The following is a 118,146-nucleotide window of genomic DNA, read 5'->3' as shown; positions in this document are numbered from 1 at the left end:
ACGAAGGAAAAAATTAAGACTACTTATAATAACAGCAGCAATTACTATAATAGAATTATAATTATGAAATAGGGAATAATAATGTGACTAATCGAAGTAGCAGTGGGTGTCAGTCGGCTCACAGCAGGAGGCACGACTACGGTCCAGGTACCACAACAATTCATGGAAACCTGCAAAGCGAGAAAGCAAAAATGCCTTCAGGGTGGAAGCAAAGCTAATATGCGTAATAGTACAGGTAATAGTAATAGTAATGTGACTAATAATAATAATGGTAGTAGCAGTCGGTGTCAGCAGGGCCATAGCAGGATGCACGACCACAGTCCAGGTACAGCCACGATTTATAGAAGCCTGCGAAGGAAGGAAGCACAAAGACTCCAGGGTAGAAGCAAAGTCAATAAGCGTAATAGTACAGGGAATAATAATAGTAATGTGACTAATAATGATAATGGTAGTAGCAGTGGGTGTCAGCAGGGCCTCAGCAGGTGGCACGGTGAAAGTCCAAATATAACCCCGATTCCTGGGAACCTGCAAGGCGAGAAAGCACAAAGACTCCGGGGAAGAAGCAAAGTCAGTAATGTGCATAAATAGGAGATTAATACATAAAGATGGAGGGAGAGAAGAGGAGAGAGGAGCTCAATGTATCCTAGGTAGTCCCCCGGCTGTCTTGGCATATAGCAGCATATCTAGGGGCTGGACCAAGGTGAACCTGAACCAGCCCTAACTATAAGCGCTATCAAAAAGGAAGGTCTGAAGCCTACTCTTAAAAGTGGTGAGTGTGCCTCCCCCCGGACTGAAACTGGAACCTGGTTCCACAGAAGAGGAGCCTGATAGCCCCCCCCTTTCTGGTATTTCATCTCTACAGAGAAGGTTTCAATACACTTAAGCATTCTTCTCCCCCTCTCTTCAGCCATAAAGGCATCAGAGGTCAAAGCAATAAATTCCTTGGCTCAAGAGAACAGGAACCACACTACCTATCTCTGCTATTATTCCTTGTATCCCTGTATAATACTGCACAAGTCTGTGAAACATTTAATAAAGTGGAAAACAGAGTTAAATTAATTTCCATATATTTCAGATCGGACTCATCATGTGACCATATTGCCCTCCAGTGGTCAATTGGAAATAACACATATCGGACATGCATGACCTCTGTTAATCCTGTATACCAAATGTATGTAACTGAAATTCCATCTCTGTATCCGTACAAGTGTGTAAGGTTTGTTAAACTCATAGTGAAGAAAGGTATGTGGGTTATTTGTTTAAAATGTTAGATTAGTCAATTTACTAAACAAGACCGCCGACACTAGGGACAAAGGAATCCCAAATCTTGACAAAAACGAAGCCATAAAATCAAGCCACACCCTGGGACCCGACACCTATCTTGAACAGATAAAACCAGGAGATTTGCTTTGTTCACTCTCTTATTCTCTTATTCCTTTTATTCTTCTTGTCCTCTTGTCCTTTTCGTTTTTGTCCGTGTTAGGCGTCTTGTTAAGTATTATTTTATTTTATTTTAGAACAGCAGCTTTGCCAGTATTTTTCCTCCTCAAACTCCTTGGAGCATCTTAGAATCATTCTTTTAAACAAGCCTTATTTTTAGTGAACATCTGTTGATCTCGTGAGACATCAACTTTAATTATTATCGTTTAGGCCAAAACGAGATTAGTTGGAGACTATCAACAAGTAGCCTCAATTATCGAACTATTCAGAGCTATATCCCTCTCCACACACCGGACCGGATCCAACGCCCGTTTTGAAGCAAGACACAAAGAATTCAGAGACGTTTGCCTGCTGACTGAGGGAGAACCCCGGAGCCAGCTGAGAGCCAGCTGAGAGCCACAGGTCCACTTCACCCTCTTCACCTCCGAGCAGAGCTGATACCCCCAGGACCGCTGAAGCAACGGCAGAGACCCGCAAAAGGCATCTGGACCCCTCGGCACAAAGTAGGAACATCTCAACCGTACTGTGATCCAGAGTTGGTGTAGGAGATATAGAAGCTCTGAATAATAATATAGATTGACCATATAGAGCAGAGGTAGGAGAAAGAAGAGACCTCAACTTTTCTTCACTATTTGGTATAATATTGCCTGATTATTTGAAACCCATTCATTCATGTTTTGTATTGTTCTTTAATTATTAATCTTGTCATCCATTCATTTAATTCCCTTTTTAATAAATGACCTATATATCGCCAAGTCGTTGTCTGTCATATTGATTCAAAAGGTTGGAACTATGAGGTCACTGAAATCAGGACTGACGCCTGAGATATTGAGACAGGATAATTTGTCACCAAATTATTGATCATATTTTTATTTTTATTTCTTCTATTCAGAAGTGGTGCCCCGCAATTTTTATCGTAAGCAATATTTTTATTTCAACGTAGTCATAAACAACGCTACATTGAACTATAAGTTCCTTAAGAAATGTGGTTGCAAAAAGCTTTTAGGGTGCTTTGTCACATGGGCACCACATGTAGTCCTCCTTTAATCCATGATGGTTACAATGGATTCCAGTCATGGTCCAAATATCTTAAACAGAATCCCTATTTGAAACCACATGGCCAGAAATGGGGTTCTAAAATCATGAAATCAATTGTAAGCATATACGAGAAAATTAGCTGGTTAATGTGCTTTAAAGTCCCAAAACTAAGATTAAATTACATTAAACTACCGACAGCACTGCATCATGAGATATGTAACTGTCATTAACTCCCCAGCGTTGCTTGTTGGTTCAAGCCAAATTCACTGTAAATATTTTTTTTATAAAATTTTCATTTTAGGAATCAGAGTCCAGAAAATTCAAACAATTTCAAAGTGTATTCTTGTCATAAAAAACATGACAATTTGGCATTTTTAAAAAAGCAAAAAAAGAGAGTACAGCAATGTCAGCAAACAACATCAAGACACTGAATACTAATGACGCAGAAATGATGTATCACAGTGAACTATAGTGGGTTTACCAATTCCTTAACAATAATATATTCACATGAATATTATTTTATTTAGAGTCTGACCCTTAGTGTTGACTTGGGCAGTGGTACAGAGAATTTGGCATGCATTTGACATGGTCTCAATAATTCGGTTTTTCTCAGTGTCTGCTGTACATCTCCTATTATGTGAAGCTACATTAATGTAACAGTGCTCCAGTGTGTTAACAAATATATCACAAATGTTGAAACACGCTGAAATGCCTCAGTGGTAATGTAAACTCAGCACCATTTAATAAAGAAACAAAGCACAAACAGGTACTCAAAGCCCTTGAACAAAACACTTGTAGTTAATGTATTATACTCACTTAAATGCTTTCATGTGACTGTCAGCATGAAAGTGATTTTAAAATGTCTCTTACAGCTATAAGCACTAGACGTTTATGAATGCACCTGGTAAAGATATGCATGCTACCATGTGACGCAAAGGCAATGCTCTTCGGCAAGATACAAATTATTTCCTAATAACTCTGAACTTCTTTTAGATTACATTTAAAAATACTTCTTTAAAGTGTAAAATGTGCCTACTACTAGACATTATCATTATTATTTTGTGTTAAGTTCAGTTGTTGTCAATTAAAACTTTTTCAGCAAACTACAACAGTTACAAACACAATGACATTGTGATGACCAATGAGCTCAAGTATGGTAGTGAATACAATCACTTGAGTTTCAGAAGGTACAATCATATTAGCAGCACAGAGAAAACTTTCAGTGGCGCAAAGGTTTGTATTCAAAGACTACAAATTCAAATTCAGCTCCTGAGAAGAAAAAGCCACTGTCATACTGTGCTAAGTGTAAGAGCCATTTGGTCATTGTTTTGTTTTGTAAAACCTCCCACCACTTGGGGGGATAGTGCCACTCTCAATTAGGCAAGAGGTCAATATAATCAGTGAGTGTTACCTGATGCAGGTGCTGCTGAAATGGGAGGCAAATAGTTTTTGTGAATGAAGATGAATGGTATGATTTCTTTTGACTGTTATTTAGTAATGAAACGTATGACAGAGAAACTGGCTGTGCTCTGTTTGTTTATGAAAAACTGGGTTTGTAAATAATAAATTGGATTTATTTTGGAAGCTGCTTTTTCAGCAGTGGTATGAGGTGGAGTGATGTATCTCTAAATAAATTATAGTTAGATATATTATGATCTATCATGCCCTAGAGATGAAGCTAGAAAAATTAAATATGTTAATTTACACAATCACACAGTCATTTATTTAATGCCAGCTGTCTTTTTTGTTGTGGTCAATTTACTGTGTTTTTCCACCTCCTGGGTCTGCCACTCCTCCTGTCTGTCTCACTTCACACCTGGACCTGCTCTGCAATCATGCTCACCTGGTCTTCATCTCCAATCAACTCCCCTTCATAAACCCTTGGATTCCCTGCTGTCATCACACAGTCATGCCAGATCGTACTCCGCATTATGCCAGACCTTCCAGCGTTATTCCCCGGACTGATTTCCCGTTCATAACCTGCCTTGCCTGTGCCCCGGTCAATATTCCCCGAATTTATGAGCTTTGATTGGTCAGCAGGCGGTGCTTTTGTCTGTTTAAACTGTGTTGCTTTTAGTCAGAATTATGACCTTGAAATCTTCATAACTGTGTAATATTAATTTATGAGCTTTGATTGGTCAGCAGGCGGTGCTTATCTCTTATCTCCAACATAACCTGCTGAGCATGTCCAGTGTTCAGCATAAGTAACCATGGTGATTTATCCCAGTAAGAAGTGAACCTCCGTCGTGGAACAGAAAACCCTGAAGTACCTTGATAACCCCAAATCCTGCTTCCTGAAACAGGCCTCTGCTCTTGTGTGTTACGTTTGGTCAATATTCATGTCCTTGACTCTAACAGCGTCTCTGAAAAATCAGACTATATCATTGGAAAAGTTGAAAGTTTCTTAGATAACAGCAGACGTGTGTAACTGGTTCAAAGAGAATAGAAACGCATGAACCGTGTGTCTGCCATAGGGTGACAAAATCGTGTTTTTATAAATGACTGTATAATCTTGAATACAGTGTTTGATCTGAGGTGTTCCGCTTCCTGTATGTGTGCTTGTGTGAATTGTGTGTAGTGTTTTGACAAAATGAGCCCCGTTTTTCAAAACCGAGTTTAAAAACTGTATAGCCCTTACATCTTGATTGATTACTTGACAATAAAGCAATTAGGTGCTTGGCCAGTTGGTCCATGGCTGTGGCATTTTGAATGGCAGAGTTTTGAAATGTCAAGTGACTTCATGTCAGAGTCCTGTGTCTCATATAGAGAACAATGTGCAGTGTGTTGCAAAAAGTGTCACGTTGAAATGCAAATTGGATGCAAAGCAGAAAATGTGTTTACAGTTTTGGAGACAAGAGCTTAGGTTTTGCTCTCCGAGTGTTGGTCTCGTTAATTGTGCTTTATGTGTCATTTTAGTGTGTTACCATTAAACTATATTATACTTCTTACAGCACACTGACAGCTGCAGTTAATCACTTTTCAGACTTTGAGATTATATATTAAAATGTGATGTTAGAGATTAAACCAGTGGTTTCCAGCATGTTGGGCTTGTGCCCCCTCACAAAACAGTTCCTCCCTTGTAAGGTTTCAGATTTCTAGGAGTTATTTCTACAACCAAAGAGACATTTCAATTCCAAACATATTTTGTTTAACACAATTTGAGAACCAACAATGTAAAATATACACACCAGAATGATAAGAACACGTACATACAAATACATGTGTGCAATTTGTGAAGAAGAATCTTTTCATATCATTTGTAGACAATTTATAAAAGTATGAATAAGATAAATAAAAAATTAAAAAGGGAGGTTTAAGAAGGGAGGAGTTTTGCGCTTCTTTGTCAGAGAAGTGTCAGAACCAGGAAGCAAAAACCCTTTAGGTTTCGTTTATTGTGTGGGATCAGACAGTTATTGAGAACAAGAAACTCCTACGCCCGCTTGAAACCTGAGGACCGACATTGATCTATAACCTACACGCTGCAGGTAACCGTTGGAATTATGTATTGATATTGTGAGGGACTCTTATTCCCCGTTTGAAAGCCAAAAGACGGTCACCTCAAATTATGGGCACATGTATTGGCCAGTTGGTCCATGGCTGTGGCATTTTGATTGGCAGCGTATTGAAATGACAAGTGACTTCATGTCAGAGTCCTGTGTCTCATATAGAGAACAATGTGCAGAGTGTTGCAAAAAGTATCACGTTGAATTGCAAATGAGATGCAAAGCAGAAAGTGAGCTTAGGTTTTTCTCTCCGAGTGTTGGTCTCGTTAATTGTGCTTTATGTGTCATTTCAGTTTGTTTAGAAAAAACTGTTATCATAGATGTGGATTATGTGCTTGCAAATTTTGTATTAAGTGCTGACTTTTACTTTTAACCATTTCTAACCCTGTGGCTCAGGGGAAGAGCGGGTTGTCTTTCAATCAGAAGATCAGAGGTTGTCGATGTGTCCTTGAGCAAGACACCTAACACTAAACAAATGACTGCGATGAATGGGTGTGAACGATTGTGGGCAGGTGGCAACGATACAAATAAAAGTCTATTTACCATTTAACCTCATATGAACCATGTCTAACCTGTTTAGATTTATTTTAGATTTGAGGCACCTCTTCCTTCTTACGGTACTTTTACTTCATCTCCACTACATTTCATAGGGGAATACTATACTTCTTACCCCAGCCCACTGACAGCTGCAGTTAATCACTTTTCAGACTTTAAGATTTTATATTTTAAAATATAATAAACTCATAAAATGTGATGTTCAAGATTAAACCAGTGGTTTCCAGCATGTTGGGCTTGTGCCCCCTCACAAAACAGTTCCTCCCTTGAAAGGCTTCAGATTTCTAGGAGTTGTTGCTACAACCAAAGAGACATTTCAATTCTAAACATATTTAGTTTATGTCACAGTTCTTCCTCCATACTGTTAGTAGCTCCATACTCCCATGTCACTCTGTCTCACTCACCTAATTGGCTCACTCTGTTCACCTGCCTGTCACTCTCAGTTCACTCCGGCCACTCCCAGTTCCACTTCCAGCTCTCAGCCCAGCCCCCTCTCTCTCTCTCACCACACTCTCCCTCACTCACCTAATCAGCCTCATGCAGTGCACCTGTCTGCCACACCCACCTCATCAGCACAATCCCTCTCACCTGCTCACTCTGCTGCACCTACACCCTGCAGTATAAATGCCCCACTCATTCTCAGTATAAATGCCCCACTCAGTCTCCTTTTGGGTCCACACCGCATCCGTTACAGTTTAACACAATTTGAGAACCAACAAGGTAAAATATACACACCAGCATGATAAGAGAACAGTACATACAAATACATGTGTGCAATTTGTGTAGAAGAATCTCTTCTATCATTTGTAGACAATTTATAAAAGATTGAAAAAGATACATTTAAAATTAAAAGGGAGGTTTAGGAAGGGAGCAGTTTTGTCAGACGAATAAGGAGCAAAAACGATGGGCTGCAAGATCCCAGGCTAGATTTAAGTAATTGATTGAGGAAGTGCCCCTTTTCTCGACTTGATGGAAATTGAGTTCTATTTCTAATAATGTTATAGGTTTGGAAAGCCGAAAATGTCATTAGACGCCTCTATTTTCACCTGCGTTTCACTTTTTTTTTTTTTTTTTACGGTAATGAGTCCCTCCTCGGTTTTGCATTGCCTATAAGCCCAATGTTTCTTAAATCAATGGCCCCTATGTATCATTTCTTTTTTTAAATAAGTCTTAGAATAACTTGGTGGTTTAATTTAAAACATGATCATTTTTTACCTTCCAGTTTCCGTTCGTGGTCATGGATGATTTTGTCCGTAACAAATTAATTGAATGGGGTCTCAGCGAGTGGATAGAACAATTTAAAGGTAAAGTATTACCATGCCTCTTTTTTTGGCACAGATGTTATACATTGTTTATATGACCTACCAATACTGAAGTACAATGCTGACATATGCTTGACGGTTTAAATTTAACAGCTGAACCAACACCTATTTCAGTCATTTTATGATAGATTTCTGCAGCAGTTTGAAATTAGTTGTTGCATGACTGAGATGCAACTCCGTACTTTTTTTTTATTGCAGGACAAGATATTGACACGAAGAGTCTTTATTGTCTCGATGAACCTGAAATCAGCCACTTGATCCCAAAAGTGGGACCAAGATCAAAGTTCAAGCAGGGACTCAAGTTGTTAAAGGTAATGTTGTGTACTATGAACACAATTTACACAAATACTGTATTTATGATTTACAGGAGCACAGACTTCTGTTTTAATAACATATTATTGATAATAACATCTCATTATTATTTAAAGCATGTGCTAGAATATTAACATGTATTTACTATTATGGATTTGCAACTAATTTGTTTGATTCGTCTACTCAAGTAAGTTGAATAAAGTTTCAAGCACTTAAGTATCATAAGGCATTTATTATATTCATACAGATCATATTTCCAATGTCTGCTCAAACTTCTACATGGCCACTTAGTATTGATTTAAGACACAGATGTTCATGTTCACCCTCAGGTTTGTCCGTCCACCAGCGGCACAAGTGATAAAGGTGAGATACAATTTATCTTATTGATTACATGTAGTGTTCATTTAAGTTTTTAAGGCCGTAATATCTTGCTTTTACTAACCGACTATATTTCGAGACCATGTTTTAATATTGTGAAAGGCAGATGCAACAAACATTTTTTTTGGCTTTTTTTTTTTTTATCAAAACATGTCCAATAAGGAAAGAGAAGGTTGGACTTCAGGCGAGTCTAGCCAATCACCAACTAAAAACAACGACTTGACACGAAACCAGGATCATACTCAGGTACTTATAATACTTTCCAAACAATGACAACCTGCAAGTCAATATAAAGTCATTTTTTTTTAATTTAATAACATTGTTACTTAGCTTACTTACATAGCAAATGTCTGTTTCTATGTATTGGCCACAGGAAATACTTTCTCGTTTTCTGCCATTTGTAGTCTTATCAGACAAACCCAGACAGTCAACGGCATACATTCAAATATCCATAGCAACAATGGGTATGCTTCAAAATAAATAACTTAACTGTGGCCTTTAACTGTATGATGTATCCTTTGCTGGTATAAGGCTAATGATACACTCTGAAGCATCCTAAATGGACCTGGCAGAGAAAGTTCCTCTCAGGCTTTACCTTCTTCTCCTCTGATTATTTGTCCCCTTATTGTGCATTACTTGATACACTGGTTCATGGTTCCTGCTGAATAGCTCTTTACTTTCACTATGGCAGATGAAATCATACTGTCTAAAGTGAAAACCATCATGGGATGTGTCGATCAGAAAATACCTAGCCAAGACAACAAGCTAAACAATTTCCTGAGGTAAGTATTAAGTTTATTACATTTTCCATATTAATATGTTATACAGGCCTGGTTCCTGACCAGGGGCCAGTTTCATTAACAGATCTCTAACAGAACTTCAATTTCAATTTTGGCACAAACATTCGCTTGGACTCAAAGATGAACTGATTATGATTTGGTGGTCACAGATCAACTGTGATGTGACAAAATAAGTTTTTGATCATAACTCAAGAACCATGCTACTTATGACAATTTCACACAAATGTCTCATAGGATAAAATAAAGACATGATGTCATTTTGGACAGACATGGATGTAAACCATGACTTGACTCTTTGTCTGAGGCATACAGTCGTGAGGCGGAAATCCTGGTTTTGTTTAAAAATAGTTAGTAATTTACCCAAAATTTACAGCAAATTACTTCTACTGAGAGTACAATATGCTGAAAAGGGCTAATCATAGACGGATGTATTTCTGATTTTGACACATTCTTTAAGTGTTTTATGTTTTTGAAATGAATAAATTAACCCATACTTAAACTTTTGTACAACAGGGAAAAAATCAATGGTTTGGAGACAGACAAGAGGGAGGTGGTCGGTGTCTTTGGCAAACCCGGGGCTGGAAAGAGCTCTTTGATAAATGCCGTCATTGGAGTGAAGAATCTCTTGCCCTCTGGAAGAGTCAGTGCATGTACCTCAGTCATGATTAAAGTGGAGGCTAACATGCAGAACTCAAAGTATGAGGCAGACATTGAGTTCATTACAGAAAAGGTAAAATCAGCTTAATATGTTTGTTTATTGTAATCTATTTAAAAAGGTTTGATGTGGCTGAAAAATACATTGTTGATTACATAGCATGCCATTTTATTTAACGGAGTTTAAGGTATTTTTAAAATTTATTTAGGAGTGGACCGATGAGCTGTGGTTCTTAAACTTCCTCGGGGATAATGTGGATCAGGTAGGTAATCAGAAAGATGACGATGATCGTCGGGACATTGTTGAAAAGCTGTCAGCACTGTATGGAGAAGACTGGGAAAAAAGATCTTGTGAAGAGCTAAAGGATGGCAAATATTTCAAAGAGATCCCAGAATTTCAACTTCGCAAGAAAAAGATTTTGACAGGCGGATCAGTAAGTGAGAGTAAACTCTTATATCACTTAATAAGAAGCCCTCTTGTCTGTCTGACAGAGTGAAATGTTATTGAAGTTTATGTAATATGCATACTGTCTAACCTTTCCAGGTTGGTTTAGTTCAACGGTAGATCAACAAATGTAAAATTAAAATCACTGTTGAATTTTCTTCTTGAATAAAGAGTGACCTTGAACCACCTGTCCTTGATAACAACAAACCCATATCAAATGTACCCTTTGTAGAATAATCAGAAAGAAGTTTGTATACCAGTAACTAAATAAATGTATATAACTGTTTTAACAAAATCCAACAAGGATTTTCTCCATCTTTATGCCTAAACAGTTTGCTTTAAGATCGAATGACATCGTGATTTATTAAATTTCAATACTGCTTTTGTTTACACTCTGGTTAAATAATATTCATTATTTTATCACAATGGGCAATGATCTTACTTCCCAGCAGAGCCTGAACCATGGAGTACCACAAGGATTAGAACTTGACCCCCGTTCTATTCAGTTTATTCATGAGAACTTTTTTAAAAGGGACACTCAACGCTGACGATGCTCAAATCTACATTTCTCTTTCACTGGTAGGCTGTGGTACTGGGGTCTGCTGACTGTCAAGAGTCAACATGAAACACAGGGAAGCTGCATTAGGCCTTCGATGATAAACTTACTTGTTATGACCTACAAAATGTTAGGCTCCGTCAAAATCTGATCATGATCAACTTAAACAGTCTTGTATCCATTTCTGGTTTAGTATTTAATATTTGTTTATCCAAATTTAGTTTTTTGCTTCTGTTTAAGTGATAGGGTTTCTTAATCGCTCTTTTTTTTTATATTTTCCTGTTTGAAATTGTTTGTGCAATTTGTAAAGCAGTTAGAATTTTCAGTCTGTGCATATAAATGAAATCCCCTCATGTTGTCTTAATCTAATTTCATTATTTATTGCAGGCTGAAGAGCTATCTGCGAAATTAGTCAAATACACAAGAAGCGGCCCAAAAGATGGAGAAGTGAAGAGGTGGTATTGGCCACTAGTGAAGTGTGTGACTATCAGGGTGCCAAATAATGATCTTCTTAAGCATGTCACAATTGTTGATCTTCCTGGAAATGGGGACCGTAACAAGGGCAGAGACAAGATGTGGCAACAGGTAATTTATCACATGCAATGCTGTTTATTGTTTATTCTGTGATATCTGCAAACTGTGACATCATGTTATTACAAAGTACGGATAATCATCATAATAACTTGCTGTCTTGACCCTTCAGGTCGTTGGAAGTTGTTCCACTGTGTGGATCGTGACTGACATAAATCGAGCTGCGTCAGAGCCAGAAGCCTGGGAGATCCTGAAAAGTGCCAGTAGCTTCATGGGAAATGCTGGCGAGTGTCGGCATATTCACTTTATCTGCACCAAGTCTGATCTTATTGAAGATTCAGAAGATCAGTAAGTGATTTAAGATGCCAAAAGTAAATATACTTATATATTAAAGTTACTGTGAGGATTTTTTAAATGGTTATGAAACAGTCTCAATAACAATACTGATTCCTCTACATGACGTACATAAGAAAATAAGACCACCAGCGAGTAGATTGTCTATTTTTATATAGTCATTTTAAATGCTGTCATTGGTTTTAGTCAGTTATAATCAACGAATTTACTTTAGAACTCAATAACTGCTTATACACTCTAAACAACTAACTAAATTGAAATAGTAGTCTGTAACTTTGTCTCTAAGGTTTCAAAATGACATCGTTCTTTCCAGAAAACTTCCTAGCAGATCACGGACCTGTAAAATAAAGTGTTGCATGTTTCAACATACATGGTGGATTCAATAGTTAAAGGTACAAATCTAACAAAGATAATTTCTAATTTTGTTCTGGATGCAAAAAATGGTGCCAATTAATGCAAATGTTTACATTTAGTTCACCAGCTGGTGTTCGTGATTTCATATTGAAAGCAAACGATCAAGCAAAGAAAGAAGTGAGAGAAGAATTCAGCAAACTAAACACGGTTAAGGTGAGTTTTTAACACAAAGATTGTCTACAAATGTAAGCATACCTTAATATCAGAATTTTTTTCTTTTCAGAAACATTTCAGTGATGAAAGTTTCGAAGTGTTCACAGTGAGCTCCAAAGAGTTTCTAAAACCGAAACTTCTAGATCAAGATGACACTGGTAGGTGAAGTCTCAATATGAGAGCACATTATTAAATATGTTGTGTAACTATGTAAGATGCTATGTAAGAGATACATTTTTTACAGAAATACCCAAACTTCAGAACTTTCTCCAGAATCTCAATGACCGTCACTCAGAGACGTTAAACTATGTGTCTGGAGCTCTTGGGATTCTCTCTCTGATTCAAGGGGCCAGCCGTAGAGAAGGGGTAAGATCAAGTAATAAAATCTCTGTCTTTGTCTTAAATCATCATTTATATTGACAGAAAATAATGTGAAAACATGCTAAAGTCAAAGACACACTTCTTACATGTAATGTCACCCATACATACGTTTGAGCAATCAATTGAGTTATTTTCCTGAATTTCTTTTTCTTCAGAGAGGCTGCATAATGACCTTAAATAAAGGGTGGTCTAACCCAAAATCAACCGAATTTTGCATAAATATGAATAAATTAAGAAGGCCCAGTCAAATAGCAGTATAGTTTCATTGCTTTAAATACTGAATGTGTTGTTGTTGATTTCAGGCTGACATAAAGACAGCTGTTTGCACAGACCTTAAACAAGAGATGAGGCATGAACTTGGTAAAATCAGGGAACCCATGAAAGAGACTTATCAGGGTTTCAAAAAATGCCTCAGTGAGGGGGTTGAAAAATCAAAAAGTTCATGGGAAAAAGTCTTGAAGTCGGTCATACATCCTGTACGTATTTGAATTATAACTACTTCATTCCAACAGATTTTGCACTTCACATGAATGTCATAAAAATGTGTTTATTGTGTGTCTTTTTTCAGAGAAAGACAGGTAGTGAATTACACAGGACTCTGAAGGCTATAGTAGAGGGCGATGGCATCTTCAAAAAAACAAGAACACATGAAGAAATAAACCTCAATATGAAGTTATCTGCATGCCTGACTGAGAGCATTGATGAAAAATTCAAGAAGACCTTCTCGTAAGAAATGACTTAATAAAGACATAAAAACCTGTGCTGGCTTATTTTACAAACTATGGACAATGTGTAGAATAAACTAATTCTACATTATGCAGTAATACAAATTATGCAATGTAATACATACATATAAATTTATGTTTCAGAAATGAAGGAAAACCATTCAATGGCGTCCTGAATTCGTTTTCACTTGACACGAAGAAGATGAGGGAGAAAACAGTGTACAAAGATGTTGAGCTGCAACTGATATTTCTCCATATAGAGGTAAGAGATGAGAATAGTGCCATTAGTTCATTATCAAGCAATAATGCCAGGTCAGAGGGGCTTAAGCAGAAGGGTGAGCAGATCAACCCAAACATCAAGTTTGTGACTGAGAACTGAAATGAAGACTAAACCTGAGACAATTAATTAAATGTAGATGTTTTGAGCTGTTAACAAATATACTCCGTATATGAAGAAGTCTATCAATACATTAAATGTTGTCAGTTAAAACTGAAGACACCCTTTAAAAAATAAAATCCTTCTGCAAAGCTGATGACCCTGCCCATATTCATGACAACATACTGAAGTTTTTCAGGTAGTCTGACATCAGTGGGGAAAAAAATATATGTGCACCCTCACCAGGTGGAAAGCAGGTCTTGGGTGTGGAAATCTGTTTATATATTGTATTTATTCAGGTGATAATCAGGTGAAATCTGGAGGAAGAAAAGGAAAAGATCACCCATATTTCTATATTACCTTGAATTATTTAAAATATGTTGATATATGCTTCATATTCTCTCTCGTAGGAAGAAAAGATGAAGACGAAACTCAACAAAATCATCCGCGATCGTAAGAAAGAGATTTACAGCAGTCTGACGACAACAATTCAGACAGCCATGCAGGAATGCTACAATGGTATGATAAAAGATCATGATATATAAAACCTGATACTATAAAAATGCACATTATTCATTGTGCTCGTGCAGAATTTAATTATGATAAAAATGTAATTGAATAATGTTTTCTCTTTTTTTGTAGATGCAAAACAAATTAGTGGAACAGGGATACTGCAAAACATGAGGGACACTATTGTGAAGCACGTACATGGGTCAAAGGACGTCATGTTTCAGGAAGCTAAAGATGTTATGTTGAACCAGCTGAGGGACTTGATGGTTTGTAACATTTTATAATACGTTGTACAATGAGGATATAGTAAAAAATGTGTTGGTGCTGCTTATCTTTATCTATAATTCTCGGTCATCATATATATAATCAAGTGGAATTTTCATCTTTTTGAATGATGCTTTTGCTACTAAAACACTGCAGGCACTTTCACAAAAATTTAGCTTTTGTGATTAGTCTAAGGTATATTTTGGCTGAGTGCTCAAGATTTTTATGTTAATTTAGAATGACATCCTGGAGAACCTGGAAAAAACAATGCAGGAATCAATCGAGCTGTCGCTCAAGACTGATGCTGTCTCAATCCCAGGTGAAGGCAACGTAGCAGAATAAAAAAACAAAGACTCGAAATATCTAATTCAACTTATTTTCGATAGTGTAATTAAAAGCGAACTTGATGTAAACATTATTCTTTTGGTTTTGTTAGACGTTACAGTGGAGCTTGAGATGGTGAGGAACCACCACAAAGAACTGAAGGGAAGCCCAGATGAAGAAAACCACTAATCTGGTAAAAAAAAAAAACTGTTGTTAAAATATCTACATAATTCCTCAGGATGGAGCTGTTCTGAATAATGCTAACAATGTTTTTAATTACACTAGTGCTGCACAGCTGATTACCAACTGAAGAGTCCCGGAGGCTCGCTGATTAGAGCCGGGAGGCCTCTGGATTGATCTCCACCATTTTTGTCAGGCCATTTAATCCATTTTCTCTTTGAGTGTTGTTTTGATATGTACTTTGAATTAGCTTCTTGTGAATTAAATGCATAGAGATTTAAGATTTTTCAATATTTGGTAGCGCATTTTTGCTTTTAAATGATAAAAGATGCAGACAGAAAATGTGTGGGGGTGAGAGCGGGATGTCATGCAGCAAAGGTCCCCAGTTGGAATCAAACCAGGGACACTAGGGTTTTCACGGTACTGGTCTTAGTCACCAGTCCACTATGATATCTCAGATACATTTTGTTTTTAATGATTCGATTTCTTCGTCTTCTATATATTTTTAAGTTTTTTGTGTAATTTTTAATCTTAGTTTAGTATTGGTAGATTGATTGGCTGAAATTCCAATGATTTTATGGGTGTTAAACATAAATCCTGAACCTTGATCACAGTACATACTGTAGGTTTGATTTGACAAAGACTTTAGGCTTTTCAAAGAATGATCTGACATTTCTTCTTTAATGTTCAAGGACAAAATTAGCTTGCTGTGTTTTATGCTGGTGTTTTCGAAGTATGTTCATTCATTCATGAAAAGTTTGATAGAACTAGATGATATTAATAAACCAGCCTATCTGGTTTCTCATTATTTGAACAATTGTTTTGTTTTAATCTTCACAGGTTTTGTCATGGTATACTGTCCAATAAAGATCACTTTCAAAGTGACACATGTACTTTGGCTTCTTTGTCTAAACATCAGTTTCTATTTATAGATAAGCAAAGGATTTTCCAACTTTGGACCTGTGAGTAGGTGTGTTCAATGTGTAAGGATTTGTAAATATGCATGTTTGTCGCTCATTTACTCAGCATCTATGAGGTGTATGTCTATGAACTGATATGACATTAACATCAAAATAAACTGAATATAAAAGCAATGTTGTTTTTGGACAACATTTAAGACATTAGTTTAGATGTAGAAATCACTTATCTTGTTTGACATTGTTTTTGGATGTGTACCCAAGTACATGCCCACTGTTGTACTGGCTGTGTCCCAACTAGTTATGCACTGCATCATGAGATATGTAACTGCCTAGCGTTGCTTGTTGTTTCAAGCCAAATTCACTGTAAATAATTTTTTTATTATATCCATTTTAGGAATCCAGAAGTCCAGAAAATTCAAACAATTTCAAAATGTATTCTGGTCATGAAAAACATGACGATTTGGCATTTTTAAAAAAGCAAAAAAAGAGAGTACAGCAATGTCCGCAAACAACATCAAGACACTGAATACTATTGACGCAGGAATTATGTATCACAGTGAACTATAGTGGGTGTACCAATTCCTTAACAATAATATATTCCCATGAATATTCTTTTATTTAGAGTTTGACCCTTAGTGTTGACTTGGGCAGTGGTACAAATAATTTGGCATGCATTTGACATGGTCTCAATAAGTTTTTTTTCTCAGTGTCTGCTGTACATCTATTATGTGAATCTACATTAATGTAACAGTGCTCAAGTGTGTTAACAAATATATCACAAATGTTGAAACACGCTGAAATGCCTCAGTGGTAATGTAAACTCAGCACCATTTAATAAAGAAACAAAGCACAAACAGGTACTCAAAGCCCTTGAACAAAACACTTGTAGTTAATGTGTTATACTCACTTAAATACTTTAACACGACTGTCAGCATGAAAGCGATTTTAAAATGTCTCCTACAGCTATAAGCACTAGACGTTTATGAATGCACCTGGTAAAGATATGCATGCTACCATGTGACGCAAAGGCAATGCTCTTCGGCAAGATACAAATGATTTCCCCATTATCTCTTACCTTCTTCTAGCTTACATTTAAGTAGACTTTAGTATTTTTTCTTCTTTAAAGTGTAAAATGTGCTTACTAGACATTATCAAGCTCCATGTGAGTTTTGTGTTCAGTTCAGTTGTCAATTAAAACTTTTTCAGCAAGCTACAACATTAAAAACACAATGAGATTGTGATGATGTATTCGAATGAGCTCAAGTATGGTAGTGAATATAATCACTTGAGTTTCAGAAGGTACAATCATATTAGCAGCACAGACCAAACTTTCAGTGGAGCAAAGGTTTGTATTCAAAGACTACAAATTCAAGTTCACAGGTCGGGGAAGTTGAGTCAGCTGTTAACCCAGAGAGTGCTGCTTCTTCAGGCTGTCTGAGCGCCTCACTCTCTCCTCTGGTGTCTTTCTGTACCAGCTCCTGTGAAGAAAAAGCCACTTTCATACTATGCTAAGTTTAAAGTAATCTGTAAAATCTTACATTCATATATTTATGTACACTGTTGCCTTTTGCAATTTAAGAAAATAAAGTATTGGAATAACAGTTCACTGGTTAGCAAAGCATGACATCCACTTCTGGATTATTTGCTGATAAGGGAAATACATTAGGTCAGCATATGAAATATGAAAAGTGCAATCAGGAGAGACTTCAGCGCTTAGGTCAAAAGTATACTTGCAGAAAAACTAGTTCATGCATTTCTTACCTCTAGACTAGAATACTGCAATTCTATTATCAAGATGCTCGAATAAGTCTCATAACCCTCCTGTTATGTTGCCCGTCAAATTGACCCGTTTCAAAGTTTGAAAATCTAGAAAAGAAAATGTACTTTTTCAGTATGAAACTTCTTCTACTTGTCCTAATTAGTGTAATCAACGTTAAAAATAAAAATGGTTCATATCATATATTTGCAACTTTTATTTTCATATTGCATTTAAATTCCTATTCCTCCAAGCAAGACATTCATGTCAAAAAAGATGAAATACAGTGGTCATCCTCACCATATATATGTATATATACAGTATGTCAGTCAAGACTGTCTGCCGAAAACATTATAAAGTCATTGCCAGGCCCCACCAGGATGGCAGTGACTCAAAAAACAGATCTGAGCATCAAGACGAGCACAACATGTGCAACATGTGCAAAATGTATTCGCACAAAGCACACCGTGACGACATGTCACTCGTGTGCTGTGTAGACACAGATACACACACACACACACACACACCTCGTTCATTGTGGTCATCTCTTGTTCATTTTTGTAAATTTCTGTTTCTTAACACTTTAAATAAACATAAATAGAGTTTACTTTTAATACAAATCCTTATGACTCATTTGGCTTGATTTTAAGCGAGCGGGTCAATATGACCCTGAACAGACAAGGTGTCTCATCTCTATTTATCTACATCACCCCATGAAAAAAAAATGAGAAAACTACCTATTATGGAAGACTAATGCAATTTGTATCTAGGTTTTTCCAATGTACCTAAAAAATAGTTTGAACATGTATTTTTCATGAAAAAGCGTGAATTATCCTAATGGAACTATGATCTGTGAGGGGTGGATAACTCCATTCCACTAAATAGTTATTTAATTGTTAGTTATGGAGTTGGTAATGATGTACAAACTATGTTTATTAGGATTTTTGGATTCTGACAACTTTTGGATGAATAAACATGCACTGGGTCACATTGACCCGGGAACATCATTGCTGTTCCTGACAAATGAACATAACAGGAGGGTTAAATCTCTACAGTTGATCCAGAATGCTGCAGCACGTGTTCTAACAAAAACTAAGAAAAGGGAATCTTAACTCCGGTATTAGCTTCTCTGCACTGGCTCCCAGTTAAATCAAGAATAGAATTTAAAATTCTTCTACTCACCTACAAAGCTCTAACTGGCCAGGCACCGTTTTATCTTGAGAAACTTATAGTTCCATATTACCCAACTAGAGAGCTGAGCTCCATCAATGCAGGGTTACTTGTTGTTCCTAGAGTTTATAAAAGTAGGATGGGAGCCAGAGCCTTCAGTTATCAGGCTCCTCTTCTGTGGAACCAGGTTCCAGTTTCAGTCCGGGGGCAGACACACTCACCACTTTTAAGAGTAGGCTTTGATAACGCTTATAGTTAGGGCTGGTTCAGGTTCACCTTGGTCCAGCCCCTAGATATGCTGCTATATGCCTAGACAGCTGGGGGACTACCTAGGATACACTGAGCTCCTCTCTCCTCTTCTCTCCCTCCATCTTTATGTATTAATCTCCTATTAATGCACATTACTGACTTTGCTTCTTCCCCGGAGTCTTTGTGCTTTCTTGCCTCGCAGGTTTCCATAAATCGTGGTTGTACCTGGACTGTGGTCGTGCCTCCTGCTGTGGCCCTGCTGACACCCACTGCTACTACCATTATTATTATTAGTCACATTACTATTACTATTCCCTGTACCATTACGCTTATTGGCTTTGCTTCTACCCTGAAGCCCTTTTTGCTTTCTCGCCTCGCAGGTTTCCATGAATCATAGTTGTACCTGGACCATGGTTGTGCCTCCTGCTGTGACCCGGCTGACACCCACTGTTACTTCGATTATTGTTATTATTAGTCACATTACTAATACTATTCCCATATCATTATTTTAATTCTACTAGTCATTGCTGCTTTATTATAAGTAATCTTAATTTTCTCCTTTGTTACTCTGCTTATTACTATGATTATATGAATCATTTATGTCATATACATTGAATGTGTTGTAACTCTGTCATGTTGTTCATTCTGTACACATGATATCTATTGCATTCTGTCCATCCTGGAAGAAGGATCCCTCCTCTGTCGCTTTCCCATAGGTTTCTTCCTTTTTTCTCCCTGTTAAAGGTTTTTTTAAGGGGAGTTTTTCCTTTGACGATGTGAGGGTTCCGGGACAGAGGATGTCGCATGTGTACAGATTGTAAAGCCCTCTGAGGCAAATTTGTAACTTGTGACTTTGGGCTATATAAAATAGACTGAATTTAATTTAATTGTTAATTAGGACACTAGCAACACAAAAAGACAATCAACAATTTTTTTTCAGCAGTGGAATGAGGTGGAGTGACGTGTCTCTAAAGAAATTACATTTGGCAGTTTCTGTGATTTATGATAGCGAGATAAGGAACTTTGCCAGTATGATTGAAACAAGTCTCACCCCTGGCGGTTTAGCTGGCCTGACATGGGAGAATTTGCTTGGCTTCAGGACTCTGGGAATGAAGAAAGGATGTATTTAGGGAACACATTTTCTGGGGACATTAAAAAGAGGAAATTGTAGTACACTATAATGATCAAAACCAGATAGTATGGAGCACCTGTTAGTAGTGGGGCTCTTTGGCTTCTGCTGCTTCTTTCTAGGCATTGCTGGGGATTCACCGACCCTGGAGGAGTACCAAACACGGACAATAAAACCACTGCTGATCTCTGGATCGCATCATCAAAAACATAAACATCTAAAACCAGATCTCATCTGCAATGTAAGGCTGTGTTCCTCTTTCCCATTGTACCTCTTTTTCCTGTCCAGAGACCTCTGTGTGGCAGCAGACAGAACCACTCTCTCCTTGGGGCCCTTGGCTTTCTCCTTTTGACAGAGTCAGTAAGGAACATGGTTTCTGATTAAAGCACTGACTCTGACTGTATAAGACAAGGCAGGTTGCCACTATACTGTTTCTTCCCTGTAAGTCACTTTGTAAGTGTGGTAATCAAGGTGCAATATAAATACAGCTCATCATGATTATCTTACCACTAGTCCTACCAGCTTTCAGCAGATAGACCAATTATAAATGATCTTAACAGATGTAGCTACAATAATAAGCCATGACTGTCTTGATTTATGCTTTGGTCAACATTACACAAATTGTCCAGACAAATGGTTAACTGCTCGACGAGCATGAGGACAAACTCAAGTTAGTTTTGAAGTTCATATTGAGAGTGAAAAGATTTCTGAACTTTCACTACTCCCTTTAAAAGAGGACTGATCAAATATGGATATGTGATTGATTGGTTGACAGGTTACCATGTCTCGCAGCTTCCTCTCTGCTTGGAGCTCCCTGTCCTGCTGCAGCAATGCTAATCGGTCCCAGAGAGGCATTTCAAAGAAGATATCATGGATGTCATAAAGGGCTGCACGTAACTGAGGGACAAAAGATGCACACATAAGCACAAGGTAAGATGGACCTCTGCTGTCTATAGTCAGTAACTACCCATCATGGGCTCTAACTCTCTCTTGGAGGGAGCGATCTTGTGCTGAGCAGGGGCTTCTCTTCTGTGGAGCTTCTGTCTGGAACGAACGGATGAACTCCTGTGTATCCTAAGCACACATATATACAGAACACACTCCTAAATATACAGTTATTCCCACTCACTAACACGATGATTCATTTATTAATGAACTCTTATGAAATTCACATTGTTTTTTCCTATCGGTAGTGCACATTTTCAGCGTGTGTTATTTGTGTTAAATGTGTAATCTCACCATGATGGTCTGCCGCAGGTGTTTGACCTTCTCTGTTTTCAGCAGTCTGCAAGTGAGGAAGCCACGAATGATGGCGCCAATTCGACAGAAGGCACTCTGCTGCTCTGCTGTTATCACCTGGTCAACAAGAAGATACAAGTAGAATGGAAGGTGAAGATAGAAACACGGAGAGGGTTTGAGAGATAAATGTCCATCCTAATGTGAGATTTGGTTTAATGCACAACACTGGTGCCTTATTGGAAGAGTCCCACGGGAACCCAGGGAGTCCCTGTGACATGGCCAGTTCGTCACTATGGCTACAAACATAGGCACACTCCCTCCACTGCGACTTGCGTTGCTTAAGCAGGTCAAAACTTTGAAACCAGAAAGAAACCTAGGTAAAAGTCCTTACTTTGCTGGATGAGCAACATACTGTTTTTGTGTTTACACACTTGGATCATTAAAGTGCGAATGATAACCTCTGTGCACCAAGATCTCTTAAATCACCTGAAGATTTTTCAGGTACACCTGCTGCCATACGAGGATCAGCTGCTTAACCTGCCGACAGTTCGCGTAACAGTCCCCTGTCATTGGTTGGATAACTCTGCCGAACGAAAGACAGATGAACACACGCCTAGTGGATTGCTACGAAGCGATCTCAACTACGAGGCTATTGTCGGGGCAGAGATAGGTCATAGTGTGTTTTTGTTGTTTTTGATAAATGTGGAATAGTACAATAACACTTGGACAGTGGACTTGGGCGTCGTAAACCAGTTACTAACAGGGGAATGACCTGCACAGGGGAAATTTTTTAAGTCCCCTGATAGTCCCCCTGCCTTAAATCAAGCTAAAATCATGTCTAAAACCCTCTGGTATATTCTTTATAATTTTAGCCAAGTGGGGACTTGAAGGTGTGTGAGTGTTTAATTCCATACTCAGCACTGATCCTGTAGGCTGGAGCAGGTATTTTAACGACCCATTCACACATGTCGTTTTTTGAACACTCCCCCATTGTGTAAATGACTTGCAGCCTGTAGACGGGTCATTAGGAAGGCTACTTTGTGAAGAAACCTGTCTCTTGAAACGTTATTTTTTGATTATGTTAATGTAACAAAATATAATTGCTTAACTTTAGTGGATACTTTAAGTTTTAGTTTGGGCATTGTAATAATTTAAAGGGCTACCCAGAGGGCAGGAGAGTAATACATATTTTAGAATCTAAAAGAAGGGAAAACAATATAAAAACTACCAGGATAAAATTTGAATAATCAAAAAATAGTCAGCAGAAAAATCCTTTATTTTAAGTTTTAGTTAATCACTAAAAACTAATTTGACATTAGACTTTACCTAGACTTTTAAACTTTTTCAGTTCCAAAATACTTGCCTTTTCACAAGCACTGGATGTCAATCAAGTTCCCTCTTGGATAGCATGGAGTGACATTACAACTCCAGGTATGGAAATAAACAAGCAAGATCAATAGTACTTTTGAAAATAAAATCTAAACATAAAATAAAATATTATTCTTCAAACATTATTATTATTATTATTATTATTATTATTATTATTATTATTATTATTATTATTATTATTATTATTATTATTATTATTATTTGTTGTAACAAAATATAAAGGCTCAGCTGTAGTGGATGGCTTAACAATGTTTAGGCTTGACACTATTCAAATGAAGTGTTACCCAGAAGGCAAGGGTGTAATGAGTACTTAAAAATCTTAAAGAGGAAGAAAAAAAAACTAAAACAGGATGAAATTGGGAATAAAATGGTCAGCAGATGGATCCTTTCTTTTCATTTTCATTTAATTTATATTTCTTCCACAAAAATACCTTTGGACAGTTTTTACAAGCAGGTATTAAACAGGTACTGGCACTGGATTTCAATTAATTTTACAATGCACTTGTATCCTCAATCTATATTTCTTAGATAGCATGGAGCGACATTTACACTCTAGCATGGATGAATTAAAAAGAAATAAGCAAAATAGATCATGCTTATTTAACTAAACTAAATATAATATAATCTGTATTGGGTTGTTTTTTTTGTATAAATAAAATAGCACCAGCAATGGTTTGATTGTAGTTTTTTGAAATGTGTAAGTAAGTATAAGTAAAGCAACAAAAATAATCTATTTTGGATAGTGACATTAAGGTATTGCCAGAGAACACAAATGTATCATGGTATGGGAAAATATAGTAAGTACTGGTAGTCATCAGTTCGTCTGAGATACAATGGATAAATCATCTTGAGGATCGATTAACCTCACAAAGCTACTGTTAAACTACTGCAACTACAGCTGTTGATAGCTCATATGGTTTTGGCTGCAGTTGAGTGTATTTTACTCCTTACCTTCATTGCTGTAATGGGAAAAATAATTGATCAAACTGTCATTTCTTTTATTCATTCTCATTATTACAATCAGTGTCACATACATTTATTGGCATAAAGAGAAGGCATATTTGAGGGAGGTCAAGGTGCAGCCTAATGAGAATCAGAAATAGAATCAGTATCAGCTTTAATGGCCAAGTGAGTGTGAAAAAATGTTTTGCTCTCAATGGGCATGCACAGAAATACAAATACGACTAAAAAGAGGGACAATATAGCTGAACAAAGGTAAACATAAAAATTTGACTACTATGCACGGATAAATTATATATATATATATATATATAATCAACAATAGTTATGTTTTAAAGAGTAATACTCTAACAATTGAACTGAGATAATAGCCAACTGAAATGTTTCTTTAACTACAGTTAACTGGTATGTTAGTGTTTTTAATGGGCATTGAAATTGTGATGAGCTATTTACAACTTATCTCAGAACCATCTAACCAAGATACAGATCAGTGAATAAAGCTTTACATGCTGACCTTTGTTTGGAACTTTGCGAGTTACAACCAGAAAGGGAGGTCCAAACTTGGACTATATAGAATTAATTTAGTCCCCTCTTTTCCTATACAAAATTAAATTTGTCATTCCATTTTAACCCTTTAAATTCCATCTTTTTCAACATTTCTCAGTTGTTTTTTATTCGGCTTAACTCTGTGTTGGATTGTGATATTCATAACACAGGTTCCTAAAACCACAAATCAAATACAGTACAAACATTGCAAAACTATGTTATATACATGATTGGTCCTTTGTTGTCTACAGAGTGGGAGGTGGTCTCCTGTAGCTGACACTGGTTGTTAGGTCATTCCATATTGGGCTTCAGAGTTACTAACTTCTCATAGATGTTATATCCAATTCAGACTGACTGAGACACTACAAGCTACTCAGAAAAAAATAGCTAAACTAGGTAATTAACATCAAGAAACATCGACTGAGAAGTTAAGGCTAAGAAAAACTTTTACACTTAGTAAAACGTCGACTTGCACATATTCACAATCCCTGATAAAGAAGACAGATTAAAGCAGTTTGTAAGGATGTTAAAGTGCAGGAAACTGTAATTGCTGTGTGCAAAGCCAGATTTACCTTGGCTGAGCATTATTAGGAAACTGCCCATTCCATAAAAATAGTTGTAAGCATCATGTCTGCCATCATCATTGTTGAGGGGAGTTTACTGCAAGTTGTAGCTACACTTCACACCCAAATTAACTGCACATTTGGGTCTCAAGAGCAAGGATGAAGAGGTGTGGTTCATTTCCATATCAGTCCTTTGCACCACAACTACACTCTGTCTCTAGGACTTTCTCACTTCGGTGATTATCATTTTTTGTGTCATTGCTAGTGTGCCGGCTGTTGTATGAAAAGTGTCAGTTCCATTTTGACAATGCTGCTCCATCACAGAGCATGATCATGTTTTTTTGCATTACAGTTTCTCTGTGTCAACATTGATCTTGATAAGCTGCCATTGGTATCCCTGTTCAAAATGTGTACAGGCAAGAGTAGAGAATCGACAGCCGACCTATGCTGAAGGAAACCCTAATATGAGTAACAGTAGGTCTTTATGGGTATTTACTTCCCAACATTGTCAACTGAAATGCTTCTTCAGCATGTACAGTTTAACTCGTAAGAAATGGGCATTGAAATATCATTTGGGATCAAAATGTATACAGGAAAGAGTAGATAATTGACAGCTGACCTATCCTGAAGGATGTAGATGACTCTGTAGAGACTAATAACTAGAGCCATTTCTGCAGTATCAGTGTGAAATTAATGCAGGATGTGTGTTTCCCACCTGATGCAAACTCTAAAATATGATTACATATCAGTAAGATGCTTGTGGTTTACTGGAATTTTCATGATCATGCAGGATGAGGAGGCATCTGCTGCACACCTTACGTCTAAAATATTTTTTCTTTTTAAGTGACAACCTTCATGTAATTCCTAAGGGAAATTAGATATTTTTAAATGCTATTGCACATGGTTTGAAATAAGAATGATAAGCTTTAAGCTATTGTTGTGAATGGGCAGTTTCTTACTAACATCCAGCCAATATAAATCTAGCTTTGACTATGATAATCACTGTTTACTGTTCTTGAACAGCCTTACAACCTGCTATCATGTGTCCTTTAAAACGGTTACCTACAGCCTCTCTCAGAACCAGCATAAAAAGATGCAGACATAAAAATACAGCTTTATGTGTCAAATTATAATTATGTTACGAACTTTCCTCCAAAATGGAAAGTTCATAACATAATTATAAAATGGAAAAGATTGTCCCCACTTGGCTTGTATAGAATGACTGGAGTGACGCTCACACCCCTACACTAGTACAGAAATCTAAACAATGTTTCTGTTATTATGTGACAAAGTAAAAAGCTAAGTGTGTGATCAGTGTTTTGCTTTTGTAAAAATGTTCATTGTTATGTACAGCCTTCAGGCTGCAGGTATCATTATACTGTGTCCCTCACAAATAAATGAATTAAAAAAAAACTCAGTCATTATAATGTTGGTTCCTATTTTATTTAAACTGCACATGTTGCGGAAACATATCTGACAATCACATCTGTGATTCACATCAAATAGATTTTTTTTTCAAGATAGATTCCAGGATTGCAAGATAATATCCACATAGTGTGTATTGCCTAGAGCAGTGGTTTTCAAACTGTGGGGCGCGCCCCCTGGGGGCGCCAGAGTTCTTCAGGGGGGCGCGACGTGAGAAAAAATAAACCCGAAAAAACCACTGAAAGTCGATGATTCAAATCATCAGTCGTACTTCAACTGTAGAAGTAACATAACTAAATCAATTTTCAACCGTTTATCTTCGTGCAAACCATTTAACAAATCTACACACTTGTATCTTCAATAATATCTAAACAGAATTTCGATATCATTTAAAATTTCTTCAGAATCACAGTTTTAGTTTCATACCGCTTCGTTTACAGCTGTTTTCATTGAAGACGTCAGCCCATTCTGATACACCTACTTCTAGACATCGTAACTCATTCATTTTTCAACCGTTTACGATCGTTCAAACTATTAAACAAATCTACACACTTGTATCTTCAATACTATCTAAACAGAATTTTGATAGCATTTATACTTTTTTCAGAATCACAGTTTTAGTTTCAAACCGGCATCGTTTTCAGTTGCTTAATTTAGGTCACCATAGCAACGCCGGTAAACAAACCCCGCCGAATAGTCGAATCTCTGGACTGAAAAGGCAGATCTGATTCGACTCAGAAAATTCAGAGTCGGAAGATGTTGTAATGTTTAAAAAATATGTTAAAAAAATACGTTTCAAAGATATGTTTCAAATGTTTTAAAATTATGATCAGAGATGTTTAAAATGTGTAAAATAATTAAGATAGCTTTCAAAACACAGGTATTTAGAACATTATTTTTTTTGGGGGGGGGGGGCTCAGCTGAAAATTTTTCTCTGAGGGGGGCTCACTCTCTCACACTTTGAAAACCCCTGGCCTAGAGCATTGATATTATACAACATTTAGATTTTACTAGTAGGTCCCCTCTTGTACTGTTAAGACTGACAAAAGCAACATCAATATGCAATTATGGATGATTAAGGAGCAAATTAGGCCAGCAAGTTATCCATATTAAAAAATATCAAATCAGTATGTTTAATCTGACCTTGCTATATTAATGTATTAATTTTAAATGCGTGCCATGAAGATGCCAGAGCAGCCACAACAGTCAATAATGATTCAAAACCTTCCTGGGATTGGGTTATTTCTTTCACCTGACTCCAATGGAGTTATTAAGAGATTAAGAGCAAATACAAAATACAATTTTAATTCACAGGATAAAGGGAACCCTTTTAAAATGCATGGTTCACCATTCCACACAGTCATAAAAATGACCAACCATTCCACAATAGAACAATAATTACCCACAGAGAAAATGACAGTTAATGAACTCATGTGATCAAGCTTTAAAATTTAACTTTAAAATGTTTTATATGATTAAAAAATAGATCAAGTAAATGTATTACTAACAATGCAGTCTGAAATAGAAGTGCATGCAGCCAATTTACTTCTGATTTGCAGTTAAAACATAATTCTCATTGACTATGATTATTTTTTGTGATATTTGTATCAAAGAGAAAAGTCTAAATACTGATAGCATTAAAGTGTAATTATCCATTTCTGAAAGAAACTAAGAAAGTTTTTGTGGTAAAAAAAAACTGATTAGATAAGTGAATGGGTACAGGCAGTTCCACTGCAGTATATGGAAGTCCCCTCTTTGATAGGTAGACATCACTCAAAGATTCAAGCCCCCTCTTGGCAATTTCTTTAAAAAATGAATAAAAGCACATTTTCAGTAATATTCTGGGAAAAGACCTTAAAAGTAAATTAACTATTCTATTTTTGTTTTATCAAAATGACCAGAAACACAAGTCCACTGTTGGTAAGAGTAGCATGACAGTCCACTGTTGGTAAGGTATGCTTGTATAGGTGTGTGTGTGTGTGTGTGTGTGTGTGTGTGTGTGTGTGTGTGTGTGTGTGTGTGTGTGTGTGTGTGTGTGTGTGTGTGTGTGTGTGTGTGTGTGTGTGTGTGTGTGTGTGTGTGTGTGTGTGAGAGAGAGATTTATCACCACATAAATATTGCCATACACCCCATAAGAATTAATCCAAGCAACACATTAACTTAATACAGATATATAAATAATTTAACAGAATACACACATGTAAATATAGTTAGATCTATCATGATCTATCATGCCCTAGATGAAGCTAGGGAAATACAATGTTAATGTTGTTGTACCGGTAATTTACACATTCACACAGTCGTTTATTTAATGCCAGCTGTCTTTTTCAAAGTGTCTGTTTAAACTGTGTTGCTTTTAGTCAGAATTATGACCTTGAACTCTTCGTAACTGTGTAATATTCATTTATGAGCTTTGATTGGTCAGCAGGCGGTGCTTTTGTAGGAGTTGATCTCTTATCTCAAATATAACCTGCTCAGCAGGTTGAGTGTTCAGCATAAGTAACCATGGTGATTGAGGAAGTAACCAACAGACTGAGGAACAGCTTCTTCCCCAGAGCTGTGGCCTCCATCATCCCATCATTTTAAATACTCACTTGCTGTACATAGTAACCTTTTTATTCCTTTTGTATATTTTTATCTTGTATATTGTATCACTACAATGACAATAAAAACCTCTTATCTTATCTTATTTATGCCGGTAAGAAGTGAACCTCCGTCGTGGAACAGAAAACCCTGAAGTACCTTGATAACCCCAAATTTTGCTTCCTGAAACAGGCCTCTGCTCTTGTGTGTTACATTTGGTCAATGTTCATGTCCTTGACTCTAACAGCATCTCTGAAAAATCAGACTATATCATTGGAAAAGTTGAAAGTGTCTTTGATAACAGCAGACGTGTGTAACTGGTTCAAAGAGAATAGAAACGCATGAACCGTGTGTCTGCCATAGGGTGACAAAATCGTGTTTTTATAAATTACTGTATAATATTGAATAAAGGGTTTAATTTGGCAAAAGATCTGAGGTGTTCCACTTCCTGAATGTGTGGTTGTGTGAATTGTGTGTAGTGTTTTGACAAAATGGGCCCTGTTTTCAAAACCGAGTTTAAAAACTGTATAGTGCTTACAACCTGATTGAATACTTGACAATAAAGCAATTAGGTGCTTGGCCAGGTGGCACATGTATTGGCCAGTTGGCATTTTGATTGGCAGAGTTTTGAAACGACAAGTGACTTTATGTCAGAGTCCTGTGTCTCATATAGAGAACCATGTGCAGTGTGTTGCAAAAAGTATCAGGTTGAATTGCAAATGAGATGCAAAGCAGAAAGTGAGCTTAGGTTTTTCTCTCCGAGTGTTGGTCTCGGTAATTGTGCTTTGTGTGTCATTTTGGTGTGTTTTGAAAAAACTGTAATCACAGATGTGGATTATGCGCTTGCAAATTTTGTATTAAGCGCTGACTTTTACTTTTAACCATTTCTAACCCTGTGGCTCAGGGGAAGAGCGGGTTGTTTTTCAATCAGAAGATCAGAGGTTGTCGTTGTGTGTTTGGGTAAGACACCTAACACTAAACAAATTAACGTGATGAATGGGCGTGAACGATTATGGGCAGGTGGCAACGATACAAATAAAATTCCATTTACCATTTAACCTCATATGAACCATGTCTAACCTGTTTAGATTTAGTTTTAGATTTGAGGCACTACTTCCTTCTTAGGATAATTTTTACTTCATCTCCACTACATTTTCATAGGGGAATGCTATACTTCTTACCCCAGCACACTGACAGCTGCAGTTAGACTTTGAGATTATGTATTTTAAAATATATTAAACTCATAAAATGTGATGTTCAAGATTAAACCAGTGGTTTCCAGCATGTTGGGCTTGTGCTCCCTCACAAAACAGTTCCTCCCTAGAAAGGTTTCAGATTTCTAGGAGTTGTTTCTACAACCAGAGACATTTCAATTCTAAACATATTTTGTTTAACACAATTTGAGGCCCAACAAGGTAAAATATACACACCAGAATGATAAGAGAACAGTACATACAAATACATGTGTGCAATTTGTAAAGAATAATCTCTTCATATCATTTGTAGACAATTTATAAAAGTATGAATAAGATAAATTAAAAATTAAAAAGGGAGGTTTAGGAAGGGAGGAGTTTCGCATACCTTTGACATATATCAGAACCAGGAAGCAAAAACCCTTTAGGTTTTGTTTATTGTGTGGGATCGGACAACTATTGAGAACAAGGGACTCCTACGCCCGCTTGAAACCTGGAGGACCGGCATTGATCTTTAGCCTAAACGCTGCAGGTAACCGTTGGAATGATGTATTGATATTTTGAGGGACTCTTATTCCCCGTTTGAAAGCATGAAGACCGTCACCACAAATGACGGGCACATGTATGGGCCAGTTGGTCCATGGCTGTGGCATTTTGATTCGCACAGTTTTTAAATGACAGGTGATTTTGTGTCAGAGTCCTGTGTCTCATATAGAGAACAATGTGCAGTGTGTTGCAAAAAGTGTCACGTTGAAATGCAAATTGGATGCAAAGCAGAAAATGTGTTTACAGTTTTGGAGACTAGAGCTTAGGTTTGGCTCTCCGAGTGTTGGTCTCGTTAATTGTGCTTTATGTGTCATTTTAGTGTGTTTCGAAAAAAATGTAATCACAGATGTGGATTATGCGCTTGCAAATTTTGTATTAAGCGCTGACTTTTACTTTTAACCATTTCTAACCCTGCGGCTCAGGGGAAGAGCAGGTTGTCTTTCAATCAGAAGATTAGAGGTTGTCGATGTGTCCTTGAGCAAGACACCTAACACTAAACAAATGACTGCGATGAATGGGTGTGAACGATTATGGGCAGGTGGCAACGATACAAATAAAATTCCATTTAACATTTAACCTCATATGAACCATGTCTAACCTGTTTAGATTTAGTTTTAGATTTGAGGCACTTCTTCTTTCTTACGGTACTTTTTACTTCACCTCCACTACATTTCATAGGTGAATACTATACTTCTTACACCAGCACACTGACAGCTGCAGTTAATCACTTTTCAGACTTTGAGATTATATATTATAAATATAATCAACTCATAAAACGTGATGTTCAAGATTAAACCAGTGGTTTCCAGCATGTTGGGCTTGTGCTCCCTCACAAAACAGTTCCTCCCTTGAAAGGTTTCAGATTACTAGGAGTTGTTGCTACAACCAAAGAGACATTTCAATTCTAAATATATTTTGTTTAACACAATTTGAGGCCCAAGAAGGTAAAATATACACACCAGCATGATAAGAGAACAGTACATACAAATACATGTTAAAAACGGAGGTTTAGGAAGGGAGGAGTTTCGTGCACCTTTGTCAGACAAGTATCAGTACCAGCAAGCAAAAACCCTTTAGGTTTAATTTAAATTTATAGTGGATTCAAATAAGTTTTAGAACATCTTGGTGTTTAATTTAAAACATGTTAATTTGTTTACCTTCCAGTTTCCGTTCGTGGTCATGGATGATTTTGTCCTTAACAAATTAAATGAATGGGGTCTCAGCGAGTGGATAGAAAGATTTGAAGGTAAAGTATTAACATGCCTCTTTTTTGGGCACAGATGTTATACATTGTTTATATGAGCTACTGATACTGAAGTAAAATGCAGACAAATGTTTAACAGACATAGTTTTAAGAAAATGAGAGAGATCAAGACTAAAGATTGACAAATAATTAAAATACAATCAATATACATTAACGCCGTGTTCAGTTTGTAATACTCTAAATTTAGCAGCTTAACCAACACCTATTTCAGTCATTTTATGATAGATTTCTGCAGCAGTTTGAAATTAATTCTTGCATGACTGAGATTCAACTCCGTATTTTTTTATTGCAGATCAACGTATTGACACGGAGAGTCTTTATTGTCTCAATGAACACGATATCGACGCCTTGATCCCAATAGTGGGACCAAGGTCAAAGTTCAAGAAGAGACTCAAGTTGTTAAAGGTAATGTTGTGTACTGTGAACACAATTTACACAAATACTGTATTTATGATTTACAGGAGCACAGACTTCTGTTTACATGACACATTATTGATAATACTATCTCATATCTATTAATAGCATGTGCAAGAATATTAACATGTATTTAATCTTATGGATTTGCAACTAATTTCTTTCGTCACTACAAGGAACAAAACACAGCAAATCCAGAAACAGTTGATTCGTCTACTCAAGTAAGTTGAATAAAGTTTCAAGCACTTAGGTATCATAAGGCATTTATTATATTCATACAGATAATATTTTCAATGTCTGCTCAAACTTCTACATGGCCACTTAGTATTGATTTAAGACACAGATGTTCATGTTCACCCTCAGGTTTGTCCCTCAACAAGCGGCACAAGTGATAAAGGTGAGATACACTTTATCTTATTCATTAAAGTTAAAGTTTTTAAGGCCGTAATATCTTGCTTTTACCAACTGACTGTATTTCGAGACAATGTTTTAATTTTGTGAAAGGCAGATGCAACAAACATTTCTTTTTGCTTCTTTTTTTTAACAAAACATGTCCAATAAGGAAAGAGAAGGTTGGATCTTCAGGGCGAGTCTAGCCAATCACCAACTAAAAAACAACGACTTCACACAAAAACCAGGATCATACTCAGGTACTTATAATACTTTCCAAACAATGGCAACATTTTTATATAATAACATTGTTACTTAGCTTACTTACATAGCAAATGTCTGTTTCTATATATTGGCCACAGAAAATACTTTCTCGTTTGCTGCCATTTGTAGTCTTATCAGACAAACCCAGACAGTCAACGGCATACATTCAAGTATCCATAGCAACAATGGGTATGCTTCAAAGTAAATAACTAAACTACGGCCTTTAACTGAATGATGTTTTAAACCAAGACCATAGTTTATCCTTTGCTAGTATAAGCCTGATGATACACTCTGAAGCATCCTAAATGGACCTGGCAGAGAAAGTTCCTCTCAGGCTTTACCTTCTTCTCCTCTGATTATTTGTCCCCTTATTCTACATTACTTGATACACTGGTTCATGGTTCTTGCTGAATAGCTCTTTACTTTCACTATGGCAGAAGAAATCATACTGTCTGAAGTGAAAACCATCATGGGATGTGTCCATCTGAAAATACCTAGCCAAGACAACAAGCTAAACAATTTCCTGAGGTAAGTATTAAGTTTATTACATTTTCCATATTAATATGTTATACAGGCCTGGTTCCTGACCAGGGGCCAGTTTCATTAACAGATTAAGACTGGTAGTGTTTAGCCAGCCATCATGGGTTCGTCCCGCCGTCCGTATGTATATCCATTTCTCAACAACAACTTGAAGGAATTTCTTCAAATTTGGCACAAACATTCGCTTGATCTCAAAGATGAACTGATTATGATTTGGTGGTCACAGATCAACTGTGATGTGACAAAACACGTTTTTGATCATAACTCAAGAAGTATTCTAATGACAATTTCAAAACAAATGTCTCATAGGATAAAATAAAGACATGATGTCATTTTGGACAGACATGGATGTAAACCATGACTTGACTCTTTGTCTGAGGCATACAGTAATTAGGCAGGAATTTTGTTTTGTTGAAAAATAGTTCGTAATTTAACCAAAAATTACAGCAAATTACTTCTACTGAGGAGAGTACAATATGCCTAAGAGGGCTGTTCATAGACAGTTGTATTTCTAATTTTGACACATTCTTTAAATGTTTTATGTTTTTGAAATTAATAAACTAACCCATACTTAAACTCTTGTACAACAGGAGAAAAATCAGTGGTTTGGAGACAGACAAGAGGGAGATGGTCGGTGTCTTTGGCAAAAGCGGGGCTGGAAAGAGCTCTTTGATAAATGCCGTCATTGGAGTGAAGAATCTCTTGCCCTCTGGAAGCGTCAGAGCATGTACCTCAGTCATGATTAAAGTGGAGGCTAACATGCAGAACTCAAAGTATGAGGCAGACATTGAGTTCATTACAGTAGAGGTAAAATGAGCTGAATATGTTTGTTTATTTTAAGCTATTTAAAAATGTTTGATGTGGCTGAAAAAAAACATTGTTGATTACATAGCATGCCATTTAATTTAACGGAGTTAAAGGTATTTATTTTATTTTATTTAGGAGTGGACCGATGAGCTGTGGTTCTTCTTCCTCGGGGATAATGCGGATCAGGAAAGTAATCAGAAAGATGACGGTGATCGTCGGGACATTGTTGAAAAGCTGTCAGCACTGTATGGAGAAGACTGGGAAAAAAAATCTCGTGAAGACCTCATGGATGGCAAATATTTCAAAGAGATCCCAGAATTTCAACTTCGCAAGAAAAAGATTTTGACAGGCGGATCAGTAAGTGAGAGTAAAAATCGTATATCACTCATTAGGAAGCCCTTTTGTCTATCTGACAAGACTGAAATGTTATTGAAGTTTATATAATATGCATACTGTCTATAGCCATTCCAGGTTGGTTTAGTTCAACGGTAGTTCAACAAATGTAAAATTAAAATCAGTATGTAAAATTTTCTAATTGAAAAAAGACCTTGATGCACCTGTCTTCGATAACTACAAAACCCATATCAAATGTACTCTTTGTAGAATAATCATAAAGAATCTTGTATACCAGTAACTAAATAAATGTATATAACTGTTTAAACAAACTCCAACCAGGATTTTCTCCTCAATCTTTGTGCCTAAACAGTTTGCTTTAAGATTAAATGACATCATGATTCATTAAATCTCAATACCGCTTTTGTTTACACTAGAAAGCTGTGTTCGGCTCCTGGTTAAATAAAAGTCATTATTTTATCACAATGGGCAACCTTACTTCCCAGAAGGTAAAACTTTCCCATGGAGTACCACAAGGATTAGTACTTGACCACCATTCCTTTCCCTTTATTCATGATAACTTTTTAAAAAGGGACACTCAACGCTGACAATGCTTAAATCTACATTTCTCTTTCACTGGTACGCTGTGGTACCATCAAATCACTGCATTTGAAAAAGCAATGGCTTTGAAATTGGTCTCTAGCTAAATTAAAACAGAACTGAGGTGATTTTCTTTGGGGCGCTTAATGAGAGATATAGAATTATTGCAAACCATGACGCTTCACTTGATGGATTTTAAAACACTACCACTAACGGGATTAGGACCCAATTATGTTTCTTACATGTTCTATCCATATGAATCTTCATGTAAACTTAATCATCAGACTGGGGTCTGCTGACTGTCATGGGTCAACAAAAAAACCAGGAAAGCTGCATTAGGCCTTCGATGATAAACTTACTTGCTATGACCTAGAGCATTTTAGGCTCTGTCAAAATCTGATCAACTTAAACAGCCTTGTATACACTTCCGGTTTAGTATTTAATATTATTTATCCAAATTAAGCTTTTTGCTTTTGTTGTTTCAGTGATAGGGTTTCTTAATCGCTCTTCTTTTTTATATTTTCCTGTTTGAAATTGTTTGTGCAATTTGTAAAGCAGTTCGAATTTGCAGTCCGTGCACATAAATGAAATCCCCTCATGTTGTATTAATCACATTTCATTATTTATTGCAGGCTAAAGAGCTATCTGCGAAATTAGTCAAATACACAAGAAGCGGCCCAAAAGATGGAGAAGGTCAAGAAGTGAAGAGGTGGTATTGGCCACTAGTGAAGTGTGTCACTATCAGGGTGCCAAATAATGATCTTCTTAAGCATGTCACAATTGTTGATCTTCCTGGAAATGGGGACCGTAACAAGGGCAGAGACAAGATGTGGCAACAGGTAATTTATCACATGCAATGCTGTTTATTGTTTATTCTGTGATATCTGCAAACTGTGACATCATGTTATTACAAAGTACAAATAATCATCATAATAACTTGCTGTCTTGTCCCTTCAGGTCGTTGGAAGTTGTTCCACTGTGTGGATCGTGACTGAATTGAATCGAGCTGCGTCAGAGCCAGAAGCCTGGGAGATCCTGGAAAGTGCCAGTAGCTTCATGGGAAATGCTGGCGAGTGTCGGCATATTCACTTTATCTGCACCAAGTCTGATAGTAGTAAAAATTCTAAATATCGGTAAGTGATTTAAGATGCCAAAAGTAAATATACTTATATATTAAAGTTACTGTGAGGAACTTTTAAGTGGTTATGAAACAGTCTCAATAACAATACTGATTCCTCTACATGACGTACATAAGAAAATAAGACCACCAGCGAGTAGATTGTCTATTTTTATATAGTCATTTTAAATGCTGTCATTGGCTTTAGTCAGTTCTATTCAAGGAATTTACTTTAGAACTCAATAACTGCTTATACACTCAACACAACGAACTAAATTGAAATAGTAGTCATAGTAGACATATTTCTTTCCAGAAAACTTCCTAGCAGATCATGGACCTGTAAAATAAAGTGTCCATGTCTAACAAAGATTTTTTTTTATTTTATTCTGGATGCAAAGAAATGGTGTCAATTAATGCAAATATTTACATTTAGTTCACCAGCTGATGTTCGTGATTTCATATTGAAAACAAACGATCAAGCAAAGAAAGAAGTGAGAAAAGAATTCAGCAAACTACACACAGTTAAGGTGAGTTTTAGAGACTGACAGAAAGTTTAACACAAAGATTGTCTACAAATGTAAACATGCCTTAATATCAGAACTTTTTCTTTTTAGAAACATTTCAGTGATGAAAGTTTCGTAGTGTTCACAGTGAGCTCCGAAGAGTTTCTAAAAAATGAACTTCTACATAAAGATGACACTGGTAGGTGAAGTCTCAATATGAGAGCACATTATTAAATATGTTGTGTAACTATGTAAGATGCTATGTAAGAGATGCATTTTTTACAGAAATACCCAAACTTCAGGAATTTCTGCAGAATCTCAATGACAGTCACTCAGAGACGTTAAACTATGTGTCTGGAGCTCTTGGGATTCTCTCTCTGATTCAAGGGGCCAGCCGTAGAGAAGGGGTAAGATCAAGTAATAAATCTCTTTCTTTGTCTTAAATCATCATTTATATTGACAGAAAATAATGTGAAAACATGCGAAAGTCAAAGACACACTTCTTACATGTAATGTCACCCATACATACGTTTGAGCAATCAATTTAGTTGTTTCCCAAAATCAACCGAATTTTGTTTATATGTGAACAAATTAAGAAAGCCCAGTCAAACAGCAGTATAGTTTCATGCTTTGAATACTGAATGTGTTGTTGTTGATTTCAGGCTGACATAAAGGCAGCTGTTTGCACAGACCTTATACAAAAGATGAAGGATGAACTTGATAAAATCAGGAAACCCATGGAAGAGACTTATCAGGCTTTCGAAAAATGCCTCAGTGAGGGGGTTGAAAAATCAAAAAGTTTATTGGAAAAAGTCTTGAAGTCGGTCATACATCCTGTACGTATTTGAATTATAACTACTAAATGATAAGAGATTTTGCACTTCATATGAATGTCTTAAAAATTAAAAAGTTTTTTTTCTGTGTGTCTTTTTTCAGAGAAAGTCAGGTAGTGGTTTCCATGGGACCCTGAAGGGTATAGTAGACGGTGATGGCATCTTGAAAAAAACAAGAACACATAAAGAAATAAACCTCAATATGAGGTTATCTGCATGCCTGACTGAGAGCATTGATGAAAAATTCAAGAAGACCTTCCCGTAAGAAATGACTTAATAAAGACATAAAACCCTGTGCTGGCTAATTTTACAAACTATGGACAATGTGTAGAATTAACAAATTCTACATTAATACAAATTATGAAATGTAATATATACATAGAAATTATATTATTAAAATACAAACTTGACAATTCTGCCAAACATTTTAACTTCTTAACATGTTTCAGAAATGAAGGAAAACCATTCAATGGTGTACTCAATTCGTTTTCACTTGACACGAAGAAGATGAGGGAGAAGACAGAGTACGAAGATGTCAAGCTGCAACTGATGTTTCTCATTACAGAGGTAAGAGATGAGAATAGTGCCATTAGTTCATTATCAAGCAATAATGCCAGGTCAGAGGGGCTTAAGCAGAAGGGTGAGTAAACCCAAACATCAAGTTTTTGACTGAGGACTGAAATGAAGACTAAACCTGAGACAATAAATTAATTTCGATGTAAGATGTTTTGAGCTGTTAACAAATATACTCCGTTTATGAAGAAGTCTATCAATACAGTAAATGTTGTCAGTTAAAATTGGAAATGCCCTTTAAAAAATGAAATGCTTCTGCAAAGCTGATGACCCTGCCCATACTCATGACAACATACTGAAGTTTTTGAGGTAGTCTGACATCAGTGGAAAAAAATATATATGTGCACCCTCACCTGGTGGAAAGCAGGTCTTGGGTGCGAAAATCTGTTTAAATATTGTATTTATTCAGGTGATAATCAGGTGAAATCTGGAGGAAGAAAGGGAAAAGATCACCCTTAATTCTATATTACCTTGATTTTATTTAAAATATGTTGATACATGCTTCATATTCCCTCTCGTAGGAAGAAAAGATAAAGACGAAACTCAACAAAATCATCTGCGATCGTAAGAAAACGATTTACAGCAGTCTGATGGAAACGATTCAGACAGCCATGCAGAAATGCTACAATGGTATGATATAAGATCATGATATATATAACCTGACACTGTAAAAATGCACATCATTCATTGTGATACTGCAGAATGTAATTATGATAAAATGTAATTGACTAAAGTTTTCTCTTTTGTTGTAGATGCAAAACAAATTAGAGGAACAGGGATGCTGCAAAACATTAGGGACACTATTGTGAAGCATGTACATGGGTCAAAGGATGTCATGTTTCAGGAAGCTAAAGATGATATGTTGAACCAGCTGAGGGACTTGATGGTTTGTAACATTTTATAATACGTTGTACAATGAGGATATAGTAAAAAATGTGTTGGTGCTTATCTTTATCTACAATTTCGGTAATCGTATATATAATCAAGTGGATTTTTCATCTTTTTGAATGCTGCTTTTTCTACTGAAACACTGCAGGCACTTTCACAAACATTCAGCTTTTGTTATTAGTTTTAGGCATATTTTGGCTGTGAGTGATAAAGATTTTTATGTTCATTTAGAGTTACATCCAGAAGGATCTGAAAAAAACAATGCAGGAATCAATCGAGATGTCACTCAAGACTGATGGTGTCTCAATCCCAGGTGAAGGCAACGTAGCAAAATAAAAACATGATAATCACTAAAAATACTCGAAATATCTGATTCAACTGAATAAATCGACTTATTTTTCAATAGTGTAATTAAAAGCAAACTATGTTTTTGGTTTTATTAGACGTTACAAAGGAGCTTGAGATGGTGAGGAACCACCATAAAGAACTGATGGGAAGCCCAGATGAAGAAAACCACTAATCTGGTAAAAACTGTTGTTAAAATATCTACATAATTCCTCAGGATGGAGCTGTTCTGAATAATGCTAACAATGTTTTTAATTACACTAGTGCTGCACAGCTGATTACCAACTGAAGAGTCCCGCGGGCTCGCTGATTAGAGCCGGGAGGCCTCTGGATTGATCTGAACCATTTTTGTCAGGCCATTTAATCCATGTTCTCTGTGTTGTTTTAATATGTTCTTTGAATTAGCTTCTTGTGAATTAAATGCATAGAGATTTTAGATTTTTCATTATTTTGTAGCACATTTTTTCTTTTAATTGATAAAAGATGCAGACAGAAAATGTGTGGGGGGTGAGAGCGGGTTGTCATGCAAGAAAGTCCCTAGTTGGATTCAAACACCAGTTTTAGTCACCAGTCCACTATGATATCTCAGATACATTTTATTTTTAATGATTACATTTTTTTTCTTTTTCTTTAATATATCTTTAAGTTTTTTGTCAATGTTTTATCTTAGTTTAATATTGGTTGACGGGAATTGAAATTCCAATGATTTTACGGGTGTTTAAATTAAGCTTGGTGTGTTTTTTGCTAGTGTTTTCTGAGTGTGTTCATTCATTTATGAAATATTTGATAGAACTAGATGATATTAATAAACCAGCCTATCTGGTTGCTCATTATTTACTGAACAATTGTTTTGTTTTAATCTTCACAGGTTTTGTCATGGTATACAGTCCAATAAAGATCACTTTCAAAGTGCCACATGTACTTTGGCTTCTTTGTCTAAACATCAGTTTCTTTTGATAGATAAGCAAATTATTTTCAAACTTTGTTCCTGTCAATTTCTTCTTAAAACCTCTCAAAGACCTTATCTTAAATTAAGTTTCCTGACACCAATGTACATTACAGTTCCCAAACATTTTTAGTAACCCACACCACAAATACTATACATATTATAAATGTGTGATACATTCTAACATAGTAGGTTAGACCTGTTAGTAGGTGTGTTCAACGTGTCAATGTGTAAAGATTTGTAAATATGCATGTTGTCATATAAAAGCCATGTTATTTTTGCACAAAATTTAAGACATCATTTTAGATGTAGAAAAAAAAACATCCCGATATAGATTCTGTTAATTTCCCAACCATTTGTCAGTTTGTCCTGATATTTATTGCTCGTCTTGTTCTAACAGGTTCAGTAAAGGTGTGTTGTTATTCATTTAGGATTCATGGTAATGGCATGTGTCATGATTGTTGTGGCTTCAAAGTGCCACTTAGTGATTCAAGAAAATGGAACATGCGGACACACAGATGGGCCATAAATAGGGACAGGCACCATTTGCACTATGTTTAATACTGCTTTTTGGTCCAGGGGTTTATCAACACTATTGTCACTTCCTTTCTTATTACTGACCAAGAAAACTCACTATGTGAACTTGAAATAATGGAAATAAAAGAGGGATCACAGAGACAATAACATCAGTGGCATAATATCAGGCCACAAGTAAACCTTCTTTTAACAAGTGGCTGACCTTGTATGCCCTAAGTTAGTTTATCTCAACAATAAACGGTCTGCATGAGTTTGTTTGTTTGTTTTGGGTGTGTGTATTGGTGAGGAAGCTGCTCTTGATACCAGGGAGTTATAAAAGATGTGTACATGTAACAATTTCAGCACACAAACAGCTTTACTTCTTTAGCTATACTGTATAAACATTAGGGTGATTATTTATATGGATATATGATAACCAAGTTCACTATTAAAATGGGTAGAATTAATCTCCTTTTTTTATTTATTGAGAATTTGCTGTATATGTTAACTATTCATTATTTGTTACATGTTTTATACAGTTTTGGGTTGTGGGGTGATTAATGAAATACAAAAGAAGAAAAACCTCAAATCTGCCACAAATAACTTTTTACACATATTTAGACTATTATCTAACGTTAGTTCTTTAATGCAATTTGCAAGTGCTCTTTTGGCACAAGTCTGTCCGTTTTGTGTGTCTGCATTGGTGAGTAAGCTGCTGTTTGTACCATGCACCAGCAAGTAATACAAATTTACAATGCAAACAGCATTGTTGAAGAGAAAACTATGAAGCAGTTATAGATCAAATTAAATACTTAAGCATAATGCAACGCAGGCTGTAACGTCATAATATGGAGTGAAAGAGTTGTCCTTGCTTTGTTTGCTTCCCTTGTTTGACATTGTTTTTGGATGTGTACCCAAGCACATGCCGACTGTTCTGCTGGCTGTGTCCCAATTAGTTATGCACTGCATCATGAGATATGTAACTGTCAATAACTCCCTAGCGTTGCTTGTTGGTTCAAGCCAAATTCACTGTAAATATTTCTTTATTAAATATATTTTTTCCAGAATCCAAATGTATTCTGGTCATAAAAAACATGACGATTTGGCATTTTCAAAAAAGAATACAATGTTACAGCAATGTTAGCAAACAACATCAAGACACTGAATACTAATGACGCAGAAATTATGTATCACAGTGAACTATAGTGGATGTACCAATTCCTTAACAATAATATATTCACATGAATATTCTTTTATTTAGAGTCTGACCCTTAGTGTTGACTTGGGCAGTGGTACAGAGAATTTGGCATGCATTTGACATGGTCTCAATAATTCAGTTTTTCTCAGTGTCTGCTGTACATCTCCTATTATGTGAAGCTACATTAATGTAACAGTGCTCCAGTGTGTTAACAAATATATCACAAATGTTGAAACACGCTGAAATGCCTCAGTGGTAATGTAAACTCAGCACCATTTAATAAAGAAACAAAGCACAAACAGGTACTCAAAGCCCTTGAACAAAACACTTGTAATTAATGTATTATACTCACTTAAATGCTTTCATGTGACTGTCAGCATAAAGCGATTTTAAAATGTCTCTTACAGCTATAAGCACTAGACGTTTATGAATGCACCTGGTAAAGATATGCATGATAACATGTGACGCAAAGGCAATGCTCTTCAGCAAGATACAAATTATTTCCCCATTATCTCTTACCTTCTTCTAGCTTGCATTTAAATAGACTTACTTTTGTATTTTTCTTCTTTAAAGTGTAAAATGTGCCTACTAGACATTATTAAGCTCCATGTGAGTTTTGTGTTCAGTTCAGTTGTTGTCAATTAAAACTTCTTCAGCAAACTACAACAGTAAAAAAAACAATGAGATTGTGATGATGTATACCAATGAGCTCAAGTATGGTAGTGAATACAATCACTTGAGTTTCAGAAGGGTACAATCATATTAGCAGCACAGACCAAACTTTCAGTGGAGCAAAGGTTTGTATTCAAAGACTACAAATTCAAGTTCACAGGTCGGGGGAAGTTGAGTCAGCTGTTAACCCAGAGAGTGCTGCTTCTTCAGGCTGTCTGAGCGCCTCACTCTCTCCTCTGGTGTCTTTCTGTACCAGCTCCTGAGAAGAAAAAGCCACTGTCATACTGTGCTAAGTTTAAAGTATTCTGGAAAATATTACATTGATATATTTATGTACACTGTTGCCTTTTGCAACTTAAGAAAATAAAGTATTGGAATAACAGTTTGCTAACAACACTGCTTAGCAAAGCATGACATCCACTTCTGGATTATTTGCTGATAGGGGAAATACATTAGGTCAGCATATGAAATATGAAAAGTGCAATCAGGAGAGACTTTAGGTCAAAAGTATACTTCAGCAAACGGATTTAAGGCAATAAACTTTATCAGAAGACTAACGTTCTGAAGCCAAGTGTGTCTTCATCAGAGACAGAAAAAGTCAAAAGTGTAATGTTTGTCTCAAAGCGATGCACAAAAACTGCAATTCGTTATTATCAGGCTGCTCTAATAAGTCTCTTAACCCTCCTGTTATATTGCCAGTCAAATTGACCTGTTTCAAAGTTTGAAAATCTAGAAAAAATATTTTAAAGTACTTTTTCATTATGAAACTTCTTCTACTTGCCTTAATTAGTGTAATCAACATTAAAAATAAAAATGGTTCATAACATATATTTGCAACTTTTTTTTTTAAATTGCATTTTTATAAATTCATGTCAAAAAAGGTGAAATACAGTGGTCATCCTCACCATTAAATGTCAGTTGTCTGCCGAAAACATTATAAAGACATTTGTGCTGTGTAGACAGATACACACACGTGACACACACACACACACACACACACACACACACACACACACACACACACACACACACACACACACACACACACACACACACACACACATATACACACACCTCGTTCATTGTGGTCATCTCTTGTTCATTTTTGTAAATTTCAGTTTCTTAACAATATAAATAAACATAAATAGAGTTTACTTTCAATACAAATCCTTATGACTCATTTGGCTTGATTTTAAGCGAGCGGGTCAATATGACCCTGAATAGACGAGGTGTCTCATCTCTAATCTATCTCCCCATGAAAAAAAGAAAGTTTCAAATGTACAATAAATAAATAAAAAAAAGCCTATTATGGAAGACTAATGCAATTTGTATCTAGGTTTTTCCAATGTACCTAAAAATTGTTTGAACATGTATTTTTCATGAAAACGAGTGAGTTATCCTAATGGAACTATGATCTGTGGGGGATGGATAACTCCATTCCATAAATAGTGATTGAATTGTTAGTTATGGAGTTGGTAATTATGTACATCATTGCTGTTCCTGACAAATGAACATAACAGGAGGGTTAAATCTCTACAGTTGATCCAGAATGCTGCAGCACGTGTTCTAACAAAAACTAAGAAAATAGATCATATTACTCCGGTATTAGCTTCTCTGCACTGTCTCCCAGTTAAATCAAGAATAGAATTTAAAATTCTTCTACTCACCTACAAAGCTCTAACTGGCCAGGCACCGTCTTATCTTAAGGAACTTATAGTTCCATATTACCCAACTAGAGAGCTGCGCTCCATCAATGCAGGGTTACTTGTGGTTCCTAGAGTTTATAAAAGTAGGATGGGAGCCAGAGCCTTCAGTTATCAGGCTCCTCTTCTGTGGTACCAGGTTCCAGTTTCAGTCCGGGGGGAGACACACTCACCACTTTTAAGAGCAGGCTTAAGACCTTCCTTTTTGATAGCGCTTATAGTTAGGGCTGGTTCAGGTTCGCCTTGGTCCAGCCCCTAGATATGCTGCTATATGCCTAGACAGCTGGGGGACTACCTAGGATACACTGAGCTCCTCTCTCCTTTCTCTCCTCCATCTTTATGTATTAATCTCCTATTAATGCATATTACTGACTTTGCTTCTTCCCCGGAGTCTTTGTGCTTTCTTGCCTCGCAGGTTTCCATGAATCATAGTAGTACCTGGACCGTGGTTGTGCCTCCTGCTGGGACCTGGCTGACACCCACTGTTACTTCGATTATTATTATTATTAGTCACATTACTAATACTATTCCCTATATCATTATTTTAATTATACTAGTCATTGCTGCTTTTATTATTGTTATTATAAGTAATCTTAATTTTCTCCTTCATTACTCTGCTAACTACTGTGATTATATGAATAATTTATGTCATATACATTGAATGTGTTGTAACTCTGTCATGTTGTTAATTCTGTACACATGATATCTATTGCGTTCTGTCCATCCTGGAAGAAGGATCCCTCCTCTGTCGCTCTCCCATAGGTTTCTTCCTTTTTTCTCCCCGTTAAAGGTTTTTTTTAAGGAGAGTTTTTCCTATGCTGATGTGAGGGTTCCGGGACAGAGGATGTCGCATGTGTACAGATTGTAAAGCCCTCTGAGGCAAATTTGTAATTTGTGATTTTGGGCTATACAAAATAGACTGAATTGAATTGAATTGTTAATTAGGACACTAGCAACCCAAAAAGACAATCAACAAATTTTTTTCAGCAGTGGAATGAGGCGGAGTGACATATCTCTAAAGAAATGACATTTGGCAGTTTATGTGATTTATAATAGCGAGATAAGGCACTTTGCCAGTATGGTGAAACAAGTCTCACCCCTGGCGGTTTAGCTGGCCTGACACGGGAGAATTTTGGCCTTGGCTTGGCTTCAGGACTCTGGGAATGAAGAAAGGATGTATTTAGGGAACACATTTTCTGGGGACATTAAACAGAGGAAATTGTAGTACACTATAATGTTCAAAACCAGATAGTATGGAGCACCTGTTAGTAGTGGGGCTCTTTGGCTTCTGCTGCTTCTTTCTAGGCATTGCTGGGGATTCACCGACCCTGGAGGAGTACCAAACACGTACAATAAAACCACTGCTGATCTCTGGATCGCATCATCAAAAACATAAACATCTAAAACCAGATCTCATCTGCAATGTAAGGCTGTGTTCCTCTTTCCCATTGTACCTCTTTTTCCTGTCCAGAGACCTCTGTGTGGCAGCAGACAGAACCACTCTCTCCTTGGGGCCCTTGGCTTTCTCCTTTTGACAGAGTCAGTAAGGAACATGGTTTCTGATTAAAGCACTGACTCTGACTGTATAAGACAAGGCAGGTTGCCACTATACTGTTTCTTCCCTGTAAGTCACTTTGTAAGTGTGGTAATCAAGGTGCAATATAAATACAGCTCATCATGATTATCTTACCACTAGTACTACCAGCTTTCAGCAGATAGACCAATTATAAATGATCTTAACAGATGTAGCTACAATAATAAGCCATGACTGTCTTGATTTATGCTTTGGTCAACATTACACAAATTGTCCAGACAAATGGTTAACTGCTCGACGAGCATGAGGACAAACTCAAGTTAGTTTTCAAGTTCATATTGAGAGTGAAAAGATTTCTGAACTTTCACTACTCCCTTTAAAAGAGGACTAGCAAATGTCACCTTCTTCTGATCAAATATGGATATGTGATTGATTGGTTGACAGGTTACCATGTCTCGCAGCTTCCTCTCTGCTTGGAGCTCCCTGTCCTGCTGCAGCAATGCTAATCGGTCCCAGAGAGGCATTTCAAAGAAGATATCATGGATGTCATAAAGGGCTGCACGTAACTGAGGGACAAAAGATGCACACATAAGCACAAGGTAAGATGGACCTCTGCTGTCTATAGTCAGTAACTACACATTCATACCTGGGCTCTAACTCTCTCTTGGAGGGAGCGATCTTGTGCTGAGCAGGGGCTTCTCTTCTGTGGAGCTTCTGTCTGGAACGAACGGATGAACTCCTGTGTATCCTAAGCACACATATATACAGAACACACTCCTAAACATAGAGTTCTTCCCACTCACTAACACAATGATTCATTTATTAATTAACTTTTATAAAATTCACATTGTTTTTTCCTATCGGTAGTGCACATTTTCAGCGTGTGTTATTTGTGTTAAATGTGTAATCTCACCATGATGGTCTGCCGCAGGTGTTTGACCTTCTCTGTTTTCAGCAGTCTGCGAGTGAGGAAGCCACGAATGATGGCGCCAATTCGACAGAAGGCACTCTGCTGCTCTGCTGTTATCACCTGGTCAACAAGAAGATACAAGTAGAATGGAAGGTGAAGATAGAAACACGGAGAGGGTTTGAGAAAGATATATCCATCCTAGTGTGGTGCCTTATTGGACGAGTCCCACGGGAACCCCAGGGAGTCCCTGTGACATGGCCAGGTCGTCACTATGGCTACAAACATAGGCACACTCCCTCCACTGCGACTCGCGTTGCTTAAGGAGGTCAAAACTTTGGAACCAGAAAGAAACCTAGGTAAAAGTCCTTACTTTGCTGGGTGAGCAACAGACACTTGGATCATTAAAGTGCGCATGATAACCTCTGTGCCCAAAGCTCTCTTAAATCACCAGTTTATTTGTGTATACCTACCAGACTTAGCCTCGCTCGAGGTTTGCTAACTGACCATGTGGGCCCCCACAGATAAACGGGAGGCTGGACAGAGGGAGAGGACACGCTGGAACTTACAGGACTGGGAAAACCTGGAGAAAGAAACATACTTTCAATTTAAGATGTTTGACCTTCTCTATTTTTAGACGTCTGCATGTATGGAAGCCGCATTTGCCATCACTAACTTCACACACAGCTCCACCTCCAATTTATTTAGTTTAAAAGGTGAACAAAGAGTTGTCCTAACAGAAGTAGGATTAATAAGAGTTAATAGACCACTAAACTCTTTTTGTCTGTTTGTCTTTTGTCACTACTGTTTTACAAACTCCAACACAGTAATAAGTGAGCATGGGGAAGTGGTACCTATACTGTGTCTAGGTGATGGCTCAGATGGTGTGCCCGCACGGCTTAGTCCTGGGCAGGAAGGGCTCACAACAGGACGGCTGTCGCTCATGGACGTACAATTCCACCCACAAGCATCCCCACTCAAAGGCCGCACACACCCCTGCTCCTTCAGTCTTCTATCTGTCTCTTCGAGCTCCTGAACACATTGGTATACAGGAAACACGCATTTCAGTACTTTAACCTTAAGCCAAAGAGAATAAATTCACACTTCAAAATTGCATCTAAAAAATGATTATTGCTATTTGGTATCTACTTCTATTTAGAGAAGATAATGTGTGATTCCATGTGCTGACCAGACAGAGGTGCTGTTGCTCTTTCTCCTGCTCAGCCAGGAGGAGCGACATCTGCATGGCATGCTCCTCCTCCAGATGCCTTTGCATGTCCTCCAGAACCAGTGCTCGCCTCTGGGTCTCTTCTGTTGATTTGCACAAATAAAAACAGCTCAAATCATTTATTTTCTACCTTAAAGCTGCAATGGGAGAAACATTGATCTCAGTGTAAATGACACATTTTCACTATGTAGAGTTTAGTAAATACAGTGCGCATTACAGGAACTCTTCAAGAGAGACTCGCCTGTCTTGTTGGCTTGTGCCTCCGCTGCATTTCTGAGGACAGTTGGTGTGATCCCTCCGTTGTTTGTCCCCTGAGCGTCATCAGGCTCCATTCTGAGTGTGATCTGAGCCAAGTCAGATGTCATGCAGGGCCTCAGCAGAGTTGGTGAGGGATTATCTAGCTCACACGACTGTCTTAAGGGGGCTGCAGGGGTGCGCCAACTTGGAGCCACCCATGTAACTCCTGCCATGAAGCGAGGAACCCTTTCCTGGCTACGGTCTATGTGCTCAACTCCAGAGCGGTTGCTATGCAGTTGACTGTCCAGAGTGTGGCAGCGTCGGCGAAATCCTGCAGCGAGATGGTCATGGTGACCCTTTGGGCTAAACCCAGAGGCACTTATGGGACTACAGGGCTCCTGCGATGGACTGGTACAACAGTGGCTGGATCGACAATTGCCGTTGCTAACACCACTGCCACTTTCACTCCCCACTGAGCCCCTGTGACTTGGGGATTTTGTGGCCCCTGAGAGAGATTCTCCCCAATCTGCCATGCCAGCGCCTTCCCCTGACCTTACTGGGCTTCGGGGTATAAGGTCTGCTGGGCCAATGGGAAAAGAAATATGGATGTTCCCTGTAGAAACTGGCCGTGGTTTGCGTTTCTGTCCACGGGAGCTAATGCTGGACTCTGGACTGGGGAGACGAGCATACCGGTCAGGTAGACTAGGTGAGAGGCAGCCAGACTGTTGGGGACTGGGGTCATACAGAGTCTGATACTGGACTTGGGTCAGACTGAATCCAAACTCGAAACCTGAGTCCCCTATAGGACTGCAGCTCTTCTTATCCTTGTCAGAGTAAGTCTCCGGCAGGGGAGTCCTGGTGACTGTGTGGACAACGTTTGACCCCTGCTGAGTCTGCTCTCTCTTCACATACTCCCTTGATCTCTTAAGAAGGCTGTCCAAACTAATATCCTCCTCCTCCTCTTCCTCTTCTTCCTCACTCATCACTTCCTCCACTGCCTCGTAGCCGTTGAGGATGGGGGTCTTAGAGCATGGCTGTTCATTTGTCTGAAGCCCAAATCCAGGGTCTCTGGGAAGTCCAGGAGAGTCACTGACCAGGGTGTAGCCACTGACTGTCGCGGGTTTGGAAACTGGCAGCTTTTCAACATCCTCACTTGGTACTTTATGTGCCTGTGCAGAGACAAGTCACATGTCAAGTATGTTATCCAAATAAATTTCAGACTTTAGAATCACCTGATACTCTTTTAGTGACACACTTGATATTAATCCAGATCTCTAAATAAATAGCCAAGTCGGGACTATTGATGTTGGTTTTTCAGTGAAAGTACATATACATCCTTTGGTTGGGGTACAAACACATCACAGAGGCAGTTGCAACCGTAAGGTAAAAATAGCACAGCCTACCAGAGACAGTGTTGAGTCAGACAACCTGTATCTAAGTCTGCAAATGTCACAGGAGATTCTGGGACAGACTGTAATTTAGTTTTGTGCTACATCGTGGGACTGACACACAGACCTATTTCACAAAAGGTCATATTTTAAGAAATGCAGATGAAGTTTGTTTATGAAACAAAACAAAGTGGCTTCACGTTTATCTTCTAAACAGAGAGTGACAAAATCTATGTATGACTTTTGTAAGCATTTGGATGTGGCGTATGGATTTTGCTTTTTAGTTTAGCGTATACAGTACACTGGACAATGTCACTGTATATATCACATTAATTTCAGAAAACATCTTCCATATTACTTTTTCCACTGAATCCCAATACAGACCCCACCCAGGTCTGTAACCGAGCACATACTGTGGGTCTGACCTTAGCTTGGTCCAGTATGGCCTGAACCCGGGCCATTGGGTTGTTCTTCTGCATGTTCTGCCTGTCCACCTCCAGCTGGACCGCCTTCCGTCTGTGTTCAAATATCTCACTACGCTGCTCTGCACTCAACTGAAAAAAAAAATACACACAAACACGAGAAAAGATTATTCAAGAACTTGTTATGCCAAGGTTTAAAATACACAAAATGTATTTCATGAGTTTTGTTTGTGATCTATTTTCAGTTATTGTTGATAACACAATCACTCTTCTTCCACTACACGTAAGTCTGTGTCTCCTTTGTTTGAGAAGAAGAGAAATCTTCACCAATCCTCAGCCTCACATTAGCCTCTACGTCATGTGGCTATTCCTGAGAATTTGTTTTGTCAGCAGTCACTAGCAGATTGATTCTCCTGACTAGATGTTCCGCGTCATCTATTATGTCCACTCTCTTTCCCCTGCCAACTGCTGATCTAATTGGGACTAGTCAGCCCATGTGCTTCTGATATATAATGTAGGTCTAACAAATACATGTGTTTTACCCTAAATGTTACATTTAATTCTTTTCAGACTGTGTGATAATGTACCTCTGTTTACATCTGCGTTTTATATCTGACATATGTATCATTACATCCTTCTCATTTTACTGTAACTGAACAGTGTAAGCAATGCTTTCTGTTACTATGTAGCATATATATATATATATATACAAAAACACAGCCACAGCAGGACAGTTACGGATATACTGACTAACTAGGGAAACCAACCTAGCATTGTAACATTCAGAAGCGGACGTTCAAAAAAAGAACTCGCTCTGGATAACAAACATTGCCTGATATCAGACAGAGTTGTTAACTATTTACACTGGTGGATTCAAAAAGTATGGACCCAGGGAATAACAAACCTCTTAAACGTATACATTAGCTGCAATTTTTGTCTTCTTTTCAGGAAGAAACTTTAGAAACTGCAATTAGTTTAGCTACAGCTTGTTTTTGTTCCCCTATAAGTTCTCATGTCTGTTTATTTGTTCCTCACCAGAGGCGAAAGCACAGCTCGTCCGTGGAAGCGGATGACAGAGAGAGCCTTCAGGGGCCGCAGTGGCTCACATGTCGTCTTCTTGAATTTCCCCTCCTCCTGCAGTATGGCCAAGCTCCTCAGACAGAACTCCTCATAGCCTTCCATCTCTGGACACCCACACATCCACACTCTGAATGAGGAAACACACACCATGTAGCCTCGTCACCCAGCTGTTAAATTAAATAGAGAGTGTGGGATTAGTCAGTGAACATGTGAGCTTGGAGTGCACTGGGTGTGGATCCCCATGAGGACATCATCTGGGATGATATGTGGAAGAGCAGGGCAAATAGCCTACAACAAAAGAGGGTCTGTCTGCCCTTAATGGTTTTATCACACTCATCACATTCCTGTCATTCCTTTCTGGTGACCGATTTCCATGCAATGCATATGTAACCGTGTGTCTTATCAATACAGTTTCCACATTCTGAAATGCCTATCAGCAAATGGATAGCACAGACCTGCACAGACAGGTAGTGAGCACAGGGCGTTAGCGCACATCTGTATGGATGAGAACAGAATTTCAATGAAAACTGCAATTAGTGTCGTAAAATGAGCATCAATCGCTTAGGTTTTAATTCAACCTGAGGTCCGTACGATGCTGTTCAGTAACCTAGTGGTCTCCAGTCGCCTAATGGGTTTAATCTATATGATACTCAATTTTACGGCATCTTTTGAAACCATAAAGACGTTTTATTCCAGATGTGCGATATTGCTCGATACCTCATTCTTACCTTGAAAAAAAAGAGAGGAAAAAAAATGTAATGTCTCCTTTTTCCTTTTCTCCCGTGAGTGTTAGACACGCACAAATGTCAAAGTGCGGCTACAACATGATCCTTGTGTTTCTCCTTCAATCTCGGGGAGCCCATCATCACCATGTTCAGCTCTTCCGGACTCCAACAGCGCCTCCTCGCAACAGCGCGTCGGCCACGTTCCAATACGCGACGTCCCTGTCCGTGTTGCTATTATCGATCATTTCATTACGTCGACAGCAATGTTTAGAATTTTGTATTGTATGGATTTTTTGGGTTTAAATGAGGCGAGAAGGAGGTGACAGAGGAAAGTAAAGGGTGAAACTGTCAGAAACATGGAACGAGATCTTTGTCGAACAATTACCTCATCAGTTAGATCTTAAATCATCTCACTTGTTACAGATTAAAACATGTGTATATATATATATATATATATATATATATATATATATATATATATATATATATATCCTATTGTTCATCTCAGGGTTACAAAATGAGCCACTGGTCCTATTAGCTCCCCATTTTCCACTATATGCATTATGTGCATTATTCCTATTCTGGAATTTTACAGGGGACTTGTTTTGTTGTGTGGCAATCTTATTATAAATCAATTTTGGAATGTGCAAAGCTTAAGATGAAATAATGATAATTGAAAGTGATGCTATTTTTGACATACACTACATAGCCCATTACATTACATTACATTACATTACAGTCATTTAGCAGACGCTTTTATCCAATGCGACTTACAATCAGTAGTATATTACATATCATTCACCCATTCACACACTGATGACAGGCTACCATGCAAGGTGCCACCATCAGACTCTAACTAACATTCATGCAACAAGCCCCTCCTTCAGACCGGGTCTCAGGAACAGTAGGAACAAATTCCTAAATAAAGGTTATTTAATCAAGTAAACACTTACCATCACCATCACACATATTATCAAATAGTATCATTCCTGCACTGGGTAGTTCTTACTGGTGCAGACAGGATACACAATGCACAGAGAGCAGTAGGTGGGTTTGAGGGGTCAATAAGGGCCCAGCAGCCCTCTGTCACAGGGCCATGCGTTATGCCTATATCAGCCTGTGGCTCTGTTGCCAGGTTGTGTTGATTTGAAATGGTTTGTCAATTGGACCAAAATATCTTTTGACTGTTGGTACATCAATGCCCTGACACATAGTGTATTCACACACACACACACACGCACACACACACACACACACACACACACACACACACACATACACACACACATATACACACATATATATATATATATATATATACAAAAGCTCTTTGAATTATTTTACATTGCTGAAAGGTGAGGCCATGTTGGGTATAATATTCAGCCCAGGACAAAAATTGTCAATGATGTCTTTATTATACTGACACTCAAAAACACAGTATCATGACAAAAAGCAGCATACATTCGATAGGAATCAGAATAAGGTGGCTGTTTTTAAAACTCATCTTTTGGGTGCACAGGTGAACCTGAATGTACAGGTTGAGCGATGCGCACATATTTCTTGTTTTCCCGAAGTAGTGCTTCAACGTCACTCTCTATGAATGTGGTTTTGGAACTCTGTCACAAAAGATAAACAATAAAAGTTCTCACATGAGCAGTTTTGTCTATTTACATTGATATAAATGTTTCACAATTAGACCCATACCATACCTCAAAAGACTGGCGTTTCACCCCTACACATGCCTTGGACTGCTCATAACACAGGACTATAGCCAGATGCTTTGGTTCTTTATTCATCAAAGCTTCATGGAAGTCGTCATAATGAGACTCTGGATTGGGGATTCAAAATAGATAAATAATTAGTAAGAGTGTAAAAAAACATGCAAATCCACTGTTATTTCCTCCTGATCTTACCTAACAAGTGCATGCAGAAGGATGTCATTTTGTCCATAGAGACGTGGTCATGTTTGTAGGACAACAGTTTCTCACACACACCCCCACGGATGAGGTTCTCCACTGTCGTACTTCTCTTTTCAGCTGTGGCTTCCTTCATGGCGTTCTCAATCTCTGTCGAAGGAAATAGTGAAAACAAGTGGCAGAGATAATTCTGTGTCTATAATTTTAAATCTGTGCACTTGCAATTAGACAAATATAGTTGAATAGTTTACCATACCTTGTGCTATTGTTAGACAACTCTCACAATAGGCATCTGTTAAAAAGAAAGCCAGTCAACTGAAACCAAGACTGGCCAAACAACAAATAGCCTACTATCATGACTGAGTACACCAGCACAATTGACGTGTTTAATGTACTCACAGCGGTCCACGTCTTCAGGCTGCACAGGAAGAAGGTAGCACATACACATTAGAAAAATTATGATTTTCATCGTCAGTGACTGTAGACCAAACACGCACAACTAACAGCTCTCTACACACTAGGAAAGAAAGAGCAGACAACTGAGCTCAGGCTGAACCATCTTCCCTTTCACATAATGGAGTCATGTGATCTCAAGGACAATGGGATCGTGTCACCATCATTCCACAAATGACAGGTGTCCAGTTTTTCAGGTTTTTCTCTGGCTGCTCAAAGACTCAGCGATTCCTGGTCTTTGAACAGGGGTCTCAAAGTACTGTGAACTCAAAACACCCTTTTTGCCACTGTTCTTTAGGATTCACAATACAAGAGGACTTAAGAAATAGGCAGTATTTTAAGCAATAGGAGAGGGGAAAAGAACAGAAATAAAGAAGAAATATTGAGAGCAACAGCTGAAATACTGTAAAGATAACTATAAGTGAGCAAAGTAAATCACTTGATGTTGGTTGGAGCGTGTTTTCTAGCATTGAGATTTTTAAATGAACTAAATTAGCAGATTTAAATTGAAGTCAAGATTTCTTTTTTTTATTTTTATTCAAGGCTTTCTTGGTTTGACCTTAGGACTACTAGATCAAGAAATGATTTGACCCAACTGTGAGAACTTGAAAATTATTGTTAGTATGCATAGTATATTAGTAAATGTTCATAAAACATTTTATCTGCCAGGCTTCACATGAGAGACAAGTTAGAAAACAGATTAATATTTTATTATTTTTCTTCTTCTTCTTCTTACTCATTCTCTCATCATCAGTATTACTATTTGTAGTGGTAGCAGGCTACCTTACTAGAAGTAGTTGTGGTAATAGTACCAGCAGTAGTGTTTAGTTTTTAAATTAATTCACTTTAAGATGTTTTTTGTGTGTTTATTTGTTGTGTGTTTTTGTCAGCGGCCACTAAGTGGTGCTGTTTTTTTTTTTTTTTTTAAATCAAAGTCAGTTTCTATTCTTCTTCTTCTTCTTCTTCTTACTCATTCTCTCATCATCAGTATTACTATTTGTAGTGGTAGCAGGCTACCTTACTAGAAGTAGTTGTGGTAATAGTACCAGCAGTAGTGTTTAGTTTTTTAATTAATTCACTTTAAGATGTTTTTTGTGTGTTTTTGTTTTTTTGTGTGTGTGTTTTTGTCAGCGGCCACTAAGTGGTGCTGTTTTTTTTTTTAAATCAAAGTCAGTTTCCAGCATGGGTTTTCAAACAAGTTTCAAGAGGCGGTTTGACAGATCCCATATATGGTCATTTTTACCATATAAGGATTGACTCACGTGATTATACTGTCGCAACGGAAAATATGACCGTGTGCGGGAAAGGCTAGCGTTGGGACAAGGTCCTCTTTTCAGGGGAGGAAACGTGGAAGTGCCTGTGCAGCTCCAACGAACTGGATGCAGCGTTTACTGACTTTCAGGACAAACGCATTTGACAGACTCCAGCGTCAGAGCCCACACGTGAGTAGTCTAACTTCTGTATTGATATTTATGTCAATTATATTCACACGTGCGATCCTGAACAGGCTGCAGCTTATCTCCAATCTTAACATTTGCTGCAAGCACCCTGCACTGTTTTGTCCCTGTGGTGCAGTGATTTTTGAAATATCTTTGTTTGTATCTGCAGAGTTTTTACTGAAAAACAAAAATAAGAGACACATAAAGAAGCCAGGAGACTGAAGTCAGGTTAATGTGTTGCTCACTGGATAGTGAGGAAGGCTTATTGAATTGGCTTTCAATAAATCACATATTAACTTCCAACACCTCCTGCCTGTTGTGACTAGTTCATTGAACCTAACATCAAAATGCAGAGCATTCATGCAAGGCACTGGGATGCATTTTTGTTTCAGTCTCACATTTTGTTTGGCAGTGATATTAGCTTCAGGCATGTCTTTCTTTAACAAAAAGGTTTATTGAATCAGTGGTAAACAAGCTGTTCCCCATGGCCCAGGGCTGTTCCAGACACAGAGGACTGGAGTCATAGCTTGAGGAAGAGGGGATTGTGTCATAGGTGGAAAGTAGCTAACTACATTTCCTCATTCATTTAGTATTTTAAAGGTACTTTCCTTGTGTATTGATAGCCTTTCTGTATAACTTAATAATTCTGTTGTACTTTTGCTTCAAATACATACAGTAACAGTCAAAAGTTTGGACACACCTTCTCATTCAACTACTTTGAAGAATCTAAAATATAAAACATATTCTGGTTTGTTGAGCATTTGTTTGTTTACCACATAATTCCATATGTGTTCCTTCATAGTTTGGATGTCTTCAATATTAATCTGCAATGTAGAAAAATAAAATAAAGAAAAACCATTGAATGAGAAGGTGTGTCCAAACTTTGTGTGTGTCCAACAGGCAGGAGGTGTTGGTACTGTAAATCTTATGCCATAAGATTTACAGTACCAGTCAAAAGTTTGGACACACCTTCTCATTCAACTACTTTGAAGAATCTAAAATATAAAACATTCTCAGTCTTTTTTTAATTATTGTTCTATGTGTACTTTTACTTGAATACTTCTTCCACCACAGGCTGGCTAATCTAAAACACTGAAGTTATTTTCATAGAGGTTTTATCTCGGCTGAAAAAGGGTGTGAACTGTTGTTGAGTCTTTATCAGAGAGCTAGCCCGCCTTCTGCAGGGTCTGAGTCAGATCTGATCCAAAGTCCATCTAAATGAAGTGCACAGACTGCTGTCCAGCAGATGGCGCCTTGCCCTAGACCTTATTTGCTCTCATCAGTTTATAGGATTCAGATGTAGGTATGAATAATATTGTATGTATCTCTGTGGAAAATGTCCTGCCTCGACTGCAGAGAAGTCCGTAACAGCCTTGCAATTGAAATTATATTTGAGTAAATGTACATTACTTCTACAAGCTAAATTTAACTTAATTTAACCAACGTACTCACTCAAAAATCAAGGCTAGTGTTACATTACATTTCAAGTTGCAGAAAGATATTTTTATCTTATGTACACAAGATAAATGTGAAGTTGTTGTTGCGTGCAGCAAGATAAAATAAATGAGAATTTGTGGGACTTCAGGAGCTCTGCTGTTAGTTTGTTGCAGGACAAATTTACAACTTCATAATTTTTATGGTTACACAATGACTTCATGCAAACTTCCAGCATTGCCTTGCACTACTCGTACGTGAGAAGGTCTAATCAGGCACAGCTAAACATGCCTGTAGTGGTACTGGTTATCACAGCTAAACATGCCTGTAGTGGTACTGGTTATCACAGCTAAACATGCCTGTAGTGGTACTGGTTATCACAGCTAAACATGCCTGTAGTGGTACTGGTTATCACAGCTAAACATGCCTGTAGTGGTATTGGTTATCTATCTACCACTACATTTTATCCAGGCTTTGTCGTGGATTTACACCAACATTTTGATGAAAAACATATTTTCAGGTTTGAGCGTTCTGCTTTATGCGAGTGAGCTTTATGTCTTTCACAAGCAAAACTAATTCAGCTTCACTCTCAATGAATGATTTCTTTTAATGTATACACCCTTTAGTGAAGGTGGCCCAACTTTAGGAGATCTTGGATAACAGGTCTACACATGCGTACTTCTCTGAGTAAACATGAGCACTACATTACTCGCTGTATTGTCTGCTATTACATTTTTTGTGAGCAGTGTTGATAGATCTTTTATTGTTTTGTTTCAACACAAACATTGTACATTGTAATAATTTAATTTCTATTGCTTTCGTGCACTGGTTCATTGTTCAATGCTGCAACAGCACTGACGCCAACCTTTTCTTTTACTGCATTTGAAGAATTAGTTGTTGCAAGTTTGTTTCAGCGTTGAATAGGTATAAACCAGACAGGAGCACTGAGGCCATATTCTCTATTTAGATTGAAGAATTTGGGGGTTTGGGAACAAGGGGGGCAGTTTATTACAATACAACAATTATTCTGTCTGTATATATAGTATTTTAGTTATTGTGGATTTTTTACTTTTTAAACTTATTTAATATTCTTTACTGTGTTATTACTTATGATAAAAAAAAATGTATCTTGTTTTTTTTCTATGTCACTTGTTGCACTATCCTCTCTGCTGCTGTAATCCTGCAAATTTCCCCGCTGTGGGACTAATAAAGGATTATCTTATCTTATCTTATCTTATTTAAACTTCTACATTGTGGGGGAACACACATTTCAGCATCCTTAGCATTCAAACCTTCATGTAGGCTTTTTTTTTTATTATTATAGAAAAGTATTGTTTACAGTTGTCAAGCAAAACATGAAAAATTCAAATAACTAGAACATTTTTTACAGACTTTCTTTATGGGAAGGGTTCCGGTTGATTTTGACCTCATCACCTAAAATCCTGAATATGTTCCTGCAATTAAATGTAGCTGGATATGACATTGACTTGCCATATTTGATCTTGCACCTTACATGATGATTAAACACTTAACCAAGAGTGGTTGCTAGAAATGTATTTCATAATAAGCGTATTTGAGTACTCTGAAAAGCGCTCTATAAATAAAATGTATTATAATTATTATTATAATTATGTTATCTGGGGCCTTTAAGATAACCTGTGCTGCTAGTTTCATTGCAGGAACTATAGTGAGCTGTCAGATAATAAATAATAAATTATGATAATGCATAATAGGCTACTAGTTCAAACACATAGTGCATAATCATAATAATACATAATGAGTGGTGTATCAAGGGAATGTGTTGATGTTTTGGTGGCAGATTTCGACCCTTTTCTGTTGAAATCTCCTCCAGGGGTTCAATGTCAACTTAAACAATAGTGTGATGCCTCTCGGTGCACGGAGCTCCAGCAGCAGTCCGGTGCACGCCGCCGCCGCCGCCGCCGCAGCAGTGCGCCTTTCCTCCAATAGATTTGAAGTGTGCGCCCTGGCCCACAATGGAGGCCCGGGAGTGGGAGGATCAGCTCGGCAGCGATCCTTCTGGCTTTGTTACGACCGGGAAGCCATTTTGGATACTGCTTGTTGTGCACTAGCATAACACTCTCAAGCTTCTAGCAAACTTTTTGTTGTTGTTGTTGTTGTTTTTTAAACCAGATAAATAACGTTAAGGATCTGCGGGTCCGCAGTGATAGATCATCTTTTGGGTGTCCGTGCGTCGGGGATGCTGGCGGAAGTTTGCGCATCTCCCTGGATGTGATAGTAATGTGTGGATCGTTTCCCTTTTGGATTATGCTCTTTGAAAGAATAATAACAACATACATGGACTCTAACCACGCGGGCAAGTTGACACGCTACTATAACATCCTATGGGTTCATTTAACCACGATGTGTTGTTGTGAAGGAGCCATGTCGTCCTGTCCACATTTATTCCATCCTTGCTGAGCTCCTTTACCCAAAACTAACGCAATCTCAGGCCTTATTTTCCTGGCTGATTTGAAAACAATCTGCGACATTAGCAGAATATATATATACATATATATGTATATATATATGTCTCATGTATGTCATTAAGAGCACGTGTTTTGACTGATGCATGTAAATAGAAACAGTAGGATAAGACACATGAATAGCGCGTCTTTGCTGAAGCCTGTAAGTCGCGTTGCCTAAATACATGGCGTCTAAATTTAGCACCGGGCAATATGAGAATGTAACAGAGCTTATATGTCATTTGGCCGGACACTATGTGCAGTTATTAATAAACCTCGCCTGTCTGAAACACTGTTTTGACAGTAGCTGGACTTGTAGTTTGCGTAAAGGAGCCAGCAAAACAAACGCCACTGTGGGACAGGTGTCCCTGTGAGGCATTTTTTGTGTGTTTTTGTCAGATGAACGCATGCTCTGTCATTGTTGAACTTGTCTCCTGAATTATGAGCTCAAAGATCAAATTAGGTTGTATTACTAAGAAAAGATTTAGCCACATGCTAAGAAAAAACCCCTGCAGATGTTGCTTTTTTATTAAAAACCACCAGTCTTGCACCAAACTCTCCCTTATCCTCAGTTCTTAACATCAGTTGATGCACAGTAGGAGCTGTCTGGTATTTAATTTTGGAGTGCCCACATTAAGCGCACCAGTTGTCGAGTCAAAATAAAACTAATCCCAGCTGAGTTAAAGTAGTCCCTTTGGCTTTTGGATATTTGTTTCTGTTTAGCCGTCTTTTCGGCTTGGAGACTTGGACGCGGATTTGAAACCGTGATTAAGATTATGGGTTGAGAATTTGGTGGAGGATTTTTAGAAAAAGCCATCTGTTTTTAAATGTTGCTTCCTTTCTGCATTATCAGAAGTTGGAGTGAGAGTTCCCTTCTTGCTCAGGTTATATGTGGAAGTTTTGGCCTCGTAGGTAGGGCGATATGTAGCATGGTTGAGCTTGTTAGGAGCAGAAAGGCTGAATCAAAGTCACACACAGTGATTGTAATCTTTATGTTGGCTAGAGCAAGGCTAGAAACCTTTATATAAACTGTCAAAAGTCATTTAAGTTTTGCCTTGATATGCTCTGCAGTGCCTGACAATAAACACCCAGTTGCCAGTTTATTAGGTACACCTTGCTAAAACTAATGCAGTCTAATTCAACAGTCCTTTTAACAAATCCTACTTTAACGAGGGTTACAATGTTCAGTTTTTTCATGTATTGCAGCACAGTTGTATTGGACTACATTAGTTTCAGCAAAAGATGCACCAATGAACTGGCACCTGAGTGTATTATGGTGACAGTATTTGCACAGCTTGTTTCCATAATGCAGTTTTGTCTATGAGAAGCTCAGCCCTCAGAGCAGTTGTTTCCCGCCCATTGCCTAAAACTCAGCCCCACCCCTTGCTGTTTCACTTGGTTTCATAATACCTCTCATTCTCCGTGTGGAGCTTAGCCAAGCAGTCACTGTAGAAGTAGCTGTCCTGGGCGAGGAGTCCACTTAATAGAACAGGAGTGAGGATCCTCGTTGTCTCTGTCCGGTCTCTACCAGCCGTTCCTGTCAGTTGCTGACCGGAGGAGAAGAGAGAAGTCATTCATTCCAGCTTCGTCAACAAACCAGCCTGAGCCAACATGCAGCAAGAGGTCGGCCAACGCTCGTCCACTGTCAGACCCACAGTCGCGTTGTTGTTGTGTTCCTGAGGAGAAGGAATGTCCAGCAGCTCTCATTAGGGCCTGCTGGACTTTCTGACGTTGTTGCACAGCGTAGCAGTAACCAGTGGTTGTGATTGTTGGAGAGCAGCCCAGGGAATAGCCCTAGAATTGATTTGGGAAGAGGCAGGGAATTTACCAGTGCTGTATTGTATTTAATATGTAGATGCGGTTCTGAGTCATATTTTAATTAACACAGTCGCAGATCTTGAGCTTATTAGCAAAACTAAGTTGTTTGCAAGAGACAGGCTGAACAAGGCAATGCATGTGCTTTTTGTGAGTGTGTCAGGTTGTTTAGTTTGTGCTTGTCATTATCCCCCTCCACCATGTACGCTTTGCCTTAAAGAGTCCTATCCCTTGCATCCCAAATCTTGCAGCCTAAACAAAGAAGAATGAACATGGATTTTTCCCAACTGCACACATATACGCCGCCACAGTGTGCTCCAGAGAACACCGGCTATACCTACTCTCTCAGGTGAGACCTCAGTGCTGTGCCGCAGTACGCTGGTTGAAGCATCAAACAGTCAGGCCGCTGTCTGTCATTAGTGACTCCAGATAGAGCAAACTCAGAATGTCAACCAGCTACTTTATTCCTTTTGCTCTCTGGTTTTGTTTTTCTCTGTAAATGATGCTATTGAGCGCTGTCAACCTTAACGCTTGTATGTTAACTTTTGTCAGTTTACTCATGTCATATGTGAGTGCAACTAAATGAAAGGTTTCTAGGCTGTCAAATTATGCAAGAGATTGTTTTAAATTCACTGCTGGTTCTGGTTTTCTGTTGAAAGACAAACACCTTTAGGAGCCATGAGCTGACTGTATGTTGTTTTTTTTGCATCAGTTTGCTCTGATAGTTGAGCCCTGTCTCCCAGTTAGATTGGAAATTGATTACAAATACAATTTAAGTATGACATGTTTAAATGTATTTACTTTTGATTGCATTGTTGATTTCTAACTTCACACAGGTTTTGTAAGTCAGCTACTTTTTTTTTTTTTTTTTTTTTTTTTTTTTATTCAAACAAAAACAATCCTGTGGTTTTGATGACTCAGCCTCATGATTCAGTTGGTGTGTGTGTTTTGAATGCTCAGTAGGGCATTTGAGGGTCTTGCACAGGGTAAAAACAGAGCATGCACTCTGACTTCTCCGTACTTACTTTTACTATAATGTAGATTCAAGGTGCACAACTTTTCAGTTTTTGAGAATTTAAAGGCAGCACAGTCAGTTTTGGATACACAGTACTTACCACTCCTGTAACACCAACCTCTCCCATCGCGCTACTCATCCATGCATTGTTTCTTGGGCTCCTCATCACAGCTAATACCGTAGGTGTGGTCGGCACTTCATTAGGAAAGTCTGTGCATGTGGAGGAATGCTGTTTTCTTCAGTGTTGAAGAGTTATTGCATGACTTTTTAAATTAAGTTATGACAGTGTCTTATGAAGAATCAGTTTGAACAAAAAATTATATTATATTTACAGGTGTGTCTTGCAAAAATGCAGAGCACATTGTGAAAACTGCAGTCAGCAGGCCCAGAGTTATATTTCCTGTCCAGCTGAACAAGTTCAGGCCGCAGTCTCTTTAAGGTTTATTAATACTGTATGTCACATTATGTTACAGTTATTTAAGTTGCATTCCATATTCAACATGTCAGCAGCTCTTATATTTTTTATGTGTTGTGGGAATGGCATTGATTCACAGTGGGTGATTTCATGTTGATCAGTAGAAGCGCTGGTATGTTGTACCGTGACATAAATGGCAAAATGAACCCTTAATAACAGCCTCATGATTTCAGGTCAGCTCTGTCGCACACTTAGTGCATACCAGTGATGTGAAAACTGGTCTTATGAGTCACACTGTGGACTGAGGCAAAGCAAGTTGAACGTACAAAAGCTTGTTTGACTTCCCCGCTGGAATCTGCCAGGTAGACTGAAAAGCTGGAACGAGCTAATCGTGTTCCTTTGAGTTCCGTCAGCTGAGAAAGCTATTATTGAACCTCACAGTCACAAACGTGGCCCTGATCCCAGGATTACACTAATAGTTTATGCTTCTTGACCAGCTAGTTGATAGATCTGTGGTTTTGAATAAGCCTGTGTGTGCTGCAGCTGAGTGTCTAATAATTCTCAGCTCTCGAGAAACAAGCTAAATGAAATGTAAATGAATTAACTGAAGGCGGTTAGTTGCATGTCTTTGTCTTAGCCTCTAACTCAACTTTATTTGCAGTTTAACAAAAAAATCTGAAGTATGAACCCATCAGAGAGTCTGATTGTGTAGAGACGTTTAGAGTATGTCTGCATGTGTCTGTGGCCCTCAGTGAATACAAGAGAGCAGTTCAAAGACAGACGGAGTCAGGTGACAGAAACCGTTGGCCCATCTGTTGCCAAAACTCAAAAGGGCAGCGACAAGTTTTGTGCCATTGAATGGTCGAAGAGAGACTGAGAGGAGGCCACCCAATCACGTTCTGTTTCCGTCCACATACCAGAGAGGGACCATTACAACTATGACCACCAACCTTGTGTTGATTTTTTATTTTTTTTTTAAATACAGTGAGGGAAACACTTATTAATAGATATATAAAAATATATCTAAAAAAAGTTTTTTCATTAGTGAATTGGGAAGTTTCTTCACTTTCTCACTTCCTCACAGATGCTCTCACTCTCCTCCTTACTGGATGGATTCATTGATTTCAGTTAGAGAGATTATAATACTATTGTTTGATCGTTATCTGTGTCATATAGAAGAAATGAAGATGGCTTGATGTTCACTTAGGGATTTGAGAAAAAACTACAATGTCTTGAAGCCAACATTTAATTCACGTCTTGACATAATTCACACACATTTGGAAAGCCTTTAATTTGTCTCTTTTTTTTTTTTTAATGTGTATTTCTTGCATCTAGTCGTTTTATGGAACTGTTTTATCCCTAAAATCTAAAATTCTGAAAGTGTTAATCCTTCCTTTAAAAAAATAAAATAAAGGCTTCTGTTTCTGACGCAGAATCTTCATTTTGACAAAAAAATGTTTTCCGTGAAATAATACACAACTTTTTAGGAAGGGGAATTTACAAAAACAAACCTACAATTCAGAAAGTTCCTGCATCGGTACGTTTTGTGATTTGCATCCCGGCTGGAAAGTGTTACAATGGTTCGTTACACTCTTTCGTTCGGCATCAAGCTGTTTTAACTCTTGGAAGACACACTGACTGTGCCCATCTCCTCACTTAAAGCAGGTGTGTGTGTGCTGTGTATGGACTTATACAGACCCTTCATATTTTATGATGGTGGAACTGGGTCAGTGGGGCTGGGAGGTTTTTCCACTCACAAGTGATAGCTGAAGTGTGACAACAGTAAGCAGCAGCAGTGATACAGTCATCTGATACTGTATGTGGACGTCTAGGAAGAGCAGCAGCTGATAACTGATGGAAAAGATAAAACATTGTAGAGATAAGTAGTCGAATACATACAAACTCAACATACCATCCTCCAAAGATCTGTGAAAGCGAAACAGAAGCACAGTCGTTTTTCAAGCTTTAAACGCTGGTTGAAAAAGCTGTTTTACTAAGACTTTTAATTTAAAGTGCGACTTTTTAAAAGCAGTTTACATAAATCTGAAAGACAGCATATGAAATACAGTTGGAGCTTTCTCCTTTGTTCGTGCAAATCACGCTCTGCAACACGAGGTTCAGGGATGCCAGTTGGACAGGCGTTGTTCAGGCTGCTGTGACAGTTGTGCTGACATCTGGTCTGAGTGTATTTCAGTTTGTGCACCACTGGTCGAGTGCCAAGCAAATGACAGCAGCTGTGCTATAGTCTCTCCTCTAACACAGACAACGCAGACATTTCTTTAACTGTTCTTGCTTTTCCTTGCATGCATAAAGCACAAGTGGAGGTGTTTTTAGACGTCGGAAGCGTTTCTCTTTCTGTATCAGCCAGACTTGTGTTCGTTTGTCTCACAGCATCTGTCCGTTGGAAATGCTAACATGTCCAGCCTTTGCTACTGATAACAGTCTCTCTTCAGCCAAGCAGCTGTTTAGAGTGGTCTCCGTGGCAACCACGGCAACATGAAACGGCACACCACAGTGCTATAGCGTGGCGAGCGAAGGACACGATGGGGGGGGAGAGAGAGAGTGTGTGGGCAGAAGGAGAGTGGTTTCTGTGGGAGGGAACATGAGGGTGGGCAGGAACGATCCTAATCACAGTGCCAGATCCTACCCACCCAGAGATAGTTGGATGGAAATTCGAAGGCTCTCCGCTTTGTTCCAGACTCCCAGTCCCTGGACTCTGGTAAATATAGGCCCTCAGCACCTCAGGGGAAAAGACTTTCTGCTGAATTTAAACGGGAAAAATGAGTGCAGTATAATTTAAGTAATCACAGCATGGTCCCACTAGTAGGGAGGAGATGAAAATGAATTGTCGGGAATGTGTGACAAAATACTCCGTTTACTTCAGCCAAACGACAGCATCCCAAGTCTCTAAAATGATTTTGTGTTGGCAGTGATCCAACCCATGAAGACTTACTCTCTGCTTGTGCGAACAGTTTTCCCATATCATATATCATCTGTGCTGTGAATCAGAGGGGGAGAAAAACACATTTCTGTAGTTAAGATTGGATTATAGATCCAACCTAAAAATAATAGTACTTTTTATGAGATTACAGACTCGTTGGTTGAGAGTGTCATAGATCTGATGTCTGACTCAAGGTTGTTAACATAAACAGGCATACAATGTTGTTATAATAATCTTTTAATCTGGTAGGACAAGAATATCTGAGTGGTCTCACACACTAACGTCTGACTAACAAATGCTTTTTAGTAGCTTTGAGTGGCATTTTTTGCTCCCAAGAGTTTAATTGGGAACAACATGCCCCTCGTCTTGTGAAAACTTGTTTTTGGTCTGTTCTCTTGTGCGTGTCAGTGCACAGGCTTTCTGGCAAGCATTTGACAGCGCTTTTGTAACCACACTTGTGGTTTTGAATTTGAGATTTACAGCCCACGTGATTTCTATAATCTCTGAAATATGTGTATTTTTGAGACCACAAATGGTGGCCAGTGTTTTGTAGTTGGGTAGTGTGTTACTATTTGAACTCTCTATAGTAGAATTTAATCCCAGAGCTGCTGATTAGGTCCTATAAGAGCAGTTTCTTTCTTTGTTGTTAGCAGAATTAGCGATCTTATTTTGACTGTTTTGTGCGGTGTGGAAGTCTTGCAAAGACAAGAAATAAACCATTTCATCTTTTAATTTGGTTAACTTTTATTCAATTAGCAAATATAGTTTTGGTCAGACAAAACAAGCAATTTAAAGAGGGGAAAAACGTAAATTTCAGATGACACTCAAAGCTGTTCTAAACGGTTTAAAAGTAACGAAGAGCGCTATGAAATGTATTTATGTCATGTATAATGTATTTTGAAAAATGTATAATATACCTCTATCATACCTCTACGAGATGCATACATTATACAGTGAATCTTTTAACCTTACAAGTAATCTAAAACATTTACACAAATCATCCAAGAATAGACCGGGCTCAAATTGTTCACTTAATGGCGTGTCTTTTCACGTTTGGGCTGCTGAATATTAGTTGACCCCCTTGATTAACAAATTCATTTTAAAACAAACGACATGTGTTCTCAGGGCTCTCTTGTTTTTTTTACTCCCTTTGCTACAATCTTAAAACCCCTGCACAAAGTATGATGTCTTGGCCTCACATCACCTGTCGACTTAAATAGGAAATTGATAAGAGTAGAGACAATACCAGACTGAAGATGAAATCGCTGTTATTAGTTGACAGTTGTGTCTGATATCAGGCAGCTGTTTCCCACCAACCTTGAGCCCCATCCTTCATATCGCTGTGCATAATATTATGTGGTAAATAGCACAACATAAGCTACTAAAATGTAGAATACTATGTGATCGGCTGCTCTGTGTAGTTGTGTCTTGTAAGAAAGCCGGATGTGCCCACCGAGTGTGGGAGGAGTATCAAAGCTTTAGTGTTATGTAAGGAGAGATTCCAGGAAGATGAATGTCAGGATGGAAGTAACTTCTCTCTCCATACTGTATGTCTGTCTCTTTATCTGTGTCTTCTTCACACCGTTATAAAAGCACAGTGTCCGTCTCTATTTTTATCAGTGATGTGGGCCGTGGGAGCCGCCTGGGAGAGAAAAGCACACGGATCAATTTGGATACCCAGAACAACTGAAAGGAGTTTGCAAACTCATTAAACATTGTTTACAGCTCCTAATGAAACAGACGGGGATCTGAACTGTTGCTAAGTGTTACATGTTAGTTTAGTTTGTTTAAGGACAGTGTGATTGCCAGCACCACGTGGAGATGCACACTCTTCATTTTGCAAACCAGATATGTCGGTGGTGGTTGTGTTGTTCAAATAAAGATATATGTGACTGTTCAGGATTAGCCAGGTAGAGCAAACGGTTACATTAACTATTTCTCCCGGCTGTAGGCTACACACACACACAGACAGACACACACACACACACACACACACACACAGACACACACACACACACACACACACACACACACACACTGTCTGTCTGTTTTCTTTCTCACACACACCTGCTCTGCCCTGCACAGGGCTTCAACGCCCCAGGCGCTCAGTTAGTAATATTACCAATGAATCCTCAACTAATATGTTCTAGTATGAAAAACTATGTTGCATGTGTTTGTTTGTACACACATGAAGACAACACACATCGTTTGTTGGCTGAGGATGTCACCCGGAGGCATGCTTTTGTTTTGAAGTCATATGGCCCACTGGACTGAATTTTATTGTCTGCTAAGTTGGAACCTCTGCACTCAAAGCAAACACAAAAACAAACTGTACTGCCCCGCTGTTATTTTCCATGATTTGAATGTCAAATTTGTATCAGACAAGCCGTGACGTCAATGTGATGGAAAGGTGATTGTCCTGTGGATATCCTGCCCTTCTGTGTTCAACTAAACCCTGAGAATGTCTCCTCCAGGGTTACCATGTTTGCTGCTCGCTGTTCATCTGTCCTTGCATGGCCTCTGGTATTATTGGCAGTGTGTCACTATCCCTCTCAGGCATTTCAGTACAGTATGGTCTGCTTGATACCGTTAGCATACCCTCTGGGAGAGATTTTTTTATGGTATGTGCCTGTATCAGGAAATGGGTGTGTCACAGACAGACACATGCTCCTTGAGGTACAGGAGCACACGGAAAGAATGGCTCTGTTTGGACAGTTTTTTGTTTGGTTTTAAATCAACCTAGCCATATCTTCGACTTTTGGTTTTCATACAGGTTCAAGACACAATATATTTTTCCTCTCAAAGATTTCTTTCTCGGTGGGCAGTAAGACACCACGAGAGTTGACGATGATAATCTGCTAGTGTTGGAACAAATAGAAGTAGTGTTGTGCTTTTAGTGGGAAAAAAACAATATACCACATATATACACATGTAAACGAGTACTCTGGTCCTAAACATGTACAGTTACGCCAACTAACTTATTATCGGCATATAGAGGGAGAGGTGCTTCGCTGGTAATGTGTTCAGAGAAAAGCCAGTTTGAGCAGGAAGCAGTGTGAAGGTGAAAGCACATAATTGGCTCTGTGTGTAATCCTCAGGGTTTAGAGCCAGAGGGAGGGCCAGAGAGCAAAATGCACTGTACTTGTGCTCATGCATGTACATACTGCTGATATTGGACAGTTTAGTCTGTCTTGTGTGCAAGACTCGATATACCCTCAACGCTGTGCAGGGACCTTCGTCAGGGACTTGTTCCTTAAACCAAACAGCTCTTGTGTATACAGCCAAGGTCCCTCCTTTTCAAGCGTCTAACAGGAAGTTTATTCTCTGTCCTCCAGCGACAGATAAAGTGCTTTGCCCCTCCTTTTTCATCCACCCTCCCATGAATGTCTGCAGAGTGGTTCTGCCTGACCTAGTTGAGCCACATGCTGAGGAGTGTGCACAGTCCGCAAAGTGAAGCAGTGTCCAGTTATTTCAGTTTGTGCTATTATCACTGATCACACAATACAAATATTGTAAACCATCAGTGAACACAAATCAAAATTAAATAAGAGATTGATTTTATTTAGCTTTTTTTTTTTAGCTTTGTTTGTTTGCACTAGCTAAGAGGGATTATATAAATAAATTTTTATCATAGTTTCACTGAATTTCGCAACTCCTGCCCTGTCGCCTGTTAGTCGTTTCTTAATGTTGGCCTTGGCTCTGCCAGGTGGGTGTGGCCCTGTGAGTCACAGCCGTACACCGCATGGCAAACTCAAAATTTACAACATTCATGGTCTGTTTCCACTTACGGTTGGCTTTCGATTGCAGTGAGCGGAGTAGTATTTTTTCGGCCTACTTGCATACTTTGGGATGTTTACTTGGCTTTTCTTTATTTATTTTTTCAGTTTTACTTTGAGAAACACTAAGCCTATTCTTTTGTCTTTTTTTCCTCTCTCCCTTGTGAGTGAGTCAGTTCCTGTTAGGCCCACTGCCAGTTGCAGGGAACAACCGCATCACAGATCTCTAAACGGACCGTCTGTTCCTGCATTTTGTTTATTTTTTTGTTTTAAAAGAAAGCCTCTCTGAAGATGGCACACAAATTAGGAAGAGTGCAGGATACCCCGGTATTGATTTGAGGTTGGAGTCGCTCGCAGCTTGTTTGTTGTCTCCAAGGGAATTGCCACTTTCTAACTTTCCTGCTCTTTCTGCCCCACTCCACCCTTCTGTCTCTCTCAGCTCCAGCTACTCCACAGCAGCGTTAGATTTTGAGAAGGAGCACCAGATTGCTGCCGTGTACGAGTCGCCCAGGATGTCACGGCGGAGCCTGCGTCTGCAGACAGGTGCCGGTCACTATGGCAACGAGACCCTGGCTGATTACTCCCAGAACCACAGCAATAGCAGCAGCAGCTACACCAGCACCAGGAGAGAGACACGGTGAGACTAGCAATGGATACTAACACTCCCACACAACCAATAAAGCAATTAAATTGAGTGAGGAGCATGTAGCTCTGCTGTACAGAAAAGAGACGCAACGTGCTTTATTTTGAAAAAGGTTTCTGCCTGATTACCTTTTTTTTAAGGATACAGTGTTTGTTTGTTTTTTAATCATTGATAAAAGGCTATGGTTTACCCAAAGCATATTCAAAGTGGCAATCTCGATGATTTTTCATTTTTAGTCACTATCTATCAACAAAATGAGCCTATGGCCCACTGATGAAAGAATTGCAATATTTATATATTTGCAGTATTAAATCTGGGTGTCTGTGAGGACATTAATGGTAAAATGCTGTTACAGATTTTCTGCACTGTATACACGCAAAAATTCTTTACCATACACACAATCCTGACAGCTTAAATTCACTAAGGGTGTTAGTTTAGGTTTTGGGAAAGACTCTAGAGTATCAATCTTTCTGGTGGTCTTAACATGCCTCAGCCATACTCATTTACATGCGACAAATCTCACACCTCTTCATGTTCTGCTCTCCCAGGACGCTGCGCAGTAAAAAGCAGCAGTCCAGTTCCAGCTCACTGTCTTTACCCTTGAGCCAAGCCGACACACCGAGGAAAACCCTCTCCTTCTCCGCTGCAAATACCCCGATTAACAGCAGCACCACCACCGGCGGCGGCATCATTCATGAAGCCAACACAGCGTCTGATGGCTCTTTGCTCACCTCCATCCTGGACCAGTCCCACCTGAGACAACGCACCATCACCACAACCACCACTTCTACTTCTGTGGATGGACACTGGGGTCAGTTGAAGAAAATGTTGAATCCATCACAAATGAGCTGTCATACTTTTGCAAAAGTTATTTGAGCATATTTTAAGTTAATTATTTTATTTTAAGATTTTGATTTATTGAGTTAGTTATTCTTGGTTTTCATTAATATAATCTAAAGGGTCTTAGCTAAGCAACAGAGAGTTTCCCACAGTGATTTCTTTTTTTGTTTGTTTTGCCTGTAGCACACAGCAAGTTTCACTCATTCAGGTTCTCTTTGGGCTATCTAGCTTTGTTGATCTAACATCAGCGATCCTGGATATCCGGTCACAAAACCTGGTTATCAACTAGCTCTTTATTGAGAATATTATGAGGAAACATTCAAACGTTGATCTGCACTGGAAAACTAGGTGCTGTAGTTCCAAAAAGTATTTTAGGTGAATAAAATAAATCTAATTAAAACACAAAGCTAGAATAGTAATAAGAAGCAGTTGAAAGTAATGTAATGCTAATTCCTAATTAAAGGTTATAACATATATGATCAATATTTAAAATGATCTAGTGTGAGAGATAATTGCATCACTGTGCTCTCATAAGTTAATAACACTTTACAGTGAGATTGTTTCTGCTGCTTCGAAATATGTGTTATGTAAAAGCTGCACTCTCATACCGGCATCTGTTAGATGTCCTTGAGTATTATCATTTTATACGACTACAAACTTCTACTCCATTAGTTTCAGAGTTAACTATTTTACTTTTAAATTACTTTTTAAATTTAAAAACCTACTATTTGCATATGAAATACAATGCATTGTTATACAGTAAATTAACCCACCCAACAGTACATATAATGAGTAAAATATCTCTAAAGCTGGCAGCTTCAACAATAAAATGCAGCAGTATAATATGTATTAATGTAACACTCGCATAGCCCATTTGGATAAAAGTGAGTACCTCAAGAAGATTTTTCCAATAAAACATGCGTACTATGAATGCTCCTATGAAAATATACTTTCACACAAGTAAAAGGTCGTAAATACTTCCTCCAACACTGTATGTATTATTTTCCACTGTGTTACAAAGGTAGCAATATAATACTTGCTTAGTAATGTTTTTCCTAATATGGAGAGAATTTGACATATTCCCGGTGTGTTATTGAGTTGCGTCTTATTTTTCGGTACACACGCCTTCCTCTCTCTCAGGGAGGACCTCCAGCAATGACCACAGGTCGTCAAATGTCAACGGGGACACCAGTGCGTCAAAGTCCCACACCACAGTCGCCAATGGATACATCTGCAAAGACTGCTCTTTTCACTCTCAGAAGATGGACTCTCCTATCACACGGTCTTCAGCATCATTATCTTTATCATCATCATCATCTCACGCAGCAGAAGCTTCCTCAGACGGCCTCTCCTCTTCCTACTCCTCGTCACCTTTCACAAGCATATACTCCAGAGACAGGAGTCGAAGGAACAAGACAGGTGAGAAACTGTCGAGTTGGACTCAAATGTCGTATTCAAAATGTTGTTCTTCCTCACATTCTGCTCATTTATTGGAACTGGAAGGCGAAACGCTAGTGTGTTGTGACGATGAGAATGTAATTAAGGGTTGGCGTGTCTCTCCAGGTGTCCTCGTGTCTATGTCTAACACGTGTGTGCGCTACAGCAAACGAGCCCTGGCCCCCATAGTGTCCTTAGTCACCCTGCTCTTCAACAATGTGCTCTGGCTGGGCTCACGAGCCAAGAGCCCTCCAGGAAAAGGTATACAACAAGAGATGTTCTTTGCTTTTCTCTTCACCTATCATCATGCATCACAGTTTTTTTCTTTTGCAGTGGCTTTTTTTCCTGAGTTGCAGTTTCATGGTCTATTTCTTTTTCACATTTAACCTTAAGACATTTCCTCTCACCGGGCTTCCCATAGCATCCTGTCGTTTGTCTTCAAGCTATCTTATCACCAGTTTATATTTGTATTTCTTTGTGTCTCTAGCAATGCCTCCTCGACTGTATGTTTTGACTAACAGTGATTGTGCGGGGCGGGTGTGTCACCAGGTATCCTTGCCTCATTTTCGGACTCGATGAGACAAGCCGTGTCCTCCAGTTTGTCCCAACTGTGGCTGTTTAAGCAGACCTCTCTCCACAGGATGATGGGCTACAGGGCTAACGGCTATGAAGGACAAGGTACCAGCCGTAACTACAAATGGCAGAGGTTAAGGGTCACAGCCCCGGACTTCTTCTACTGCTCTTCTATTAATAAACTTTCTTGTCACTATTTCTCTCCTTCCTAAGATCTTTCCTCTTTTTCTTAAGGAGTAAGAAGCCTCATAATAGCATAAATTCGTAGTTTTTAGTTCGTTTAGTTTTTAGACTTTGAAGGATCTCTTTATAATCTATATTTCTTTCTCAGTCCATTCTGCCTTCACTCTCACACTTTCTTTCTAATTCTGAAGGAGAAAGAATACTAGAAACAAAACAAAAAAAACTGTACAGCCCCCAAAATCGGACAAAACTATCGCATGACAAGTTGCACTTTTTTAGCTCACATGAGATTGTGAGAAGATGTGCACTTTCATGAACACTCGAGCAGAGCTAATAGACACCCTGACTATCTCATTGATGGCTCAAGTTAAATTTGTCCAATGTTTCTAGTATACTGCTGGTTTCATTTGATTCTTTCACAGCTGCAGAAGAATTTCATCAGCTCACATTTCTTTTTTCTTGTTTCTAGCAGTTGTCAACTTGTATCCTCTTTAACCATTTTCATGCTTCTATTCCATCTATTCTCATTTTCTTCATGATGACATCAAGCACATCTGCCGTCACACTGGTGACATGTGCATTTACTCTTCTTCTTCATCGATCGTTCATTTAGTCACAACTTTCTAACTCGACATGGTTTTTTTATGTAAATATATTTGTTGTGCATCTGTTGCAGCTCACTCAAGTTTCTGTGGAAGCATGAATGTGAAGGATCTGGTGACTGAAGATGCATCACATCTCAAACTCAATGGATCCCTGTGTAAGCAGACACGCAAACCACACACACACACATTTTTTCCTTCTCCCTATACTTGGTATTTTTCTTTTAGTGACCGTGATTGACAGAGTTAATTATATGCGTGACCCGTGTTTGGACCAGTGAGCAGAGGGTGTGTGAACTGCTTTAACCAGTCAGCTGCCTGTTGACCTGCAGATACTTCTCTTTCAATTTAGTTAGTCCTCCAAAAATCTGTTTCAAGGGACCAATTTGACACCAAAACTTGACATAAATGATGATCATTTCAGACATAAATAAACTTTAGCAGCCTGTTTGTCTTTAGTATAGTTAAAGTTTTTATTTTACATGTATACAAAAGGAAAAAAACAGATAATTTGTTAAATTTGGGACAGAAAAGGTCATGTAGTGGACCTTTCTCTTAAATTATGGATGAAATATAAAGAGAAGTAAGAGACACACAAACAAAGCAATGTAGCTTTGCTCAGCTGACAATATTTACAACTTTGGATCATAGAAAAGGAGTAATCCTAATCTTGTGTTTAAAGTATATATATATATATATATATATATATGTGTGTTTAGCTGTTCATGTTGTCATTGCATACAGTAAATTGCATATTGTGCAATATGCATGCATGTGGCCCACGTTGTTTTTTATTACAAACATATGATTTAGTATTACTTATTCATTTTGTATTAAAATTTATGTTGCTTGGGCTATTTGCGGAATTTTTTTTTGTTGTTGTTTTTTGCTTGTAAGCCATCCTAATCTCAGTCATTCACCCATCCTTTGTTTTTGTGTTTTTGTGTTTTTTGTTCGCCCGCCATCCCTCATTTCGACGCACACAGGCGATGACTGTAAAGGGAAGCAGCATTCAGAGACGCACACCGTCCTCCTCACACAGTCCTCCAGGCCCCGACGCCTGTTGGGGGCACTGTGGAGCGTCCTAGCTTACACAGGTTAACCAGCACCTCCCTAACATTGTAGACAGCCTGTAAATATTACTAATAGGTCTATAACTCAGCCTCTTTGTAGGTAAAGACCACTCTTGCTGAAATTAATTGGTATACATTTTTTTTGTCTTCCAGGTTACTTCCTCATCCAGCCCGGTTACTGTGTGGTGAGAGCGGGTCAGGCATTGGGATCAGGGGTTGGGACAGTGGTGCGGACAGTGGTGCAGAGGCTCCTTTCGTTCTTCTGGATGCTCTTGGCAGCTCCAGGTTGGTGGCACTTAGTTCTCACCCTTTTATATAAATGTCTCTCCTCTACTTCTTTCTTTGGCAACATGGTCTGATTGTGTTCTCATTCTCGGTCTGTATCTGCCCAGTGAAGGCAGGCAGGGGACTTCTGTGGTTTCTTGCAACAGGATGGTACCAGCTGGTGTCTCTCATGGCTCTCCTCAACGTCTTCTTTCTGACACGGTAAGAGCCTGTTCCCTCCTTATCAACCTTAATTTCTGGATGTGTAAATAAGCCACCAGGTTCACCATTTGATCTTTATACAGTGATGTTTAGTCATTGTTATGTTGTGTCCACTGCTCCTACATGACAAACGAGGGCTAAAATGTTCAAAATGGATGATTTTCTGCGTAATCACTAATATTTAATGACTTTTAAGAAGACATAGTTGTTAGTTGGTGAAGTTATAGGATTGTTAAATATGTTCAAGTAAAGCCAAATTTTCAGGGCTATAGCAGCAATCATGATGGAGTTATTTACCCGGTGTCTTGAAATACTGCAGTTTGATGAATAATTTAACCTACCTTGTCACGAGGAGAAATGCCTGTTTTCCTCTTAGGAGTTTTGACCGTTTTACTGCACACGTTCCTGTCGGTTGTGTGTCTATCTAACCAGTGTGTCACTCTGTGTTTCAGATGCCTTCCCAAACTCTGGAGGCTCCTGCTGCTCCTTTTGCCCCTTTTGCTCCTCCTTGGTGAGTTTATAAGAAGCTTTTCTCTTCCTTCATAGCGGCTGTAACCCATTTAGTGAGCACATACAGAGAAGGGTCAGCCTGTAGAGAGGCAGGAGATGTCCTTACCAGCACACATCCCCAGAGTGTGCTGCAAATCCAGTATCAGATTCAGGTCAGCCTTTCTGGGCTTCTAGTAAATTACTCCAGTCTGTTTCAGCATCGCTCACACATACTTACAGGGCAGCAAAACACAAACACAGTCATTTGTACTTTATTTCATTTGGTTATCTGGTGAACTACTCCATAATTTACATATTTGTCCCTTGAATCCTGATATTTATTTTCCTTAGTCAGTTTTCAAATATTCATTCAGTATGTGGTTGTTCCAACACTTAAGTGCAGCTGCTGATCACAAGACACCATGTTTTTTGCTGCAGTTTAACATTCAATGTTAATGTTGTCTGTATGGTAGTGCGTTACTTTATACACATTTACCCACAATTCAACCTGTATAGCATCTGAGATATCGACCTTAATTTAAAATACATTTCTGAAGGGTTTGAACATGGTTTATCTGCACTTTGTGAGTTTTATAAGTGACCAACCAGCAGATGAGTGTGGGGTAACCTTCCCAGTCTATTGTCTTTATGCAGCTTTATGGTTTTGGGGTCCGTCCACTGCTGCCCTGCTCGCCTACCTCCCAGCCATAAACCTAACCGAGTGGCGTCCTGCGTCTCCCTTCGCCCTCCTGTCTAACTTGGTGCCAGCTTCTGCTCCAGTTCCTGCCTCGCTCCCTGTCCCTGCACCAGAAACTCCTGTGGAGCTGACCCCAGCCAGCCCGGTCTCACAGGCACCGGTAAGATACAAAGATGAAACAATGAATAGCTCTAGCTAACTATTTGAATGTGTGTGTGGTGTGGTGTAAATTATTAAATGATGTATGTTGCAGTTCAAACACTTTTCAACTTTAGATATTTTTCAATGACCACAGTTTTTTTGCCCTTTACTTAATTGCACCATATACTGTATATTTTAGAGATAAATTAAATTATTGTGTGTCTGGTGCAATGCCGAGCTTTGTCATTTTTTGCCATATTTATGCCAACCTTCTCCTCCTCAGCCGTTCCTTCCCCCTGTGGCGGTCTCAAGTGTGGACTTGGAGAGACTGGAGCGCGTGGAGCGCCAACTAACCCTGTTGTGGGAGCGAGTCCAGCAGGGTGACCAGAAGCAGGAGCAGCGTCACGGGACGTTTTGGGTCTCTACAGCACCCTGAGGGAGCAGCTCCACACTCAGACCGACAAGGAGAGCCTGGGATTGTGGGTGTCCTCCCTGCTGGAGCAGAGACTGGGCGTGTTACGGGGAGAGCTGGAGCAGGAGAACACGCACAGAGCACAGGTAAAGAGATGAAGATACATTTTGACTTATAAGAGTTATAAGAATTTTTATGTGTATCTCACTCTTACTCTCTTTATCCCTTCTCCTTGCAGAGTGCAGAGCATCAGAAACAGCAGCAGGAGGGTCAGGGAACACGGCTGGCAGATTTAGAATTGATGCTCAGTGCTCTGGCTGCCAAGACTGAGGTACTTTTAGCAGATTCACTGCTTTGAAAACATACCTGCCAGATGGCTTACATGTATTGATGTTTATTATTTTACACCCTAAGGGCACACCTGCCAGTGTTATGTAAATGTCTAATTGTTAACTAGTACCTTTGTAAATAGAAGCAAGACAGAGTAGATAAATCATGAAAGCAATAAGGCACAAGATTGTAATCCATGATAAAGTACAGAAGGTAAAAGGTAAACATTAACAAGGAACATACAACACAGGCAGTCATACAAAGCCTGAAGTCTAATTATTAACTGACAAAAAAAGTCGGACCTGCAGATTCTGATTATCTTTTGAGGAAATTTCATAGAAAGAAAAGCTCTAGACTAACTTTTTTTTTTTTTTTACCACAATCCAGGAAAATAATTTAAACTGTCCCAAACTCAGGGTAAAATATCAAAGATTCTAAATGTCATCATTTTACTTGTTGTTGTCCTCTTAAGTGGTTCTTGCATAAAAACTAAAAATTCAAATGATTAAGAAATGAATGACTATTTGTATTCAACTATTAACTATCTTGATAAAAAATAAAATATTGTCATTAGTAGTTTTAATTATGTATTATAAGCTGCTTAGTCACTAGTCTTTGTCAATCAGCTGAAAAACGACCGGTTTCCCATCTGCAGCCAATCGATCGTTGCATCTCTAGAAAAAACTATTATAATAGAATAAGATAATGGGACGAATACCACAACCAAAGGGACAACAGTGTTAAAAAGACAAAATAATATCCTGACAAGCTCAGACAGGTGAGGACAGGCAAGAAGAGATATGAAGGCAGACCTGGTTGTGTTTCTGCCAGGTTTTTAAATCTGTATACAAAGGAGCATTGGTGCTGTATCAACATATCTAATGGAAGTGTTTGCTTGGGTAAATGTCATTGTTTGTAATTTCTATGCTATTTTCGGTAACCCATATACATGATATTTGTTGTAGGAGGTGCAACTGAAGCAGCAGCAGCAGCATCAGCATGAACACGAAAAGCAGGAAAGAGAGAAGGAGATTGTCACTTCAGCAGCAAAAACAGTTGCGCTCAGGTACAAAAAACAGGAAGATGTAATTAAACATTCAATTTAACATTCAATACCTCTTTTCTTTTTTACTACATGCTACTCTTTTTTTTTATTTTTTATATTATATTATCGCTCACATGTAAGATTTTGTCTTTCACTCAGTGTGGGTGTGAAGCAGGAGGACCATGATGCTCTGCTAGTGGAGGTGCAGAGACTTGAGGGGGAGCTAGCCAAAATCAGACAGGACCTGCAGGGTGTTATGGGATGTAAGGGCAAGTGTGAGCAGCTGGACACACTGCAGGAGACTGTAAGTAACACAAATATTGACTCCTGTCCTGTTCTGCCCTTGCTGCGATTCAGTGTGTTTACTCATTTGATTCCTGTGTATCCTTTTCACAGATCTCAGCCCAGGTTTCTTCCCAAGTGTCCTCCCAGGTGCGTAAGGAGTTGCAGGCCCTGTTCTTCGGCAGTGGTGAGCAGGGAGAGGTGCCAGAGTCTCTGGTCCTCTGGCTGTCCCAGCGCTACATGACCACACCCGACCTGCAGGCTTCCCTGTCCTCGCTGGAGATGAGCATCCTGAGAAACGTGTCCCTGCAGCTGGAGCTCAACCGGGCCCAAACCCTGGGTGAGGCCAAGTCCCAAACCGAGACCATCGTTAAGACCGTAACAGGAACTGTCCAACACACTGCTGCTGCTGAGGGAATGACAGAAGAGGTGATGAGCGTACACGTCTACTGTCATTGTCACCACTGTGTGGAGGCTGAGCTCTATTAAAATGTGTGTTTGAGGCCCTTATTTAATCTTAAACTCTTGTAATGTGGTCTCTACTCCAGCAAGTGAAGCTGATTGTCCAAAACGCTTTGAGGCTCTACTCCCAGGATCGAACAGGTCTGGTGGACTATGCCCTGGAGTCCGGAGGTAAGAAAGAGGCCTCGCATCGATATCGGTGCCTGTCCATACAAGTCTTTACCCTATGATGGGTAGATGTGTAAGCGAACTACACTGTCCTCCAATGCATTTCTTTTATGTGATGTTTGTGCAGACATTAGTCATGCTAGAGGACAACAGGGTATTAACAGCCAAAGCTCAGGCTCTATTGTCAGGCTCGTTACTGAGCAGTCTGTTGACCTACATGTGAGAGTTGCTTCACAGTACACGTGGGTATTAAGACGTTCTGTTAGCCTCGTAGTGCAGACACACCCATATCACAACTACTGTGGGTTTGTTTTGAGCCGGGGACCTTCATTGCATTTCCCAAAATGACTGTGTCTGTCTCTACTCACGATATCAATACAGGCCAAGATGCCAAAAATCTTTTAAACGACAGTAGGCCTGGTCTTTTTAACTGGTTTGTGTTAACAGATATGGACCATGATGTTTGACTTGGTTATAATGATTTTATTAAACTGTCACATCATCACATCATATAAATTAAGGCCACCATGAGTATCTGCACAACTGCATGTTTAGTTGTGCAGGGTTTCCCCCAGGAAATGAATAAGTGGAGGGAGTAGCGGCCCAACTGGTGATTATCAAACTAACTACTGGGGTCTTTGTTTGAACTCGTATGGTTTTGTCTTTTCCCAACATTGCAACATGCTGTTCTGATGAAATCCTGCACAGCTTTTGTAACATGTGATCAAACATTCATACATATCTCATTCTCGATATTACTAGATGACGGTTTAAACAACCTCGTTTATTTAGTTTATGGCCTTTACGGTATGATGTACTTCCACAGATACTTTTCCCTGACACTTTATAATAAAAAATGTAATTATTTTCAAATTAGAGGAGCTCTTTATTAAAGCAAAGCAGTAGACCCTGGAGTCTCCAGGCTTTCCCGTTAGCCACTGAGGCAGGACCTAATGATTAGGAAACCTCAGCAAGCATGAGTAATATTTATCTTATCTTATGTCAGAGTATACTCAGAAAAACTTCAATGCAGACTTTATGGCCTCAGTCTCTCACCTTAAGTGAAGCCAGGGGTCGAAGGATAAAATATACCATAACTGCATCTGTGTAAGGAAATGGTGCCCAACTTAACTGTTGACAGATGACTTGAAGAAGAAAGAAATGCTGTTGCAGTTGGAACAGTACACACAAGCTGTGCAGGATGATTGACCCTCCACTTCCACCATTTCAAACTCTCATTTAAAAGTATATAAATAGTTATTTGATATTAACCTCTGTGTGCGTTCAGGTGGCAGCATCCTCAGCACCCGCTGCTCTGAGACATATGAGACCAAGACGGCCCTCATGAGTCTGTTCGGCCTGCCGCTCTGGTACTTCTCCCAGTCGCCACGTGTCGTCATCCAGGTGAGCCTCACCAGGATAGATCCATGAGAGAAATGTCTTTTTTATTGATTATGTAATGATAGTCTAAGGAAAGGTTGGCCATGTTTCACTTCCGTCTTCAAACAATAGTCAGGTGCCCATGTGAACTTTGAAACAGCCTTTTATTGCTGTAATCACTCCTCTTTTCAGCGGGGAAACACAAAGAGTGAATTTTGTTGTTTGGAAGACGTTCACTTCATTTAATTAAATCAGTCTGCTGAAAGCTCATATTGCCTTTTGTCCCCCATCACCAACAGTTAAAGCACGTAATGAAGGGATCTTCTAATGGACCAGTAGGAACAGGAGGAATGATTACAGCCAGCCAAGCCTGTTTAAATGTTCATATGGGCACCAGCTTTTAGTTTTTTAAATTGTGAACCTATCCTTAAAGCTTATTATGATAGGTTTAAGAGCTAAGGGTGGTTCTTCTTTGGTTGATGAACTATATGAGTATTACATAATTATTGTTGGGAAATAAAACTGATTTGCTGGAACTCAGTCAGAAGTTTTGGCTTCTGTTGTGAAACTTACTTTGTTTTTTTCCTCTCACTTCCCCTCCCAAGCCCGATGTGTACCCTGGTAACTGCTGGGCGTTCAAAGGCTCTCAGGGTTATCTGGTGATCCGGTTGTCCCTGAGGATCCTGCCCACATCCTTCTGCGTGGAGCACATCCCCAAGGCCATGTCCCCGACGGGAAACATCACCAGCGCCCCACAAAACTTCACTGTTTTTGTAAGAAACATATTTAAAGAAAGCGTTGCAACTGGACACAGTATATGAGGGCCTATTTTCACTCTTTGTTTTTTCGTACAGGGGCTAGATGACGAGTACCAGGAAGAAGGAAAGCTGCTGGGGCACTACATATACGAGGAAGATGGGGAGTCACTGCAAAGCTTTCCTGTCATGGTAACTTAAGACGCACCTCCTTATCTATAAGACATAAAAAAATCTGTTCAATGTCTTCGAACGTGTTGTGAATATTCACCCTCTTCTCTCTCAGGAGCAGAATGACAGGGCCTTCCAGATCATCGAGGTGCGGGTGCTGTCTAACTGGGGCCATCCAGAATACACCTGCATGTACCGCTTCAGAGTCCACGGAGAACCTCGGCCTCAGTGAACCAACCACTACCATTCTCACTCATAAATGACATATCACAATATCTGTACATAGCTCTTGCCAACTACTTTAAAATGGAGGGGACTCTGCAGTACTCTTCTTCTCAGTACGAATGAGGGGAAGACAGTGTCGTTGTGGATTGTTAAAGGAATGTGCTCAGACTGAATCATGGACATGTGTTTTGTAATATTGTAAGAATCACAGGAAAGTCTGTATAGGGGACAGTAAAGGATCGCGGAAGAGGAATAGAACCACAGAAGAAGCTAACACTCCCAGTCCCCTCTTCATAAAAAGGCCTCTTGCACTGAATCAGCCTGTGAGGGGCGGCAGGCTCCACTGAGCGGACAAATCCATCCCCATTTTTGCCATCCACTCCCACAGGGAGGTGGGCGCTTGAAAAGGGGAATTACAGACTCATCGCCACCATTTCTTCACACACTGCATCTTTTTGGTTTATGTTCTGAATCATCTGTATTTAATTTTGATTTCCGACTATTTTCAGGATCAGAGCCACTGCACCTTTTGCCTGTGGCCCTGTCCAGGCATGTCACTCTCTTTTGTTGCTGTCAAGTCTCTGCAATGGATTTAAATTGAGCTGTTTGGGCAGCGTGCAGGACTGGAGCACACTCAGAGTGGGTGTGTAGTGGACATGCAAGGTTCACTACATTCAAGGCTCGGCATCATGCATCCACATAGCCATAACTTTTGGAACTGAACATGCTGCCTAAGGACACACTCTGAATGTTTCCTCACGTGGAGGCTTGATGCAAATCATCCTTTAACTTCACAGCAACACTATACTCAACTGACCTGAGTTCAGAGTATTGGGAGGATCTTCACTATGTACATTAAAAAATATGTGTACGGTTATGGATGGACTCCAGGATTAATTCTAGCATGTGATTCCTCCTAAACCTTACTCCTTAACTTTTACATGCATCATGGATTTACATTAGTTTGTCCTCTCCGAAGGTTTGGCTCCTGTGCCTGGATCTCAAATTACTATTGACTGATGTTGAAGGCTAAATAATGACTGTTATTTAGCTTTCAACATCTCGCTTTGAACGCTAAATAATATAACTACTCCTGTAGAAAAGAGTGTGACTTATCTTTTCTGTTTCTCTAAAGAGGGGCCTCTGTCTGTCTCCCTCTAGCTCAGTTATAAATGTCCTCCTCACATGGACTCCCTCTATTCTGAAACCCTGAAGGAATGTAATCTGTATATTTCGTTGTTGATAGTTGGTCCTTTATAATATCTGCTTCAGTGTTGCTTTCTAAAAACATCATCCAGTCATAATTATTATTGTATTACTACCATTCTTTCTACTGTTATTCATTGTGGTGTTTTTCCTTTTTTTGTTTTGTTTTGGGGGGGGGTTGGTGATGTCAGAGGATGCACTGCAACAACTTGTTGACAAATGTTAGTGGCACAGGTCTTCATAATTTGTATTTTTTTAAATCGCGGGTAAGTGTAGTGATTAATTTTGGTTGCATATATGGGGAAGTCTAAAATGTTATGTATAAAAAATGTTTTGTTCACAATCTTATTTATTAACAAGTCAAATAGTGAATGCAAGAAATAAGTTACTGCAATGTATATTTTGTCAAAAGCTGTTCAGTGCATTTTGGAACCATCTTGGGACTTTTTTTAAGATAAATGGCTATTTTTGTTCAGTCATGAGATGACTTAACTGCTTTGGAATATATTCCAATAAAGATTTTAATTTTGAAGAACTTCTCTGAATAATATAATCATGGCTAAAGGCTGAGATTGTTATGCTGTCTTCAGCAAAAGCTTGTTTTGCTCATTCTTTATCATAGAGAAAATGCTTATTACTATGCAACAATATTTTTAATCAATATTTCGATTTTGGTTAATCCTTCATTTAGAGCCAAGAACAATAGATCGGACATCATGTAGGACAGAAACCTTTCCTCAATATAAAAACATCTTAACCAAAAAAAAAATACAAGATGACCAGCGGAATGATACAAAAAAAAAATTCTTTAAATAACATGAATTCATTGTTATTCTGAAAACACACAAAACACCATTTTGGTGCAATAATACACAGATACCCCGTCTATTATTTAGAAAAGGTAAGAGCAAAATAAGTACATGACATCTTAGTCGGTATTTCAAATGAATGTGTAAACTATCTATACATGGTGTTATTAAGGTATATAGGGGCTCCTGCATGCAGGATATACAATACAATAGGATTCATTTATACAGTTTACTGAAATATTTACAGCAGTCTTAAAATTACCTTTCAGAATAAACCAAATAGAAACAATGACATTCCATGATTAATGGTAAAGGTTACTGCATCCCCCCAAAAAATATTGAATGTTTTTCCAATAGTTTATAGTGATGCAAATGCTTTGTGCAAATCACATTATGGATCCTCGGTCATGAAGGCTTTTGTTAGTCCATTTTAAGTCATCTGCTCCCATCTAGCGGAGAACCCCAGAACAGCCTCTGCTCCCATAGTCCTAACACGTGTTTCACACCGGAAGTCAAACGCAGGGACTACTTCCTTGGCAACCCAGCGAGTCCCTAGCAACCACTGGAGCAACAGACAAATAACAAACAAATAATGTTGAAGACAATCGGTGCAAAAAAATCACTTTGGCAACAAGTGTGTGAAGGTAGGATGATACTAATACATTTGCTTATGTGATTATTTGCTTTTTAATATTTTTTATTTTTTGAAAATGTGTAAACTAATAGCATTGCTTTTTTTTTTATTATTATTGAAAATGTGAAAACTAATATCATTATTTTGTATAATGTGTGTGTTTTTTTTGGAGAGTATGAAGAGAGCAGCCCAGTCCTCCCAGTGCTGTGTGGACAGATAGCAGCTCAATGAGCACCCAGTTCTCCCAGTACAGCGCCAGTACACACTCCCCTGTGTTCTATGGACTCACCACAGCCAAGGTGAGCTCATCAAACAGCTCATTCATCCCTGTGTCTGCTGAGTTTCCTGTCACTCCGGCCTGTCCTGATATGATCAATATTGGTCCATTAGGTGTTCGTGGATGATGATCCTCTGAGAGACTTTGACCCTCTCCTTTGCCACCCTGCCCTCGCTGGCTACGCTGTGTTGGAAAGACCTCCTTCTTCAAGCCAGAAGCGCCCGTCAACTGCAGAAACTCCATCACCTCCACAACTACATGAACGTGAGATGATTGGACTTTGCCCTGCAGGGTGCAACTGCCATCCTAGGGCATACATATTGTGTTAATTATTTGGTTTTGTGTTTGTATCAGGTCCTGTCGCACATTTTTTGGAGAGGAGAGTGTTTCCAGTGTTGTTGCCTGGACTTGAGGCTTTGCTGAAAGAAGCCCGGAAACATGGCTGTTTTGAGGTCTGAATTTCTTCTGATAATCTAACAAATAAAGTTAAAGGTGTCACATGTTGTTTAAATGACCTCACCTGAAATCAAAGCAATTTAGTGTTTGGCTGAACTGTCCGTTAGGATAAATATAGTCAAATTTTCATCATTAACTCAAGTGCTGTGATTCAGTTTTTAGGTACTTGTACTTTACTCCTAGTATTTCCATTTTCTACTTCTTCATAACTTAAAATCAGTTTGCAAAATTGCAATTTTTGCTAATTAAAAATGTACATACAAATAATATAATATGTGATACATTGATATACATTAAATTAGAAGTACATGAAGTTATTTAAATTCACTTCACGTTGACCGAGTTTGGCAGTAATATACTTACACATTACTGCATCATTAATAATAATCCATTGACATACTATAACATTGACAGGGGCCAAAATTGGTACACTTTACTACATTTTGCTCACAACACTTCTGTGCTTTTACTCAAGAGAGATTTTGAATGCAGGTCTAAAGGTTGTAAAGGACAATATCTATGTGTAGAAGTAATGCTGAATATTACTTCTGCGTGATGCATGGCATTGATTACTTTCTTTTGGGTTGCAGAGGGTTAAAACAGCCTTTAACCCATGCGACTTCCTGACTGAGTGGCTCTACAAGTAAGAGACCCCCCACACACACACACACACACACACACACACACACACACACACACACACACACACACACACTAACACACACAGCTCTCTCTATCTCTTCACTGTATAATGTTCACCTCACCCCATTTATTCCCTAAAATCTTACATTTTGAAAGCTGTGTTTCTCTCCCACTTCCCTTTTCCTCAGCCACAACCACCGCAGGCAAGAACAGGTGCCAGTGAACTTCCATGACATCCCTTTTGTCAAAGACTTTCTCAACATGCAGTGAGTGTCTCCCCAACCTGTCAGGACCAGCAAATTCAATGTTTGTCAACAAATGACACAAATTTAGCCATTTGGAGGTCCATTATCACCAGGTTCTGTGTCTGAAGTATAAAAACAAACAAACATTAATTTAATGGGAAAAAAATAGGTTCAAGTTATGGCAACACACAAACATGCTCATTCACAGATACGTTCTGCATTTGGTTTATGCAGATGAGGTGATACACTTTGTCTCTCTTTCTCTCTCTCTCTCTCTGTCTTCAGCCCCAGGCCTCCCGTCCCTCTGTATCTACTGCTGAGTGAGGATCAGGCTGCTCTGCTCATCCAGGCTTTCTGGAGGGGATACAAGGTACACTGGATATAGTTAGAAGCAAAACGTTCTTGGCCTCTTTCTGTCCGAACATATTTTAAAGTAATGGGATGAGGAATGCAGACAGACGGAGGTGAAAGAAAACTAGTTAGGTTGGCCCAACACAGGTCTTAATGCCTTGAAAAATATGGAAAATAAACACAAGCTAAGAATATCAGGGACATTTCAACTTCAGTTAAAAGCCTGGGAGAAAACCCTTTCGCTTGACAGATTTACACATAACTTTGTTCATGCCTGGCTGGGCTTGTCAGGCTGACCAGCTCTTAATTACCACCTCCTAGAACTTTCCAGATTGATTTAAGAAGTAAGAGTGGAAAAAAGAAAGCTTGAAGGAACCCTGCAATTACCCCACACACCACAGTGAGTCCGCCTGACTGTGTGTGTGTGTTAGGGGGGCCTGTTCTCCTAACAAACAATGGCCGCCCTCATGCATGCGCATTGGCCCACAGTGCATTATTGTTGTATAATCCCATCTCGCTGAAAAGCTCCTCTTCCACTGGGACTGCAATTTCATTCAGCAGCTTTATTATGTCATCAATGATGCTGGGGTTTAAGTCCTTCCTGTGTGGGCGTTGTGGTCTGAAGTACTCTGTGCTGTGATATAAATAGACATAAACAGACACTACCAGAGGCAAAGAGCAGCATTTTCTCCACACAAATAAACCATCATGCTGTAGGGATGTAAGCAGGGGTTTTGTTTTTCTCAACGGAATTGTTCTTTTTTTTTTTTTTTTAAATTAGGATTCGTGCTTTATGGGAGGATTTAGCTTCAGTGTCGCTGCACAAACCATTGAGAGGAAAAGATGCCAGCTGTGCTGTCATGTGCAATTACATTCTGTTTGAACAATCTGAACATGCAGCTGAATTTTTTGGTGTGTGCATGAAAAGATGTATTGTGCATGTGCATGTGTGCGTGGGTGATGTATGTGTGTATCCCGCCACTTGGACTACTTGTACACCAGCAGGGGGCAACACCTCCTCTTTCCTATTTCTGTAACAATAAGAAAACCTACCAGTCTCTGCTCACATAAGGCGGCAGCAGTGAGCGGGCTGCCTGTCACTCTTTACTTTGTTTACCCTGAACTAAGAGAGGTTCAGTGAGGCCGCTGATGAGCACTGCAGCCCAACACCCCAAGGGATTTAGAGGAGGAGAAACAAGGGAGAAAGGGACAGTAGTGAGGCAATGGTATATATATATATATTGATATATCTGGAAGATTGAAACTCAGGCTATGTTTGGAATATTTTTCAGATAGACGGATGGATGGATGATAACCGGGAGGAGAGAGGCAAGATGATGTTGCAGAGGGGCTTGTATTAGGAATGGGGCATGGTGGAGGCAGGAAGTGGAGCTTTGGCAACATCTGTAGCAGCTAGGAATAAGGAGAGAGATGAAACCTCTGAGAAGCACATGGGAGCCTGCAGACGCAGCACAATCAGGGTCTGAAGTTGAGGGTTTGCATCTCAAGATCATGACTTATTCAAGGTACACAGGGTGGAGATATTTTGGGAAGGCACTGAGGCAAAGTACTGACAGGCGTTGTAGTTTGTCCCGGCTGCTGTTACCTTGTATCGAGAAGAGCAGCCGTTAACAGCTCAGTGGGCAGCAGAGCAGAGATGAGGAGTCATCTGTGAAGCACTGATGCACTGTAAAACTCAATTAGTTTCTCTGTGTGTGACATCATTTGTTTGTGCTTGTCTTTTGGCGTGAGAATGTATACTGTATGTTTTTGTTTTTTTAAATAACATGTTATCATTCAATATTATTACGTGCATACATACATACATACATGCATACAATATAAAAACTATATTTCACCAAAATCTGTCCTAATATTTAAATTCTTGAGAATAGTTTTGAGGGGTTTATAATAAGAGTATAATAGGATTATGGGATTTGGCTTTAGAAAAACACCAGAAATGTGTGGTTTTTAAATACTTAGGTATCCAATTATATGATATTAGCAACTTTATCCAAGTTACACACTTCTACTTTCATCAATATACTCTGTGCTCATCACCCCCTTTTCACAGACCCTCTCTTTCCCCCTCACACTCTGCTGTTATATAACCTGCCTGACGCAGCGATGACTGCAGAGGGTGCGTGTGTGTGTGTGTGTGTGTGTGTAATCGTGTGAGTGTGAGTGTGTGTTTGTAAGAAAGACAGACAGACTGGGGGCCAGGGAGAGAGGGTATTTTTGTAGCTTGGAATTGTATCCCTGCATTATTAATATCTTTCATCAAAACGTATTGAGGGGTGAAGAAGAGCAGTGGTAGAGAGACACACACTAATTCACATTTATTACCCAGACAATGTGATTGTCTCTTGTTTCTCTCATGTACATCTATGAAAAGCTGCTGGGTCTAAACACATTACATAATCTTCTTTATACTGTGCCCACACTAATCCATTCATCCATGCTTGCTACTGTAATGCACACATATGTACATGCACACACACACACACTGTGCACACACTGATCCCTAAGACTTTGCAGGCTCTCGCAGGACTGCTCAGTTGAGTTGGACTCACTTGAAGTGAGGCTTCTGTGTAATAAATAGGCATTTATTCTGTCCATATAAAGGGGTTTGTGGTCAGGTAGAGAAGCAGGCTTTTATCATAATGATAATTTCCATTGATCTATTAAGCATGCACATACTGTGGTTGGCCTTTTCTGGCCACAGCAATGTCTTGTGCAGCTTAGCCTAATTCAGGTCAGACAAGGTGTTTGTGATTGGTTTCCTTGTTTCAGTCCACGATCCGTTGTCAGATTTGATTCTATGGTTTTATTGTTTAGAAAACTTAAAGGATTAGTGCAACATTTTGAGAAATACGATTATTCACCTTCTGACAGAGAGTTAGATGAGAAAATCAATAACACAATTTTTGTCCAGTAAATTCAAAGCTACAAATAACAGTCGGTTTTCTTGACTTGTAAAGACAGAGGGAAACAGCTGGTCAGGTTCTGCACAAAAACAAAAGTGTAAGAATGACAATTTGCTTAACCGTTCAGACATAAAGAGTGGTATCAATCTTCTCATCTAACTCTCAACAGAAAAATGAATAAGCCTATTTCCCAAAATGTTAGACACCCTGATGTTGTTTATCTGACCTGAAGCGGAAGCTTTGTTTCTGAAAGTAACAATGCACACAAAATAATTAGTAATTAGTCTTAGTTTTGTTTTCTATTATTACTTGGTAAGTCACTAATAATTTAATTCATTTTTTTACAGTCCTTACATGTCTAAGGAAAGTCTTGTTGGGCTGCTAGCAAGCCCATTTATAGTCTAAAAGTAGGACACTGTGAGTACCGATTGTATTCCACATGACATAAACCAATAGAGCTGTTTGAAAGACTCTCACACACTCACACACACCCAGCGAGCTGTAGAGTCAACAGCAGAACTAGGTCTGCGATTCCAGATGAATGCTCCGAGGGCAGTGATAGATGAATGCTTTGAATTGAACTCCAGTATTAAGTCAGTGACGGGCCACGTGCAGTGACACTCATGCAGAAAATATGTCACAGGCACTCAGGACGTCCAGTCGCTGGTGGCTCTGCTTTGTCCTAACTATCCCCTTCCTGCAGAATCGCTGTAGGGGCACGCTGTGCCAGAGTGAGAAGGCCTACTCAGGTAGTCTTGTAATATCCACTATCATATATAATATAGAGAGTATTTTATGTCCCAAGTGTCCTCACGAAGGAAGTGGGGTCACAGTGCAACCAATTTCTGGGCCTCAGCCTACTAAGACATGAATTAAATCACAGGTTGCTCAGCTGGTTAAACCTTGATGGATGCATCTGCCAACAAAAACATGATGGATCGGTGGGTGGATGGGGTTTGAGGAATAGATGTAGCTGTGGTGGCTGTGTCTTTATGCAGCCTGTCAGTGCGGCTGACGATGTGACTGCAGCCCGTTCCGAAAAACAGAAGCCATTGTGCTGCTGCAGAGTGTGAGACTGCGAGAGGAGCTCGATCTCACAGGCAGCTTTGCACATAAAGGGAAGGCAGCTTAAAAGGCTGTGCAGCGAGATTGAAGTGTGTGTGAGAAAGAGGGGATGGTGAGCACAGTTTGTGTCACTGTGTTTTGTGGGTTCATTGTGAGCGTGGGGGGTTCTGCTAGTGCTGCTGCCTTTGGGAGACGGAAGTCCCTCTTTTATTTGTTTTTTGTGCACTTGGGTTATTTTAAATATGTGTGTTTTATTGTAGTTGTGTTTTTTTCATGTCTCATAATGCGGGTGATGCCATGAAGCCTTGCAATGTTTTACATAATGTTTTTTCTTATAACTCTAATACAAACTTTTGTGCATACACGCAGCATGAGACACATGTTGTGACATGGATGATCATAGCAACAGGATACTATATTATCATTAACGATTCAAAACAGGAGGAATAGATTTTTGAAAAGAGATTTATGTGTTGTAAATCATATGTATATACACGCACATCAAATATAGAGATACACACACACACACACACACACATACACATACACAGAGTCAGACTTGATGCACACAGTCAAAACAATACCTCACCCCTGCTAATCAGCTGTACTGATGCACACAGACAGGCTTCAAAACGCTCACCCACTCAACTCAGCTCTTTGTCTCCTGCTATCACACACAAACTGGCAGTCGCAAGTAGAAAGCATGTATATTCAAAAAGTCAGCTCTCCAAGAACTGAGACTTTGATTTTGTCTTTGTGTGGCACATTGTAAAGCTTTGTCTCAGGGGTCCCCCGGCCGAGAGATATTTCCATTGTTTAGCAGCACAGAAGAAGAACTGGAGTTATAACGTTTCTTCAGGACACCAATGGAAAGTGACAGAGTAGAAATGGCCACACAGACACAAACAAACACACATAAGCGATGGTGAGCAGACTCGACAGACTCCAACCCCCCATCCCTCCTGACCCTCACCCCTCATTTCCATTTCTATGGTTTGCTCCCATCAGCAGAGAGGCTGCTGCAGAACTGTGACACCCGGTGAATTAACTATTGGAGCCAGCTAGTCCTACCCATTCTTCAAACCATCGGCAGGCTTATATAACAGACCCACTTTCATAACCACTGCTAATAGCAACACTATTGTCGCCTTTCAAGCAGTCGAACAGAGAGGGAGGAGTAAGAGGGAAACAGGATTGTAGATGTGGGAGAGAAGACAGAGGAGAGAGGAGAGAGATGAAACATTGCTGTGCTGTAGAATGAGGGCAGAATGAGGTGTTTGTATGAGAGATATTTTCTGGAGTCGAGTGATAAGAGGGAGAGGCACACCTTGGTACTGAAGGAGAAGAGAGGGAAGACAAGGAGGAGGAAAAGGAAGGATTAGGAGGCAGTGGAAGAGTAGTAGTAGGAGGAAGAGGAGGAGGCAATAATAAAGGAGAGTGAGCTCTTCAGGGACATTTTCTATTCATCTAAAACAGCAATTAATCTCTGGAAAGCAAGCAGCACACACAAAACAACTACAGGGGTTTCCTCCAGGAACGAAAGCATAACTCACGCCAACTACAGACTGGCTAGAGAGAAGAATCAGAGACAGCTTATTGACGTAAATCTGCAGCACAGTTTGACCCATTTACCCACCAACGTGGACACAGATGCAGAAACACACTCAGCTATACATCTTAACACACAGTAGCTTTTTCTCTGCAGGGACCTTTCAGTAATTGTTCCCATAATACAGCTTAATGCTGTAGAGTGCCGTATCATTAATTTAATCTTTTACATAACACATACCAGGACACAGACACATGTTTTAATATATGTTCTCAACTATGTTGTTTAAGGGTGTAGCATCAAAATTAAAGCTGCGATTCACAACTTACCACATGTTAAATTATAGAAAATAATCATAATAATAAAACCTATTTAAACACATAGAGCACCTTATGTTACATGGCAAAATCCAGATTAAAACATTTCAGCGCTACAGTTTGAATAAAATCAAGGAAATTAAAGTATAGCGAATAAAATAGACTAAATATAATAGAATAAAAATAAGTAAAAAATATAAATAAAGATGTTACTGGTTCTTTAAGCCTCAGATATACAATATGGCAGAGCATAACCATTGTCAGTGGGACAGATGTAATCTGACAATAGCAGACTATGACGTATGGAGGTTGTGGCTTCTTCAAACACAGTAAATGAGCCACTTCAAGTTAACCCGCCATACAAGTAAAGAGAATGATATATGAACTAAGAAACATATTGGACACTCTAAATGGGCATCACTGGCAGTTTACTAGCACGGATTTGCTTTGAACTTAATTATACTATTGATGATGTTTGCTTATGATCATTTATGCATGTGCTGTGTGTGTGTGTGTGTGTGTGTGTGTGTGTGTGTGTGTGTGTGTGTGTGTGTGTGTGTGTGTGTGTGTGTGTGTGTGTGTGTTTGTGTGTGTGTGTGTGTGTGTGTGTGTGTGTGTGTGTGTGTGTGTGTTGTGCATGTTATAGATCAGGGCACGACCAGATGTGCAGGAGCTGCGCCAGTGGCAGAAAGAACTGAGAGAGAACAGCGACATTAGCAAAACTGTTGAGCAGTTCTGGGCCCAACAAGAGAGCCGAGGTGAGAGCAAACACACACACACACACACACACACACACACATGCCCACACTCCAATCAGTGAAGCCAGACACAATACTATTGATCTTGAATTTTCTCATGTGGTCGACAACAGCAGCTGATAGGCAGGCAGGATGCAAACACACGTTAGCATTCACACAAACAGGCTACAGTGCATTAATATTAACCCAAACGGCACTATACACACCAATATACACATATATCAGCTGGTGCACAGTACAGTTTCACGCACACACACATAAACTGCAGAGATACAGTATTCATCCCAACAAGTCTTTGAAGTTAAAGCAGGGAGATGAGTGGAGCGGTGACACAGAAAGAGAATGAGGCCAGAGACAGAGACGGAGACGGAGATGGAGATAGAGAAAGCGGCGGAGAAAGAGAGCGAAGATTGAAAGTGAAGGAGATAAAGAAAGTGTCCGCAGGGCTCAGGATGTGTTTGAGTGACAGAGAGAGAGGATGGAGACTGGGGATACATGTGAAGAAAGAGACGAGATACAGAGCAAAGAGGGAGGGACATGATGACAGAGAGACGTATAAAGTGTTAAATGTGTGTCTATGCCTGAATGTGTACTGTGTGCACACATGAAGGAGAGAGCAGAGCAGCTGAGAATGCAGGCCCATGAGCGGTGTGACTGGATGACATAAGAGCTCAATGAGTGACAAAAGTATGACCTTGAACACACACACAATCAGTGGTACACTGTAAAAGTGATTCCTGACCAGCGAGTATTATTCTATGGGTAACCAAAGAGCACATGGAAAGAGTTAAAAAGAAAAGATTAGCTCCAAGGATGGCAATGTCGGTTTGCCAGCCCACCAATTTGGTCCAGATGAAATATCTCAACAACTAATGGATGGATTGTGATGAAATGTTTTTCTTCTGGCTGCACCATCAGGTTTGATTTATGGCAAAATACCTGCAAGACAGCCATTCCCATCCACTTCAGCTGTATTTCATCCTAAGTAGATAATGTAAGTAAAATGATTAACATGGTCACCATTAAACATGAGCCTATTTGCATCTTCATTGTGATCATGCTAGCATGCAAGCCCCAGCATTGTGCACAAAGTACTGCCTAGTGCTTAAAAACTAGATAGGAAGTGGACTGCTCTTGTCGAGAACTACACTATGAGAGCGGTGAGAGAGAACCGAAACAGCAAAGTTGTGGCCCAGAAAACAAAAACAGCTGAAATACTCTGAGAGAAACAGCAGAGTCGGTTAAGGACTCCAAGTATATTGAATATAGCTGCTTTAATTCAATGTGCATAGAGTTGATGACCAACACACACACACACACACACACACACACACACACACACACACACACTCCAACTTGCACACTAAAGCTGGGCGTCGTAGCATCTCTGTTTTTGTCGGCCACTAACAATGACTGCACCATAAACACAGGTTTCTTTCACACCGACACATTCCACACAACAAAGGCGCTCACTGCAGCTGCGGCGGGTCGACTAACATTCTTAGTCGGGGTGCCACAGCCCGGCTGTTATGCTGCTGCTAACTGCTGCCATGCTGCTGACCTGACATTTAAGCAGGGGGCCTGGGGATGGGTGTGTGTGTGTGTGTGTGTGTGTGTGTGTGTGTGTGTGTGTGTGTGTGTGTGTGTGTGTGTGTGTGTGTGTGTGTGTGTGTGTGTGTGTGTGTGTGTGTGTGTGTGTTGTGTTTGTGTGTTTGTGGGTCTGCCCAGACTGTCCTGAATGGAAGCCATTTTCTGACCTCTTCTACAGAACCTGAAATGGTTGAGACAGAGATACGACCAGAAGTGTGTGAGATAGAGGCAGGCAGGGAGGAAGAGATTGGTGCTGGAGTTGCAGTTTGTTTGCTTGTTGTTGTTTTGGATGCAATGAAGCAAGCACTGCCACCCCATAGCACTGACAGATAAATGGCCCATGTTTGGAATGGAGGCTGTGGTAGAGAGAGGATGAGTGACGGAGCGAAATTATTTCAGGAAGCCCCCTCCCCGCTGTGTACCGTTCAGGTCGATCCAGCAACAGCTGCACTCGTCTCATTTGACCCAAGGAGACCAGAATGCGATACCTCTTCTGCCATTTCACGTTTCACAGCCTGGAATCAGAATTAGTCGGGAACGGAGAGGAAAACAAAAGGGGAAAGAGCAAAGTAACCCAGAGAGCAGACACACGATGAAACTTGAAGGTCAAGAGGTCACGGTTCATTGGGCAGGTGCAGCTCACCACAGCTCATGAATCACCACGTCCGTCCTTGACCGTAGCCTGACTTGTGTAACATCGTCCATGCGTTGTTAAAACAGCGTAGTTATCTAACCGGGGTAACCACAGTTTATCCTGATGGTGATAATAGTAACTATTTAAAATGGCAATTCATGTTGTTGTGAATAGTTTGGCATGAAATCAAACAGTTGTATAAATGTTTCAATTGCATTTCATTCTACCCAAGTCTGGCACAAATTACATTCTGCATTTCTATTGCCTTCCCCATTTGTTAAGAAGACCTTCAAACACTAATGTTTATAATTTCCACAATAATAAAAGTATGATTCATGGTATCTGAAAAAGAGAATTTATCTTTAGATGATAAAAAGAGTACAGTAAATAGCTGCATTGATGCAAGAGTTTTAAAAACCTAACTTAAAACCACAATTACAGCCATTACCTTGTAAATAAAGCAAAACAACTTTCAGTAGCGTCATTGACAATCTGTCTTTGGCTCTTGTTGTGATATAAATGGCCAAATATAGCAGTCTATTCATCATAGCTTCACATCCGTAGTGTCAAAGCCATTGCCTTTTACTGGCAGATAACAAAAATGTTTTAACAGTGAGAAATGATCAGTAACTTTACTGTTTCAGAAACTAATCCTTTAATGTCTTTTAACACCAATAAAAATGTACTTCCAAAAAACAGGAGGTTTAGTGTATAATTAGATAGGGCTATGTATTCTAGCTTTTTGATACATTCACAGTATTTATATAGAACCTAAACCTGCCTTGTAATAAATAGAACATGGAAATGTATCTTTCTACATTATGTGACCTTTAAGGATCTGTCTTACAAAAGTGCTGAACTTTCGTTATGGTCTGCTTGCAACAACAATGAACTTGTTCATATTAAGGATGCAGTTCTTGTTTGTTTACAGTGGGCTCTGCCATGACAGATCTTCCAGGAAGCCTCCAGTCTGGCGACTCAGATGTGTCCATCCAGGTGGTTTCACCAACCCCCCCAAGCACCCTGGTCCACACCCCAACCCCTCAGATGACCCCTGAGGGTGTCGAGTGGCTGACCCCCAGCCTCTGCAGCGTGGAGAAAATGGCCTCCACACCATCCCTGACTGGTTTCCTGGCTGTATCCGTGCATGGAGACAAATCCCTGACAGCATGACAGCAGCGTCTCCTTCTTTACGAGGAACTCAAAACCTGAGCTAGACTAGTAGTACTGTCAACTGAAATCATTACTGAACAAGTTTTTTTAATCTTTTTTAAAGGCTATTAAACTCTGTTAGGTTGATGTCAAACTGACCAAAATGATCAGTCAAACAAGGCATTAAATACGCCTGTAATCGGTTGGATATGGCCAGGCAGGGTTTTATGGTCTGAGATTCGTGTCTAATTAGTTGATTGCTTTCATTGCTTTTGTTGATGGATCACTTCCCTTCACGAGTCCCACCCGACAAATGAACACCATATAGTACGGTTCACATATTATTACTGTTGGGGTGAAGCCTCCCGTCACAGACTTAATATTTCCTCGCAGCACCTCTAGCTGATAGCTCACTGGAAGACAACGACATTTTTTCTTTCTCCTGAGCAATACGTATCACTCGACAAAAGAGGTTATAGCATTTCCATTCAAGCCAGGAATTGAGGCCAGAGTGAAATGTGAGTCAGCTTGCAGAGCAGCACTTTCTTTCCTGTTTTATCAGGAAACGAAATGATCTTGTCAGGGAAACGGGGAATAAAAAAAGAGTCTTTAAAAACATCACTGAGATCACTGGTGGTGATTGACAGCTACCTGACAGAGCAGCAAGCAGTAATATCCTACATTCTCCTTAGATCTGTTTTACAAGAGATAATAACCCCGTAGTACTCATTGAACACATGACATTAAATACCAACATCATAATGAACTATCATACAAATTAGACACCGTATGATGGTGTCCGTCGGTCTGTCTGTTTATTTGTATATTTTGTAGATGCTGTATTTTATTCAGAGTTGAAATATTTGTATTTTTCTTTTTGGTCTTTTTCAAGATGTAACTGAAGGTTACACATTTTGCATTTTGCCCCCAATGACTCCATCCGCTTCAGCTTCTTTTTCTTTTTTTAGTTCCCGGCAGTGTTCAAACATCATCTTAAATGTCACCAAGCAGACATGGAAAGTTCATCAAATTTGATAAGCAAAAATATTCAGGATACAAAGACTGCATGCTGCTCAACTACAGTTATTTACTCTCCTTCATGCCAACTCAAAAGACTGTGCCGGTTATGATGTCTTCTTCTGACTGTGTGTCAATTAAACTGAGTGAATAGAGTGCACTCCTGGCCTATTTCCATCACGTACCTGAGAGGATACTTCTGGTTTCCCCTCCAGTGTCTCTGCAGAACGGCGAGGCGGCGGTCTTGTGATGGACGGCTTTCCTGACTATGCCTGTCACCGATGCAAACCGCCTCAGTGAGGCATGAGGAGGGTCATGTATCTCTCTTTTTACAGGTATGTGGATGTCTGGCAGACAGCTGCCACTGGATGAGGTGATAAAACAGCCCATTTCATTCTGGGGACATCTGATATTGCAGCCAGCTCCACGGAGTCTGGCAGCACTGGGCCCGACTGAAACCAAATCACACAGCAGCAGAAGGGAGTGGGCACCGGGCCGTCAGACCAGAGCCAGTAAACAACTGGTGCTGGGCTGCGATGGAAGTGTAGAAACGACTGTGTTTACACAAAGAATGGAATCCTGTGTGGGCTAGGAATAATCTAAATATAAGTTACATTAACATCATGTTCTTTATTTTAAACAGTATGCCACGAAACATTGTTCAAACCCCTAAAACATGAAAAAAGTTATAGGCCTAAATAAATGGCAGTGTACTATCTTTTTAGGGTTCAAAACATACTGTACATTGTTTACAGCAGCTCTGGGAGACGTACTCCCAGATAACGATTAACACTTTGCATTTAATTCATTAAGTCTTGTAGGTGGGTCTAAGTCAAAATCAGGAAGTATTTCAGGAAATCTAAACAAAAACCCTTTAAATATTCAAACATATTTACTTTTTGAATCTTTAAAGAATAAGTTGACAATTCGGGAAACGCACTTCTTGTTTAATTAAATGTATTTAACAAACAGAAGAGAAGATTGATACCACAAGCAGTCACAGTTATTTTCTGTCTTTGAGCTAAGCTAAGCTTACCAGCTGTTCATTGCAATCGGACTAGAAAGTGATATCAATCTTCTCATCTAACTCTTGGTAAAAAAAAAGATGGAAGTGTATTTCCCAAAAATGTGTTAACAATGAAGATGGTTTCTAAATATTAAAAGGGATTTTGTTTAGATTTCTTGAAATTCATGGAGATTTTGTCACAAACCCAACCCCAATACACAATTTGTCCATAGTTTATCCAACAAAGAGCACTGACAAGTTTATTGTTCAAAACAAATATGGGACGATATGTCATATCTCGAATTTTGGGCTCAACAACTAATGGACACAGGTAATCATGTATGTCATTGCATTACTACCTCGGAAAAAACACCACACCCAATAAGGAGTTAACTACAAACATGACACTTTATTGTACTTATTTTTCCTGATTCAGTTACAGAAACATGAGTTTATTGTTTTTTTTATTATTGTATTTTTCTAATCAGGGGAATCAAGTTCTATACATAGGCATGCTGCGTCACTGCACAGTCACAGCTGTGAAAACCAATATCACCCCTGTCAGCTGCCCCGCTGGAACAGTCTGAAGGCAAGACAAATCAGGAGAGGACAGGCAAGGACATGTCAAAGCCAGGGAGGAACGGTGTTCAGTGGGCTGCCCAGGGATGACAAACTTAACATAGAGAAGTTTTTGTGCAAATTTCACCACAGTCTATTTGATATTAAACACAGACAATATCAGTAAGAAGATTCTCTTTTTTGTTTCCCCTCGAGTCTTCAAACTAACAGAGGAGGTTATTAATAGGTCCAGTGATGATGGCATTTTGTTCCTTTTTGGGGAATCATACTATTTTGGACCACTTCCCCCTGATATTTAATCTCTTTGCTTCTCAAGAGCCAGCTCTCTTTTTGTGTTTAAGAAAGCACAGACATTAAGTGTGTCATCTGATATACACTGAAATTATGATTGCTGTCACACGACCTTTACATAAATAGTTAGTATTCAAAAGTACGTCTGAGAAAGGTCTTACATGTAGAAATGGTGATAAGCATGCACAGATAGGTAGTCGACAAGTGCAAAATCTACAAAGTCACATGTTATTGTTTTTTTTTGTACTCCACACTGAGTGAAAACATAGTAAGGACTGAAACCTCCCTCCTCCGCTCTGAGTGTTGGGAGTTTTGTCTCTTTACTGCTGACCATCCAAAACCCTGATGACCGTTCGTTCTGTGGTGCGTAACCTGTTTCTGACCAGGGTCGGCCCAAACAGAGCCTGACACTCTAGCAAGACACGCTCTCTTTGGGCATCCAGATGGCCTGCTGAAACCAGTCCTATTTTAGAATAGCCAGTGGGTTAGACATAAACGTACAGCAGCAGTCAAGGGTTGACCCTTTGGCTTTTCTTAGTTGAGTGCTGATGTAAGACCAGGGGTCATCAAAATGACTGTTGGTGGGTGCTTGATGTTTTTGTCAGCCCTCCCTGCTCTAATTTCTTTTAAAATAATTATCCCTTAAGTATCGAAGAGTAAGTCATTGTTTACTGCATGAAGTGCCAAAAATGATTCACAGCCAATATGAATTTTCAGAAAAAATAAAAAAATAAGTGGTTTGTTTCCCTGTAAATGTTACAGCAAAGAGAGAACCGGAGGTACAACCAGTAGATCCATATGAATGACAACTCATATCATTTCCTTGAACATTAATCAACAAAAAAAAAAGCAAATCTAGTGTTGGCAAAACATTTCCAAGAATGCAAGTTTGAAAATTAAAAGACACCAGCAAGAGAGAAATGAAAGCATTTTGTAACAATAAGCATATGTATGAACAACAAAGCAAACCAGTTAAAAAAAAAAAAAAAAAAAAAAAAAATCCCCAGATAAAAGCAGTTTGCAGTAGTCAGTTCTCCAGTACGTCATATGACACTGGTGTCTAAACTCAGGCTACAGTTAAATAAAAAAAAAAAGTAAACAAGCAAGCAAAGCTTTACAGCACTACTATGTACACAGCTTCTCGGGTGAATTGAGAGAGAGCTGGTGTCGTGATGAAGGAAAAGGAGCGTGAAACGGAGACTCCAGTGAAACAAGAGTCCTTCTTGGCACGGGGCTACACTCAAGCTATAGCCGACCACAGGGAGGAGGAGGGAGGGAGAGAGAGAATGAGAGAGAGAGAGAGAGAGAGACACGCTTCACCAGATAAAGAAGACAACCACATAGATCAGAGAGGCACGGCCGCCCGCACATCACGCACAAACGCACACAGACCAGGGAGCCATTTTCTCACACAGATCTCACACTGTCGGATCTCTCTCCTCCTCGCTCCCATCCCCTCCTCCCTCCTCTAACATTTGATCTCCCTCTTTTTCTACCTTGCAGTGTAAAATCTTATCTTTCTAAGGCTCTGGGATATCTCCACACACCAGCCATAGCTCTATATCTACAGCCTGTCACTCACAGCTTTGACTGCCATTTCTGCATCAGCTTTGTGTGTGTGTGTAGTTTGGGAAGTTGTGTGTGTTGGGGGGTGGGGGGATGTTTAGCACCAGAAAGCAACCTTGACTTTTGAATTTTTTTCCCCCCCGTCACTCATGAAATCACACAAACGCACACATAAAACACAGATACAGGAGAACGTTTCACTTCCTCGCTCCATTTCCTGCTGATATAAAGTGACAGTTTCTACCGCCTGGTTCCAAGCGCCCAGTGGCCGCCGGAGATGTGGGAGAGCAGCTGACCTAGATTCATGGAAGCGGTGCCTCCCCGGCTGATGACTGACGCCCTCCCCGTCCAATCAGAATCCACTCTGCCTCACCGTATATCTAACAGCAGTTCATTAGCAGCTTGCAGACCCTCTGTTCAGGTGCTTAGGGACGCCTTTACGGCCCGTGCGCGGTCAATGGGAACTTCTTTTTCCGACCCCTCAGTTCGGGATTCAGTCTGTTTCACATTTTGCAAAGTGTCCATGCAGGTGTGAGGATGGGACAGGGGTTATGTTTTATATTCACAGACGGTGCAGTGAAACCAGAAACAGAGATATGGGTGGGAGGGGTAACAGTCTGCAGGGGGGGAGGTTTATTGGAGCGGTGGAGATGAGATGTAGGAAATACACAAACTCCTTCTTCCCCCTCTCATATTATCTACATACACAACCACAGAGGCTTGATTATTTTTAAACGGGCGGTGCTCGAGCTGTACAGTTGCCCATGTGCTCTGTCTTCACCTACGCTGTGGATGGATGGAGGACAGAGCCAAATGTTTCCGCGTGAGAGTCAGCATTGTGATGAGCAGCAAAAAAGACATCCTGACTGACAGAAATAGATAGAGAGCAGGAAAAGGCGATAGATTTCACAGTTTTTCAAGGATGCTTACAGTGCTGTATAGTCTCAGGGGAGCAATTCAAACAAAATGAAAAAAGTATACTGCATGTTGATTTTTTTTAAGATCTGAGTCAGCATGTGTTTTGTTTTGCTACTTGCTGGTCACGTTTCGAGTTTTTGAACCCTTCTATAGAGATTTGTGTGCTAGAAGAGCTTCAGCTCTGTCCTCCATGCCCTACTCTCTCTCTCAGACTCACACACACTCATACAATAGTTGATTGGCACACAGTCAGTGTTTAAAGTCTGTACACAGAGTGAAAGGGCCCTGTTGTGATCCATGTTTCAAGTCCAATTCAACCAGACGGGCCCCCTTGTTCCGGACCCCTCCCTCCTCACCCTCTCCTTCCTCTTCTTCATTTTCTACCACACATCTTCTTTCCAATCCTCTCACTCACCACAGCTGCCTCCCTGTGTAGGTTGGAGGGGCAGAGGGCACCTGAAGGAGGAAAAATGAAGTTTTGTAAATGATTGAACAATTTGCATACCTTCAATACTCACACATGCATCTTCACACACATGCATTCAGTAGCTGCACATTTACCCATTTTACTCATGCTTGTCTACAAATCGCTCTGTGGTATAGGAAAAAAATAAGTCTCTGATTGTCTTCTATGTCAACATAAACAGTCTTTTGTTATCTGGTAGCTGTCTTACTGTACTATTTATAAAGGGAAACCACAGCGAGGCAGCATTTACTTATTGTACTCTGCAAAGCGGATACAAACCTCCTTAAGGTATTAGACATGTCTCAACTCTGACCTTCTTTAATAATCCTTTATGCTCTCCATTCCCTTTGAAGCATGTGTTTGATACTTAGGGAACTACGCTTCTTAGCTTTTTTGCTAAGAGTTAGATGAGAAGATTGATACCACTCTCAGACGCAGTAGCACAAAGACTGGAAACAAAGGGAAACAGCTCGCCTGGCTGTGTCAAAACCTACCTACCAGCGTCCTCTGAAGGTCACTGATTTGAACAGCTCACTTGTTTTATCCGCACAAAACCAAGGTGTGACATTGCGGATGATAGTTGTTTGTTGTTACTTTTGGACAGAGCATGGCTAGCTGTTTCCCCCTATTTCCAGTCTTTATGCTAAGCTAAACTAACTCCTGCTTAATATTTATTGCACAGACAAGACGGTGGTATCAATCTGCTCATTTAACAGATTGATACAGAGTGAATAAGGGTATGTTCCGAAATGTCAAACTATCCAGTTAACTTGATCGTACCAACATAGACCTTTATCTATCTTGCACTTGCATCTTCTATTTAAGTCTATGCTTTCATCTTTTAAATATATTATCCTCATAAATAGCTATGGTAAGATTAATTCCTCATTTAATTCATTTTATGCCTTATGCAAAGCACTTCCCTCTAAGTATGAAGCACGCTATATAAATAATCAGTATTTAAAATTAATGCACAAAAACACTGATTATACTTTATGTAGGGCAGTTAAGGAGCCTCTTTGTTCCCTTTGTCCGTTAAATCAGCACGCCTGCTATCTCTAGGAATAGTGACTGCAAATTATCTCCTACTCAGTAGAGAGTGTTGCTTCAGTGTTTTAGCCTCCAGTGGTGTGTTGGGCTCTTGTGCTAAATTCATAACGTAGGGGCTCAAAATAAGTACACCTGTGCCAGCACGAGAGCGCATTCATCCTGCATAACAAAGGGTGTGACAGGCCGGCAGACAGTCGCATCATTCAGTGAACAGGTAACATCTCGGCTTATTTACACACACAGGAGCACATGGAAGCTCTCTCACACTCAGCCATACACGAACTCAATGTCAGATGAGTGACCATTTGGGACAAAACCATCCATGCATGTGCCCACAAAATACGACACACACAGGCACATGACTATGCGTCCGGCAAACTGATAATGCGCACACACACACACACACACACACACACATACTCACACCTCTCCCTCATTCTTGTGCAATGACGTACGGTCTGGAACGCACAAATGTGCATGCAGTCTTGTCGGCGTGGTCGAATGAGAGAGCGGCGTGTAAGCGGCGTGTACCTGTGACTGGGAGGATGTACTCACCGCTCCCCCGTTCAGGATCATGGTCATCTCAGTGGGCTGGTAGACGTTGCTGCGGAAAGGAGCGCTGGGCCTGGGGCCGGTGTTGCTGTTATGTTGCCCGGCACCGGCAGCGCTCCTCAAGCCTTGCATGGAATACACAGAGAGGGGAACAGAGATTACTTACTGTGACTCACCACATCCCTGTCTCCCTTTAAGAGATACACACTTGCTGTGTAACCCTGCAACACAGACATTTCCTCCTGTACTTATTTCTACCCACGCATGCAAACATTTCCTGGCGGTCTATTACTCACTTTGTCCTACATTCCACCTGCAGCCTATCTGCACATATTTCACGTGTCAGCTCTAAAATATTGGATTGTACGGTACCTGCAGCGTTCTCGTCGCTGTATCCGTAGCCCTGGTTCTCCACGAACTGCCTGTGAGAGAGAGGGATGTCTTCGTCGAAGCTGGTCTCCCTCATCCGTGTCGAGTTCTGGGAGGTGTCAAAGTAATCTGGGGCAGTTGGCTGTGGCGGGGGTCTCAGGCAGATGTGGGATTCAGGAATGGCGTGGAAGATCAGCAGCAGCCAACCCTGAGCTACTAAAGCAATGGCCAGTGCCGGGTCATTCCATTCCGGGGACCTCCCCAGCCAGGCGTTGCCGTACAGATAGAAGCCCACCCAGGCCACCCACAGGAGCAGCGACAGCAGGCAGGTCACCAGCAGCCAGATGGCATTACAGCGCCACTGATGTGTCTTCCCACACAGGGCCAGGGAGGCGGCAGTCAGCGCGGCTAGTAGGAGGACTAGCACGTAACTGCAGGCTAGTGAGAAGTCCAGTGGCAGGTACTGACAGGCGGCTCGTCCCTCCCTCAGCACGGTGAGAAGCAGCCACTCGGCAGCGATGATACCCTGTACGGCGCTCAAACCCAGAGCGAGGCCTGTGAGGGCGCAGCCACCAGGGCTCCGGCGCTCACGGCCAATCCTTCTCAGGCGGACGCCCTGCACTAACAAGCAGGAGAAGCAGACAGCAAACAGGAGACCCCACAGGGCCCTGCGGAGCAAACATAAGGACTCATCCTGCTCGATCAGGTAAGCGAAGCTCAGGCCAAACAAGCCGAGGATGCCGAGGAGCAGCAAGAGGATGGGTCCCACGCCGCTGCGCTTCTCAGCCTCACTAATGTGGTGTAAGCGGCACAGCAGGATTAGGGCTAGCATGATGGCAGTCAGCATCCCGCCGGCGGCCACTGCCTCGACAGCCACACCCCATATGGAGTCCAGGTCACAGAGGAGCGTGTAGGGACGCACAAGGCCCCATCCGCAGCCTCGTGGGAGAGCCTCGGAGTTCTCAGAGTCTTGACCGGTGGCACGTTGAGCAACAGTCAGACACAGCAGGAGCAGGACCGGGAGGAACGCCATCTCTGAGAGATCAACAGACCAGAAGACAGAGATAGATGAAGAAGCAGAGACAGAGAATGGAGAAAGTCAAAGGAATGGAGAGAGAAAGAGAATGAGTCATTCTGGTCATAAATGCCGGGCAGTCAGTCGTTCCCACAGTAATCATCTGCCTGTGAGTGACAATACAGACAATCAGCCACTGCTGTGTTGTATAGAGGAAACAAAGAACTGTAGTTCATATAGGGTGAATGACTGAAGCCTTTCCAAACACACAAAACACACACATCCTGCATCACCAATTGTAGCCTATAGCCCTGCCCTCTGTTAAAGTATTTAAGGTATAATTTTTGTTTAAATAAACAAATTTATGGCAGCAAAATACCTAAAGAAACGCAAAAAAGTCCAGGTTAGCTGTCTTTAGTTCATTCACAGAGAGGTGAGGTCAGAGTCAGAGCACCTACAGTGGACTATTCTTGTCCAGTGAAACAGCTGTCGGGGCACTGACAGGAACAGGAAAGCTGCAGCATCATGCATATTTTTATTAAAAAAAAGATACTGAGAAGGAAAGCAATGCATACAAGCAAATCTCCTCACTGTCAGGCATCTAAGGGCATCTAGCAAGGCGTGAACAATGCATATTGCACTACACACAAATACACAGCGCCTCGAGCACAAGTACAAACACTCAAGTACTTTTGTGTCCCGGTGAAAAAAAACCAAAAAAGCACAGCAGCACTCGGTGAGTGAAAATCAATGCTGTCTCAGTCTACTTATTCCTTTATTCTGACGCAACTGTCAGACAGCCTCGCAGGCACATACACACAAATAAGCATTCTTCGGCTTCATTGAGGACTTTTCTGGGATGATCAGCACTGTCATTTCACCTGACAAGCTGTGTGTTTTCTGAGGGGTTGATCTGTATTTAAAGCCACCACGAAGCAGCACACACATACACGGACACACAAGACATCATTCTGCCAGGTTGCTGTCAACTGTGTCTCCACTTCATCGCTAAGCTTTCAGAAATTCTTTCCAAGCTGGCTCATACATTAGTGTGTCAAACAATCTGCTCGTACAAAGAACACACACACGCTTTTCTAGCTGCTCTTACTCTTTGGATTGTTTATTTCAGCTGTAGTTTTGATATAAAAAATCTCCCAGGGTCCACAAATAGACCATACCACAATATTTACATACCACATAAAGGACACTGGATATCCCTGGGTTCATGTAATTACTTCATGCCAGTAAATCAGAGAGTGTCACATGGTCTAGACTTCAGGGGAGAGTGGTATATTTAAATACACACCAGCCACGGCTACAGGTCAAACATATCCCATCCAGCATGTAGCTTAATAAATGGGTTAGACAGCCAGAAAGAGACAGACCTTTAGATACTCTCATTTAGTTTATAATGGGGGAAATAAGGACAAAAGAGGGAGGAAGACCTATTCTGAGTTTATGGTCTGTCACTTTCCTGCATCTGACTTTTTCTACAGTGTTGGAATGTTGTGAAGTACATTTAATCTAGTACTGTACTTGAGCACAAATCTGAGGTACTAAATTCAATGTTCAGAGCATTTCAATAGCAGCCATCAACTATTTGCTATGGAAAGATATCATGGAGTAATATCCACCTGAGCATGGAATGAAGTCTCTCTCTCTCTCTCTCTGTGTTGTAATCTGAGCTTCTCTGTGCTTTGTTGACTTAGCTGGCCAGCCGTGTTTGCCTCTATCTGATGGGTGACTTTCTGCACTGTGCTCGTACGACTGTTACAGCTGATAACGCTGTCTCAACCAGCGTCCCCGTCGCTGCAGCCAAGCGCCCACCCTCCGGTTCCCCCTCAGGTTCACACTGTTAGCTCTGCAATTAATTGCACTGTTCGTGCTGTTAGCACTGTTTGCTGCGAGCCGCCAGCTCAGCCGTCGCCATGTCCATATAGCTGTATAAAGTATTTAGAGTTGAAACGATTAGACAATTGACAGAAAGTTGATACTGTTTTTATATTAGCTTGATCATTTCAAAAAGCCCAGCTTCTCAAAAGTGAGGATTTATGGTCTTAAGCTATAGTAAAATGTTGTGGTTTTGGACTCGTGGTCAAACAAAACAAGCATTTTTGCGTCACTGGTGCTCTTGGTAATGGTGATTAGAAATTCTTACTTTTTTCTGAAGTATCACAAACCAAACAATCAATCAACTAATCGAGAAAAAATAATCAGCATAATAATACATAATTTAAATAGTGTTGTCCTTTATAAAATTGTTTAAAAATAGCTCAACCAAAAGCAAAATGTTGCTTACACATGGATGAGAAATGGTACAACGTTGAAACGGTATGACTTTATGGTATAACCTTCACAGCCATTTTTCTGCAATGAGTACTTTATTATACTTACATACTCCTCCTTAAGTAACATTTTAAATGCAGGACTTTTATTTTTTGCGTTGTGGTGTTAGTACTTTTACTTAAGTAAAGGATCTTGACTTCCACCACCACTGATTTTCTATAATAGGTACCTTTGCACAAAGAGTGTTGTGTATGTTATTAATTACCTAATTAACATTATTTTGGCATCAACTCTCAGTATATGCCTAGAGATACTGTATATGATGAAAACAAGAGGTTCAGTTTCTCCCTAAATCTCCAGATGAAAACACAAACATGTTTACATACAGATATTTCCTACATATCATATGTCCAGCTCTTTATAACAAGCTTTTGATGTTTTTGTTGTTGTATCCATCTAAAAAAGTATATTTTTTAGGCAGGGATTGTTTACCCCTTGTGAAATATCATAATTTATTTCTGTGAGACCCGAGGGGACATAACAGTGAAAGATGCATGTTTGCATATGTGTGTGTTTGTGCATATTCATTTGTTTAGAGCTCTTTCATGTATCCTTCAGAGATTTACACCCTGCAAATTCTTCCTCATTACAAAAATTCTTCACTCGCTTGTTTCCTGCCGTTATTTCTGCCTGACGTTTCCTGTCCGCCTTGTTGCAGCAGCTCACTGCCGCTGGTTATTATTGGTCTAAATTAACATCAATCAAATCAGCGCTTAAAGAAGGATGAGTCACCAAAACACACACAACAACAACAAAAATAACACAGTGCTGGAGCTTTTTACACCAACACAAACACCTTACACTGACATGCATACCATCCAAAGTTGCACAAAATCAGACGCACTCCTGATCAACACATGCTTTCTTTTCTTTATCATGTTATCTCGTGATAACCATGGTTACGCCCCGACTCTGAATGACTGGAGGGAAAGGCTCACTGTGAGCTCATTGTTCACTGAAACACTCAGGATCCTCAACAAGCCGGCTCCTCCTTTTTTTTTTGTACTTTTCTTCTTCTCCTCTTTGTCACACTTCCTAAAAACAAAGCCTGTGAAACCACGCAGTCCAAACAAGAGACACAGAGACAGGAGCTTGTGCACACTAGTGAGTGACCACTTTTTCATTCACTCACCCTCTCACCCAGTCACTCTCTCTTGCACAGATGGTTGCTCTGGCTGCTTTTTGAGTGGGACTTGGCAGACTGGTGAACTGAAGGCTGAAGGATGCACACAGAGGGCCACACACATGTTACACGCACACGCACACACACACACACACACACACACACAAACCACATCACAAATCACCACTGCTCCTGCAATCATGGAGGACACACAATACATAACACACACCTACAGCACACATGCCACACACTTGAGTCCTCTTCCCTGCTTCTCACTAATATGAGTCATGTGCAGAGAGAACGAGAGCCCCTGGCCTTCCGCTTTGTGCGGCACAGAGGATGCTGCCGTCGTCTCATCCTCCCTTCCCCTCCCTCCCATCTTTCTAGACATGTTTCTCTCTCTGTCACTCACGCTCAATGCAGCCATTTCTGTCCTCCCCTCCATTTAAAATCCTCTATTCTGTCGGTTTCAGTGCCACCTCTCCTCCAGAGCAGCCGGAGCGGTGTCATCTCTCTGCTACATTTGAAGACGTGCTGTGAAAGATGCGCCTCACACACCTCCTCTCCCCACATATTCTCCCTCTATTCACCCCCCCACCATCTAATCTCAAACACAACCCCTCTTCCTTCCATTTTGGCTTCTCCTTCTTCCCTCCTGGTGCCCCTTCCTCCTCCATCCTTCCCAACCTCCCTCCCCCTTGCCTTTATTCTTTGCTGTGTATCTTATGTAACTGGGTAAGGATCCAGCTCCTGCCAGTTCTGCTGCATGGCTGCTGTTTCTCAGGCATCGTCTTCCTCGGTGCCAAGCAGCCTGCTGGCACTCAGAGGTCCATCTTAGTTTTGTATTCTGCACAATACAGGGTTACATGCATTCACGCTGCATGTCACTCACACACACATACACACCCAGGCTGGCGAGATGCCCATGTTCGCTGGTTCTATTTGCATATAACATTCAGCTTGGTGGCATGTATTATGCATCTGTGTGTGCAGGCAACACATTCTCACACAAAGCTGAATGTGACAAGTATGGAGCATGCATTCCTTATACACACAACAGGAATACAGACGTGAGAGTGCAAACTTGCAGCACTGCATCCCTTCAAATTTGCTCCAGGCTGAACAGGCAGTGATGGGGGAATCTAGCAAGCCGTCGTGTACAATTACCTTCTCCTGTAATTATCAGACATAGCACACAAGCAGATGCTGTCTCATTACTGTGGTGATAATTGGGAGGATTATTGCATTTTGACTACTCGCTTCATTTCTTTTTTTTTTTTTTTTAATCTGCCCCACTTTTGTTCTATTCAGACTACAGGAGAATGTGTAATTTTCTGTATAAGTGTGTAGGTGTATGGCTGGGAACACACGGATCCAGCTGTTGAGGTCAGCCGGTCATTTGCAGGACCGGTGCTTGCATCTGCTTGCTGGTGACTCCATGGGGACTCTGCAGCCTTATACACCGTCTTGTCTAACACCAACAGACTTTTCTTTTTCTGACAGCGCATAAATTTACATCTTACATCAGTGGCTGGGATTACGTAAGGCCTGAGATATCAGTCAAGTTAAATTAACCCAAGCTGTCTGGATGTTCTGTCTCATTGTATGAGATTTACTTTGGATTAAAAACACATCTGCGCATCAGAATAAGATTGGATGCTCTGCTAGCTGGGTTTGTCATTGGAGGCATCTCAGAATCGTCTTTTGACTTTCTCTAGTGTCTTGAGTGAGATTAATTGGCTTTTAGTTGCTCATAGAGTTTGATTCTGGCCTTAAACAATGTCTGGAAAGGGGAATTAATGGAAGGATGGCACAGACGTAATGAGTACCAATGAGGACGTGGCTTTCTTACCTGAGGTATATATATGTGTATATAGCTTTCTTGTTCTCTGGTTCATGTGTCCCTTTTCCCTGAACTTGTGACTTGTGATGGCCTCCCTTACCAATGGTGCATTCATTCAGAGACCTCCTACACAGAACATTGCAAAAGCACAGCCAAAACATTTCCAGGTTGGCGTTTTGAGAAAGAAACAAATCAGTAGTGTAAGCTTGCTGAAATAAACGGACCTGACAACACAGCTGAACCTTTAATTAATGTTTCCCATGAATATATAGATACTTGAAATCAGTAACTCCGATTCTCAGATGTTCCTTTTCTTGAACAAATGCAAAGGAATGCATTTAGCTCACCACAGGAAACTCATTCTGCGTCCTTCTTCAAATAAAATGCACAATAACCATAAATGACATTACATGATCTGATCCGTCTGACTTCTCACATACAGCTTCTCCGAGTTATGTCTAGATAATAACTTGCAGTGCATTTGTGAGAGGGGCTTAAGTTTCAAATCGGTCCACATCTCTAACCTTCCAAAGTGGCGTTGTCAATCCTGGTTGTCAGTACGGACAAACTGACAGTGGAAGCATTTTCCCCGGCCTCTTCAGACATTCCCGGCCATCCTAATTAGGCCTCATTACCATGTGACTAGGCTCTCACCAAGAGCATATGCTAATTGACTTAACAATTAACAGCGCCAGGGTCTTACACCCCTCCCTCTGCTCCCTTTTCTTCTAACCCCTCCTCTTCCTACATCAACAACCAATGAGGTGTGATCGGTCAGATGAGAAGGCTTCCCAAACCAAAAAAAGCACCCTGAAACACTGAAACCACTGACCTCCGGTGTCGTGTGTTCTGCTTCTTTGGGACGTCACTGTGCATCTTCTATTATAGATACAGTGATAGGGAGGTGATCACAGGAGACCAGGGAGATCAGATTTGGTTAGAGACAGATAGTGATCAGAGGAGCAGGAGAAAGAAGGAACAGGAAGATGTGCAAAGAAAGAATTGGAGTGAGTCTTGTGCCTCTAGCATGTTTATGTGTGTGTGTTTGTGCATGTGTGTGTGTATTTGTGTGTGTATGTGTCATGGTGGGTGCCTGAACACATATGCCCATTTGAAAGGAGAACCAGGGAAGTTCCCATGTATGTGAAAATCCAGCTCATAGACTCTGTATCATGTATACATAAAGATGTTGCACGCACACACACAAACACAAACACAAACACACACACACACACACACACACACACACACACACACACACACACAATCATCTAAACAAGATACATATGGCATCAGCCCCGGGGAGATACTGTAGCATCCTCTTTCCCCATGAGGAAGCAAACTACCTCATCAAAGTGCAGCCTGAGAACAAACAGCTCCACTCTGCTGAATATTGATTAATGATGGAAAACAGAACACTCCAAAATTGGCCCCGGAGCTTTCTGAGTACACAAATACTGCACTGGCAGAGGCTCCAGACTCATGTATCATCTATTTATTGACCAACAGAAAGTCAATCCATGCATTGACTCCCATTTCCATACGAACTCTCTTAGTCTAATTGGACACCAGTGGCCGTTTAAGGGCAATTTCTTTCCAGGCTTGGACAACAAGCCTATTGTTTATGAGGCCAGCGTGGGAGGGACACATCTCCTAAAGGGGACATCCTTGGTTTTAGCTGACCTAAGGAGCAGCTCCATGCAAACACACATTTGGAGAATGCTCCTTTTTCTTTTTTCTTTTCAGCACCCTGGCCTCTTCTAACAATACTGTCCACATGGGAGGGTCCCTGGGGGCTTCCAGAAGAGTGTGTTTGTTTGAGGGAGCAGCAGTAAGAACATTGTTACTGAGGTGTGTGATCCAAATATAATGAATGACATCCAACCTCTAAACTAAAGACTGGAGGAGTGATTGTCACTCCTAAAATATCCCAGTGTATTGTTGGTTAAAAATGGAGGCGCAGTTACTAAAGGAGACCAACGTTTTCATCCTCGTGAGAAAAATGTGCCACAGCCAATCATCAGTCCTTGAATATCACACAGGACAAAGTCCTCCATGTATTTAGTTAAGCTTAACATGGCTTTTGCAAATACCCTTTGAGGGCATACTGTATGTGCCCAATGTACATTCTTGCAGCAAGCCCTGTGCGTAAATGTACATTTTAACTCTGCAACACTGTGTGCCCTTTCTGATTCACACACATATACATTTGGTGCATCGACATTGCCTTTCTCCCCGGGCTGTCAGTGATGCAACTTCCACCTCAGTGGTAATAAGCCCCGACACAGCCTCGTTGCAACAATTACTCGATGCATTAAAATAAACCGAGACCCCCTGCGGGTTAAGCTAAAATACTCCTACACACTGAATAAATATCTCGCACACCATCTCCACAAGGACATCATCCCACGACCCCAAATTCTTATTAATCAATATCCCATAGGCTACATGGCGAGCAGCACGTACCTTAATCGACGTAAACAAATCCGGTGGAGAGCGAAAGGCAGACGCACAGTTGTCAGGCTTGGTGGGAGACTGGGGAGGTAGAAATGTCACATTTCGGAATGAGCCCCGATCGCTGTGTTTGCGTATTCTCTCTCAATCCACATGGAGTCGTGCGCGATGAGCCCAGACGATTCCCCTTGCTCCAGCTTTGAGAAAGAAAAAAAAAAAACCAGAGGAACCCAATTATTCAGCCCGTGTCTGTTGTCCTCAGAGGAAGAATGGACATGGACGAAACGCGCCGGGGTGTCAGGATCCAAACGTGGAAGGTTATTCTTTATCGTTTTCACCTAAATCCTTTGTTCAGCGGTGCGCATCTTTGACTTTCACGTCTGCACCAATAAGGGGAGCATTCATTCATTCAAATAAATAAAACAAACGATGAGTCAAAATCCTGTAATGCGCAGAGTCGGTCCCTTCCTCCCGCTACTGCGCTGAATGTGGCACGCTCACTGCTCCTCGCTGCACATCTCCCGACCGAGTGCATCGCCAATACTGCGCTCAGCATAACGCGCGTACTGGTAATCCCTCTCCACACACACACACACACACACACACACACACACACACACACACACACACACACACACACACACACACACAGAGAAAAAGTGACAGCTCTACTGAGTCGCCACTGACTCCTCTCTGTTCTCACTCCTTTTAACTGGTTTACTCTCCGATAGATGAATTGGTGCCAGACAGAAGGATCACCTTGATAAATCCTTTTAGACGCACACACACACACACACACACACACACACACACACACACACACACACACACACACACACACACACACACACACACACACACACACACACACACGCACACACCTCCTGAATATTGTGGTTGTCTTAGTGTCAGTGTAACAGGCTTTACGCACAGCTTGGACTCTTTTGCATGATACTCCTGTTAAGTTCCAGAGAGCGGTATTGTTTTTTTCGCCTGGTTGACTGCGCTAAATCAGAGAAAATATGCCAATACAGTGTCAAGTTAAACTATTAAAACTCTGTTTCCGGTCATGTCTTTCAGATCAAAGTTCTCAAGATAAGTAAGACTCCTTTTTTTAATAAAAATCGAATCAGCTTATTGTGAATATATTGCTATGATACAAATCAACAGGTTGACTAAAATATTAGTAAATGGACTGCATGTAGTGCCTTTATCCAAAATATATTACAATTTGACTCTTGCAGGCATTTACCAGGCTATGCAGGCAGCATGCTGGAGTTCAAGAAGCTGGTTAGACCATTAGTTGCAAATTAGGTTTTAGTATTTAGCTCACCCCAACATGTGGACTGAAGTAGTAAGGAGCCAGGGACCACGAACCCTGCACCCAATGGAGGGCCGTCTTACTATGGTCTACTATTTGTTTAAAAAAGGCCAACTCACAAATCCCTGCCCCCCTTCATCTGCATCTCATACGTTTTTATTTTACGAGGACACGCTCTTATTTTGAAATGAATCGAGCCTCTTGTCCTCGGTGACTCTGGTTATCTCTGGCTACTTGACAAAGCCACAAACTGCTGTGGTGCCTATTATTTATCCCTCTCGTCACATGCTTGTCGCCTCAGCTGCTTCAGTCCATCTACCAGGGAGTCTTTCAATGGTGGAGCCACCACCGCCCCCACTGCCTCCACCCCCACCCCAACCCTGCTTCCATCCTGCCTTTATAATGGTGCAAGCAAATGCGAGCAAGTGGAAGTCATTTCTGGCAATGTTGTCACAATTTGCTCAGGGTCCCAAAATTGATACTGCAGTCTTGGCCAATAAAGAACAACGCATGGCAGTCATGGTACCTCTGATCCAGGTATTCCTAATTCTGCTACTGGGCCAAAATGTTATCAAACAATGGAGATACAAACATCCCCTCTCTCTAATTTAACGTGATTGGTAATAATCCAATGGTTTGGAGGTGTTAATCTACTCTTTATCGTTAATGGTAAAAAGCTAAATCCTGCTGCAATATGCTTAGAATTTACAATCACTCAAACTCACATTCTGCATTGGGTTGCCCTCTCATTGTCCCCCCCATTTTCCCTTTCGCACACATAGAACATGCAAACTGCGATGACATCTAGGCTCTGGGCAGTAAGGAGGCGTATCATATGGAGTGGCAGCTGAGGATGTGAGACTAATCTGACAGGTGCAGTCTGAGAGTGACAGCATGGGAAGCAGGGTGGAGGAAGAGGAGGAGGAGGAGGGGAGGGGGTCACCACTCGAAACAGGACGACTTAGAAGATTAATGGCTCTCACTTTCTCAGCATACAGGCTCAGGCAGTACATTATCTATACCATGCTTATTACCAACCATGTCTTGCTTGCTTAGGGGTCTTAATATTGCTCCAAATTTAGGCAAGATTTTGGAGAGGGAAAACTGCTAGAAAAAAAATCATTAAAAAGTTTTAGTATAGTATGGATAAAAAAGTCATAGTATAGTTTGGCGAAAAAAGTCATAGTAGAGTATTTTGTTAAAAGTCATAAAAAAGTTATAGTATAGAATTTCGAAAGAGTCATAAAAAAGGCATAGTATAGTATGGATAAAAAAGTCATAGTATAGTTTGCCGAAAAATGTAATAGAAATCTCATAGTATAATATGTCGTAAAAAGTCATAGTGTAGAATGTCGAAAAAAAGTGATGTTATAGTATGTTGAAAAAAGTCATAGTAGAGTATTTTGTTAAAAGTCATAAAAAAGTTATAGTATAGAATTTCGAAAGAGTCATAAAAAAGGCATCGTATAGTTTGTCGGAAAAAGTCACAAAAAAGTAATAGTATAGTATGTCGAAAGAACTCATAGTATAGTATGTCGAAAAAGTCATAGTATAGTATGTTGAAAAAAGTCATTAAAAAGTCATAGTATATTATGTCGAAAAAAGTCATATTATGGTATGTCGAAAAAAGTCATTAAAAAGTCATAGTATAGTATGTCAAAAAAGTCTATTGTAGTGTGATGGAAAAAAGTGATAGTGAACTACCTCGAAAAAGTCTTGTGGTACATGTGTCCTCCGTGGTCCAGTGGATATGATGTCAATCTTTCAACCAGGCAACCTGGGTTCAAATCCCCATATGTCCCATTGTTCAATTGCCAAAACATGTCAATACATGTCTTAATGTGTGTTCTCCAAAAATTCCGAAGTTGTCAAATAATTTCAAAGAAAGTCATAAAAAAGTACACTGTCCAAAAATGTATATTATATCTAAAAAAAGGATTTTTATAGTATATTAAAAAGAGTCATAGTGTATTCATATCAAAAAAGTCATAGTATAGTATGTCGAAAAAAGCCATGAAAAAGTCATAGTATAGTATGTCAAAAAAAGTCATTAAAAAGTCATAGTAAATAATGTCGAAGAAATTCATGAAAAAGTCATAGTAAGATTGTCTAAAAAGTCATAGTATAGTATGTCGAAAGAAGTCATAGTATAGTATGTCGAAAGAAGTCATAGTATATATGATATATGATATATGATATATGATATATATATATATATATGATATATATGATAGGAAAAAGTGATAGTGAACTACCTCGAAAAAGTCTTGGTGGTACATGTGTCCTCCCTGGTCCAGTCGATTTGATATCAGTCTCTCAACAAGGCAACCTGGGTTCGAATCCCCATATGTGACACGTTGTTCAATTGTCAAAAAAATTCTCAATGTGTGTTCTCCAAAAAGTTGTCAAATTGTTTCAAAGAAAGTATAGTACAGTATGTTGAAAAATATACATTATGTCTAAAAAAGTATTTTTATAGTATGTTAAAAAGAGTCATAGTGTATTTATGTCAAAGAAGTAAAAAAAAAAGTAATAGTATAGTATGTCGTAAAAAGTAAAAGAAAAGTCATTTTATCTCATCTCATTTTCATCCGGGGTCAAAAGTCATTTTATATCATGTCAAAATAAATAATTAAAAATTATAGTATTGTTTGAAGTAAAAAGTCTTAAAAATCTAAGTAAAGTATGAAGCAAAAAGTCATATTATAGTATGTCGATAAAGATCATAAAAAAGTACATATTTTGACGTAAAACGTCATTAAAAAGTAAAAAGATAAGGGCAGCCAATGGAGAACTCCTGCTTTAATATTTATAGAGGGTAACAAGTTACCGCTCTGATCATGTGTGGGGCTGAGTCACTGACTAATAAAGCTCTACAGATAGTCAGCAGACTAACTTTGGCTCTGACTGGTGAGTAATTGTCATTTAATAAGGAAAGCACATGCTCTTAAGGTGTCAAGTGTCTACAGGGACAACATTGTCACAGGCACTGTCTGTCATGTTTCCTTTGGTTTATGCACTATGTATGTTGTACTGTGTGTAAAGACTATGTTTTGTCTCTGTGCCTGTCTCTGTAAACAGGACCATATTAGACAAAGAGCAGACATGAGCTCTGGAGAGGACAGCTGACTCGTCAGCCAGCCAGCTTGTCCATCTCCATTGCTGACTAGTTAGTTAGTTCTTCAGAGTCCCCGCCTGCTCTCTGCTATAAGAAGTCTGCTAGCAGC

General features: G+C 39.7%; 6 protein-coding genes and 1 long non-coding RNA gene across 7 annotated transcripts; 5 read left to right on the top strand and 2 right to left on the bottom strand.

Annotated features, from left to right (window-relative positions):
* Positions 1-7,192: 7,192 nt before the first annotated feature.
* Positions 7,193-8,539, top strand: LOC129098909 (uncharacterized). Its single transcript, XR_008531615.1, has 4 exons — positions 7,193-7,256; positions 7,759-7,840; positions 8,057-8,169; positions 8,500-8,539. It is a non-coding gene; the product is annotated as an uncharacterized LOC129098909 (long non-coding RNA).
* Positions 8,540-9,232: 693 nt separating this feature from the next.
* Positions 9,233-15,771, top strand: LOC129098308 (nuclear GTPase SLIP-GC-like). Its single transcript, XM_054607299.1, has 16 exons — positions 9,233-9,330; positions 9,862-10,078; positions 10,212-10,436; positions 11,391-11,588; positions 11,707-11,882; positions 12,362-12,455; positions 12,526-12,613; positions 12,700-12,821; positions 13,139-13,312; positions 13,405-13,562; positions 13,706-13,823; positions 14,348-14,456; positions 14,580-14,713; positions 14,949-15,030; positions 15,148-15,228; positions 15,321-15,771. Exons 1-15 carry the CDS (start codon positions 9,233-9,235, stop codon positions 15,222-15,224), a joined length of 2,070 nt encoding a protein of 689 aa, XP_054463274.1. The 3' UTR covers positions 15,225-15,228; positions 15,321-15,771.
* Positions 15,772-32,062: 16,291 nt separating this feature from the next.
* Positions 32,063-40,117, top strand: LOC129099016 (nuclear GTPase SLIP-GC-like). The gene is made up of 20 exons (XM_054608171.1): positions 32,063-32,129; positions 32,440-32,597; positions 32,735-32,782; positions 32,925-32,958; positions 33,124-33,190; positions 33,642-33,743; positions 34,346-34,562; positions 34,698-34,919; positions 36,128-36,334; positions 36,453-36,628; positions 37,046-37,139; positions 37,227-37,314; positions 37,401-37,522; positions 37,778-37,951; positions 38,052-38,209; positions 38,398-38,515; positions 39,043-39,151; positions 39,274-39,407; positions 39,641-39,722; positions 39,853-40,117. The coding sequence occupies exons 1-20, from the start codon at positions 32,063-32,065 to the stop codon at positions 39,927-39,929; spliced, it is 2,454 nt and encodes an 817-aa protein (XP_054464146.1). The 3' UTR covers positions 39,930-40,117.
* A 3,057-nt stretch (positions 40,118-43,174) lies between these two features.
* LOC129099002 (centriolar coiled-coil protein of 110 kDa-like) lies at positions 43,175-51,705 on the bottom strand. Its single transcript, XM_054608151.1, has 13 exons — positions 51,541-51,705; positions 50,509-50,637; positions 48,700-49,864; positions 48,420-48,541; positions 48,085-48,262; positions 47,704-47,813; positions 47,237-47,353; positions 46,970-47,071; positions 46,773-46,889; positions 46,244-46,317; positions 46,052-46,117; positions 45,887-45,946; positions 43,175-43,345 (listed from the first exon to the last, which is right to left on the bottom strand). Exons 1-13 carry the CDS (start codon positions 51,703-51,705, stop codon positions 43,270-43,272), a joined length of 2,481 nt encoding a protein of 826 aa, XP_054464126.1. The 3' UTR covers positions 43,175-43,269.
* A 9,767-nt stretch (positions 51,706-61,472) lies between these two features.
* Positions 61,473-84,102, top strand: LOC129098106 (SUN domain-containing protein 1-like). Its single transcript, XM_054607077.1, is given in 24 exon segments — positions 61,473-61,658; positions 62,102-62,199; positions 70,437-70,634; positions 71,189-71,451; positions 72,621-72,899; positions 73,044-73,178; positions 73,467-73,595; positions 74,350-74,433; positions 75,262-75,372; positions 75,502-75,633; positions 75,741-75,834; positions 76,287-76,345; positions 76,978-77,180; positions 77,445-77,568; positions 77,571-77,719; positions 77,812-77,904; positions 78,869-78,969; positions 79,108-79,252; positions 79,345-79,659; positions 79,779-79,863; positions 81,149-81,264; positions 81,846-82,013; positions 82,095-82,187; positions 82,282-84,102. Coding segments are annotated over 24 exon segments (3,303 nt in total). The 5' UTR covers positions 61,473-61,646; the 3' UTR covers positions 82,399-84,102.
* An 896-nt stretch (positions 84,103-84,998) lies between these two features.
* Positions 84,999-96,967, top strand: iqck (IQ motif containing K). Its single transcript, XM_054608296.1, is given in 11 exon segments — positions 84,999-85,050; positions 85,213-85,218; positions 85,221-85,339; positions 85,431-85,581; positions 85,672-85,769; positions 86,364-86,416; positions 86,604-86,681; positions 86,946-87,030; positions 93,516-93,627; positions 96,783-96,862; positions 96,864-96,967. Coding segments are annotated over 11 exon segments (873 nt in total). The 3' UTR covers positions 96,903-96,967.
* Positions 96,968-102,791: 5,824 nt separating this feature from the next.
* gprc5ba (G protein-coupled receptor, class C, group 5, member Ba) lies at positions 102,792-105,850 on the bottom strand. The gene is made up of 3 exons (XM_054608189.1): positions 104,821-105,850; positions 104,452-104,573; positions 102,792-102,836 (listed from the first exon to the last, which is right to left on the bottom strand). Exons 1-3 carry the CDS (start codon positions 105,848-105,850, stop codon positions 102,792-102,794), a joined length of 1,197 nt encoding a protein of 398 aa, XP_054464164.1.
* Between the last annotated feature and the right edge of the window lie 12,296 nt (positions 105,851-118,146).

The sequence above is a fragment of the Anoplopoma fimbria genome, chromosome 11 (assembly GCF_027596085.1).
Source record: "Anoplopoma fimbria isolate UVic2021 breed Golden Eagle Sablefish chromosome 11, Afim_UVic_2022, whole genome shotgun sequence".
NCBI lineage: Eukaryota > Metazoa > Chordata > Actinopteri > Perciformes > Anoplopomatidae > Anoplopoma > Anoplopoma fimbria.
Note: the sequence above shows the minus strand (reverse complement) of the source record. Positions and strands in the feature narration are given on the sequence as shown.

Coding starts and splice junctions, on each gene's coding strand:
- LOC129098308 (XM_054607299.1), top strand. CDS start 9,233: ATGGCAGATGAAATCATACTGTCTAAAGTGAAAACCATCATGGGATGT. Junction 12,456..12,525: donor GCAAACTAAACACGGTTAAG/GTGAGTTTTTAA, acceptor TTTTCTTTTCAG/AAACATTTCAGTGATGAAAG. Junction 12,822..13,138: donor GGGCCAGCCGTAGAGAAGGG/GTAAGATCAAGT, acceptor TGTTGATTTCAG/GCTGACATAAAGACAGCTGT.
- LOC129099016 (XM_054608171.1), top strand. CDS start 32,063: ATGGATGATTTTGTCCTTAACAAATTAAATGAATGGGGTCTCAGCGAG. Junction 33,744..34,345: donor AAGCTAAACAATTTCCTGAG/GTAAGTATTAAG, acceptor CTTGTACAACAG/GAGAAAAATCAGTGGTTTGG. Junction 36,629..37,045: donor AGTAAAAATTCTAAATATCG/GTAAGTGATTTA, acceptor ATTTACATTTAG/TTCACCAGCTGATGTTCGTG.
- LOC129099002 (XM_054608151.1), bottom strand. CDS start 51,705: ATGTGTGGGTGTCCAGAGATGGAAGGCTATGAGGAGTTCTGTCTGAGG. Junction 50,638..51,540: donor GAGCTGTGCTTTCGCCTCTG/GTGAGGAACAAA, acceptor TTTTTTTTTCAG/TTGAGTGCAGAGCAGCGTAG. Junction 46,890..46,969: donor AAGAGAGAGTTAGAGCCCAG/GTATGAATGTGT, acceptor TTTGTCCCTCAG/TTACGTGCAGCCCTTTATGA.
- gprc5ba (XM_054608189.1), bottom strand. CDS start 105,850: ATGGCGTTCCTCCCGGTCCTGCTCCTGCTGTGTCTGACTGTTGCTCAA. Junction 104,574..104,820: donor CAGCGACGAGAACGCTGCAG/GTACCGTACAAT, acceptor ATTCCATGCAAG/GCTTGAGGAGCGCTGCCGGT. Junction 102,837..104,451: donor TGATCCTGAACGGGGGAGCG/GTGAGTACATCC, acceptor TTCCTCCTTCAG/GTGCCCTCTGCCCCTCCAAC.